Source organism: Brassica napus, chromosome C7 (genome assembly GCF_020379485.1).
Source record: "Brassica napus cultivar Da-Ae chromosome C7, Da-Ae, whole genome shotgun sequence".
In the NCBI taxonomy this organism is placed as follows: domain Eukaryota; kingdom Viridiplantae; phylum Streptophyta; class Magnoliopsida; order Brassicales; family Brassicaceae; genus Brassica; species Brassica napus.
Window position 1 is genome coordinate 18,355,442 of NC_063450.1, and position 144,179 is coordinate 18,499,620.

The window sequence follows — 144,179 nt, forward strand, 5'->3', positions numbered from 1 at the left end:
CTTCATCTTTTTTTTTTGGGTCAAATTAAGGGACTTCATCTTGGATGACTTATTTATTAATTGAAGTTTCATCTTCTATCTTGAATTTAGCTTCTTCTTTTTTTTTTCTTGTAAAACTTCGGTACTTCGGTTCGTATAGTTTTACCGAGTCTGAGAATATTATATTTAGTAAACTTAAGGAAATAGTATTTTCGAAATACTGACTTGATATACCAGGTTATTCTTGAGGCTGTTTATGTCTAACTTTGAAAATTATTTTGAACACGTTAGAATACATAGAACTGTTCCGGCGCCCTTGGGGTCGATTTAATGATTAATGTGAATATTAAAAAAAATACATAGGACTGTGACATGCATGATAAACTAAAAAAGGTAACATGTACTCGTAAAATTATGATGAGAATTAGATGCCCACGGATTACACACATGCATAAGGACGTAACAGTGTCTCCAAGGCTCCCACAAAAGGAGAAAGATGACAACGTTACATGGAATATTTCATTCTTTGGTATAAATTGCTTTTTGAAAAAATTATTATCTCTACTTTTTGTAATTTTCTTGCATAGAACTGAAATTCCAAATTGATAATAAGCTCCATTTGCAAAAATTGATGTTGACCTTTTAAATTCTTCTTGTACGTATGGAAAAGCTAATAATAATAATAACCAGACTTCTTCTACAAAAAAAATAATAACCAGACTCATAAAAACACAAAATGGGCTTTAAAAAGAAAAAGGCACATCTAAAAGAGACAAAGACATACAAAATCGAAGGCCTAAAATTCTGCAACTGTTAGATTCCAGATAGCTGCGAACGTTGGTCATATATTCATATTCCAATAATTTCATATTAGTTTCTTTTAGGTTTATGATTTTTATTTACTCATAATATTGTTTTATATGTTCACTATCAAATTTCTTTAAAATTTTAATATATTACTCAGTGATATAAACTATCTAGTGTTATTTAGTTATATAAAATAATATTATAGTAAATATGAACGATATATATCAAAATGAAAATTTTGTTGCAGATTCTTACTCTTGTAATAAAATAAGTTGGTTTGGAACAACAAACCACATTGAAAATAGTGGAAAGAATTTAAAGATAACTAGATACGCATGATCCGACAAAAAATTTAAAAGCATGGTCCGATAAGGAATATGTAGAATGCAATACGATTATGAAAAAAATTGTAAAGAAGGAATAAAAGAGTAACTCATTCAAGTTAGACCACTAAAATCTGAAAATTAATACCTAGCGCACCACAAAAAGACTGTTTATTTTTATAAACGCTTTTAGGGAAAGATTCGTCATTTTCTCCAAAATATAATAGCACATTTCTATTTGTGTTACAATACGATAAGTATATATATATAGTCTATTGAGAGGTATATCGGAAAGAGAAGGGAATAAATAAAGAACAGCTTTCGGTATTTGCAAGGCTCGATTTCAACCATTAGTTTGTCATTGTTCATGTTTTAATCCACATAACAATTTCTGTCTCGTTTTTCTTATAGTGGCAACATGGAGCCATCATCGTATAGTCATAACATCCTTATTTTTCTTATTGTTTATTAGTATTAGTGTTTATAGCTAGAAACCATTTTTATCAATCTTATCAGAATTAATACTGTCCCGTAATACTTTCTGATTTAAATACTGATAGCCGACTATATAGTCAAGTCACTAATGCGAATGAGAATCCTTCTAATATTATTTTTAATCAGTGCTTAAAGCTCCTCTCAAATTATTCACCTTATTAAATTTGAGTTTATTATAGATTTTTAACTTAAACTAGTTGTCAATAATTTTTTAGCATTTCCATATTATTTTATTATTTATCAAATTAACGATGTATAATTTTTTTATTTACACTTGCTTCCCTTCACTCTTAGACATAAACATCTGAAGTGTAGCAATTGTAAGAAATATCAATGGAGTCATCTTGAGTGATTTTGATATCATATAAAATGTAGGCTTATCATGATTTCTTAATTCAGATTCAGATTACAATAAACAGACTGGTCTTTAAACTTTCTATATATTATTTTCTTACTTCCAATTATGGATACGAATATTTTTAAACCAAAACCATTTTTCTCAAATAAAGAAACAAAAATTATAAACCAAAGGGAAAAAGGAAAAGAAAGACATCAGATGCTGCCTCCTTGTGACATTTGTTTAGTGCTACTTTCAGTTCATCACCTCATTCCTTCTCCTAAGATGCGTTATGACTTGACGTCTGTACAATCAAATTTAATACATGGGTCCATGAATAATAATAAACCAAATAATAATACTGAATTTATAGTATATAGTTAATGGATACCTCTCATTCACAACTGTACGAACGTCATTTATGATTGATGCAACCTTCTCCACACGCTTTTGCTCTTATGTACGGAAGATCTTAAACTAAGCTGCGCGTGCGATTTTCTCCAACTCGCTGATACAGACTCCTTGACTCACTTACAAGCCACGCGCCCTCATACCATTTCTCTTTTATTTCCTTATTCTTTCTTCGAATCTTCCCTTTCCCAACTTAAAGATCCCTCTTATCACTTTTATACTATAATTGTTCAAGAATTTCATTTACTCTTAAGTCTTAACTGTCTCAAAGTTTGTAGCTACACGCGTGTTAGGTTAAATAGACATCTCAAAATCAGGTTGATTCACATAATATATGAGTATGTAACTTTCAAATTCTAATGTCAAAGAGTAATTTGGATAGGATGCAACGCCTTCTCAACTCAAAATTAGCAAGATGTTTCGACGAATTAGGCACCTAGTATTAACTTTAAAAACTTCAAATGTAATACTCATTATGTTTCTTAATAAATATCACTTTGACATTTTTCACAAATATTAAGAAAATTATATAATAGACTAATATATTTTTATTAATGTATAATTAATTAAACGGAAATCATTTAAATAAAAATCTATTAGTTATTCAAAAAGATAAAATGTAAATTTGATGTACAAAATTACATTAGAATTGTAGAATGACACTATTTTAAACAAAAAAAAAAACTAAAATGATGCCTCTATGAAACAAAGAGTATTAAATTTACCAAGACATTATTCATTTATATTATATATTTTAATGAAGTTAATGGATAAGTTCTTAGCTGAAATTACACTCCTACATCTCTCATGGAAGACATTTGTTTCCCTTCAAAAAACGAACTGGATCAAAGAACTGAATTTATTAGAACTTTAGAAATTCTAAAACAGATCAAACCTAAGTTTATAGTGTAGTTTCGGAAAAAATTCTAAAATATAAAATATTAATATCTTAGTATAAATTTGTAGTACAATTATGTTTCAGTTAAATTAAATCAGTTTTGCTGTTCACAGAAAGCCAAATGTCTTGTGTGTATCTAATGAGTTTCTCAAGAGTTTTCATTTTAAAAACTCTGTTCACTCTTTCTCTTCCCTTTTCATTATTCTCTTCTTTTTTTTAAATTGTTAAACACTCATGTGAGAAATTTCCAATAGAGTGGTCTTAGTTTGGACCATTCGAAAACTTATCAGAGCTGATTTCAATTTGGACGATTCCAAAACTTACTACAATCCCATTACAGAATTCCTTTTGTAACATCACAATACACATGGTCCCATTATATTACAATTAGGGTTACTATTGTCAGAACCATTAACACACAATTAGGATTCATATTTGTAATATTAACACGGTTTGTATAATATGCTAGAATTATTGATCTAAACTTGTTTTCTTATCTTTGTTTTGCATTTGCGTTTACAAAATTCTTCAAAGATGTTTAGAACCACTGAGATATGTTTGATCTTAATATTGACGATAATTCTAACGTCACAAAAGGATACAAATTATAATGAAGGAAGGTCATAGTATATATGCTTATAGCTTCTTCTTTTTTTTGCTTTAATGCTTATAGCTTTGTTGTTTACCTTTCCTCAATAAGGCTTCATAATAGTGGGCATATATACTAACTGTAATCCAAAAAACGTTTTCGTAGCTTCAACCAATCACATGAATGCGTAAATGTAAGGCCAAGAGATACCAAAAACAGCAAAAAGCAAATTAAAATATTGCTTTTATATTAAACGATACACATAAGTTTGATATCGTGGCACAAGGAATGATAACTTTCGGTTATCGTGAGCTCGTAGTCAAATAGGTATCAAACAATTAATATAAGCGAATATCAACTATACAAACATTAAAAACAGAAGAAAAAATAAACAGCTTTTCGTTATTTGGTTCCCGAGGTACTATGTCACACACCTGTACGTTGCAAAAAACCTCCTGCGAATCACCACCACACACATACGAAAATCTCACTATTACACTCCAAAAAGCATCACACGACTAAAAGACAAAACCTTCTCATACCATATTGTGAGCCCTACTTCCACTTCCTCCGCCGTAAGACACCGCTCCAATGGAGGTCAAACAGTGCTCAACATCATCATTTTTCATCACTTGGTTATCACAGAACTTATCAACTATTCTCTTGGTCGGTCTCGCTACGAGATTCTCCCAAGCCTTGTCTGCTTCTTCCTCGTTACGTTTCAAGAACACTTCCGTTGCGTCCACGCGGTGCATAGACAACTTCCACTTCTTGCTCAGACGTTGAATCTTAAGTAACTGTCGACAAGCTAGAATCTCTGTGTTCTCTTTAATCTTTTTAACGGCTGCGTCAAGCATCTTTCTCTGTGTAGCACGGTCCACTAGAGATTCGTAGCATAAGTACTCGTGAAGCTCGGGGACACCGATAGCTCGTCGTATCCCGACAGAATAATCAGCTTTCGGATCGTGTACTTCTCTTACTTCCTCCAGTAATCCTGCTTCCATCATGCGATCGACACGTTTTGAGACGAATGAGTTAAGAACCGGTAAGGAAACGTCGACCCAAATAAAACAGCATTGGTACTTGTTTAACAAGAATCCAGACGAATGATTCGCAAGTGCTTCGATGTATGAGTTTGATCCACCGGCTACGATAGGAAGCTTGTTGTTAGCCGAGAGTGTTGAGATTTCTTGTGATGCAAGGCGGCAGAAGTCGGTGGCCGTTAGGTTGCCAGCTTCGGAGTCAAACACTCCGAGCAAGTGGTGAGGCACGCCTCGGCATTCTTGAGGTGTTACTTTATTTGTAAGGACGTCGAGGCCCTTGTAAACTTGGATCTTGTCGGAGTTTATGATCTCTGTCTGAAACCTAGTTGCTAGGTCGATGGCGAGACGAGACTTACCGGAACCAGTGGCTCCCATCACGAAGACGACTTTTTCTTGGGGACGGAGGAAAGAGTTGACGTTGACCATCGAGAGTTTGTTCTTGAAGCTTAAGATTGGTTGTACCTGCTTCATTGCTGAAATTGAGAACTTCATGATGTATTGACTTTTGGGTGGGAGAAAAAAATATGTCTTGTTGATTTATCCTTTTGTAAGACCACCTCGACGAGTTGTAACAAACTTAAAAGATCTGCTTAGAAAGATCAAACTTGAAAGAGAGTGTGGGAACAAATGGTGAAATGTACAAAATGATTTACAGGTTTGTAAGTTTTGAGATGCACGAGGGCATATATATACACGTAAACGGACAGTGTTTTGTTTGACTCTTAACGTATTAAAAATAGATTTTAGAGGCCCCATCTATAATTCCGCCTAGCAATTTCTTTTTCTTTTCTATATGGTAAATATCCGCTTAGTAGTTCCCAACTAAAATTTAACAAAAATACCTGAAGGAAAAACAAAACATGTTGGGGTAAGACTGAAATAGCTCGGAGAGCAAACTATCCTAATCCTTAAGAGTTATGGTTTAGGAAAAATATTAGGAAAAGGAAATAAAGAAATATGTTAAGTTCATAGAGATTGGAAGATTATCTATTCTTATATAAGGAGTTGCAGAGTTGTTGCATCCCTTAAGAGTTTTAGGATTGTTCGAGAGAGCTTAAGGTTTTGAGAAATTTTCCTTAAGATTAATAAGAGAACAAATTCTTATTAACGTGTTCTTACAATCAATTTGTGAAACTATATATTTGGTATCAGAGCTTCTAGAGAACGATCATATAAGCTATGGGAGATATTGTTACTACGAAAGTTAAGGAGGGAGGTGGACCTTCTTCCATAAGTTGTCTGATGCTATCATCAACAAATTATACGGTCTGGTCGATATGAATTAAAGTACTGCTGAAGGTACATAAGGTCTGGGACGTCATAGAGAATGAATCCGCGAATAGTGAGAAGAACGACATGGCCACTGCCCTACTTTTCCAATCTATACCCGAGTCGCTTATCCTTCAAGTAGGAGAGTTCGATACAGCTAAAAAGGTTTGGGATGCGATTAAATCAAGACACATGGGGGCAGATCGAGTTCGAGAAGCAATATTACAAACTTTAATGGCTGAATTCGAAAGATTAAAGATGAAGGATAGTGATACAATCGATGACTTTGTGGGAAAGTTATCTGAAATCTCATCGAAGTCAGCCGCTTTGGGAGAGAATATTGAAGAAACAAAGCTAGTGAAGAAGTTCCTATCTAGCCTGCCACGACGAAAAATATATACATATTGTGGCATCGTTAGAACATGTTCTAGATCTCAAAACCACAAGCTTCGAGGACATTATCGTACGCCTGAAAACATATAAAGAAAGAGTCGCTGAGGAAGAAGATGAAACGCAGAACAAACTCATGTATGCAGCAAAAACAGAACCTCCATCTTCTTCTTCGTACAACTAAAACCGAGATTACAACAACTCGAACAGAGACTACAATGGATACTATAGAGGACGAGGACGTGGTGGTCGCTACTATAACAGAGCAAGAGGCAGAGGAAGATATAATGATCGGTATCAAGACAACCTTGACATGTCTAAGATCGAGTGTTTCCGGTGCGACAAGATGGGACACTTTGCTTATGTATGCCCTGATCTTCTACTCAAGCTACAAGAGCCGACGGAAACAAAGGAAAAAGATGCAGATACAACTGAGGCTGAAGAGTTAATGATGCATGAGATTTTCTATCTCAACGAGAAAAACGTAAATCCACAAGATTTTGAGACAAGTTCAGACAGCAACATAGTTTGGTATCTAGACAATGGGGCAAGTAATCACATGACAGGAAACCGAAGGTACTTTAAGTCGGTCGATGAATCAATCACTGACAAAGTAAGGTTTGGTAATGATTCTCATATCGACATAAAGGGAAAAGGGCCGATACTATTTTGTTTGAAGGATGGAGGAAAGAAAATACTAACCGATGTTTACTACATACCAGACCTGAAAAGTAATATAATCAGTCTAGGGCAAGCTATAGAATCCAGTTGCGACATCTGAATGAGAGAAGACTCCCTTACGTTGCGAGATAAAGATGGAAAATTGATCATTACAGCCAAACGGTCAAGAAACGCTTATACAAGGTGACTATTGACAGCAACGAACGATGTCTTCAGCTCTCCGTTATGAGTGAGTCCGCAAGATGGCATGCAAGGCTAGGCCATATAGGGAGAAAAGCAATGCATTCAATGGTTAAAAAAAGAGCTTGTACATGGATTGCGAAAGATAGAGATTGAAAAAGAAACATTTCCTTCCTGAATACTTGAAAAATAAGCTAGACATGCGTTCCCACAGGGAACTACGTATCGAGCTGAGGAAACACTCGGTCTCATACATGGAGACCTCTGCGGACCCATAACCCCATCTACACCTTCGCAGAAACGGTACATCTTTGTTCTTATTGATGATTTTCCCGTTATATGTGGTCGATACTTCTGAAGGAGAAACGTGAAGCATTCGACAAGTTTAAAAGATTCAAGAGCATAGTTGAAAGAGAGATGGGGAATTCTATGAAAACCCTTAGGACAGACAGAGGAGGAGAATTTGTGTCAAACGAATTCTCAGCTTTCTGTGAATCAAATGGAATAACAAGACATCTGACAACTCCCTACACTCCTCAACAAAACGGGGTAGTAGAAAGAAGAAACAGAATTCTTCTTGATATGACCAGAAGCATCTTAAAGCCCATGGAGTTGCCAAACTACCTCTAGGGTGAAGCGGTAAGACATGCCACATACATTATAAACCGAGCTACAACCCGAGTCATCAAGAACAATACGCCATACGAGTTGTTTAAATGAAAGAAGCCAAGTATCGAGCACCTGCAGATCCTTGGTTGTGTTGGTTACGCTAAAGTGGATTCTCAACATCTCAAGAAGTTAGACAATAGATCTCGAATGTTGGTACATCTTAGGACAGAGCCAGGATCGAAAGCCTATAGGCTATTTGATCCGATGAGTAGGAAAGTGGTAGTTAGTAGAGACGTGATATTTGATGAAAGCAAGAGCTGAGACTGGAATACTTGCAATAAAGAAGATCGGGAACATTACGTATCGATATCAACCAGTTTGGAAATCATGGCATCAGCAATGGCAACTTTGGCACAACTAATGAAGAAGAAGACGTAACAGAGGGCCATGATATTGGTATGATGAACCAAGAAGAAGATGAGGAAGGTACTGATGACCATGTCGAACCAGAGCTAAGACGATCCCAAAGAGAAAGAAAACAACCAAGTTACCTAGATGATTACATCTTGTTGGCAGAACTAGAAGGAGAGAAGCTATTGTTAACGATCAACGACGAGCCATGGAACTATGATGAAGCTAAAGATAAGAAAGTATGGAGAGATGCTTGTGAAGTTGAAATCAAATCAATAGTTAAGAACAAAACATGGGATCTAGTTGAACTTCCTGCTGGAGCAAAAGCGATCGGACTTAAGTGGATCTTTAAGGTGAAACGCAACGCTGATGAAAGCATCAACAAATACAAAGCAAGATTAGTAGCAAAGGGCTACATACAGAAGCATGGAATTGACTTTGATGAGGTATTTGCGCTTGTGGCACGAATAGAAACCGTTCGATTTCTACTAGCTTTAGCAGCATCAAGAGGCTGGCAAGTACATCACTTAGACATCAAGACCGCCTTCTTACACGGATACTTAAAAGAAGAAGTATACGTTTCACAGCCAGAAGGTTTTGAGGTCGAAGAACAAGAAAGCAAAGTGTACAAGCTAAACAAAGCTCTTTACAGCTTGTGTCAGGCTCCAAGAGCGTGGAATGAAAAATTGAACAAGGTACTAGGAGAACTGAAGTTTGAAAGGTTCTTCAAGGAACCAGATTTATATCGACGTCAAGAAAGGGATCACATACTACTTGTAGCCGTTTATGTTGATGACCTCCTAGTAACTGGTACGAGTCTTGAGCTTATTGACGAGTTTAAGAAAGGGATGTCCGCCAAGTTCGAGATGAGAGACTTAGGTAAGCTAACATATTATCTGGGAATCGAGGTTGATCAACACGATGAGGGGATTGCATTAAGGCAAGAGAGATACGCTAAGAAGATATTGGAAGAAATCGGAATGCGTGATTGCAATGATGTTCACGTACCCATGGACCCGAGTTTGAAACTGTCTAAGGCGCAAGAAGAGCATAGTATAGACGAGAAGGAGTACATAAGAAGTATTGGTTGTCTCAGATATCTACTCCATACCCGGTCTGATCTATCGTTCTCAGTTGGCGTTATGAGTAGGTATATGCAGGATCCACAGACTTCACACGCTGCAGCTATAAAGCAGATTTTAAGATACTTACAGGGAACACTCAGCCATGGTTTGGTGTTTAGACGAGCGACGAAGACAAAGTTAATAGGTTACAGTGATGCTAGCCATAATGTAGACAAAGAAGATGGTCGAAGTACAACCGGACATGTTTTTTACTTATTAAATTCACCTATAACTTGGTGTTCTTAGAAACAAGAGACAGTTTCACTTTCATCTTGTGAAGCAGAGTTTATGGCAGCAATCGAGGCAGCCAATCAGGCTATTTGGCTTCAAGAACTACTTGGTGAGATCGTGGGAAAGGAATGCGAGAAAGTAGTGATTCTGATCGACACTAAGTCTGCGATATCCTTGACAAAGAACCCGGTCTTCCATGGGCGGAGTAAGCACATTCATCGGCGTTATCACTTCATAAGAGAGTGTGTTGAAAACAATCTCATCGAGGTTCAACACGTACCATGGAATGAACAGAGGGCAGACATTCTAACTAAAGGGCTTGGAAGAATACAATACAAATAAATGAGAAGGATGATCGGAGTTGAAGACTTGTCACAAGAAGGTTTCAAGCTTAAGAGAGAGAATGTTTGAGTAAGCTTGAAATAGCTTGGCGAGCAAGCTATCCTAATCCTTAAGAGTTATGGTTTAGGAAAAAGAAAATAAAATAAAGAAATATGTTAAGTTCATAGAGATTGGGAGATTATCTATTCTTATATAAGGAGTTGCAGAGTTGTTGCATCCTTTAAAAGTTTTAGGATTGTTTGAGAGAGCTTAAGGTTTTGAGAGATTTTCCTTAAGATTAATAAGAGAGAAAATTCTTATTAACGTGTTCTTACAATCAATTTGTGAAACTATAAAACACAAAACTAAAAAATCCCTGTATAGATCTATTGTTTGTTCTTCTAACTATTAAATACAAATTCAAGCATGATTGTTCATAACAAAGTATTTTAGTCTCATATAAGCTGAGAAAGATGTCTAAATAAGAAGCGAACATACAACAATATATAGTAGAAGCTAAAAGAGAGGAGATAACTCAGAGCAACATTATTAGATAGGTTCTCAAAATGAGGTTCTTAACATCAAAATATCATTATTTTAATACATTGTAAATTAATAATGAAATTTTGATTAAAATTAAATAATTAGACTAATTGATTGCTGCCAAGTGGAGGAAGAGGTTCATATAAGTCTCCAGAATGACTTTTCTTGGATTAAAATGGATCTTTTGTTTTACGGATCTAAAACCAGAATAACATTAGATTTTAGGCAGAAAATCCAAAGATTAGGTCATATCACTAGTAGAAAAAATCGCTATAGCTACGAATTTGCTACGTTATTTTGGTAGCAAAATGGAAAAAGCTACGAATTTGCCACGAAACATAAAACATAGCAAACCATATCAATTTCATAGCTAAATTAGCTACGATTTTGCTACGAATGTAAACGTAGCAACAAACTGCTACGATTTTGCTACGAATATTATGTGACTAATATACAAAATGTCTTCTAGCTACGATTTGCCACGAAAATTTTCGTGGCTATTTGAATCCCTATACCCTAAACATGTTTCTAACCCCTAAACTCTAAAAATAAACTTTAAACTCCAATATTTTCGTATTATAACTTCAAAATCTTAAAGTTAAACTCAAATTTAATCACTTTTAAAATAACTTTTCAAATTTTAAATCTAAACTCAAACACTATATTTCAAACCCTAAACTCTATATATACTCTATACCCAAATCATAAATCTAAACATTAACTCTAATATTTTCAAAGTTTAACAAACAAATATCAACTTAAACTCAAAATTTAATATTTTTAAAAAATTATTTCCAAAACTACTAAACTTCAAACACTATATTCCAAACCATATACTATAACTCTAAATCTTGTACCCCAAATCATAAAATCCAAACATCAAATTTAACCTTTTAAAATTTAAACACCAAAACTTAAACATAGATACTAATCAAAAAAATTCAAATTGTATTCTCAAATTTTACTCTAAACCCCAAGCCTAAGACTCCAAATAAACTTTAATCATGAACATTAACCTTATATTTAAAACTTTTTAACTAGACTAAACTTTTAACTTTAATCATAGTCATTAATCAAATCCTATATTATAAATCTACTATTTAAATTTAAATTCATTTGGTTAAACCCCATATAAGCTCATTTATATTTAAGTGAATTAGAAGCTTATTTGATGACCAAAGAAAAATAATTAACAGCTTAATTCTGATTGGGCCAAAAAAGTGAGGCGTGGATCACCATTCTTTGAATCTTTTCTGTTGGTAATATTAATCTTACGGCTCAGATTAATTCATTATTAATATTTTATGTTTTTTTTATGTCTTTCTTCCTTACTTCTTCCTCCACACGATTCTATACTTCTTCTTTTCTTCTTTTCTTCTTTTTCGGTACCTCTTCGATCTCCTCATCTAATCTCATCTCTCCTATCCTCTTCCCATCTCCCTTTCTCCTCTGCTCATCTTTCATTTACTCTTCTTCTTTCAAGCAAATGGATCTGAACGAAGAGGATTACCACCGTCATGCTTCTCACCACCATGCTCCTTTCTATTCGGTTGCGCTCTTCACCACCACCACCACCATCACGCTCGTTAACACCACCACCGGTCACGTCTCTCTCTCTCTCTCTCTCTCTCTCTCTCTCTCTCTCTCTCTTCTCTCTCTCTCTCTCTCTCTATGTGTTTTGAATCTGATTTTTTTTTTGTTCTTGGTAAAGGAAAGTAGAGGAGGCACAGGAGATTCATGAATGAGGCACATGAGATTGATGAATGATGCACATGAGATTGATGGAGGAGGTGGCAGTGGTGGGTCGTGAGCAGAGCTGGCTTGAATGTTGAAGACGAAGAAGCTCGGTGAGGAGGCGGCAGGCGGCAGAGAATATACATTAGGTTTAGATTAGGGTTAGGTATATTTTTAATTTGGTTTAGTATGCTAAACCGAATTTATTTCTTCATAGTTTGATAAATCGTTTAAATTTTGTAAGCCAATTTGATACATAAAATATACTTTTGTAATAATTTTTTATTTGGTAAATTATTATTGAATATTTTGTAATTTATTTATTTTTTAATAATTTTTTTAAAATAGATACGTTTTAGCAACATTTATCTCCGTAGCAAAAATAGCTACGAAACCGTCGTTGCAAAAACGTAGCGCCTTGCTTCGATTTTGCTATGAATTTTTTTTGGCTACGATGCTATAGCTACGATCCAGTTTTCATAGCATTTCGTAGCAAATCGGTCATATAGCTACGAAAATCAGTCCATAGCTACGAAAATCAATTGTAGCTATAGCGATTTTTTTTACTAGTGTATGGCTCTAGTAGGCTCATATGTTCTGATGGCCACACACGAATGATCGAGACAGGATGGTCAGGAAGGGGAGAAAGGCCACAACTGACCAATTTTGAACTCATGTCAGCGATATGGAATAAAATTGAGAAAATATATAGTACACACAAGTTATGAGGCAGTAAGGCAACTAGGAACAATAATGCACCACACAACACCCCAATTATGCTATCGAAGGAATCTATATCAGGTATTATAACTCATTAGATCGAATAAAACTATTCAGTTTTGTAACTTTTTCACCAACTTACAAGTGAAACTTATTTAAACTTGTGCCCATACTTCACACAATTGAATGAAAAAACGTATAGAAGATGGTCATGCCACGCCTAATCAGCTGTTTAGGTCGGTTCACATATTGAAAAAGATTAGGTCTTGTCGAGCAGCTGGCCAATATAACTAAGGAAAATATGTTTTTTTGGTCACGAGGAAAGTATGTATAAAAGCAAGAGAGTACACTCGTTTAAGACTCTTTCAATGAATTGTTTCTTGTATGTGGATGAGTTAAATCAAAATTGCATAGCTCTATTCTTCGTCGCAGATGTTTTAACTCTAATTTAAAGAAAAACCTGAATAACTCCATTCATTTGTATAAAAATATATTTTCTAAGACTGATTAAATATTTGAAACAATAGAAAATGTTTTAGAAAAAAGGACAATGTCAAAAAAAATTAGAGTACGAGCGCGGTTTTCTATTATTTCTTGCACCTTCTATCTATAAGAAATAAAATAATTTTTTCATTGTATTGATCAAGTTTTATTCATTTTGTAATTTATTAGTTCCTGATCTGACTTCAACAGATAATTATATTTGAAACTAAATTTTTTACAACTTAAAAAAAGAAAAGTGAATAATATACGTTGTGTGGGAGCCAACTTCTCTATTGCCCCTACTTGTGGTAGAGCAAATCTCCTATGGGCCTCTCAAATCTCCTATGCCCTCGTGGTTTTAATGAAATATGAATATCTAATTTTGCTCTTTTGTATTTTTGAAATTATTAATTTTTTTCAAAAAAAATCAAAAATTCGAATTTTCGAAATTTCGAATTTTAAAATTTTAAATTTCAGATACGATATAGTTTTACTTAGTTTTACTTAGTTGTACTGAGTTGTACTAAGTTATACTGAGTTTTACTTATACTGAGTTGTACTACTGTACTAATTATACTGAGTATTACTAGTTATACTGGTTATACTATGTAATACTAAGTACCATTGAGTTAGTTATACCGAGTTCAACTGAGTTATACTGGTTACATTGGAGTACTTCTGTGTTAGTTATACATAGTTCTACTGAATTATACTCGTTATATTGTGTAATACTAAGTACAACTGAGTTAGTTATACTAAGTCGACTGAGTTAGTAATACATAGTTATACATAATCCAGATCTGAAGATGAAATAAATAAATAAAACACGAAAAATTCCTGGAAAGGGAAAACAAGAAGAACCCTAAATCATAAAAATCCCAGAATCTTCTTTATGAACCCTAAATCATGAACTATCTAGAACAAAAAAAATCCTAAATTGGAGAAAAACCCAGATATGGAACGCGAGAAGAAGAAGAAATCGTCATTGAACCCATTTCCACCATCTTCAACGGTTGATGGTTCTGTCTCCATCACTGGCGGAATCATTGAGGACGTTTTACATCACGAACAGAGTTTTCATCACTTGCAACATATCTCAAAGAACAAAAAGAATAAGAGAGAGGAGAAGAGATACAAGATTGAATCGCCATGGTTGATATGCTCTGATTATATGCTCTGATCTTATCATAAAACATTGAAGAGTGAAAGGTAGAAGAAGGAGAGAAGAAGCGGCGCAGAGAAAAGAAGAAAAAAATAAGAAATAAAAACTGAACTTTCTCAGATCTGTATACTAGGTTTAAGGGCATAAATATCATTTCATCAATTTTCGAATTAAAAATAAATCAAAATAATATTATAATTGGACTGGGTCCTTGAGAGATTTCTCTATGAGATATGGGGCATAAGAGGAGATGTTTCGTTGTGTGGGCAGCGTGGGTCACTCTCGCCGTCCTAGTCGAATCTTGACACGTGTGTACCTGTTACCCAGTACCGAATACGGATAGTGTTCTCTTCAGATCCAATTCATAGATACACACCACCGTACAGAGCTAAGATTGAAATATATAGTCAATTAGTACACATATGAATATATGGACCTATTAGTTCACGTAGATTATGTTTGTTTACGTATCGCACCACCTATAACTAAACATGCAACCTGCGACTAAAATTATGTTCGTTTACGTGTTGCACGACATGCAATCTGTGACCAGTCGCGTGATCAAAATTTTCTTAATTTTTAGTCGATGTTTTTTTCGAACGACTTGAATCGGAACCTGCGACTAGTCGCGCGATCAGTTGCGCGACATCAAAACGAACAACAACCTGTGACTTACGACTTACGACCAATCGCAGGTTGCAGATTACGTGACAGCAAAACGAACAACAACCTGCGAGTCGCGGATCTCGCCTTTATACCCGTGTGAATATGTCACTATGTTTGTTTTAGTTCTTTTTCTTTTCTTTTTGACGGCACAAATTTGAGAGGAATTAAAAGAAATTTTGATTTTTATAAAGAAACAAAAGACGGTGTCGTCTTCCGTCATAATTTGGAGGCTTTACGTCATATCGAACGCAAAGCGGTGTTCCAAGCTAGAGTGGGATACCACAAAGATTAATCAATCAACGTTTAAATAATAATATAGATCTTTAAAAACTATTTGGATTGTATTTTTATATATTGTCGTCACACGAGTGGCGACGGTGCGTACCTCATCCTATGGCATGTATGCAAGAGTAGAGAAGTGATGGCTACTTGGATGACTACAAATCTCAGTCAAAGAGTTTAAAGCTCCAACACCAACAAACTTTAGTATTTTTGTTTCAACCTTCCAGCCAACAAACTTCAATTCTCATAAACCAATATACTGCTTTGTTTGGCTACTTTTTTTTGCTGTAGGTGTGCTAACCATTTTTACCATTTGAAAGTAATCAATAAAAAATATTAAGAAAAGTTCATAAACGTAAAATAAAGAAACGAAGGTAATACAATATCCTCAAGGAATAAGATTTTCTTATGTTCTTGCCATCAATTTTTGTTTTTTTTTTTTGACAAAAAGCCATCAATTTTTGTTGCGAGGCAGTGAATCTATTTATGAACCAAACAAAACTGAATCCTAAAACGTCTACCATTTTTTTAACTTTAAAACATCTACCAATTTGAAATGAAGGGAATTCAATTTATATGGTTGGTTAAATCAACCGGATAATTTTTAATTTATCAACTAAAACTAGGATTCTCAAGCTCTCAATGGATATTTTTATTACTAGTTTATTCAATTTTTCTTTGTTCTATCCGTAGAATGAAATTTGCCTACAATTTGGCTGGACTTGATATATTTGGAAATAAGTGGAAAACGAGAATCTAATCTTTCGTTTAGTGGGTTCTGATGCTTAAGTATTCTTATGAAAGTTAAGTTGTTCTAGTGTATGTTTTATAACAAATATTAAATACTTTTACATCAAAGTAATATATTATATTCTGGCTAAAGACAAAAACAAGACATAGATTCTCTATATTTCAAAATAATATGTTTTAGAGTTTTCATACATACTAAAAACATTAAATTTTAACTACAAAAATAGATTATCCTATATAATTATCTATTTTCTGTACCTTACCAATAAAAATTCAATACTTACAATTATATTTTCAAAATTTTACAGTTTATTATTATTACTTAATAAAAATGCATACAAAATATAAAAATGTGCTCACTACAATGACTCATGATCTCTGTGCATTGATGTTTTCCAAAGCTCCAGAATTCCTCCCACAGTTTCACCGCTTATTATCTATGTTTAGACCTTAATTCACACATCACTTTTTGTGAAGACACTTAAACCACCAAAGATCCAGCCAACAAAATTCCAACATGAGATAAACACTAGAGACTAGCCAGATGCCCAAGACATAAGAGAAAGTTTCATGCAAGCCGTGGAGGTTATGTTCGCCTAACCAAACACCCAACTCAGTTTTGAAGTGTTCACCAACGGCTCAACTAGATTGCCATCTCAAAAAAGACAACCGACCCAGGACAAGAAAAAGAACCATATCCTATACAAGTCAGTCCATATGAAAATACAAATGGATGGCCGATTCTCAAACCAAGGAATGAAGTTTCCTTGTTCACCATCCTCCCACTTAAGTGAAACTAAGCACTTCACCTAGACATCACACAACAAAACACAATACTTCAAGATGTCTAGGTCAGTCTCGACTCATTCATTGCATGGTCAACTACCAAAAATATTAAGCCCAGGGTAACGAAACAGTCAAAATTAATATTTGAATTGTTTTGGCTAATCTCTTATGATTTCTTTGTTTACCTTTGTGATTTCCGATACATGTGTAGCCAATTAGCTTCTTAGAATCTAGTTTCTCTTTAATGCTATTTTGCTTGAAATACCCCAAGAAAGACAATACTGATCGAACTATTATATAAGGTTCCTTTACTAACCATGTATTCTTCACCTTTTTTATGAAATAAACAAATCGAGTTTTTGCCATTGCAAAACATTATTATCAAGTGTTTTGTGTGTGTGTGTGAAGCACCTAAAGAGCAAACGACTTATCAAGTTTTTGTTCATAAAACCTTGTGGCATCATTCTTTCCACCCATCATCCATCATCCATCCATCGACTTAGGCTTAGGAGTGTTGAACAATCAATAGGTATGATGCCATCCGATTATCCATCACTCACCCACTGGAACAAAAGGAGAGTATTGTATAGCCAGTGTTCCACTTCCCATTGATCATTGGTTCCATTTTCCATTTCCCATTCTTTCCACCCATCATCCATCATCCATCCATCGACTTAGGCTTAGGAGTGTTGAACAATCAATAGGTATGATCCCATCCGATTATCCATCACTCACCCACTGGAACAAAAGGAGAGTATTGTATAACCAGTGTTCCATTTCCCATTGATCATCGGCTCTTGGCTGGAGCGAATCCAGGAGTCATTTTTAGTGGGTGCACAAATACACTAATAGATGTAAAGTTACAAATCGTAAGAAGATTTATATAAATTTTGCTAAGAAATACACTAAGGTTTACGAACATTATGGGTGCATGTGCACACTCTCTCTATAAGGTGTCTTCGCCACTGCCTCTTGGTAAACCAGCTCCTTCATCCATCGACCACGACCCGAAACCTCGACCATCAACAAGTCCGGCTTGGATCTCACTTTGCTTATATCTCTCTTTCTACTTTTTTTTTTTAATGATTAAAAGGTTTTGTGCACATAGGTCCATACATTTTCGTATGACGCGCGAACCCACACCATATAATTTAACCTTTTTGAAAAATAGATCATTTTTTTTTTAAATGAAAAGGGTTAAACTCGGGTCTATTAAAGACAGAGACCTAATCCCCGGGTGAAGAGGTACAGCCCACGGATACACCCTCTCCTGGGCATTCAAATGAGCCGAAAGCGTAGCTCATATCCGTGTGGCCAGTGGGAATCGAACCCGGGACCGTATCGGGGCCGAACCTCCCTCAAGTACCACTAGGTTAACCCCAGAAAAATAGATCATTTCCAACAAAATTTTAAAACCTGTGATCTCCAAAATTCCTACTAGAATAGGATTTAATGTGACGAAAGTAAATATATACCCCAAAATAAATACCAGCTAGCAGGGAAAAAACGACTTAGTATTGTTGAATTTCAAAATCGTTTAATATGTTCGAATGCGATGTAGCTATTAGCATCTTGTCCTGACAATTTTATCTTATCGCGACAAAAGTGTAAGCAAGGTTCACTTTATTTTGTACCAATTTAATTATTTATTCTTCCAGTACATTGCATTATTTTTATATGTACTTTTTAATTGGTGGTCTAAGTCAACTCGTGTAGACTTGCTTAAGATATTGCACACTCGACGTATATAATGCGACTCCGACACATTTCTTTATTAATGCTAAGTATCATTTCAGAATTAGCTATAACAAATATCATATTAAACTCGTAATGGAGCATAATCATTAGCTTATGAACCGTCAAAGGAGTGGTTCTAGTTACTTAAGGCTGTTTGCTTTAATTAAGATTATCTTCTAATCTGATGGTTTGTCCTCCACCTCAAGAGTAATTATTATGCCCTTTCGTTCGATAAGCCGCTTCTTTAAACCCCAATTTTCTTTATAATTAGAAAAGAAGTTTTTGGTCTATTCAACTTTATAGAATACTGGAAAAGAAAATCATAAATTAGGATTCTTCAAGTTCGAACGATGAAATTCAAACTCTAAATTAAATGTTGAATATCGGAGAAAAAACGACTGTGATGGTACATATTAAAAAAAAAATAAGAAAAGCGTCGAGAAAACCCATTCGTTAGGTAGATAACCCTTTTAGCACAGAGTATTAACTCTTAAAGATTTTTCAGTTTAGCAATAATTTACAAATTCTACTCTTAATCGATTTAATTAATCTATTTTGAGAGAACTTTGGCTAATCGATTTTTTTTAAAAAAAAATCCTAATGAAACCAATTGCTTTACTATGATCACAAATGACGTACAACTATTACTTTGGATAGTATCATAAAATGTGTATAGTAAAAACATGAGAAACGAAAAAGGGTAAACTAAGATAAAATGTTTTATAACCAGTGCTGGTTGTTTAACCAACATCCAGTAAATGCAAAACATGAATCATACTTAATTTGAGTTCAACTTGCAATTGAGAAGCTTAACATTTCGACCCCAAAAAAAAACTTGCAATTGAGATTGTGAGTCGTAGAGACACAAACATGTTGATAAGTTATGGAGTTTTTTTTGGATTGGCTGCTAAATTTTAATAATTACGAAGGGTTAAGTTATATATAACATTTATCAGAAATTTAGTCTTTTATTTAAATATGTAAGACATTTTAGTTAAAAACATACATTTAATTTTCACCAACAAATATTAACAAAAATATCAACAGAAATCATTTAATAAATCGGCAAGAAATGTATAATTATCAAACCGCTTTTAATAAAGTTAAATTAACCGAAAATATGAAAACATCTTATATTTTGGAACACTAAATATTTCTATTGAACATTTTTTTTTAAACAGAGAATGTAGATTTTTAATGATATATTGTTTTAGAATTTTATCCATTGTTATTATTATTGCAGTTTGTAAAGTAAATATTTTTAACGCTTCAACTTTTATCAAAGTCATTTAAATAAAAACTGTAAGAATTTCAGATCTCTGGTCCATAACCTTTCATAGTATTTGAAATTAGTTATAAAAATTTCTGATTTAAACAATAACACTTCTTTAAAAAATTTGAGATCAGGATTGAAAAAACAACTCATATATTACCTAAAGGGAGGCAGCATTTTGATTTAAGGTGAAATTTGCAATATGGAAAATAAAATTACTCTTACATAATGAACCAACATAAAATATATGTATTCTTCTCATTTTTACCTGTTTGTAAGTATTGGTTGAGATCTAAGTATTTACAATATTAGTATTGGTAGATTTTCACAAAATGAAAAATAAAAAAATAAATAAAAGATTATAGAATCATTTTATATTTTTAATCCTAAAATGTTGAGAGACTATTCAACAAAATATTTTTAATTGATATAAATTTTAAAAATTAAATTGAAAAATCTTGAATATTTATATTAATATTTAGAATAAATTTTTAAGAACTCACCAAAATAGTGCTCTTATATTCTGAAATGAAAACATTTTGTACTTCCAAAGTTATATCTTTTTGCATAATATTTTTTTTCTCCAGCCATTGTTAGTCTATCCCTACCAGTGTACCTAAAAGAATCAGTAAGAAATGTAGTTATGCGATTGAGGTACTAATTAAAGTTTGTTATAATACATAGATTGATTAATTAAATACAAATAAAACGAGAAAGAATGGATGCAAAAAGCACAAATGATCGTATCATACGTGTAACCACACAATCTAAGCATTATGATTATTAGTTTCTGTACAAAAAGTATTCGTCATATATTTCTATTGGAAGAATCATTAGGAACATTTTGCAACATCATCTATATTATCTATTCAAAACAACTTGGCCAAAATAATATACTTATCCATATAATATACTTCTTCATTATATTATTTATACAAAAGGCCTATCAGTATTTTAGGTTTTATATCGCAGTTTTGGGGAAAGAAAACATGTAGTTTATTAGCTTGCTTGAGGAATAATCAATAAGGTTGTCTCAACATTATGTACTGATGTTTAATTTTGTATCACCCCTCTTTGAATTATTTAAGCTACTATTTACAGTATAAATATATCATGACTAATTTTTATGGCATTGTGAAAAGAAAAACTATAGTGGAAGTAACATTATATTGCTACTATATTGTTAGGCGATGATATTGATAATTGGAACGATAAAGATCCATTATATTGTAAAAACATATTACATATCCAAATAAAGATTGCTTAAATTTTCAAAGCAAACAAAAAAAACTTTGATGAGAATTGTTGGTGATCATGATAATTCCAACTTATGATTGCGCACGTCTTTGCTCATTGTTGCTATGAGCGTGCGGATTAGTCATCATTAACGAGTCAAAAGTTTGAATTTGATAAATTGCTGAAATTTGTGAAAAGCTAAAAGTGATGATGGTGATAGACTGATAGTAACAACATTCAATATATGTGTGGACTATGAAATTTTTCAATGTTCTTAACATTTAGACCAAACAAATTTCAATGTTTCAAATTTTGCATGAATAAACCAGTAACCAGAATTTAGAAAAGACAACATATACAGAGTAACAATTAGTAGGAGCGGGCAGGGATCAAATATCCAAGTTTTTGGAGGTATTCATGATCAGATATGTTTTGTTTGAAAACTCATTTATCCAATTCGATTTGATCCGTAGTCATACCAAATATCCATAAAATTTTAGATTTTAAACCGGATATCCGTGCAAGTAAAATAAATTTCTAAAATTTAAATAAAAAGTCCAAAATAATATAAAATAGTTATATTTTATTACAAAAAAAAAATTATTTACTTTTTAAAAATTCTAGTAACTAATATAATAAATTAATGAATAAAATATTGTAAAACTTATATAAAATATAATATTAATATAAATTATATACAAAATTCTTTAACTATGTTTATAACGGATCGAATATATGTTTCTAAAAATACTAGTATTTATGATTTGCTTCATTTCTTACGGATATTGCATATTAGTATTTGATTTGATTAATAGAGTTATGGATATCGGTTCAATTCAAAACGAATAACAAATCCAATCAAAATTTACGGATATCTTTCCCAACCCTAACGGTTAGTGTGTAATTTATTATTAAAATTTTAATGTTAAACCAAAGATAATAGCTCATCGGTTTCTAGAAATGAAAATCATCAACATAAACTTTACTTAGACTCTTTCTAACCAATCAGCAGTGAGATTTAAAAGAATAACAACATTTTGATATAGATTTCATTATTTTTTATAATTTAAAAATATAAGATCTATATATATTAGAGCATCATTAGCGATAAGTTTTTTTGCATGTCCTTGCATAAAGTCTCTAAACAATATTTAATATACTATTTTAAAATTAGTTTTATTATCCAGTTAATTTTAATTAGTAAAAATGAGATGTACCAATTAAAACTAAACACGTGGTAGAAAATCTCTCAACGTTTGGGTGAAAGTTTCTTGTAGTAGGTATGTTTTTTACTTTTTCTATCATCGCTTTCTTGTTTTTCATTTTTATATTATTATTTGGATGTGAGAAACCTTTTAAAAAAACTATAACTGCTGCCGGTCTCAAAGCAACTCCAAAAGAGAGTTAACATTGAGCATTAAAAATATAAGAAAAATTAGAAAAGTATGAAAGAGATTAAAATAAAGTTCTCAAACTATATATTTATTGAACCTCATTGGAATTACTTTATACATTTGGCAAATTATGAATAGATTTTTTTTAGATAAGAAAATTAAAACTTAATTAATTATTTTGAATTAAATTAAAATAATAATAGAAATTTCTTAAGAATCTTTAAATCATAAACTTATTGATAAGGCAACCTTATAGGTGTAGTATCCAAACTGAATATCTCAACCAAAATATATTGTTATTTTAATACGTTTTCATTTAACATGTAATTTTTATTTTGTTTTTTAAAGCAACACTAATTGAAAGTTGACACATGGTGAGATGAGATTCTAAAAAAGGTAAATTAGTTCGCCTGCGAGAAATAACTTTATTTTGTTTCTCTTTCACACTTTTTAAATTTTTCATTTATTTTGAAACGTTAGATACTCTAATACAATAAGTTCTCGAAAGTTGTTTTTAGTTCTTTAAATTTGAGAAACGAAACTCATGGTTCATTGGGCTATATGTCAATGACCGATTCTGCTAATCATATAATTAGCATGACACATCACAGAGATATAAAAATCCAATAAACTCAAGATTCACCGAGAGTTAGAAATTCAATAAACTTCAATTTCCTAATCACCAAAATTTTAAATTTGATTAAGAATCCTTATGGAAGAGATGTTTTATTATATTTTTCACTAAGCTAATTATTTGCACAACTTTCTATGACAAAAAAACATAAGATGCACAAATGAACTAAACACATACTAACTTAAGAGGTGATCTAAACTAAGCAAGGCTTACTACAAGCAGAGAAACAACCTAGAGGATACAACAAAGTTGGAACAACCACTTGCCACAAAAGAGACAGTGCATTAAGCACGAGAGCTGAATCCGGTAGAATTTGACAATAATCGATGACCAGCTCTTAAAGATCAGCTCCTCAAGAACAGCTAGCTTGTGAGAGACCTCCTAATCAGCAGCCACCATGGAGAGAACACCCGAGCAAGCACCAATTCAAGCCGAAGTCCCTCACAAAACACAAAAATAACACGGGTTGAGAAGAGGCGGCTTCGCCTGGTGGTCAGAGCCAAGCATCTGGGCAGTTTTGTGAAACTTTTGAATGGGCTCCCACTTAAAAAATCTTATATATGCATTTGTGTTTTTGATATGATAACATATAAATATTAATGGTAAACTAAACCTGAATAAAAATTTAGTTGCTAAAATGTTTAAAATATATTAAATATGTTTGACATTATATAATTTCAGATATAAATAAATGATATACTATAATTATGTTTTTCTAAATAAATATTTATTTACAAACTTTATAAAAATATTAAATAATTAATAAATATTTTTTTAATTGGACTCCGAAAATCTCAAGACCAGCTATGTTGGTGGTGATGAGCACCTGTAACCAAGAAGAACGGAGACCCTCCTATCGAAAGACGGCCGAGCAGCAATCTCTGATATTGGGATGGAGGAGATCCAAGGACGCCGCCACGGAATGAAATTGAGCTTCACTGACCACAAAACTCGACAAACACCCATGCCATTCTCCTCTTAGAACAAGAGGAAGATTCTTCGCGGGTTGAGATGGAGAGACTCGGTGACGGAACGAGATCTACAAAAAAGTGAGAACAGGTAACCAAAACCCGACAACCGGAGAGGCCAACCTCCGCTGTGGGCTCACCGCCAGACATATCCACAAGCCAAACCGAACAAAGACCAAAGCAGATAACACCAAACCGACAATGCCAAAGCTATGACCACTCCACGTGCCTCCGAAACCGCGACCTACACGCACCGCCGAGATACATCTCCTGACACCGCCAAGAAACTCAACACGGTGCATGCCATGGTGTAGTCAAACACCGAGATCCAGCTTGAGGGAAGGCAGCTCCTTGACGAGACACCAAGACGAACGAGTGAACACCAACCACCTACCACACCGACAGAGACCCATCATACAGATCCAAGCCGGGTGAGTTTGATATGTAACTCACGCGCCTATACCTCTGGCCAAAAGACAGATTGACGAAGAGATCTGAAAACCTCAATACGCTTGAGAACCACCCTAAACGCCGACCGCATCCATGTCTTCCACGGCTCACCGTAACTCCAGCAAACTGCCGTCAAAAGGATCCTTCTCTGATGTCCGGGTCTAGAGAAATAAAATCGAGCAGTCCGGCCACAGGACATATCGGAGAGGAATCGACGTAACGGGAGAGGCAAAGAAAAAAAATAGAGGAGGAAGAAGAGCCATTCCGACGACAGCGAACCACCGAAGCCGGAAGAGACGCGTTTTCACGATTTAGATCTAAAGAAGTTTTAAAGAGATAAAAAAAAAGAGGAGAGAGGCTTTTTTCCGAACAGGTTTGTTAACTTTCTATAGAATTTACATTACATGTTCATCAAACATATGTGTGTGTTGTCGTTGACTAGAAGTTCATAAACAGATAGAAATTATCATTTTTCGACATTGGAAATTATTAAGAAATTAATTAATATGATAAAAGTATATTTAAAATTTTGGTCAAGTGAGATGTAAGTCAAATTGTTTTCAAGTGACCACCGATTGTTCGTGTACGGTGCATGCATTAAGTCGAAACTTGTAATACGAATAGACTTGTCTTTCTACGTATACGCGTATAGGGAATAACCATGTTCCAAACAGCGTATTTAGAGCATCATTATCCATGGTTTCTTAAGGCGAGGTTCTTAGGGAAATATAAGAAACAGTTTCTTAACTTTTTAGTTGAAAATTAAGAAACAGTTTTTTATATTTCCCTAAAAACTCTACCGTAAGAAACCGTGGATAATGATGATCTTAATATAGGGTGTTTTTCAAAACCAACCCACAATTTCTAGTCAAACCCAAAACCAACCTCTTTTTTTTGTCATTACTATTCATCAATAAAATTTTCATACTATCCTTATGTTTTTGAACAAAATTGTCATTTTTATTTAATTTTTTATTAATTTCGAAATTAACAAAAAACCAAATACACCCTAACCATTTCTTCTTATTTACAAAAATGTCATCATCATCAATTTTTTCAACCACCATGAACCACCATTTTTGAGCTCTAAAGCTCAAGAATTCAATTTTCAACTACTTTTTTTCTCATTCTAACCCAAAAAACTTCATTTCCTCTCATCTTCTCTACATTTCCATCTAAAAAACTCTCATAACTTTCATTTTCATAATCACAAACTTCATATTTTCGAGTTTCTTCATTACTGAATAGTCAAAGATGTTTCTTTTTGCTCATATTTGGAGTTTGGACGGTTGAAAAGGTTGGAAACGAGCTTTACACAGGAAAAAGGTAACTATTTACATGGTTTTCGTTCTTCTTCAGATCTGTGTCGCGACGGTAGACTGTTTTGTATGTCTACGCCTCCGTGGAGACTTACGATGCAGTCTATTTGTCAACGCACGGGTTAGTTTTGCAATTGACTAAACAAATTTTTTTTCTAACGCAGACTTCCCCAGTAGTCTCCGTCTTTACCTTTGACAACAAATTAAAATTTTCGGTAGACTTATTAAGACGTCTACCTAAAAGAGGTTAGTTTTTCATTTGACCGAACTTTTGACTTTTCAAAATAGACTTCAACGGAAGTCTACAAAATGTAGACTGCCAACAAAGTCTATAAGAGGTCAGTTCTGCATTTGACCAAAACTTTGACTTCGTTGAATAGGTTAGTTTTGTGTTTGACCAAAAAGTTTAAAAAGCAATCAAAAATTTATTAAACTGTAGACTTCATATGCAGTCTTCTTATCTTAGAAAAAAAAAATGTAGACTGCATATAAAGTCTACTTTTTTTTATTTTGGTCAAATGCAAAACCAACCCGTCGGATTTGAGAGTAGACTTCACAAGAAGTCTACACATCCGTAGACGTTCATTTCAATCTACTGATTGGAAGTCAAACTTGGTCAATTGCAAAACTAACCTCTTTCAAAAAAATTCAAACATGTAGACTGCATATGAAGTCTGGTTCTGAAAGTCAAATCTTGGATGAATTCTGGTCAATTGTAAAAACTAACCTTTTTTAAATTGTAGACTGAAATGAAAGTCTACATGTACAAAATCACAGCTTTTTTTCAACTATAGAAAGCAACCCGTAAAATGGTCAATTGCAAAAACCAACCCAAAGAGTAGACCTATTTGACAGTCTACGTCTGTAAACTGAAACGAACGTCTAGATCTTCAGAGACTAAATATTAAGTCTGCATAGAAAAATCTATAAAAATATGAATTTGTGTATTATTCATTAAACTTTTTTTAGTTTTTTTTTGTTTGACAGTGTGTGTTAGTTAATCCTAATGGGTTTAAGTGATTTTGAAAACAAAATGTTTTATAATTATGAAAGTGTAATTCATTTGATTTGACAATATTGTTAGCTAATAATTGTAGACGTATTTGTAAGTCTTCGTTTATAGTTTTATGAAACATGAAATATTTTTTTGCTGATTATGTAAACCTGTATTTTTTTGCAGGAAATGGCTCAGATACCTGTTGTATACGGAGAATGGGTGGTGAAAGGCTCTTTGCGGGAGTTTGTGGTCAATAATCGGAAATGAGGGAGAATGTTTCTTATGTCGGGTGGTTTTACACATGGTGAACTTCTTGAAATGGTCTTGGGTGAATTTCAAAAGTTAATGTGTTATAATTATACACTTGGAACTTATTGCAAATTTTACTCTTGAAACTTTTTGAGAATTTTGTATAGATTTTCTTCTTCTCACATGTGTGTTAGTTATTATTTTAGCTTATGGTGGTTTTACTTGTTTGGTTGATTAGATCTTGTGAAAAAATTGATATCTAACAAAAGATTAATAATATCATACAAGTGAAACACAACTAAAAATGAATACAATCTTTATAGATTATGCATTAAACAATTATTTAAAAATTAATATTTTATTATGAGAAATTATTACAGAGCAATATATTAAAAAGTATTCTTGAGTATGTTTGATTTTTCATAATTTTGATGCCTCAAATAAAGTCTTGAAAAAAATACCTGCAAAATAAGATTGAGTTATGAGAAAAACATAAGATAAAAAAATAAATCATATTTTAGTAGACTTTAGTTGAAGTCTACACTGACGTAAAGTTTTCATATCTAAAAGTGTACATTTAGAAAATTTGAAAATATTATGTTTTGGAAGATATTTCAAAAATAGTTTTTTTTTGTCATCCTTGTAACAAAGCAAAAACATAAAGTATGAATCTTTAAATTTAGTTCATTATAAACACAAAATATCTTATACTGAATATATGTAAAGCTTACATTTTTGGGAAGATGATTTTAAAACTTTGGAAGAGAATACCTGCAAAAAAAGATTAAAAATTAAAATCATATTTTGAGTAGGCTTCTAATGAAATATGCTTAAAATTCAAGGCTTGTAGACTTTTTTTCAAGTCTACCAGCCCTAACTTTTAAGTAAACTTCATTTGAAGTATACTCTATCAAAAAAAAATTAGATCTGAAATAAGTTAAATTCTAAAACACTTTTAAAAATATAATTTAATAGATAAAATAGTAATAATTAAAGACATAGAATTTGAATATGTAACTTTATTTTAATATAAATACTAGAACACACATTTAAAATCTATAGATGTAAACTTTACATTTTTGGGAGGAGAAAAAAACAATTATGGAAAAAAATAACTGCAAAATAAGATAAAATTATTAAAAAACATAGAAAAAAATTAAAGTCATATTTTTGTAGGCTTCCAATGAAGTCTGCTTAAACTTTGTGGTTTAGTAAACTTCATATGAAGTCTACACTGTCTGATAATTTTCAGATCTGAAAAAATCTATACATTTTGAAATTTGAAAATAATTTTAAATCTGAAAATACTTTTCAAAATAGAATTTATAAGATAAACTAGTAGCAAATTAATACACAGAGCTTGATCTATAAATTTATTTGAATATAAACATATAAATACATATTTAAAATCTATTAATCTAAAACTTACATTTTTAGAGGAGAAATAAAATCCATGAGTGATAATACCTACAAAAAAAGATAATATTGTTAGAAATAAATAACATAAAAATACACATTTAAAATCTATATATCTAAAACTTACATTTTTTAAAGGAGAAGATGAAAACCATGAATCATAATATCTAAAATGACAAGATAACATTGTGAGAAAGACTTGAGAAAAATTTTAGAGAGAAACAAGAGAAATGAGAGAGTTTTTGAAAGAATTGAGAGAATTTTAGGGAGAAAGAAGAGAGTTTTAGAGAGAAGGGAGAGAGTTTTAAAAACTTGTGCAGCCACTTTAGAGATACTGTATTAATTTTGTTTATATAGGGAGACAAAAATGTAACTAGGTTAAAATTTACGATGGTGTAGACTTCTTTTGAAGTCTAATAAAATTAAAATTTTGGAGTAGATTTTACTATAACATAGTAGACTTTTTTAGAAGTCTACTATAATAATTTCATTATTGTTGCTTATTCTTTATTATTTTAATAATTTTAATATATGATTTACTAAATTTATTTCTTTATTTTTTAATAGTTATAGTTTATGATTTTATTTTCTTATTTTTAAGGAACTTAACTTAGTTTAAATATAATGATTTTTTGTAAAACAAATTAAAAAAATATAGACTAAAAAGACGTCATCAAATAAATAGACTTTATTGTAGGTCTACGATACCCTAAACCACAACTTTCAAACCCTAAATTTTTTGCTTGATAATAAAAAGGTCTCAATTATACAAAATATAAACTACTAAACATTAATATGCAGATTTAAGTTAATAAAACAAAATCAAAACAAAATCTAAAATCTAACCCTATAAAATCAACCACTAAAAGACATAACATGTTAGAACCTTTTGTTTCCAAAACTATGAACATTGTCTAACACATGATAACCAAATTAGTATATATTCTTCAAAATTGTTCAATTATATGAAATTTTAATTTATTTACTTCATATTATCCATTATATTGATGATTAGTTAAAAATATCACAATAATTATTTTTATACATTTTCAAAATTAAATTATTAAATCAAATTAGAGTGTAGACTCCAAAATAAGTCTATAAGGTAGACTTCGTAGGAAGTCTATATATATGTAAACTTCTTTTATTACGTGTAGACTTCCGAAGGATAAAAACGTAAAATATATTTCTTTTTTTGTGTTTGGTCATAAGGGTTAAATAGTACTTTCACTATTCCTTTATGTTGATTTTGCATTTGACTGAAAGTAGGGTATACTTTTAGGTTTGACTTGAATATTTAGGTTGTTTTTAGCGAATGTCTCCTTGATATATTACTTGAGAAGGTGTTTGTCGCAATACTAGTTTATTATTATACATAAAATATAATATAATCTATATACATATATATATATATTATTTAATGAGTAAATATTCTAAACTTTTAAGTGTGGATAGGATAGGGATTAGTTTCTGTCATTACAAAAAATGGCTAAACATATTCTCTGTTTTTACTTGCGAGCTCTCATAAATCGGTGCAAGTTATAATACTTAATCAGGATAATTGCATTGTTTTACATTTTTAAGAATATCTCATTCCTTATAACAAGTAGGGTCCGATTGATGACTATTCTAAAAACAAAAAGAACGAATAAAAAAGAACGTATAGGAATAAAATTGTATAAATGGAAATGAATGATTGTTTCATCCCATATTTAACAAATTGTTCTTTATTTCTCTAAAAAAATGGTAGAAAATGAGAAGGAAAAATTATTTCTCGTGAATGGTGATTTTTTTAGGAATATTAGGGAATAAATTATTTCTCGTCGTTCTTTGGTCACCTTTTGAAGATTATTTTCAGTTGTGTGAATTCTCGGTTTCTTTTCCATCCATTTTAAATCTGAATATAAGACTAAAATGGGACAAATATTGATTTTTATTAATATGTTTTCTAATGAATATATATAATTTCATTTTCAAATTCATATTTTAACAAATTATGTCCTAAATTACCATTTACCAACCCCTAGATAAAAACAATCCAGTTTCTCTCCATTTGCAGCTCTAAACAAAAGCCTTGCTTCTGATTATTATTTAACAAGAAGCAAGACTGAGGAGGCGTTCCTAAGTAAATCGAAAACTGTTTCATCCGGCAGTCTAAACGAAAAGCCTTACTGAGTAAAGAGAACCTCATCCAAAGATTATCCTCAACGTGTAAGCAACAACGCTCATCTAACAAGTTTAGATCAAACACTAAGATGGGACCACACTAATAACAGAACTAATATTCTCAAAAACACTCTACCAACACTATGATATTGATTTGTTTAATCGTTTTACTTGCTAAATTTTGTACTTTTCTTATGTATTTGAGTTTTGTTTGAAATCATGGTTCAGTTCAATGTTGTTTGGTTTCCAATGCGTCATATAAAACTTTTTAGAGAAACAGTGCTTAGGGGTAGGTTTAAATTTAAAAGAAGGTATATATAAGCCTAGTGCGGAAGACGGAGACATTTAACTGAATAAAAGCTTTGTTAGGTTTTGAACTCGAATATGGATCAGTCAATATCATTTAAAAGTTGGTAGGTAAAAAAACATACAAACTAATCATCATTTTAACATTTTGGACTTTCCCTCCTACTCTATTATAAACTAAGTCCAATTCTTTTTGCCTAAATAATGAATAATTAATTATAAGAACATAAGAATAATATTCACCCTAAAAGTGAGGAAAGGACGTTCTTATCTCCCATTCTTTTTACTTGAATCAATTTTACAACTCTCACATATTAAAAGAAAATGATGCTGAATGTGAACAATTTCAGCAGTTCCACTGGAAACCAAGTTATTGATGTTTGTGTGTGACCACGAAAATAAAACCATATCTTACAATTTTCTTAAATTTTTTAAACCGTATTAGTTATGAATACCTTGTTCAAAGATTAGTTGAAGTTCGATACAGTACAGACATTCCCTTTACCAAAGACAAAATTCAATTTCTATTGTAGTAATCAGAGAAGAGAAAAAAATGTGTGTTCCAACTCTTAATAATAATAACACTCTTTCTTTGGCTGCGGCAACTTACCCAAACAAAACTATCTCGACTAATATAAGCGTATAATAAAACATTTAGAAATAGATTCTCATGAAAAAAAACACACATGTTACATTGCAAAATCGTCTCATCTTCCTCAACGCTGAAACACTGTCGTTTGATGCAGTGGGTAATAGTGAGTTACTCGGACTCTTTTAGCTTTTTGGAAGCAGACCCTTCTTCCTTATTCTTCTTCACTTTACCCTCCCTTCGCTCTCTCTTCACTCCCTTGGATTTATCCGGTAATGGAATTTTTCCAACCTGCAAACAAAGAGATTGAAACAATCAGTTTTGGGAATCTGTTTATGCACATTATGTATGTTCGTTCTTTACCTCCTGCTCAGGAATATAAACCCTCCCTAACTTCCCTAGTACATCATCTTGATCGACATTCTTCACCTGTAGAACAAACAAAGAATGAGTCGTTGGTCATCTGTTTCTACCAAATTTAAGGAAACATGACAACAAAATGTTAAAAGTACCTTCTTCTTGGGCTTATCTTTAGATGATTTCATAGCTTCTTTCCTTAGGCCTTCGTTGGGAAAACGGTTACGACGGATAACCAAGTCCATGGATGGACCTACTTCGACCAGCTCTATCCTAGGCACGATGGTCCCTGACTTTTTTAGCTTTATCGCGCAGTGAGTAAGGAAAACCTTAGCTGGTGATACCGCTGTGCATATGTAAGCACGGTCTAATCCTGTAAGATTTAGATTCTCCACAACCTGCAGACCAAATAATCCAACTTCTTTCAGGTCCTGTTATAAGCAAATTACATTCACAAGAAAACAATATTCACCTCGCCTCGGAAGAGATCCGTGAGGACTTCTTTAAGCTGCTTCAGCTCTTGTACATTCTCAAAACCTTCACCAGTAAAGCAAATAAAAGGCTTTGATCCTTCATGAGGTGCTATCTTCTTGTCGTAGGAAAACGATAGCAGAGATTTGAAGTTCTCAATCCCAACTTCAATTAGATCATAGACATGGTGATCATACATTCTTCCGAGCACTAGATTGTCAGGCCTTTTCTTTGAGTGAGAGCCATACTGCAACATAACAACATTCACCCAAACCAATGTCAGGTCTCACATCAAATGCAAGTTTGTTGATACACATTTCCAAATAGATTCTTTTGGCACGAGATAAAGTTAATCAACAAGCTTATCTTCTAGCAGTTCATCACAAAAGAGAACATATATGATCATAGGATAGAACATCTTTGAACAACTATAGTCAACAATCCATATGAAAGGTTATATCTTTAGCATATTCACATCTAGACAAGATGACAGACGTCTAAGATAATTACATAACCAAAACCCTATGCAGAGAGATCCCAATTGTGACAACAACAATTAAAAACAAGCTGCAACAGCTGCCAAGGCTTTTTTTTTTTCAAACAGGACATAAAACTTACCACAAAGATGCTACAATCTGTTTTGAGAGAGAAGAACTCTAATGAGGTTTCACCTCCACTCTCAAATGGCCTAATGTTCTCATTCCTCCTAGAGTACTTGATGGCACCTCCCTTCTTAAGACGGTACAGCTCCATCAACACAGAGCTAACTGTAGCGCTAGTCTTTGTTCCATGAAGTATCAATGTCTTCTTCCCGTTCTCAACCTGCAAAACCAATCAGATAACAAAGTGACTAACTTTACAGAGGCCCATCCATAATAAGACAGCTCAAATCATGATTCAACCTTCTTTTGTTTTAGCTTAATTTCACAGAAACGAATCAAACGTATACGAAGGAGCTTTGAGAGAACTCACCAGCTTAGGAGCTCGCTTTTCGAGGACTCGTTTGGCTTTGTGGGTCTTGGGAGTTCGTATTTCCATCATGACTGATGATTTTCCGGCAACTTCTGCAACGCGACGGTTCCGAGGAAGAAGATGAGGTTTTTCAATTCAAGTGATATGAAGAGGAAGAGGAAGAGGAGGAGCCTAGGGTTTTAACTTCAAATCTTCAACCAAAATAGTTTCCTCGTTAAATGAGACCCAAATGTATACACGATGGGCTCAGTCCAAGTATTTACGGCCCATTAAAGTTTTACCCAATTAGCATTTTGAATTTTTTTTTCTTTTGTAATTAATTTAATCACAAAAATCACATATTTCAACCTACACATTTTTCACAGATATTATGATGATTTTTCAGTCTGAATTAAAATTAGTTTCAAATAAATTACATTAGCTATCAAATTTAAATCAAAATTAACATTACCCGAAAATGATTGTGGTCAGTTCTGTTAACGATAAAATGTATTGATAGCGAAAGAGGCAATGAATTTGTCGGGTATGTATATCTAGGTTTTGATTTTTACGATTTTTTTTTTTGTTTCAGTAAGATCAATAAGGTTTTGGTTTATGCAATTGTTGTTTGGTTTCGGTAAAGATCGATTAGGTTTTCACTTCTGAGATTGTTGTTCGGTTTAATTAGATCGATTAGGTTTTGACTTATTCGACAGTTTCTTTGGTTTCGGTAAGATCAATTGTGTGTTTCGAAATTTTTACAGGATAGCAAACTCTTGAAATTTTTGGGTTCGAGACTATTTGATTTTTTCAACATGAATTTATCTTCAACATTTGAGAGGACTATCACTACCAAAATACTCCCTATTAGGGAATCATTACAATTTTTGGAGGAGTCAACGCAGAAACTCTTGCAAAGACACTATGAACTCTTAAGCAGCTGCAAACTTTGTTGGGGTATAACCTCTGATCAACCTCGTATTGTGTTTGTGTCAGTTTGTTGTCGCGATCCTCGGTTTCTTTGTGTATTTCACCTTGTATTATATTTTGGAAGATGTAAATTTAAATGAGGACCATAATCAATTGTGAAGTTGTAAACATTCATAAATCATATATGTATAAGATGATAAAAGTAATATAAAATTCTTCTAAATAGTTTTAAATCATTAAAATGTGTACTCTTTGAAGTGCTTACTCTGTACATTAATTAATTGGAGGATGAATGAAAAATTGAAATAATTAGATAATTTTAATGACACTTTTTACCAACAAGACAAAAGAATGTTGAATTTGTTTCTTAACTGTTTGTTTTGATTTTAGGCTGATATTTCTTTAAAAAATAGAGTAAACAGTTGCAGATTAGATATATATTCTAATACTGCATTGTTTCACAAATTTTCTAACATATATATATATATATATATATATATTCTAATATTGCATTGTTTCACAAATTTTCTAACATGAATCTAAAACATAGATATATAAGAGCAATTAATCTATGGAAATAAGTAATTATCCGCATATGACTGAAAACTGTTTTTGATATTTGTATGTGTGGTGAATGTAGGGGTGTTCAATCCGGATATCGGTTCGGTTTAGGTTCGGTTTTTTTCGGTTTTCGGTATTTCGGTTAGTAAAATATAACTACCATTCTAAATCCATATTTACTTCGGTTCGGTTAGGTTTATATACTGTCGGTTTTCGGTTTATTCGGTTTTATACCAATAAACATAATTATTTAGTTTGAGATCATATAAAATGAATTTTAGAGTCATATTGTCAACACAGTCATTTATTAAAAATATATTACATGTTCAAATAAATGAACAAAAAAAGTAAAAATGCTTCTACCATCAAATAAAATAATCAAATATATAATTAAAATCAGAGCCTGAAATTTTGAAAATAAAAATATGAAACAAAACAGAAACATAAAAGAAAAGTTTTTTCACTCTTCCATATTTAGTGTTCATTAAAGTCATGTTTTTTCGATTGAACACGAAACTCTGTTTGTTTATAGATAAGAAAAAAGTTGTGAAAATTTTTCATTAATTATTTTCCATCAAATTTATAATCTTCATATTAATTTAATGAATACTAAAATAAAGCAAAAAGATAAAAAAAAACTTAGAAAATAAGATATCTAAATTGCGATGTATTGTTATTTAATTATAGTTCAAGTGTAACAATTATATTTTCATGTGTTGTTATAAAATATAGAATTATGGTAATAGTTATTAACACAAATTTAACTTATATAACAATTATATTTTCATGTGTTGTTATAAAATAGATACATATTTACATGTTTCAACTTTTAATCGGTTTTGTTCGATTTATTCGGTTTAATCGGTTATATACCAAATAATATCCAAATTCTACGGTTTTTATAAAATTATATTCATTCGGTTTATATAGTATATACCAAAACCAAACCATATTGTCTATTTCGGTTCGGTTCAGTTCGGTACGGTTCGGTTTTATCATATTGAACAGCCCTAGGTGAATCCATTATAAAATCTAATCTTTATGTTTCATATTTTGGTTTTCTGAGGAGAATACGTCTTTTATGAAACTTTGTATGATTCAAATTATTTCAATCTTTTGTGGTTCTTTCATCATATTTTGAAAATTAAAATTATAATAATTTAGGGATGTAAACTTCAATTGGAGAATAATATCGTCCAAATGTAAAATGAACATAAAATTGTAAAATTTTACGTAAATATAAATATATAAGGATAATATCGTCCAAATGTAAAATGAACATAAAATTGTAAAATTTTACGTAAATTTTATGATAATATATTGTTATGTTGTCGTAGGTAACATCACTAATAGCATGGTGTAGACTCCAGTGACATTAAATAAAAGAGAAAATTGGAAAAAAGAAACACTTTCAACTTGGATTTGTTTCTCTAAAACTTTATCTACATTTTTTGTGTCGATAGGACTTTAATTTTTGTAAATACCCTTATACCCCAAATTAATCTAAATTAAATTTTATTTATTATATTTAGATATTTTAATTAGATTTTTTAATATAGTTTTATAAAGTAAAAAAGGTAAAATAGATAAAAAGTAAATACACATCGGTAAACCTAATTACCATCTATCATCTTCTCCGCCGATCTCCTTTCCTCTCTTCAATGGCGATTTCACCTCTTTCATCGGCTAAAACCCATAGTTTAGTCTATGTTCTATGTTTCTTCTTCTCTATTTCTTCTTCTGTGTTCTCTGTTTCGTCGTCCTCGTTTGCTCGTCGTCGTCGGCTCAGTTCTGTATTTCCTCATTAGTTTCATCAAATCCTACGATTTCTCACAAACGGTATGTGTTGATTTGATTTTTTCTCTAATCTCGCTTTCAGCTTCCTCCTTTTCCTTCTCAGACACGAATCAGGGAACTGGAGATTTGTTCTTCTTCTATGGTTTCTTTGGACGGTCTTCTTCTTCCTCTGCGTGTTTCTTTGGACGGTCACCATTAAACTCACTCACCATTTGACATTGACTGGCTATATATGTAGTTCAACGGTTTGGCATGGCTCTTCTTGGATGTATCCACAAACATCTCACTGCTCTACAAGGAGGTAATCCTAGTCACGGTAAACTAATCTCCTCTTGTACGAAGAGGTGGGTTGACCTATGTGGATAATAATGACAGGAGTTTGATCCTAGTCACAGTAAGCTTGCGGTGGACTTTGCGGTGAGCAGAGAACAAACGAACGAGAAGGGAGAGAAAATGTACATTCAGATAAGAATGGCAGAGTATGCAGAAGAGTTGTGGGAGTTGCTGAAAAAAAAAGACAACACCTTTGTTTACATGTGTGGTCTCAAGGGTATGGAGAAGGGTATCGATGAGATCATGATCTCACTTGCTGCTAAAGATCATGTGGAAGAACCAACCAAGTCTCTGCTGTACATGGTTGGGGGTTTGAAACAGGGATCGATTGGTTGGAGTACAAGAAGCAATTAAAGAGGAGTGAGCAGAGGAATGTGGAAGTCTACCAAGCAAGCTTGTGATGGATTTTGTTACTATTGTATTCTGTAGATAAAGGAGCTGATGCCATTGTCAATTATTCATTGTATGCATCTTTCATTTTTTCTTGCAACAATATTGTAATATTTTTTTATTGGAATACATACCAGCATCTCGCTACAAACAATATCATAGTACAGAAGAATTTGACATTTGAAAAGTGGCAAGTTCTAATGGACACAAATCGGCTGCAGTTCATGAATTGAGATTTGGCAAATTATAAAACTTAATTGTTCTAAGCAAACTACTTTCTATTCTTCAGTCAAGAACTTTGAATTGAGATCAAATTTTTTTAAAGTGAGATTGTAATAGACTAATAGAAAACAGTGGCATCACAACACCTTTTTCTTTGGTGCCATTTTCTTGATTCTCGCAACAAAGAGGATGCTGGTTGCTGAAGTGGAAGGGTAGAAGCGCACTGTTTTTGGAGTGCATCCACTTCTACATGGCCATTTCAGTCTCATGTAGCTCTGCATCGTCACCATCACTCAGTTTCATGTTACTTTGAAAGGTCTACGAGAAGTCCACTGCTTGAATGTTTCTTCATCACATGGCCCACCTGGATAATGAACTCTTTAGTGAAAAGTGTTGCTTGCTGTACAAGGTAGGTTTGTGGTAGGTGGAAGTGAGATAGTAGTTCTATCAGCAAGGAAAAATTGACTCCTTTCACCGAGATCATATTTTTGAACCATGTTCTGCAGACAGAGAGGCGATGCCCTTAACACCCAATAGGTCTAGCATCATACAAAGTTTAGCACCTTAGAAATAGACGCATTTTTATCTGAGACAAAAGCTAGGTCTTGACAATCAGCAATAACCACTTTCAACTGTCTGAAGAACCACCCCCATGAATCGTCATTCGCTGAATCAACAACTCCAAATGCAATCGGATACAAATTAGAGTTACCATCTACTGCAGTAGCAACAAGTAGAACTCCTTTGTATTTTTCAGAAAAGTTCCATCAACAACAATCACTCTTCGCATTGCATTGTAGAATGTGGAGAAAATATTCTCAAATATATTTTGAGAGATTTAGGGTAGATTTAGTTTAGATTTAAAAAAAAACTTCTTTAACCGAATATGGAAGTTTCCATATTTTCACGATTTGCCTAGAATATGTACACTACTTAAGCAGAACACCGTATAGTAGGTGAAAAATATATTCTTCCTATAGGCATCATATAAGGTAAAAGGCAGAACAAGTTATGTCACGTAATATAACCAACCTATATCATTGAGTTGTGGCTATATATCGTTATCAAACTGTAGGTAGACCGACGATATCTTTCTTAATTATAACGTAATCGATTCTATCTAAGCTAGAATATACAAGAAATGTTAGTTTACGGTATATACCCTTGATATATATATGTTTAAAACTTAGAATCGGACATATAAACTAGGTAGATTACCAGAATGAGTTTTCTAACTGTACCTAGAAGATAAAATAAAATATGATTCCAATTTTTTTTTTTAAGTTTAAACATATATATTGTCATACTTATGTTTTCAACAGTTTTCATATTTTTTTACATTTTTAAAATTCAATTTACTATTTTTCCCCTTAAAGAAGGGTAAAAAATGTGCAGAATTGCCAAAAGTATGAGAAGTCTTATTGTGACAAACAAAAGTTCAAAGTATCCTGTTTTTCTAATTCTCCCTAAATAATATTGACCAAATATTTTATTGAGAGAAACCATGTATACTAAAATGACCACATAACCTAAAAAGCACTTGTAACTGGCCAATCATAAAAATTCCAGCATATGTTTACTACAAATTAACTAGAAATGATTAGCGTTATAGACATATAATAGGATAGTGGTTAAACTAAAATGAAGAATTTTACCAATTCTTTGATGTCTCGCGGGACTTGGGAAACGTCATCCATTATGATCAACTGAATGTCTCCATATAATTATATAAGGATATTATTATGATCATGAATGTATCGTTATGTTTATAAACATAAGGACCACATGACCAAATAGGATTTCAGCTCTAGAATTCTCTCTAGATATATCCTTCAACATTACACGCTCTGAGGAGAACTGTCCAAAAACCAACACAGTGTGAGATTTACAAGTTTCTCTCAAAAGGTATGATCTTGGTGCTGACATTGTGCAATCCATTATATCTTAACTGTTTCAGAGAGAAAGGAAGATGCAAGTAAGAGGTATTTACATGAACTGTTGTTCCTCCACAACACTTAGCTTTTTCATCCCTCGACTTTGAAAGAGTGTAATGTAAGACTATTTGAAAATCTATATGTATACTGCTCAACAATTGAGAATCCAATGAGATGACTGCTAACTCTTTCTCTAGTTTTCTATTTTCTGACAGTATATAACACAACACTTATACATATATAGCATATGAGGAGATGAGATGTATGTGGTTTTGTTATAATTCAAAATATTTACAGGTTTTTTTTATCTTTTACTTTTAGTTCACCGAATAGACTATGACATTCATGAAACAATGAAAATTTACAGAATCGTTTCCATGTTTTTTTTATCAAGTTGTCAAGGAGAAACAACAAAACATATGATGATGGTTCGTGTGAGATTTACAATTTTCTCCTAAAAGGTACGATCTTGGTGGGTTCTTCACACTTGAGATTGTGCAATCCGTTCTTGCTTTCCTGTTTTAGAGAGTAAGATTCAAGTAACTAGAGTTATAAACATGAATGAACGGTCTTGTTCCTCCACAACAATTTGATTTTCATCCTACGAGTCAGGTCACTCTCAAATCTTCATCTACTATTGCACTAGACAGACAAAGTAAAAGAGCCTCTAATTTAGATTCACCACCACAGACATGGCAAGAACAGAAGACCCCCAAGATGTCATAGACAGAGTAAGTATGCATATGAGTATATGAGTTGAGAAAAACAGAGAAGGCATTATTACCTTGTAAAGACTTTTCGAGGTCTTGTAATTGCTTGATGAAACCGGCGTTGGGACTTGCCACAGGTCTAATGCTCTGAACATGTTGCAATGCTTGGGCTAAAGTCATTCCGTGTTTCTTCATGAGGTAAGCAACAACTACAGTGACACTACAAGGAGAAAAACATTGAGGAAAGAGAGTGTCATAAAACAAAGCAAGTTCAAATCTCAATGAGAACCAAACCTGCGTGACTTGCCAACGAAGCAATGGACAAGAACGCTACCGCCTAGCTTCTTGGCTTCATCAATGAAATCGAAACACTCATCGAAATACACTTCCAAATTGGTGTCTTCCTTATCCACAACTACAAGCAAGAAAGCAAGTAAATCCCATCACAAAGAGGCAACAAAAAGGTGAGAACTTTACAATATATATGGGATCATACGTTATGTACCTCGAACAACCTTGTAGAGGAAATCATCAGGGTGAGCAGGTCTCAAGGAGGAAGCCACGGTTAAGATATGGGTAACGTTGTAAGATTTCAAGAGGTTCTTGTTGCAAGCTGCAGCCACGGATCCGAGATAAAGACCCTCTTGGATAAGGGAAGGGACATTGTCTTCTGTATAGGCACGAGCGACTTTGATAACACGAACAAGCGCTTGGATCTGATTCTTGACGGTTTCGTTATACTCATCCATTGATGATGATCCTCTGTCTCTAGAACTCCTGAAATTGGAATTGAATCATTCGTTCAGTTTGAAACCAAATGAACAAAATTAGGGTTCCCCAAATTTTAACATCAACAGATGAATTGAATACTTGTAGAAGAAGAAGAAGATCTTACATTGGAAGAGATGGTGAGCAGGAGAAAACAAATCGTGGTGATTGGAATTAGAGAAGGTAGAAATTGGCAAACTGCATGGTTCTCCAGGTTTTGGGGAAGGAGAAGGAGGCAAGATGGGGACAAATGTTAATTTTTCTTTTTTTCCCAAGGACGAAAATATTTAAATATTTTTAACCAAGTCCTATAATTGTAAGAATATTGGACAGCGGACCGAAACGTTAACTGAAATTTTCAGTTCCATTTTTTTTTTTTTAAACGCCGGATAATTATACTATTACAATTATGAAAAATATTACAGACGATTCTACAGCCGACAATTCTACTTGCCGTATGAGGATTCACACCTGACTGTATCACCTGAGCCGTCCTATAAGATCCATGTTTGACGGTACTCCTTGCGCCATGCTGCAAATCTCTTGTAAGTATTTTCTCTTTTAATTCGCATAATTCCGCTTTCTCCGGGAATTGAAACCCAAACCTTTTGATGTAGAATCATTAATGAACCTTTGGTCAAACCACTGGACCAAATGGGCTTCCACCAGTTCCAGTTTACTACGATTGGGGGAGTTTAGTTTAATTTGGTACATCTTAAATAAATTTCGGTCATTAGATAAACCAAACCATACCAACTCTCACCAAAATTCTGAACCAAGTTACAATTTCGAACCCAACAATGGAAAAACTGATACCACTCAAATTACCCTAAGGAGTGATTTATACTCTCTCAAATAAGAGGTCGAGTTGCAGTACTTAGGGATCGAATTCACAGGGAGCTAGGGAACCTATAGATTCTAATATGATTTGTTAAGCAAGATGTTTTAAGATTTTTAAAAGTAAATTGCAGTTTTATATTGAACAACTATTTGTTCAATAACAAGTTTTGGGGTTTTGGTGCTTAAAAATGAAATAGCTATACTTAGGGTTTTTATTCAGGAAAGTTAGAATTATAATTCTATAGATGCCTAACGAGTTGCATGCATGATAATGTAAAGCTCAACTATTTGATCAACAAGTCTTTCGGCCTTTGCGAGCATTGACTTGTTGACTATTAACAAGATCTATGATCTCAACTCTCGTTATATTGATCTATAGAAAGTGTCGATCGATATTCCAATGGGCGTATCGATCAATACACCTTTTGCACCGTCGATCGACTATTCAAGTATGATATCGATCGACACGCTCTAGTCAATCTTTATGCGCAGGTTGAATGAATGCTTACTAAGCTCACTAGATCAGCTCTCGCCTTGCTCATAGCAAGAAACAAAGCTCCATTAGAATGTTTTCAGGATGAGAATTAACTATGGCTTTTATCAATCAATCCTAGGGCAAGTTCTAGGTAGCTAATCTAGACACATGCATTACTGAACAATTTTAAAGATGATTATCATAACTCAGCATTCTATAGTTGGGGCTAATCCCTCCTAATCTATTTAAACCCTAAAATCTAACAAGAGAACTACTCAGACATGGCTAAGCAATTCATAACAATAGTTAGGTATAAAAACTTCATAGAATAACTAGGATAAATATCAATGGAGTTCCAATCACAAATTATAACTTTGGATCTTCTCTCCTATCTATCAATAAAACAATGAAGCACAAAGAAAGGCACACTTTTCCTCTAACATGGCAGCAAAGCTTATATAATTAGGGTAAAACACGTCAGGGGCAATCTTGTAAAATAGTGAAATATTGGGCTTCAAGTCGGCTGTGACCAAGCGGGCTTTCTGCGCGCTTCGCTATCGATCGACTCCATGACTTGTGTATCGATCGATTCTAGCACTCCAATATCGCCCGATTGTCGATCTCGAAGGTCATCTCGAGTGCTTGCTCTAAATATCTCCAAAATGCTCCAAAATCATCACTTATCTCCAAAACATTCCTAATCTTATAAATATAATACATAGACTCTATAATAATATAAATATTAGTAAAAACACCTATAAACTATGGATGAAAATGGGTCAAATCCATAGTCTATCAAAAACCGAAAATCTGAATTTTTTTATCAAAACCATAACCAAAAACTTTAGTTAATTTCGGTAAAATTTTCATCAATCAAATAACATAAATGTTGAACCAAACCAAATTTTTGCTCTGTTTAATTCGGCAATCGGCATAATTTTGTGCTAACCAAAACTATTCATAATTTATATTTTTTTGTTATTGTCACTATGCACAAGGGTAATGCAGAGGAGCACAACTTCCATATCAAATCCTCAGTAACTACAATGCGACTTTTGACATGAAAATAAGGGATATAGTAGAATGCAACAGTAATATGAGCATATATGAATAAGGTGATTACCAATTCAATGGCGTATATGGAAGAGCAGAAACCTCTTGTTTTACACGGAATAGTATTCTCAAAGGACCTCTTTAATCAATGGCAGCACTCTGATTTCTGTATAAGTCGGATAACCGGACTGACAAAAACGATATAATAAAAGCAATAAGTTAAGGAAATTGACGATTTGTAAAGCGAATACAAGAACAATAAGAAATCGTATTCGCAAATAAACATGGAGGCGAGATATAATCTCTTTCCTTAATTATAAATATTCACTCCGTTAGTGAGACGGTACTGTACGAATATCGAGTCCCAGGATACAACCATGGCAGACGAATCACGCTTCACTCGTGATCGCTCTATCGAACTATAAACTCAACGAAACACTCTCGGTTTTGTGACTTACGGTAAGGGAATTTTTCTGTTGGTTTCGATGTGAAAAAAGTTTTTAAATGAATGAAGAGGATAGGTGATATTTAAAGAGACGGAGAAGACCCACTTCCCGCAACAGCCGCTGCACGTGGGCGAGAATCTCGCGGAGATCAAGGGATGTTGAGTTGCGAAACTTATTCCCCAAGACTCTCTCTTATCTCGTTTAAAACTTTTGAGAGGATAAAATACATGACATTTTTATTTTCTAGACAAACTACTTGTCGTTTTAAATAAAATTGCATGCTGTTTTTTCCCGAAATGAATGGCAAAACGTTGAGTTTAAATTGGTCCAAAAAGAATCTTATTGGACCGGAGACCTCCACCAAGACCCAAGACCCAAGATCCACGTCCACGCCGAGCCGGTCGGACGGCGGTGGCGCGCGCGTAGGGAGCCTTCCTCTCTCTCCAAGCTATTTAACACATGATATCAAGTGACCATATATAAACAGCTATCTTCCTCTTGTTCCCACCGATGTGGGACAAGTCTCTTTGTATCATTATTAATGTTTTTTGGGCTGTTAAACACACAGGCCCAAGTCATTTGTTTTTCACAATTTTCATTAAAGCCTAATGACTATTAATGGATCCAGCAATCCCCCACATGAATATAAATGATTATTCTAAACATATGTAGACTAAATGCAGACTCGATAGAGTTTAAAAACTATATTTATTCTAATCTTGACTAGACTAGATAGACTTATCGAGAGTGTTTGCGAAAAATTCATTGTGTTTGAGTTGGCGGCATTTTTAAGCCTTGAACCACTCATAGTTAATATCTGTTGGGTTTACTTTACCAGAAGGTGAACATGATGTCTTGAACCAACAGGTGTTTTATGTAGACCGAGACAACATGCATAACGCAGCGTCATTTTCTCGTAGAACTTAGTTCTCTATTGTGTTCATTGTGGCCCTGAACTATTCATGGTTTTCATGAGTGAACTTAGAGAATATAGTCTTGCATTCATTCTCCTAGAAACGGTCTCATTTCATACTCATTAGGTGATTGACCATGAAAAGTATTGAGTAATACTCCGCTTTGGAAGCTATGGAATCATTAAAAGCTTATGCTTATCCTTCTCACATTTGTTAGCACTTTTATCATCTTAGGAGCTGGGAAAAGACTACTTTGTCTCAAGTGCTTTGGTTAGATTCAGTTTGATTTTGTTTTCCCTTTGAACCTACGTCTTGGGATCTCCAGTCATGATAGGTAGGGTTGCAATCAAGCATCCTCATTCGTTATAAGCTTTAAACTCATTCCTTTTGATGATTTAGCAACAACATCTCGTGGCAAACCTTTTGTAAATGGATCCGCTAGGTTGTCAGCCGATTTGATGTAGTCTATTGTGATTACACCAGTTGAGATAAGTTGTGTAATGGTTTTATGTCGTCTTCTGATGTGACGAGATTTACCATTGTAGAGATTACTCTGTGCCCGAGCTATAGCTGATTGACTATCACAATGTATGCGTATAGCTGACACATGTTTCTCCCACATAGGAATATCTTACAAAAAATTCTAAGCCATTCAGCTTCTTCTTCTGCTTTGTCTAAGGCTATGAACTCAAATTCCATGGTGGATCTGGCTAACACTATTTGTTTGGTAGATTTTCATAATATTGTTGCTCCTCCTAATGTAAAGACATATCCACTTGTGAATTTTGACTTTTTATCACTGTATCCTTCTAAAATTGTTGGTTCTTTACCATAGTGAAGTCCAAAATCTTTGGTGTAACGCAATTAATTAAGTACTCTCGTTATAATTTTCCAGTGTGTATGACATGGATTACTTGTATATCGACTAAGTATGTTTACTGCATGCGCTAGATCTGGTCTCGTACAATTAGTCAAGTACATGAGACTTCCGATCACACGTGCATACTCATTTTGTGAAACCACTTCACATGAATTCTTTGTCAAGTGCATTTGGGGATCTAACGGAGTTTTTGCCGTACTTTTAGAGTAATTTTTAAATCTCTCAAATATTGTTTGAGCATAATGAGAATGGATTAAGGTAATTTCGTTTGAATTTCTTGTGACTTTAACCCCGAGAATTACATCTGTTAATCCCAAGTATTTCATCTCAAATGTCCCTTTGAGCATGTTCTTTGTTTGATTGATAATGTCATTATTGCTTCCAATAATAAGCATATCATCTACATATAGACATAGCAAAACATACGCATTTTTGGTTGTTTTGTGGTATATACATTTGTCACATTCATTTATTTTGAAACTATTTGACATCATTGTATTGTCAAATTTTTCGTGACATTGTTTAGGAGCTTGCTTAATCCCATAAAGTGACTTTACAAATCGGCATAATTTGTCTTCCTGTCCAGGAATGACAAAAATCTCAGGTTGTTTCATGTAAATTTCTTCTTTTAAGTCACCGTTTAGAAAAGCGGTTTTTACATCCTTTTGATGAATTTCTAGGTCTCTTAAGGCTGTGATTGCTATCATCAATCTTATTGATGTTATTCTCTTTACTGGAGAATATGTATCAAAATAGTCAAAGCCTTCCTTTTGTCGGAATCCTTGAACTACAAGCCTAGACTTGTATTTTCTACCAGGTTTTCGTGTAATTATCCATCTATTTCCTAATGCTTTGCAGCCAGGTGGTAAATCTGTTATGTACCATGTATAATTTTGCATGATAGAATCAAATTCACTTCTGACAGCTTCGTTCCAAAATAGAGCTTCTGGTGAAGCCATGGCTTATGCCAAAGTTTTTGGAATATTTTCTACTAAAAATGCCATTAGAAAATCTTCACCAAAAGATTTTTTCTTGAGAACTTATTTGCTTCTTCGAGGTTCATATTTTTCTTCATTTTCTGAAATATAATTTATAGAAATCTCGACGTTTGTCTTCGTTTCTGAGTCCTTGTCGTTGTCTCTTTCTTTCCGAGTTCATTTTGAACCTTGTTTTTTCCTTGCATGGAAAAATATTTTCGAAGAAATATGCATTTCTTGATTCCATGACTGTATTTACATGAATGTCTGATATTTCAGATTTATGTACCATAAATCGATAAGAACTACTGTTATGTACATATCCGATGAAAATGCAATCCACTGTTTTAGGTCCAATAATGATCTTTTTTGTGGCGGTACCGCAACTTTTGCCAAGCACCCCTACACTTTGAGGTATTTATACGAAGGATGATTACCTTTTCATAATTCATATGGAGTTTTGCCAGTTACTTTGTGTGGAATTTTGTTGAGGATATAATTAGTAGTAAGCAATGCTCCCCCCCCCCCCACATGTTCTGGGGTAACCCATATTCCTGCAACATTGCATTCATCATCTCTTTTAGAGTTCAATTTTTTCGTTCAGCAACTCCATTAGATTCTGGTGAGTAAGGAGCTGTAGTTTGATGGATTATTCCATATTCTTTACATAATGCATTTAATGGACCAACATACTCGCCTCCTCTGTCGCTTCTAACTACTTTAATAGTTGTTTAAGTTAATTTTCGACCTCGAGTTTAAATTCTTTGAATTTTGCTAAGGTTTCATCTTTGCTATGTAATAAATATACATAACAATATTTTGTGCAGTTATCTATGAAGGTCACAAAGTACATTTTCCCACCTCTAGTCTGTATGTATTTTAAATCACATTAATCAGTGTGAATTAAATCTAGAGGTTTGTTTGTTCTTTCAACACGAAGTGATGGCGTTTTTGTGAGCTTAGCCTGTACGCGTACTTCACATTTTTGTTTACTTATTTTGCATTTAGGAATTAGATTTAAATTCATTAATCTTTGTATAGATTTTTAGTTTATGTGGCCTAATCTTTCATGCCATGTATTAAAAAGACTCAACCAAATAAGCAACTGGCTTCTTATTCATTGAAACATTTGGAGCTACAACTTTCGGATAGACTGTCATTACATTTATTTTGACAAGTCCATCCATAACATACCCCTTTCCCAAATACATCCCATTCTTCGTAATCACGAGCTTGTCTGCCTCAAGACTTGTGACGAATCTATTCTTGCTGAGCAAGGTTCCCGAGAACAAGTTCTTCCTCATGTCAGGCACATGCTTCACATTCGTCAGAATGACTTCACGCCCAGATGTCATCTTCAAAACAACATTGCCACGGCCTTCAATCGTGGAGACTGTAGTGTTTCCCATGAACAGCGTCTCCTGAGTCTTGCTTTTCTGATAAGTGCTGAACATCGCCCCATCAGTGCAAATGTGGGTGGTCGCTAATGTGTTATACCACCATTCCTTGGGGGTTGCTGCCTTCAGCCATGTTAACCTCAGTCACCATTGAAACGAGATCCTCCTCAGTGAGATTCACTTGATGCTTTTCATTTCTGATCTTGCTGCGACACTCAGCGGTCTTGTGTCCCACTTTGTGGCAGTAGTGACACTTCCCCTTGAATTTCCCCGCATTCGCATTGATTTCAATGTCTTTGTTCTTGAAGTTTTTTCCAGAAGCCTTCAGGGCTGCAACAGATTTGGAAGGCTTGGCAGGAGAATGTGTGTGTGTGCCTTTCCTTTGCCTTTGTGCTCAACAATGTTGACACTATGCTCCTTAGCAGTGACCTTGTCAGCAGTTCGGTTTCTGGATTCCATCTGAAGCCTCATGATAAGCTCCTCGAGCCCCATCTTTTTCTTCTTGTGCTTTAAGTAGTTCTTGAAATCCGCATAGCTTGAATGAAGCTTTTCAATGAAGCTGGGAGTTGTGAATGTCTCACAGATGGACATTCCTTCGGCAGCGATTTCATGGCAAATGAGCTGAAACGCTTCCACCTAATCCATGATGGGTTTTTAATCCACCATTTTGAAGTCATGGAACTTTGAGACCACATACTTCTGGCAGCCATCATCCTCACCTCTGTACTTCTTGTCTAGGGATCTCCACAGCTCCTTTGCAGTGGGAATCTCACAGTAGACTCGGTACAATGGGTCAATGAGGCGACCCAAAATGTATCCTTTGCAGACAAAGTCGGAATGCACCCAGATGTCAACACTTGCGAGAGTGTGCACATCATCAATCCCGTAAGGGACAAGGGGCTTGTCCTCCTAGATGAATTTGTCCAGCTTCAGTGTTGTGAGGAAGAACAACATCTTCTTCTGCCACGTTTTGAAGCGTTTGCTATCAAACTTGTCTGGCATCAGTCCTTGAGTGAACACGCTAGGTAAAGATGGAGGATTTTGAACTACCACCAGACCACTTGTGGTTCCTGAAACTGAACCCGTCTGATAAAGACCAGCACTGAATAGGCTACAGCGCGTGGTTTCATCAGCACCATTACCCACTGGAAGGGTAGTTGTTGTTGTTGCTGCAGCGGTTGACGCTGTGTTTGTTCCAGCGGTTGTCACACCAATTGCATCAGTTGTTGCAACATTAAGTGGAGTCTGAATGACATTCTTGGTGTCAACGGGGATGTTGTTATCGTTCGTCATTGTTTTTCCTATAGAGAAAAACATGAAAGCGAATCAGTACTCCATTCAACAAATAACATATTACTTTAAAGAAAAATAATAGTTCAAAATTGATGGTTATTTTTGGTGTTTGAACCAAATCATATCGATATTAGTCTGGAAAAAAACGTTTTGCAAACTTGCTTAGAAAAGCGTTCGCATAAACCGTTTTGTATAGACTTTGAATGTTTCATAAACTCGCTTAAGGAAGCGGTTATGGAAACGATTCGTATACTCTTGTTTAAAGAATCGTATATCAAAAAACGTTTCGCGATAATGCTAGAGAGCAATCCGCAAATCGTTATGAAATACATAAGAAACGTTTCGCGGAAGGGCTATAAAGCAATTTGCATACACGTTTACAAAAGAACAAAGGAATGTTTCACGGATAAGTAAATAGTAAATCGCAAACATCGTTTCAGTGAAACCAGAAAAAGTTTCTTCGAATCGTATACAGATAAACGTTTTTCGGTAGTGCTATAGAGCAAAATGCAAACTGTTTATGAGATAACTAAGAAACTTTTCGCGGAAATGCTACAGAGAAAATCGCAAACATCGTTCTATAAACCGTTAACAAATCCTTGTTAAACCGTTTTTCAATCCGATCAAACGCTTTAAATAGAAAGCGTATTTAGAGTTAAGATTGTAGAAGCCGGATAACCGGACTGACATAAACGATATAATAAAAGCAATAAGTTAAGGAAATTGACGATTGGTAAAGCGAATACAAGAACGATAAGAAATCGTATTCGCGAATAAACATGGAGTCGAGATATAATCTATTTCCTTAACTCTAAATATTTGATCCGTTAGTGAGACGGTACTGTATGAATATCGAGTCCCATGATATATGTTAGACGAATCACGCTTCGCTCGTGATCGCCCTATCGAACTATAAACTCTACGAAACACTCTCGGTTTTGTGACTTACGCTAAGGGAATTTTGCTGTTGGTTTCGATGTGAAAAAAGTTTTTAAATGAATGAAGAAGAGAGGCGATATTTAAAGAGACGGAGAAGACCCATTTCCCGCAACAGCCGCTGCACGTAGGCGAGAATCTCGCGGAGATCGAGGGAAGTTGATTTGCAAAACTTATTCCCCAAGACTCTCTCTTATCTCGTTTAAAACTTTCGAGAGGATAAAATGCATGACGTTTTTATTTTCTAAACAAACTACTTGTCGTTTTAAATAAAATTGCATGCTGTTTTTTTTTCCGAAATGAATGGCAAAACGTTGAGCTTAAATTGGTCCAAAAAGAATCCAAGACCCACACCGAGCCGGCCGGATGGCGGCGGCGCACGTGAGGAGCCTTCCTCTCTTTCCAAGCTGTTTAACACATGATATCAAGTGATCATAAATAAACAGCTCTCTTCCTTTTCCTTTTGTTCCCACCGTTGTCGGACAAGTTCCATTGTATTATTATTAATGTTTTTTGGCTGTTAAACACACAGGCTTTTTCACAATTTTCATTAAAGTCTAATGGCTATTAATGGATCCAATCCAACAGTTTCAAGATACAAAAACACCGGCCACAAGGTTTTGTTAGGTGTAATTATGATGGGTTGGCAGTAAGAAAAAGAAAACAGAAACGAAACAATGGTTATAGCGGTATGGTTGGTTAGTTACAGTTACAGATTCAAGTGGATGTCATAATGGTGCATGACAGATCAATCAAAAGATTTATGGAGGAATCTTGAGCTGGGAATTACAAGCTCTCCTAATAGCAATGGAACATACATGGTCAAGAGGATATCGCAATGCTATTTTTGAAAGACAAGTTAAAATTCTTCATGTTTCTCTTATGATGTAGAGCTCCTGAACGATGTTTCCCTATCTTTGAAAATAGATTTTTTTTTTTTAAAAAGAAAGAATGAAAAAAAAGAAAAAGATTTAATATAGATATTTTCTTTTTCAGCAAATTAATTTTCTTGTTTTTTTCGGACAAATGTTCGGCATCATAAACCAAAATCACAACATAGCAACATGCTTCCAAAGAGGCTATAGAGAGTAAAGACACCAACAGAGAGTTTCATAGTTCGTCTCTCTTTATTTTCATTTACCAACACTATTAGTAGTAGTAGGAGTAGCAAATGTGATCACGTTAGACAACCTTTCTCATTCACTTAACGTAAGTCACAAACCAATCAAGCATCTCCTTGTGCGCTTCTTCTGCAGCTTTAACCGCGTCTGGGTCATCCGTCTTGTACCTAACTGTCCAACCGTGTGCCACTTTCGGGTATATCTTCACATAACTATTCACCTACACATTCCCGTGTTTTTTCAAGTCAATTAGTTTTATTTCTACAGTTTGAAAGAGATAAAACTCGTTGAGTTGCAGAAGAAGTAGAGCTTTACCTCAGGTTTGGAAGCAAGAATCTCCTCAAATTGCTTCAAGAGTGCTGGTGGAGACACCTGATCAATCTCAGCTCCTAGTATAGCAATTGGTACCTTCCCACCTGCACCAAACCATTAGGCGAGGCATGAGACTCATTGTTACTCATGTAACCATGTTTATGTCAGGAATCAAGATGGAAGTATCTATGTTATCAAAGTACTAATAGTCACTTACCCTTGATATCATCGACCGTGACAAAAGAAGGATGAAGCAAAACATCTGCTTGAACAAGCTCTTGCTTAGACAATTCCACCACCACTTTTGCTGAAGATCCATCCATTAAGACAAGATAAGAAACATGCATTAGACACTTCAAAGATAAAAGAGTGTCACATATTTTCACTACAAACTCACCACCCCAACACATCCCTGCAGCTCCAATAGCAGTTATGCCTTTGGTCTTTATGGCTTCAATTACTGGCTTTGTGTCTTCAAATCCCTTATCCTGGGAAAAGGGAAAATGAAACTGATTCTCAGGTGGAATCTATAGAAACAACAGAACAATAAGACATAACACATAGTGGAACTTGTGAACAACGATGTTATGTTAGAAGGAAAACTGAGTTTAAGGATTAAGGATAAAGGAACAAACAGCGCCATGGTCTTTGATCCAGAGAGAGATGGGTCTCTCCTGATTAGAGGCATCAAAAGGATCTCCATAGAAGTAATCAGGAACCACAACATAGAATCCAGAAGCTCCAACCTTATCCGCAAGCGCCCTTAAAACATAACACAAAGAATTCAAACTCCATAGAATCTCGAAAACAACAAAGTGACTTGCAGAGAATACAATCAAACAGTGACTCAAAAGCTTTTTTCAAAAAAAAAAAAAACTGCAGCCAGTGAAACAGTCACATCTTATCCAAATGATATCAGATCAGATAACACAAAGTTCGAATTCTTAACACTTTAAAAGACTTTCAACTTGTAAAAATGCAACACCAATAAGCCTATTTATGCAAAATCTAACGAGAGTGGAACAAACTATTACCTCAAGTTTGGAGCTTCATACCCTGAAGAAGAAAATAAACGAAGCACAAGTCAGAACACAGAGATCAAATGGGTCCAATAAAAATCATGTCTTTGACTAAAACATATTTGAGTTTGAGATCAGAGCAAAGAAGAATGATTTACCAAAAACATCAGAGATGAGGATGACGCACAACTTGGAATCAAGAGAGCCAGAGACGTAAGCATCGAGCCCACCCAGCTTCTCCACATGACCCGACCCGGAGACCGGGTTAAGAGCCGGCGGGTTTTCGCAGCACTGAGGTCCCGACATGTGTTCTTCAGTTCAGATAGGTTAGAGAGACAGACAAAAATGACCAAACTCAATCATTACGTTTTCTTTTTGTAGCCTATTAAATAATGGCTATCGTGGTCATGATCTAACAACTACAGACAAAGTGACCGCCGCCATAGGCCTCCTCGATTTATACCAAAGGTGTGTAAAAAATTGGATGTCCTTCTGACCGTTTAGGCTGCGTGCCTAATCTATTTTTTATTTTTATTTATTTTTATTTTATTTTTTAATAATATTTTTTATTTATTTAATTGATTTAAAATTTGATAAATATAAATTATATTCATAATTTTGATGAAATTACATTATATTAAGTTTATATATTCTATTTATGTGTTTATACAGTCCTAAACATGAAAGTGTATTAATGTTATACACAACTAAAGAATAAAATGTTTTATAGCATATTAAACAATTTAAAAATTCTGTCCCGAATAATTTCCGCTTAATGCCGTGATTTTCTATCTGGGTGCTAAACCCAACCCAGCGCCTTACTAGCGCGTTTCCGAACTGGGAAACATGGTCTTTTTTTTTTTTGTCAACAGTTTTATTAATTGGGCAATAACCCAACCTTACAAGCGATTGCAACTCAGTCCCATACATTTTTAAGCCCAGTTGAAGCCCAATAACAAAGATAAGGTTACAAGAAAACACGTGGTTCTTAATAATAAAACTTTAACGCATGATCGACACGTGCACCCTTGTGTGGAAATCGACGTTTCTGGATCTGAAGAGAGCACTGCTGGTTTCGCCGGAAAGTTTACCGGACCGAGAACCTTCAACCTCTTTCTTCGCCTAGTTGAACCGCTTGACCGCTCCTCCTTCCTGTGATCGCCGACGGTCTTTGAAAGTTCCACATCTTCACGATAGAGATGAAGTCCGGTGAGAAGCTTCAAGGAGGTAAACACAAAACTTCGCCAAAACGCTTTCGATAAGAAAGGTCCAGCTAATCTGAGTCTGCATAATCAATCATCTCGATCTCGTACCCTCAAGGATACTTCGCCCTAATATCATGAAGCGAAGATTGATACCTTTTCCGAGTAAGAAATCCAGCTTAACTATCGAGAAGACGATAACCTCCATAAACCAATCGGAATATTGATTTATAAAAGAAAGAAAGAGATCGGATTTTAGATTAACACAACAAAAAATCGCCTAAAACGAAGAGATATCGCCTACGCGAACTTATTAAATTTCAACCACAAACCTGATAGGAGATGAGAAGATGAAGAACATATCGGTTAAGGGTTGAAACACAAACAAAATCGCCAACGCGAAAAACTAATCCGATAACACGGAAGAAAGTCGATCAAAGATCGAATTATATTACACCAAAAAGATAAAGCTCGATCCCCTGTGAAAGATGAAGAGTGGGTTTCCTCTCTCTAACTCTAAAAGTAGAGAGAGAACTTTCCGCATTCTGATCTGGTGAGACTCGCTTTTACAGATTATTGAGTTGCTCTAACTTTCAACGTCGAGTACTTGGAAACATGGTCTAGAATAGTGATTGATTGAATATTCGTTACAAGACAAAAAAAAATTGTTAGCTAATAACACGAGATATAAGTGATACATCCATTAGCTAAACTGAGAAAGAACCTGTCCCTAGCTTTCTTTTCTCTATGTACGAAGCAAAAAAGTCTTCTTCAAGATCCTGATAAGGAAACTTGAAGGTTATTAACCATGAAAGAAAGCAAACAGTTTGGTTACAAACTTATCATCTTCCTGCAAAACATGAGCAATTTGTACCGCAACATTCTAGAAACGTTTCCATTATTTTTTATGGAAATATTTCCCACCTGTTAATTACATTACAATTACAATCCGGAACATTATTCAGCAGGTACAGCTTAAAGAAGAATCTCCAAAACACTTAGCTTTGTGTGTTACAACTCTGGAGTTGTGAGAGAATCTCCGGCTTCTAGGGGACATGTGAACTCTGTCCATCATGTTGATCTTAGGAGCATCAAGGATTGCCTTTGGCAGCGACAACGCCCACTGCATTCCCCATATTGCGAGAGGCCTCATGTATATCAATGACCTGTAATGCCCATCCATTGTCCACCCTTCCGGTGTCTGGAACCAGTATCTGTATCCAGTTCAAAAACAGGTCAAATCAAATCAAAATCTCCAATAAACCATCAAGATCATGTTCGAGATAGACTTACCCGAAACCTTCTTCTGACCACCCAGCTGTGAAGATTCCCTCAGCAGTAGTGAACCCTTGCTCCTCCATTCCAGAGAGGATCATAGTAGCTGCTGCTGCATACGTGACACCTGTCCATATCTCACGTGACTGCATGCACGTCTCATCCACTTTCCCATCAGGATGCATCCCATTTACAGCACCCATTCTCCCTCCTTTCGTCTTCATCACATTGAAATCAAAAATCTTTTGCAAAGTGCTTTTGATTTTGGAATCCTCGAAAATCGGAGGCAGACCTGAGGAAGCAGTATACCACTGACCCGCAAGCTGATCCGTCTGTATCGATTTGCTGTTGCTGCTCGCCCCGCTGTCATAATTGAAGTAAGTTCCGTTCCAGAGCTTCGCTTCCAACGCTGCCTTTGCATTCAAAAACTTGTTCTTGCACAGTTCCGCAAAGAACTTATCACCGATCTGGAGAGCCATTGCCGCTGCTGCCTGAAGAGCAGCAAGCCACAAGCAACCGCAGTAGGCGCTCACGCCATGAACAGTCCACGTATCGTACGTCTGATCAGGGAAACCGTCGTTCTCTATCAGATCGTCGTTATCTCTATCAAACTGTTCCATGTACTCCATAGCAGCACGAACCGCTGGCCAAACGTCTATACCAAATTGGTAATCCCCTGTAGCTGCGAAATCTCTATACACCTGAAGCACAAACTTTGGGTTAAGATCCTTCCACTTGCTTGTGTCGTGTATGTTGTACGCATTCATCTCGTTCCAAGGATCATGCATCCCTAGATCGTGAGGAACAGCGCCTCTGACCTTGCGGATCCCCAAGTTCCCCTCCGCAAGGAACTTAACCTTCCTCCCATCCTCAGACAACACGGCTTTAGCGAAATCCCGCTGGATGTTCAGTTCGATCTTTGGGAATAGCATAAGGAGCGCATACGATGCGTAAAAGTGCACATCGTACGTGTTCCACATCACATACTCCACACCTTCCAAGTACAGAAACCTACCAACATCATCATCTACGTGCGAAGTGTCTACAAATAAACCATTGCTTTTGTCAGTAACTGATGCTTCCCCATTGCTTTCTATTCCATTGCTGTCGCAATTATCACGGTTATTCTGTTGGTCTTTACTGTCAACTCCACCATCTGAATTTCCTAAATCTGATTGTTGAAGCTGACTATTCCCATTGGCCCGGATTGAAGCGGAGTCTGCAACAGGAAATGTTTGAGAAAGTAAATAACAAAAGAAGCAACAAGTTTTTCAATCATATAGGGATATAGACGGGTACCTATCCAGACTGTGCCACCGGCTACCAAAAAGTAAAGCTCATTGAACAGAGTGAACTTGTACCTAAATATCAAAAAACAATTCAGGGGACAACGATAAGAGAGCCAAGCATTAAAAATTCATCTATTATGGGGTACATGAATATGCAGTACAATAGTGATGCATTGTGATACAAAGAAAGGTTCCAAAGCAATTACCATTCAGGGAGCCTCTCATCTCTAAGGATGGGATTTTGCCATGCTTCAATATCTTCCTCCCACCTTTTATAATCTGAATTTGAAAACCAAAGCTAGTCATTAATATATAAGCGCCATTCTGTGTATGTGTAGCATGGAATAGTTTCAATTCAACAGCAGTAAAGATCCAAACAGAACTGTGGCAACTCAAGTGAAGACATTGACAATATAGATACATACGTGTTAGTGCATCATGCACAAGGTCAACAGCTGCTCTTGGCGAAGTTCCATAAAATTTAGTGTATCTCCTGCAAAACCAAAACAAGAGGACAGAAAATACAAATCAGACAATCACCAGTGTTTGACATACCACATTGAAATATTGGCTAAATGTCTTATCTTCTAAAAGTATGTACTTGATTGATAGACTCCAGTCAACCACAAGATTTTCGTTTTGTTAACCAACCGATACCAAAAGGCTACATTCGTGCATTCTCTTCACTATTAATTTGCTGAAGTGGCAACCTACATTTGCTTGTTCACTTCTTACGTGTATTAACAAGTGTTCGACACTACACTAAAATTCAGTCTTCTGGGACATTAAAAATGAATAAGACACATGACTCAGAGTGCGTCTACAAAACTTAAAGGAGATCCAGTATCAATGACAAGTATGTAAACTATATGGTACACAGAAAACTTCCGAAATGAAAAGGAGAAATAGCCATTTTCATGAAAACATTATGAAAATAAGTTTCATATAATTATCGACAACTAAACAGCTTAATCTCTCAATTTTAGGAAGATACCATAAATGATGTACTTTATTTACCTGTCATATGTGCTTCCCTTTGAAAATTTCACTTTTGGTGATGACCATGAAAGAGCAAAAGATACAGTGCACTTGCCATGTGCCTCTACCCACGCAGTAGCTGAGACTGCTGCACAAATAGTATCTCCAGCTGTTGAAGGCACGCTCGGCCCACTATTGAAGTTTTCTTGATCAAATTTCCCATCCTTTTATATAGAATATCTATATGTCAGTCTCATATGTAACAGATATTCCAGATATATAAAACAAACGTTCTTATACCACTGACAATTTAGAACAAAAGAACAATTATAGTCAATAGCAAAGAAAAGTTACCTTCTCCATTTTATCCCACATATCCTTTGCTGTAAAAGAACTGTCTTCAGACAAACCAAAGCATGGTAAAACAGTCACATTCACATTCTGAGTCTCACAAGCAGAGATCGCAAATGTAACAGGAGGGTTTCCCTTGCCTGTTCTGAAAAATTATCACACATTCAGAAGAAATCTATTCGCTTAGAGAAAAGAACACAACATTCTACTGTGAACAGATAAGCCGGCAAAAATGTCTCAACACTCAAAAAATAACAACAGCGTAAATTGGTTTAGCAAGAGGATTTACTTGGGGATCCTTTGTTATGCAAAAAGTCAGGATAAAGTACATCCCACCATTTAATAGAAGACACAAGAGAAAGAATAACACTATACTATACATTCATGCAGACACAGAAACAACACAAGTACATGTTTCGTACCAGAAGCAAACTGCAATGGATAAGTTAGCATTTCGAAATCATTTGCAAAGTGCCAATTACTCATACAATCACACTACAAAAGCGTTCAAAAGATAAGACCGAGACATCAATAGTCTAAATGCAGCAGACTAGGCCTTCACACGGGAAGAAAAGTCTATCTAGGTAACATTTTAGTGCTAAAACTGAATATGAATATTCTGGCTTAATTAGTTATAGTATTATACCCTCAAGGTAATCTGGTAATGTGCAATTACTATTGACTAACAAGGTGCGCTGGCGATTTTTTCCAATAATGAGTCGGTACTATCTTGTTGTTTTGTTTCGTTCATCAGGTCAGTTATTTGAGCACGCCAAATGTAAGGAATGTAACGTTGTTTTTAACAAATAAATCTTCCGGTATTGACATTTCCTAACTGTCCTCCATTAAACCATTTAGGAAGAATTGCAATGTGGACCACGAGATCTATGCATATCAACAGCTTTATAGCTATTAAGGTAAAGTGACTTACTTGTGATGTAAGAGGACGCCGGAGACCCCATCCTCGCCTCTGAAAGGAAGAAGGACACAAACAAACAAAAATTACATTTCGACTTGAAGCCATAACCATTTATAAAAAGAGGTCATATATTTCTCCTTACATAAATGGCTCATTCACATGACCCCCTAACATATGCGAAGTCCCACCAATTGAGTTCTGTAAAAAACAAAGCTGGTAAACATCTCCTCTTCTGGATATAATGTAATAGAAATGAATCAGATGCCAACTCACCGCCCATGTAAAAAGAAGACTGACTTTTGCCCTTTCCTTTCCAGTGTTCACCAACTAAAACAAAAGTAGTAACTCTTAGAAAATCCTCAGATTCATGTGCAAGAGATTAATACTCCATAAGTGCTACCACTTCAGACATTGAAATATAAGAATATGTAGAGGTTCATCAACTAAGTCAAAAGTATCAAAACAGACCCATACATGTGGAATATGCACAGTCTAGATATTCCAAAGATTGTTTGATAAAAATATACATCCTTTCTTATTCACATGCTTTCAGAACTAAGATTTTTCCATATTTACAGAGGCATCACACACCAAGCCGATATGAATATCCACTAGATGAGTAGAATACTTACAGTATATACGAAAACAGCTGCGGGAAGACTACTATCTCGGTAATTGTTTGGTATAAAGGGAGATATTTGTCGACATGAAATCTTTAACTCTGGGTCAGGCTCACCTACAAACAGAAGCAACATTACAATTAATATGCAGACAGAGATATTATAGCCTTACAAGAAAAGGTTGCGTAGGTTGTTACCATCATATACAGTCCATGCCCGAGGAAATAACGCATGATAAGTAGAATGCTGGCCATTCAGATTCCAACCCCATGAAGAAATACCTTTATCACGCGTTTTTCTGAGACCATGAAACCAGTGCAAGGTATGTGAATTAAGAAGAAAAAGTAAACTTGCATCGTTGAAACAGAGGATGTTTTGTAAAACTGATACTTACCCTAAACTTCCATGCTGGCCTGGAGCCAAAACTGATGCATATTTTTTGTGCCCACCCTCTCGAGAAATAAAAATCTGCAAGGATGTGCCACGGAAATGTTACAATTAACAAAAGCTTAAATAACAATCATAGACAAACTTGGCACATACAATGACGACAATTCTGCAAGAGGAAGATTTGCAACTAAAGTAAGAACAACTAATGGGTACTTTCAAAAGAGTATAACGCTTTCAATGGTGAAATTGGAAGAGGAGATTTTCTGTTGCAAGATCCAGAAAGAGTAAAACAGTAAAAGAATAAAAGGCTATACAGTATGGGAAGAAAAAAACAAGGAAACAGTGGAAGTAAAAGACAGCGATTCCAGGTCCACTACTAGTATTAGTTGAAAGACTTACAGAAAACTGATTAGACATCATAGGTGATGGATCGCAAGTTCCAGGAGTAATTTGCCACTGCTTAAACTCGCCCCTGAAGCCCCTAGATATGCTTCCACTTCTGCAATTGCAAACAGCATTGCTCAAAACCTAAGCTATGGAATGATAAAAACCAAAAAATCAGAGACTAGATATTATATGGTACCCCATTCCTCCGAGGGGAACACCTTGGGATGCAGATGGTTTACAATTCTCTTTGGTGAAAGGATCGATAGGTGCTTTCTGTAGCATATTACGAAAAAACAAAAATCTATAAAATAACATTCACAGACAAAAGAAGAAGGTAGTATGGAGCAGAGTGAGATAGAAAGAGATACCCTTCCATGGGAGGCTTCTTCTCTGACATAAGACCATAGACGTATCCCCAACGTTACCTGTAATTCCGCATTTAGGAAAACTCCAAAAATAAAATCACATTTTTTCGGAAATAAAAAGAAAAGCATTATACCATTTTGATGGCTTCTCGAAAGGTGATAGTGAACTCTTTCAAGATATTGGCATGGCAGTTCAACCTCCTCCTCCATGCGTGCGGTGGCGGAGCAGCACTATCGAAATCAAGCTACAAAAGCAAATTATATATATATATATATATATATATATATATATATCCAATTTTTTATTAAACTCGAAATCGAAAGGATTCTTCATACAGAAAAAAAAAGAGAGAGAGAGAGGATATACTAATTGCAAAGTAGTTTTGGTAATGAATTCCTCAGGAGGCCATGAATGCTTTCTCCGGTGAAACAACGTACTTGGCCCCACCATTTCCACTCTAAGTCAGTTTCTCAATTTCTACACTGATAAGATCATATAGATTAGTTTTCGCAATACGAACTCATACAGAAACTTAAGCAACTTACAAAAAAAAAAATCGAATTTTTACATGGAAGGAAGGTCTTTTCCCTCGGGAAAGAATTTGCAGGATTAAAAGCAGAGCTTCAAATCGAAGAAGCAATCGCAGACTCAATTGTTGCTGTCAGATTCAAGGATTAAGCAATAATTTGCAGATGATGTAAACGCATCGGAGATTCAGAAACCGAAACTGATTTTTTTTTTTTTTAAACGAAACGATGATGGATGGATCAAATCAAATCAAATCTCGAATCAGAACTGGAAAGAAGAAAGGATGGAGAGGAGAGGAGGGTTGTGTCGGAAGGAATGGGTCGGTGATTCTTTGCGTTTGGTCAGAGAAGTCTGTACCTTTCTTTTAAGCGGTAATGAATGAATTAAGAACAACAACACTCCAGATGAGATCCACACTTTTTTTTTACATATCCAACGGTGGTCTCTTCTGGTGTGTACACTAATTACCCTAAACACCCCCTCCCCTCTTTATTTATTTTATTTATTTAATCACAAACCCAAAGCATCACTATTTTATAAGTTTGCATTCTTTTTTTTTTTTTTCTTTTTGGCAGCAAAGTTTGCATTCATTATTAAAAGAATGGAAATTGATTATATAAAAGTATAGTGCTATTTTAAACGTTTCGGTATTATACTATACTAGATTTTTTAACTAACATATTATACATATTTCTCAATTCTAAAAAAATAATGTATAATATTGTACTACATTATTTAAAGAATATAAAATAAGACTACGTAACATAAATATATTTTTAAAATTTTCTTCGTGGAAATCATTATGTTGTTTGATTGTTGTACTTGATTCACATATTTGCATAGATATTTGTGATGAATAACTATATTTTTATTATCAGTAAATAATATATATTTATTATATAATATAAGAAAAATGAAATTATTTACTTTTTAAACAAACTTGTCTCATGTTGGGGACTCGGTTATAGACATATCATATTCGAATGAGACATTTTACAGTTATCAATTTTCTTAACAGTCAAGAAACAAATCTGAATATCAAAACAATATCTCATACTATCTCTTCGTGGAATAACTGCTCTAAAGAAATTAAATTTAAGCATCAAAAAGGACTGGAAATGGATGTGCAGATATGATATCTAAGTCAGCTTTACAAAGTACTATTCATAGTTCATATATCATTTATGTTCATCCTATTTTTTTGTCCATCATTTCTTAAACATCTTGAAATAACTGATACTAATTAATAATAAACTTTTGGCTGACAAAAAAAATCAAATTTGTCTAATTATCGCTTAAATATTTTATTAAATATTGTCTAAAAAGCTTTCAAGTAATATCATAGTTTAATTTTTATTAGTTTTTTTTGTTAATTCTTAGAGTTTTTTGTATTTAAGATTTTTTTCCATATTAAGCTTTTATTTCTTTCACAGAATTGATATATATATATATATATATATATATATATATATATATATATATATATATGTCATAAAAATTACCATTAAATCAGTCTTACTTATTTATTATTTTGTTTTTAATGAAACTACACTTTTTAAATAATTTAATTTAAAATAAAATTATATATTAATTTGCTGTATTCTAACAATTTGATTGATTTAATTTATTTGCTTTGGTGGATAACTTAAAAAGTTTTCATATGAATCGAAAAGCAAGTTTATGTTGTTATATTATATTTATTTGTGTATATAGAATCTATATATAATGCTAGTGTAATAAAGAAAGAACAGTATTTTTTTGTAACTTCAAAAAGATACATTATTACAATTTGAAATTAATCAAAATTGAATAAAATGGTAATTAAATATTTGTAAATCTAATTGTTTTTTTATCTTGTTTAGTTGGATTCTCATGAAAAGAAATCGATAGGTTAAACAAATGTTTCAAAATTTGTTGTGTTATTGTTTTGTCTATAAATTACAAAATTTATTGAATTGATATATTTAATTATTGCATCCTTAAATAATATTTTATTAAGACATTAAAGAATTATGTTTTGAGTTGTTTTGTCAAAATTGTACAAAAATCTATGATTTTCATATTTGTCACGAAAATTTATATGTTAAACTTACTTTTACAAAATTCTTAACTTTGTCACGAAAACAAAAATCTATGCTTTTTCATATTTGTCAACGTTCTCACACTTTCAAAGAATATATTAACTTAGTCACTTACTTTTTTTTTTTTACAAAACAAAGTATCGGAGTCTTGAAAGTTAAATTCATATTATTGTAACTGTACATAAGAGTTTGTGATTACATACTTAGTGATTATTGTATATGTGTCCAAGAGAGTTTTAATGGCTTAGTGGTAACTGACATATATTTATGTCATATTAACCCGGGTTCGATCCTTTCCTTTGCAATGTTTTTTCATTTTTTACGAAAAAATAAATGAGATGACGTGGCAACTTTGAATTCTCTGATTGGTTGATTTTCCTATCCTACGTGGACACCCTCTCTATGGCTTATATTTGTCTTTTAGTATTGTTTTCAATGGCTTAGTGGTAACTGCCCTATATTTATGTCATACTAACCCGGGTTCGATCATTTCCTTTGCATTGCTTTTTTATTTTTTACGAAAAAATAAATGAGATGACGTGGCAAATTCGGACTCTCTGATTGATTGATTTTTCTATCCTACGTAGATACCCTCTCCATGGTTTATATTTGTTTTTTAGTATTGTATGATAGTCTGCTATAATTTATTCCTTTGAAAAGAGTTGAAATTGTGAAGTTTGATCAAGTATTTATTTGACTCGTCTTCGTTTTACTTTCAACGCTAAAATTGGATCCCTGTATAGAAAATATAACTTCAGGATCAACTATTCAATCAAAATTTTTTTGTTAATATGAAATTTTGTACTATTATATTATAATATTTTTGTTAATTATAAATTGAATGTAACTAATTTTATTTAATGTCAAGAATCATATGAAGATTACAAATATATTAATGTTATTTTAACGGATAAAACTATGTGGAACTTGACATTCACGGTTACATATGATTCTTGACATTTACTTGACATACATATATGATAGTCCGAATGTGCGTGTTCTGATGCAAAAGAAGGGTTTGGAATCTTGTGCATCTCTCTTCAACCAGGTAGAAACTGGAGGTAAGATCACGGATGCTCAAAGCCGCCAGTGATGGACTTGGTAAGCACCAAATTCTCATAGTTAGCCTCTTTGTGGTAATGGTGCTTGATCATGGAGGTTTATGCCAATGTCTTCAAATAGAGGAGTGAGCATCCCTCTCCCTCGGGTGCAGACTTGAGGCATTCTATTGCTATTTGCTATCCCAGTTGTGCTTGTAGTTGATGAGAGAAAGAACAAAAATATTTGGCCAGGATTGTTTCGAGGATTCGCTTCATGTACTCCATCAGTTATAAGTTTAAAGCCAATGCAGTTCATATCAATCCGGGTCAATTAGTCATAATGTCATATGATGTTCATGAGATGACTTTTCAGGATTAAAACTAAATGGCTAATTTAGCACCACGGATCAAAAACATAATTAAATGAGTATTTCCATCTATAGAAGGTGTCATTCTGGCAATTTGAAGTTTGTCTACCAAACCATGAATAGTACTCCGTAGAAATCTGACTAACAGATTAGTTTCAGAATTTTTTTCAGATTCTCCTGTGAGAGCCTGAATAAGCTATTTTCTTAGATAGCACTTTTTGAGATCATTAACCCAAGTGAAGTGACTGAGAGGAAAAGAAAACTGAGTACAAACTCACACTGTACTGTCTGTACAAGTGCAAAGAAATCTAAGATCAACCATAAACTCCTAACCAAACGGAAAGAAAGAACAGAAATCTTTAGAAGCTATAAAAATATATCACAGAGAAGACAGTCAATAAGTTACAATCACATATATCATGTTAAACAAAAACTAATAAGCTTAGGTGAAGTTACAATGATGAAATTCAGTTCACCTTAACAAACAAATGAGACTACATAGTCTATAGAATTAATGAATCAAAACAAACTAAAACAAATACACTAAGTATTTAATAGTGATCAAAAGTTTAATCCGGGGAACAGAGGATGATGTGGGCAATGATATCTTTAGAACACAACGATGTAATCAGATTCTCGTAGGTAAAAATAGATTTTATTGATGAATAAGACTGAATACAATAAGAGAAATGAGATCCAATATTACAAATGAGATCGATAAGAGAAAATACTTAAAACGAAGTGAAATGAGGTCGATGTGTGTTAAGCCTTCTCTAGGGTTTTTTCTGTCTCCTTCCTTATTTCTAACTATCTCTTTTTATAATTGATCAATCTCACATTTCTCTCAGCTTCCCCGCGATCTTAGCATGGATTGGGATCTCGCTAGCATGGATTGGGCTTTTTCGTAGGTCGTACGGCCCAATGAAAGTGTTGACTGAAATTGGGTGTTGCTTTAGGTACATGGAAAAAAATCATCGATGATATCATCAGACACAAAAAGACTCGAGAGACATTTAATGATGTCCTGTTTCCTAACTTTTAGAAACAATGTAGCAAATAACATAAAACCTCTGTCAGAATGCAAATTGCAGACTTAACAATCTTGCCAGAAAAGAATCTTATTTCTTTACAAGATTTGTCTTTTTTTTTCCATTCCCTATACACGCTTGTTAGATTCATCACACTATGCTACAGCTAGAGGACAAGGCACAAAAAAGGAAGCAGCACTAAGCAAAAAACATCTACCATCAAGCAAATCAACTAAAAAACTATCTGAAACCTGGAAGAGATCAAAACTCTTAGAAGCTAGGAACGCAAATGAATGATGAAATCAACTGCATCTCCCATTGTTTTAACGCCTCCCATAGATAGCAACAAAATCGCCAGCTCATCTTTCCCCCACTGTCTCAGTCCGTTGCTCAGACTCTTCAACACTTCTGCATCGATCTCTGCCACCCAACGTGGCAAACAGCTCACCATTAGACTCACCAAACCGGAGACATAAGCCCGCCAAGTTGCTGTCTCGCATCCCACTGATATTTTACCGTCCAAGGCATTCGCGAGGAACTGCAAGTGGCTTCCCATGATTCCTTGGCGGCGTTTCGATGCAGCTGATCTTGAGTCCACTCCCCAAGCGAATGCTCCACATAGGACCACAAAGTAGGCAAGGGCATGCCCTCTTAGCTCTGCAACTAGATCCGACGGTCTTTGTTCTTGGTCTGACTTGTCAACCGATAAGAACCAAGACGGGATGGTTTCTTTGATGAGTAGGTGGACCACACCTAAGCCGCCGGTTAGCCATACCAATGATGCACTAAGCGAAGCAGCAAGCTTGACTTGTGTCATCGCCGTTGCTAGTGAGCTTTGTCCATATCTTGATCCGTTCTTCACTGTCTTCAGCCTTTTCAGATTCTCCTTTGAGAGCCTGTTCTGTGCTATATCCTCCACGGAATGTATCAGGAGGGAGAAAATCTCTTCCGTCACAGAGACGGTATCTCTGAGAGCACGATACATGCGGAGATAGAGAATCCCTGGTGCTACAGGAGAGATCCCTCCGTAGAAATGAGAGCCGAAACCATGGCCAAGAAGAGCTCCAACACCACCATCATTTGACATGGGTGCAGCGTTCAATCCGAGAGTGGCACTGAAGCAGTTTCTGAGGAGCTGAACCACAGCGTCTGGGTTGTGAAGAAAGACGGTGCGGGAAGCAGAGAAAACAAGGAAGTCAAACCAACGTTTTGCCTTTTGGGTCCACAAGGAAGCTACAATGGGCATGCAAGGCCAAGGGCAGCCTGCAGCTAAGCACTCCAGAGCTGGACCAGCCAGATTGAGAAACCGCTCTGAAGCTTTGTCGATTTTGTAAGTAATGGTTAGACTTACAAAAGCGGCTAGAGGTAAAGGAAGCGTTGCCGGAGAACTCCCTCCTGCTATAACACAGCAAGAACCAACCATAAGTTCAAAAGACAAGTGTAACAAATCTAGACAGGTAAAGCCACTCGTTGGTTAAACATGTTGCATAGTTTTTACCTGGAGCAAGGCTAGGGATGTCAACGCCTGTTGTTGCGAGAATTTTCTTTATAAATTCCTCAACGTTGGATAGATTTGCAGCAGGATTTGGCCAATCCATGCCGTTCATGAATACTGGCTTCCAAACACCTCTACTCACCTCAGCCGAGAAGTAGCTTACTATAGGTGCTAATGATGCCGGGAGAAAATCTGTTAAATCTTTCAGACCTGAAAGAACAACACAGTCAGACATCTCTTATTCGCCTATCTCTCAGGGGTAACAATAAAACAAAAGAAGGCACAGGACACAAACCTGTTGCTAACTCACGAGGAGAAAGCCTTCCATGAGTACAAGCTGTTAAAGCAGCATCTACAACATATGGAACGGCTTTGAGGATATCCCAAGCAGGAAACTCAGGTCTCGGAATGATATCTTCACTAGCAGCTCCCGAGGAACTGCTTGTGCCGGAATTAACTGGATTTAATGTCTGACTTCCCCTGACCTTTCTGAACATCATGCTGAGAAGTGCTTCAACTGTCTGGTGGACAGGAGATCCAGGTGTAAGTCCAGATAACGTGGAAGCTATGCATCTCTGGTGCTGCCTATACCAGATCTTCAGCTTGGGGAAGGAGTCAACAAACACGGGCTGGCTAGATGCTGACCTTGCAACTTCTGAAAGTCTCTTTCTGTTTCGGTCTCTGTTAAGGGTCTCCGAGGAAACGAGATGAGAGTTACGCACTGAAAGAAGATGTTCAGGAGTGAGTTGGGATCCAACTGTGGGCACATCTCCTACACCATGCTCAATAGGAGGATGATTAAATCTCCAAAGCTTTAAAAGAAGAGTGAAAGCATTGGAGAAAACAGAATATGCTGAGATTTCTTCTCCAGATGGAAGAGTCCACGATACATTTGGGGTGTATGATCCAAACGCTTCACAGATCGGCATTAGTGAGCAAGCAAGTTGCGGAACCTAAAAAAGTAGTCATCAAAAATCACATATTGTGTATCAATTCAAAATAAAACTTGAAGCATAACTTACTTACCATGCCATGTAAAGAGAAGATCTGAATGCTGTCAACAGATCCTATCCCAAAAATAACAACATTGAGCATGCAGGCATAACCAATCAAGTGACTTTCAGCCCCAGAATAATCTGCTGGAACGGGTGGGGATAGTAATCTTGTAAGAAACTCAACAATGTGTTCCTGTACATTGAAGAAAGAACAAAAGATGAAGCAAACTAGTGTAGTCAAGGTGTAAACTCAACGGGATTTTCAGTGGTGGATGATGTAAATGCTAACCTGTATGTTCCAACCTCGTGTGAGAGATGCCCCACAAAGCACTGTAGCAGCAGATATCTTCTCATCATCTGATCCTTTGACTGCGACCTCATATACTTTCTCGATCTCTACTAAGCTTCCATCAAATTCATGAGCTTAAATTTCAGTTGCTTTACTCTCAGTAAATTAAAACAAAAAGACCATCTTACTATTCCTGGCTAAGAAACAAAAGGAGATCACTGACGAAAAGACAGAACTTAAGTCAAACTACAATGCATTAAGGCTTTGAAACTGGTCAAGATTTGCAGGAAAGACTTGTGGATGAAGATTGTGTACAGCTAATCGAGCAACAAGAAACAAAAAGAAAATAAGAAGTCATTCTACCTTGAAGCCGGAACTGAAACTAATGCATTCACCATTGCAGCATTTAGAGGAGCCCCTTTCACAAATGACGACCAGCAAGGTACTTCACTCGGAAGGTTATGAGGTATTTGGTTGATTCGACCATTAACATAGCCAGCCCATGAGTAGGCCGATGTATCCAGTATGTTTCTTGCAATACAAGCCTCTACTATCAGATGGCGCATGTTTCCAGCTACGACATGTACATAAAAATACGTTAGGTAAAAAAGAGAGCTACAACATCAACAAATAAAAACAAGTAAGAGAAATTAACAGAGTAAAATTTTGCTGACTTACAGCAGTTGATAGGCATGTCCTTCATGTTTATGACATCAGAACATGACTTCCCAACATTTCCACCAGACAAAAACATGATTGCTTTTGTAGCAGCCTTGTTGGCAGCAGAAACAACGCACTGGGGAGGAGCCAGCAACCCAGGGAATTCACCAAGGACCTGCAAACTTGTAATAAGATCGTCTCGCAGCTTTTCCATGACAAATTCATTATCTCCCTCTTCAATAAGGTTTGCGACCACGAGAGGTACAATACATAATGACATGCACAGCCTTGTGTCCAGTCTAGGAATAGGTCCTTCAATAGGATCCCTTTCCTAGCAATAAAGAAAGACAAGAATATCAGACAAGCCATTGGATAAGGAAGGTCTGAACTTATCATGAGATGACTGACTAACAACCAAATTACACAGCTTCAGTCTAGCCTAGTTAACTCAGGACCAAGTGAGTAAAAATGTAATCTGAAACTGCAAGTTTTAGGTAAAGAAAAGGTTGGGGATCATCACAAGAACACCGGTGAAAGTAAATTTTGCAAGCAAGACCAAGTAGTGATGAAACCAAACAGTAAGAGATTAGTCTAACCCTTTGAACAAGTCTGAGAGCTGCTATCCAAAGACCCAAGAAGGTGTCATGCCAAGTGCTCCCATTTATTTCTTTAAGTGTTTTAGCTAGACCTGAAAATTTGGGTCATTTCATTACAAACTTGAGAGATGTCTGCTCTTTAGTACTTAAAGCCACAAGTTTAGGAAGAAGGAGTCTGCAAATTACCAGTAATGATTTCAATAGCACTAGTTGGGTTTACTTGATACCCATCCATAGCATCTTCAAACACCAAATCAAGAGGAAGCCAGAGCGAAGAGAGACTTGCTCCATGGCATAAGCCAGCAAAAGAAGCAAGAGATCCAAAATCCACAATTGCATTGGATTTGCGTAATGAAACTATTTTGCTGTCGTCAGAATACCCAAATCTTCTATTCGAAATCAACTGCAATAGATCCCGAGAATTCAGAACCTTTGAACTCCTTAAGGCCATTGAGTTTTCTCCAAGCACCTGTGCTCTCCGGACAAACTCATGCCAACTCGAAGCCCTACCAAAGAAATGGATATAAAACAAAAATGATGATGAACCAAGCTTAACTCTCATGACTAATCATTGTGGATATGATTTGAGATTAACTGTTATGCATACCTGTTGGAGGACACCAAGTACAGTAATCTGGAGATCACTGTATTTCTGAGGAACTCTGCAACCATCTCAATAGCCATGATAGTATTTAAAGTCTGTAACTTCTCGTGAGATCCGTTCTTTTCGTTATATCTCTCAGGAGCATCAATTTCCATATCTTGAGACTTGATCAGCCACTGGGAACTCGAGTCTTGGCTTGGCTCTATCAAACCTTCATCACTTAAGCATGCATCTAGCAGCAGAGACACCATCTTAAAGACGAACTCTACTAAAAGTACACCAGGTTTGCCTGTTTCCAGACGAAATAACTCTGGAAGACGAAGAATGTTGGCTACTGAATTCATGACACTGTGCAAAGAAGAAGGAAGATAAATGAACCAAATCTGTATTCCTATTTCTTCTAGGATCCAACTATGTTGACTAAACAAGTCCAAGATCAGACAAGATGGTAAGACCTTCAACAGAAACCAAACATACTAATCAAACAGTAGTAGCAAAGCAAAGTATGAATCAACAAGACTCACTTGTCGTAGTGAGGTCCGGTAGTATGATCTTTAATCCTGAAAATATTTCTCTTAAGAAGCTCCAAGTAAATCCTATAAGCCGCTGATTGAGTAGACCGGTTAGGAACAACTCTGCAAGAAACCAAACACAATAAAGATCAAAGCTTTAACATGAGGAGACCCTAGATGTGTCAGAAAACAAAGATTGACTTTAGATAAGATTGAAAAAAGAAACCTGTGAGCGAGGAGAGCAAGAACAACGAGAGGAGAGACAAGGTTCAAAGACATAGCTCTCTCAAGGAACTTCCAGAGAAGAGGGAGGTTGTTATCCCAGCAAATGTACGAGACGAGAACCTCCGCTAGCTCCGTTGACGGGAACTCAACGAAGGGTTTCAAGGTCGCTGATAAATGAGAAGCCCAGAGACGAGCATCGACGCACTGTTCCTGAGCCATCTTCGTTAGCTCGATTACTCCGTCCCAGACGGTTCTCCGTCCGGGAACCACCATTTTCTCCGATCAATTTCTCTCTGTGAGGGAGAGAGGGCGGTTAAAAGACAAAACACGGAAACTCTTTCTCTCAGATTTGATTTGCCAAAAAGAGAGCTTGTGTGTAAGTAACTGTGTGGACGCGCCTTCAAAATGACTGAATAGTCCCCCTTCAGTTTGAGAAAGAGAGGAGACGGATTCAGACTTGGTGCGTTTGAACGTCCCAATCTGTGTGCAACCTCCAAGTCTAATGACTTGATTAAAATTTTATTAATATTTTTACATTGGAAAATTTTAGTTTCTGATTCTGAAAATGCAATTAATTATTAATTAGTGTATAGATTTCCGCAGAAAATTTATAGAATATTCAGTAAATAAAACCTTCAAATGTTATATGTAAATTTTTATAAAACAAATAAAATTGTTGGCTGTAGAGATATCTTATGAAAATTTTCATATTTCGTAATATATATATATATATATATAAACCAGTGTTTTAAAAATATTATTCGCCCAGTCTTGATTTATTTTGTGAAACTGTTTGATTTCCTGAATTTTTAAACTTATATTTTTAGATCTAAAATTACTATTTGAAATTTTAGTTTAAAAATGATATGGGAACCAAACATTGATATTCCGTTATCATTATGGGACTACATATAAATTTTATGAATAAATGAAATATGTGATAAAATTTAATGACCTTTGAAAGTTTATCTAACCAAAGAAACTTTTTCAAGAGTCAATCACTATTTTGACACTAATAAGTTTAGATAGATGGTGCTAACTAAGAGGTGGGTTACAAAGTGATAATGATTCTGAAGTATGACTTTTTGGGGCAAATTTGCATGAAAGACTCTAATGCAAGAAGAGCTTTCATGTAATGATGCAAGAAAATTCCATTTTAGTCAAAATTTCCAGCTTTGGTTATGCGTCTAGTGGATAAACATTACCATTTGTTGCCAAGGAAAAAAAAAACATTACCCATGTTCTATGGATCTTACATTTTCAACATATGGTATAGTCAGAACTTGTAGAGTGATAAAGACTGGACAACAATATGTCTTCCACTTTTTCGTAATTTTGGCATCCGCTTTAATGAATTAAATGCATCTAACTTTATTTATAAAGATGAAAAACTTATCCATGACATTTTGAAAAGCCAGTATTTTAGGAGGTGTTAAGTGGGTTTGCCTGAATTTTATTCAAATACAAACAATAGTTAGATTGGTAAAAATAGTTGCCTCTAAAAAATCGTTGCCACTGTTGGTTTTCACTAGCTTATATTTAGATATGATAATTTTATAGATGATAACAAAAATAAGTGACACATCTAATAGTGCTGTGGAGACTTAAGATAATAAAGTAAAATTGTATAACAGGAACACAAATTTGATTTAAATGTTCATGTAAATGATAATATGTTTTTTATTTCTTTTTGAACTGAAAAATGAAATGATGATAATATGTTACCAAATATATATGGGTCTTACCATGTTTCGATCACACATATAAAAATGTAGTAAATTTTGTTTACTGGAACACCAAAACACGAAAACAGAAATCGTTGCCAGTAAAAAGAATATATATATATCGTTGCCACTATATTGGTTTTCAATTTTCACTATCTTATTGCCATGTTACGGAATTAGTCTAGAGACAACACATGTTAGGTCTATAGTTCACATAGGCTAAATATACAACTTATAAACCAAATGGATTTTTGTAATCTTTCATGATATTATTAGTACTGGATCATAGATGTGCACATGCTTGACCATTTTCGAATTCATTTAACATTATATCCTCACACTTTTTAGACGAGGATAAACCTAAAGATTTAAGTGAAAATTGTCAAAACGAAACAAAAATTTAGAATGGTTATTCCTTTAGTATAATACTAAGTTGTCTCTATAGTATAATATTTTTCATAATGTCAAACTAATCTTTCATTAATCAAATTGTACATACATTAAGACCATTTTTAAAAGTTTAATGAAAAAGATAAAAATAAAATGTTTTAGAAAGGCAAAAGAAATATAAAAACAATTAAAAAAAAGGAACAAAAACACTGAAGTACGGAACCAAATATCCCTACTAACCATAATCTTCTTTCATATCAAAATCCTCCGCAACCATCTTTTAAAATCTCCTAAGGTAGAACTTGATTCCACTAACAGTAGCCTACCCCTTTTGTCATCAGCCGAAAAAATTCATCCCGTGGTTGCACCAAATTTCCAAACACCACATATTGTATAGATATGCATCTAGAACAAGAGTTTGTGAAAATCACAAGACAAACTATGGAAAAATCATCACAAACTATGGAAAAATCATAGATTGATGAAGAAGAAACGGAAATATCGTTTACATATATATATATATATTTTTTTTTTTGGCAAAGCAAATCGATCAAAACACGTTTTAGGAACTTATAATATTTTTAGAATATTTTCTTAGCATAAACTTTCTTAATTTTCGAAAAAAACATGTTTTCTTATCCGTAGAAAACACCTTCTACAATGAGTAGAACTATGACAAAAATATTGAATGTAATTTCTACCTCATGTAGACTTACGTGTTGTATTTAGATTTCGCATTCCCGAAATTTTAGAATACTTCATAAAAGTAGAAACTGCATTTGAGAGAAAAATATATATCTTTACAATTAGTAGAATTCACATTCTCTATATTTAGAATTTTAATTAAAAGTAGATTTTTCGTTCTAAAAAAAGTAGATGGACTTTTTTATTCTGGAATTCGTTTTCTAGTAACTCATTTTCTGTAGAAGACGAATTCTACTTTTAGTAGAAGAAAATTTAAAATTTTTATTTATCAAGTTTTTCAACCAAAAAATATGTGTGTTTGTGTATATCGGTGTTTTATTAATTGTTTATATTTTTAATAATTTTTTTTATTTATAAAAATATTTATTTCATTAAATTTTAGAAAGAAAAAAGGTAAAAAAAGAGACAAAATAGACAAAATTAGTTTTATACCAAATGGACAACCTTGCTAAATTTTTGTTCCTTTTCGCAATTTTTCCGAGATTTAATTACTTGAAAATAATATAAAGTTTATATAACATTTATGTTATGGCAATGATTCCACTGGAACACTAACTGAGAACTTTAAAAGAAGAAAAACATTTCAAGTCACGTAGCTAAGTACCAACGAGAGTTAAAGAACTAATTTAACTCATTTTGCTTCAAAAAAATAATAAGAAACTAAGAGGTGGTAGTTTAATAGTAATCTATTGGGAATTGGTGTATACTCACATTAGTTATGGATTTGATTTCTGATATAAACTAAATTACCACTATTTGATTAGTCTGAGTTTGAATTTCGGTCTAAATGGTTTACATGTGTGGATCGTAACAGACGATCTATTCACCTCCTGGCAATAGTCGAAAGATATTCAATTTTTGATGAGGCAGTGTGGTACGCTTTCGTGCTAGTCTATTTTATAGCAGTAAGTGTGTTCTCCCCGGAGCCGACCGGATAGCTGATTTATCAAAAAAAAATATTATGAACATAAAACCTGATTTATTGGTTAAGAAACCTGTGTCGATTGAACAAACTATACGTTATAACATTTACGTTGGACTTGTGTGTGTCTTTTTTATTAAAATTAAACGCATTTTGATAAACAATTTTATGAGACTGTATATATAAATATCCAATCTTTGTATGCCATCATATATACATAAAATTTTAAAAGCTTTAAATATATCTTTTTTATAACAAAACAGAAGGACGTCAAAAAAAAAAAAAAAAAAAAACAGAAGTTGTACTGGAAGATTTAAAATCAGAAAGAAAGTACAAAAGATGCGAACCTGAGGTTGGTGAATTGAAGAACACGATAAATGATGGATGTGACCCACATGAATCCAGCTTTTATATTCTCTTTATAGTTTTTTTTTTTTTGCTAACCGAGTATCCTGGCCCCACCGAGGTGGTCCAGACTAGAGACCGAAGTGAGCAAGGACGCTGCCAGGGCGTCACCATGTGGCTCACCGTGTAACGGTCTTCGGTCTCGGGTGCTGCAGCCCACATGTAAATTCCGCAGTGGCCAAGACTCGAACCCAGAGGCGGGCACTCCAGCTGGAGCTCCTATACCACTATAAACAAATGGGACAAGATCATCTCTAGATCCAAACCTTGGTGTTTATCAGGTAGGTAATGGTTAGATTCAATTACCAGCCTTTCATTTTTTAATTAAAACTTTTAAAGAACCATTGCATACGAGGATTTTATTTAGTGGGTCAACGAATTTCAAACTCCGATACCATTTTTGGTAACCGAGATATTTCTTACTGACACTGTTTTCTCTGTAAATTTTATTTAACTTAAGAAACAAATCAAAGATAAATTACAAGATTGATAAATTAAACTGACGTATACATTGAAATTCCCTAAAACTAAATCCAAACAAAGAAAGAGTAGAAACCAGCATATAAACTGAACATAATAAGTATAAGAACACATTCTAAACACACAAGCTATAAAAGTAGATGACTTTCAATACAACCCTCAAAAAAAAGAAACAGAAAACATAGACAAGGGTAAACCAACATATATCACAAAAGGAAGAGATAACGGTACATTGGGATGGTGCTTTGGGATGGTGGTTTAACGTTTGGAGTCTATTCCATTGTACCCCTAGATTCTTGTTGGAAGAGCATGTTTACGTCGTGTCTCGGTATTACCAACGGCTACGCTTGGTCTGGGAGGATTAGTAGGCCCGGATCAACTACGATTATTAAAAAAAAAAGAAGAGATAAATCTCTTACCGGCACTTTTATATCACGTGATTTCTGTTTTTTATACAAAATTCTTATAGTAAAAGTACTAATTTTCCTCTTTAAAAAAATTGTGTTGATTGTGTTTTATATTAATAATATAATCAAAAAATCTTTTAATTAATAATAAATTAAATTATTTTGATCATTCTCATTAGCAATAATTTTAGCTATATTTCGATTATTCATCACTGATTAATAGAAAAACACTATATTTTTAAAGTTTCATAAAAGTAATATTTTGGTATAGATAAAAATGATTCAAGATATATTGAGATAATTTCCAATTAACAATAATTCTAACTATATTTTGATTATTTCTCACTAACTAATGATAAATAAAAATATATCTCGAAGTTTTCAGCATCAATATGAAGTATCACTGAGACAAAAAAAGTTATAGTTTAATATAAAATAGAGTTCTTTTATAGTGTGAGACTATTTATACAAAATTTTAGTGAAATAATATATATATATATATATGTTTATTTATTTTTAATATATGTAAAATTAGTTTGGTTTTCAATTTTTGTAATAAACATATTTAGTCTTATTTGAGATAAAAAAATCGATTTAAAAAGTATAACATGTTCACTATGTCGAATTTTATATTGTAAAATATTATAATATTAACTATTAGAACGTGATAAAACCTTTTTATTTTAAAATAACATCTTGTTTATGTATATGATAGTTACTATTTCTCTTGACAATTAAATTTTTTTTAAAATATATAGTTTCATACAATTTTTAGTTTTGGTTATTGATCAAAATTTTATTAATAATAGTTTTTGTTATTTTAAACAATAATTTAATATAAAATTAAATTACATTAAATATATAGTTTCATACAGTTTTCCGTTGGACTACTCTAACAACCACTTTGCTCGGCTCTACAGCTTCTCCGGACTGGTCCATCATGGTGGCTTCTCTGAAGCGACAGCGTCGAAACAATCTTGATGTTATTCTGCTTAAGATGGTCTTTCACACTACTATGTATACCACTTGGCAAGAAAAAACTTGAGAAGGCATCAGGGAGTTTGGTTGGCAACGGAAACCATGATTTGTCGCATTGATAAAGCTATCAGGAATAGGATTTGCTCTTTGAAGTACAAGGGCACCCATAAGCTAGAAGGTCTGCTTCGTCGCTGGTTTGAGGTGTATTCGAGATGATATATTGATTAGGTGGTCGATTTCTTTTAGCTCAGTTTTTATCTAAATCCAACTTTCCATTTGTAAATGCCCATTATTCTTTGATTAATCAATATAAAGTTTAATCAAAAAAATAATTTAGATTTAATAAATTAATTTAAAACATATATTTTTTTAAAAAAAATATTAAAAAATGTTATTTATAAATTTGTTAGAAGTAGATTTAATATTATTATACTTAATGAACGTATAAAAACATTAAGGGCATATTTTGTAAATAATATGTCAAATTAAAAAAAATTGACATCAAAAAGTTATTATATTATTTAAGCTAAAAATGTATGACTAATGGATCCGCAATCATGTTTTGTACTCAAGGTTGATAAACAATCTTGAAATCTTGGAATCTTTCTCTTAGAATTGTCAACTTCTTCAGTTCCATTGAAAATTTGGGTCATGATGCCGATTAGGAATCATTGAAATCAAATCATTTCAATCCGTTCAAAAATGTTGACAGATTTAGTATTGTAACATACTTTATTTTTCCTAAAAGTGCTTACAGCTTCGTATGCAGAAATGACATGCACCTCTTTTGGTTCCTTATTCCCACAAGTTGGTCATATCCAGAAAAATGTTTTCAAACCATCCACTGAACTATGATTCAAGAGTCCATGATCCATCCACCATACAAATGCTCTGCAAGCTTACATGCATCTTTAGCGGTTACTGGATGATGTAGTGATTGTACATCTGCTATGTCTATTGTATTTGACTCAAACCAAATGTGGCATTTATCTTCTGTGTGCCTTACTAGTTCTAAAGGATCTCTTGTGATTCCTTTAAATAATTTATCGTTTTGGGCTCTTTGTACATATCATATTATATGTGGATACAAATTTCTATCCAACTCCAAGTCTTCGGTATCGTTTTTCCTCCAAAACATATAGTCTAAGTTGGTATAAACACTTTAAATAAGAAAAATGATGAACATGATTGTGTATATGATAATTCCTAAGGTTGTAAAGCTAGTGGACATTCAAAAATATCATGATTTACAGATTCATCTATATTCTCACGTCTAAGACAATGATTATCACATCGCATAGGATGAGATGTCGGATTTTACCGCTATATGTCATCTTACAATCAACCATATAAGATGACATATTTTCAGAGGAACACTAATTTTCTAACCAAAAACTTGAACATAGTGATGTTAGACTCTGTTAACATAGCCTTAGGTTTGTGATTTAGAATATTGCTAACCATCCAATATCTTGATTTTACGGTATACTGGCCACTTTTGTATAACTTTAACAAAACTTATCATCTTCAGTGGATTGATTTACAGATGAACTCTGAATAAGTAGTAGTATATCATCTGATACGATTACATTCTCCAGCATTTTCACATCCCATTCTTTAGATTTATTATGAATAAAGTCACTAACCATCACCCTTGTGTGGATTACCGGAATACTAGGCCGAGATGGCCTCGCATGAATCATTGGAATCTATGAATTTTTTCAAACTCTAATCTCAAAACCAAAATGCATTTTCTGTCTAATTCACATGGCGTCAATAATAGTCTACTTACTGATAAACTTTTCTATATGTAAAAAAAACTATATTAAGTCCCACATCGTTTAATGATGTGATCTTTGAGAAATATATAAGTGTATGGGCAATCCTCCACTCTTGAGTTTGTTTTTGGGTGTGAGTTAGGCCCATCACTAATATGGTATCAGATCCCATGGTGAAAGCCCGACATATGATTTCTCACATAAACAGTTTCCTACCTATGTAGCCTGTACAAATGGCTCATATTGCTGTGGTAATTTCGAGATGTAGGGCTTGAGCTGTTTCCAATGGACCATTTCTCACCCACGTCTCGAGGGGGCATATTAAGTCTCACATCGTTTAATGATTTGATCTTTGGGCAATATATAAGTGTATGGGCAATCCTCCACTCACGAGCTAGCTTTTGGGTGTGAGTTAGGCTCATCACTAATATGGTATCAGAGTCCATGGTGAAAGCCCGACATATGATTTCTCACATAAACAGTTTCGTACCTATGTAGCATGTACAAGTGGCACATATTGCTGTGGTAATTTCGAGATGTTGGGCTTGGATTGTTTCCAATGGACTGTTTCCCACCCACATCTCGAGGGGGCATATTAAGTTCCACATCGTTTAATGATGTGATCTTTGGGCAATATATAAGTGTATGGACAATCCTCCACTCTTGAACTAGTTTTTGAGTGTAAGTTAGCTCCATTATTAATAAACTATTAGTAGATTATGATTTGCATAAGCGAACTAAATCTATAATACATGTTAAAAAGGTTAATTTCATATAATGCTTATATTTTAATACATCAGATATAACATGAGATTGTTGTATTTTTCTATAAATAGGGTTAACAAAGTGATTGTCTTTGTTGATAGTAAAAAAACCAGAAATAGGATAATATTGACAGAAAAAAGAATGAAAAAGAAGATAATTGGATTAGTGGTTAGGAGTAGGTGAAGATGTTGTTAGTGGAGGTTGGGGATGGTCCATCACCGGTCAGTTTCTAATTGAAGATAATGAAAGTCCTATCGTTTGCTTTAATCAATTGACATCTCGAATGGAAATGCAGCATGTATCTCTAGTTACCTTTTTGTGAAAGCACAAAATCAAGCAATGTTTTATACCTTACCGGTCCACTGTTCAACAAACTACCATCATATTTTATAAACTTGAATGCGCAAATATTTTTATTATTAGAACTTGTTATATATTGTTAACTGACTTTTAAAACATGATACAATTTTTAGGGAGTCTAATCCAATAGTTTATATATTGGGGACTTGTATTTGGCTGTTTTACTTTTAAAGCCAACAAATTAATCTACATCTTTAATCGTTTTTTCCAAATGATCAGAGGGTAAAGATGCTAATCAAGATTTAGATCAGGAAAGGGCAGCTTGTTAATCATAAATAACATGTTGGAGAAAAACGAAACACGATAATTAGTTTTGATTAGTATTAGTCAAATCTCCAAAACTGTTTCAGGGAGATAAGTGGATCGGACCCAAAACAAAAGAGTCCCTTTTGATTCTGTTAACTAAAGGGTTGTTTGGTTGATGTCTCTTTCGAGTAAGAATCATATCTTGGTTGGTGAGCACACACACATACAAACACTAGTCACAATAGTGAGGTTCATGTTCTTTTGTCTTTCTGTCCAGTTGTCTGAAAACGAAGGCGTTTCAGATTTAGACTGCGCACCTTCCCATCTTTACACCAATTTCATCAATTTTCGTTGTATTTTTCCTCCCATGATCCAAGATTTACTTATTGATCATTTGTACGTTACAATATTTGTGGATATAGTTAGGTGTTGTTTTGTTCTTATTTGTCTCTATAAATTTAGAAGGAGTTAGTTGGACCAAGTAATCCTAAAAATAAATATTACTATTTTATAGTAACTAATAAGGAGTAACTAATAAGGAAGTAATTTAAATATCTAAAAGACTAACATAATATAATGATTGGTTAAACACTTAAACTGCAGTAAGTCTATTTAGTTTTAATTTTTACTATAACTATAAAAGTTAATAATCATGCTTTTTTAGTTTTTAAAAACACACCTACAAATAAAGAAATCACTCTAGAAGACCTATTTTCAACAGCATTATTTAGTAAATTTTACAAAAACATATTAGTGTATAAATATTTTTTTCTCATGTAATTCTTCCAATTACATCATATATAACTATATTAAAAAAATTACAACCAATCATCCACAATATTATTCATTTACAGATTTTATTTGATTTTTAAGTTCATATATGATTTGTAAAATTTGGTAATTTTTAATTATAGTTTAATTAGTAACTATATTTTGTAAATTTGTATAAATTTATGTGTTTGTATTTAATATGTAATACTTTTAAATTTTGTTAAAATTTACTTTAAAATAAAATTTATTACTAAATTGTATGATTGAATATCAATAAATTTAAATAATATTTATAGAACAGAGAATAAATAACATGTAATTTTGATAATAATAAGTCTGATAACCTATAGTTTTGTTGGAGATAAATAATTTTACTTCTAAAGGAATTAAAACAGAGATGACAAAAAAAAATGACAAAAGAAAAACCGAATACAAACAGATAAATGCTATAATTTTTAGCCGAAAACTTTTGATAGACTGCATCGGATAATAAAGGATAGGCCTGGGCATAAAATTCGGAACCCGAAATCCGAACCGAACCCGAACCTAAAAACCCGACCCGTTATCCGACCCGAAACGTAAAAATACCCGAACGGATCTTGTAGGGTGGTACAAAAAATATCCGAACCCGAAGTGTTATTAACCGAACCCGAACGGGTAACCCGAAAAATCCAAAATTAATAGTCAATATAAATATTTTGGAATATATATAAGTATTCCAATTATTAAATTCAATATTTGTGGTAATATTATATATAATAATAAATGCTTTAAGTACACAACTAGTTATAAATGAGTATTTTATAATTTGCTCATTGAATAAAAAGTCTACTCTCTATAAGGCAATACATATTGTTTGCAAATGATGTTTGTTTTCATACTTGATTTAACATTTTATTGTTATTTTATTAATTTTATATGTGATAGATTAATTTTCATTTAATTTAGATGTTTTTCTTTATGTTTTACTTCAAAAATTTGTTTTTTACTTTGGTTATATCCGAACCGAACCGATATAACCCGAATCCGTACGATATATGATTACTTTATGGGTTATATGACGCAATACAATTTTGAATCGATCCCGAAGTGTTATTATCCGAACCCTATCCGTATTAATAAAATTTTAGTATGAGACCTAGAAGCATAAACCCGAAAATCCGAAAACCCGAAAAATCCGACCCGAATGCCAACGGATACCCGAACGTCCAGGCCCGATAAAGGATGATAAACAGACTTTATAAAGGTTGGCCAAGTGGGAATTTTTAAAAAATGTCAATGGGGTTGTAGAGTTTTCTTAAAGTATACAGCTAAGCCGCACCATATAATATAAATTATTCCATGTTTCTCCAACGAATTGGAGTGTTTGGACTATAATAATTGTTGGTGGTAAGTTAATTAATTTTTATTAATACGGTTTTCACTGTCACATGGTGAGCCAGATTGTTAAACGACATCGTCACATATGTTGGCTTCTTGCATTGGAAGTCATAACTTGCTCGCGACTATATATCAATTCGTTATTTCAGATATTTATAGAAACTAACAGTGTATGTCCAAGTCCTAATAATACCATTGCTTTTTTTGTTAAGCTTTGTTTCAGTTTCATTAATGCACTGTAAACGTGTTTAATTATTATTACTACCAAACTAGTAATTGAAGACATTGATTGACAAAACCATTGAAACATTTTAACAACAAATAACAATGATATCTCACCATTTTAGTTGAAAATATTTCTTATTATTTCAGTTATATATTAACTAAGATGTAATATTATTACACATTAAAGAAGGCACAAATAATAGTAACATAACATCTATTGCTAAGCCAAAACCAAAACAAATGGTGATTTTAAGTGAGTTTGTTTCTTCTTCTTCTACTACTACTAGTCTACTAGTCTACTACACTGTTCCCATTTTGGAGTAACTCATAAAGAATGAGATGAGCCCTTCCCAGAGTCAATGGCGAATTTCATTCAAAAGTCCTCATCAATCTTGAATTCGTAGTTCTTATTACCTTCTTGGAGGCTTGACATAACAGATGCTTTCTGATACTCTCCCACTCTCTTCTCAAAGAAGTTTGTCTTCCCTCTGTCATATAAAATAGCAAAAAACCACACTTAACCAATGAAGATAAATAACACTGTTCTTGATCAGGTTAATGCATCTTAAGTTGAGTGAAATTCAAAAGAGATATACTTACCGGAGAGATATGAACTCCATCCAGTCAAATGGATTATCTGCTTTGTATCTCCTTTCACATCCCAATGTAACCTACAAAAAAAAAATGAGAGACAAATCCATGAGATTGACACAAAAAGGCAGTTCATGCTGTAAACAAGAGGGAGAATTAACATTAAATCCCTTATACCAGAAGACGGTCTGCGACAAATTGTATGTACTGACTCATGAGGTTTGAGTTCATTCCAATCAGATCGCATGAAAGGGCCTTGCAGACAAACTCTGTCTCAATTTCCACTGCCTCATGAACAATCTGATAAACTTTCTCCACAGGAAGCTGCTTCTGAAGCAAACTGCACAAAGTTTGATAAGGAGTAAATGAACTATAGAGATGCTTTGCTTATAAAACACAATGCGGATTGATGCGTACCTGTACAAGAGACATGCAAAGTCACAGTGGAGACCCTCGTCTCTCGATATAAGCTCGTTTGAGAAAGTCAAACCAGGCATAAGACCTCTCTTCTTCAGCCAGAAGATGGCACAGAAGCTGTAAAAAAGAAGTCATGTAATGCTTAAGTGCTTATACACAAAGTCTGCTTGCTACTAAGAGCTACATAAAACGCAACAACAGGAAAAGGTACCTTCCGGAGAAGAAGATTCCTTCGACGCATGCAAAAGCAACAAGCCTCACAGCAAAAGACATAGGACTGCAGCAGACAAATGGTATATATACTGACTGATTAGACAGATGTTTCTTGGAACAACTAAATCCGAGCAACAAAAACAAGAAGTTGGATTGATACCTTTGAATCCAATCTAAACACCATTTAGCCTTGTTGGAAATGCAGGGAATGGTCTCAATAGCATTGAACAATCTATCCTTCTCCTGCGAATCCTTTATAAACGTCTCCAGAAGTTGGCTGTACATCTCTGAAGTTTCCCAACAGTAAGAAAAAAAATAAAGAGGCTCTAAATCAGTTTTACTTGGTATACTCAAAACCCAAAATGCTACCAGTTATAGAGCAACTTGCAAGACCAAAAACCTAGGTCGTAGTCTTAGTTTAGTGTACCCGGCCAAATCTAGAAAAACTTAACCATATCAAAGGTCAAACTGGATACTGGCTACAGCAAGTCTTATGGTTTTGGTCCTCGGATGTTAATGTTCATTCACCATGACAAATAGAACTTAACAAAGTAAGCATCCCTATGAAAACATACAATCTATCTAGCCAGGCTTGACTTAAGGATATCTCAGAGTTTGCAGTAAGAATCAGAACTGAAAACATTTGAGAATATGCACAAAAGATGATATAGAATTTCACAAGCTTCTATAATATGCACAGCACGTACCAGAATGAATGTTCTCCATGGCAATTTGAAACCCATAGAAAGCACGAGCCTGAGAATCCAGAGAACAGTCTGTATTAGATGAAACAGTTTGTGCAGGTTTCAAGATATGTCATGCCCTACCATACATATATTATATATACTCACCTCAGGGACTTGGACATCATTCAAGAACCTAGCGGCCAAATTCTCCAAAACAATCCCATCTGATGCCGCGAAAAAGGCCAGAACATGGCTGATGAAATGTTTCTCTGAATCCGACAACTTTTCCCAGTGCTGCACATCCGTCGAAAGATCAACTTCTTCAGCTGCAAAACCCATTCATTAAAAAAAAAAAAAAAAAAAAAAAAAGTAAAACAACCACTACGAGAAACAGAGCAATCACATACACATGACATGACTAGAACATGATTAGAATTAAAGTCCTTTTTGCATAAGAATTAGAAGCAAAAAACATATTCTTCTCCTATTCTCCGTATCCAGCAAACATCTATTACAAAGTTAAAACCTAAAACTTTTACAATTCTATAAACAAAGTTACAAACTTTATTAATCATCATTCAAAATATTCGAGAATAAAACAAAGTAAGTAAAACACACACAAAAACAAAGAGAGGACAAACCAGTCCAGAAGCTGGCCTCAGCCTTCTTATACATCTCCCAAATCGACTTGTACCTAATTGGGAACATAGTGAACCTCTGGTTCTGCGCCGTTAATAGCGGCTCCTCCGATTCTTCTTCTCCTCCCTCCAAGTCCCTTCTTTGACCGTCCTTGAGCGAACCCATTCGTCTCTCTCTGTTTCCTATTCTTCAGTTCTGTTTGGGTTCTGAGGTTGAGAAACAGAGGATAAGTAAGATACATAGAAAGAAAAAAAAAGGAGAAAAACCCTTGTAAAGAAACAGAAACCGACAAACCTGTCTTGTGTTTTTGTCTCTTTGGATGGCGGAAAGCGATCAACTAACTCGTGAATCAATCGCCATCTTCTTCCCGTCGTGGTTCTCAACGCAAAATATTTTAACCACAACAACAAGGAAAGTTAAAAATAATAAATAAATCGCTTTTTAACTATGTTTTTAACTTTTTACTTTTTAGTTAACGCACGTGTGCATTGTTACTTCCACCTAACAGTGCACACGTGTGGGTTGTTAATGTGTACCGTCCCTTGCTTAAAGCGGAGGGAGCCTTTGTTCTTGTCTCGGCGAAGAAAGGAAAGATATGTCGGGTCATCAGTGTACGGAGAACCCGCCTAAGCTGGATCCAAATAGCGGGTCGGGTCATGTAGAGAAGCTAGGCGGCCTCGACAGTTACGTCTCTGGTTCAACTCACTCAAAGCTCGCCGTGGTTCTTGTCTCTCATGTTTTCGGTGAGCCTTTTCTTCACTACTTTTCTAACTATTGAGTAAAGAAGTGTTCTTCTCCTTTAAAGTATCAATCTTTCTGAACTTGGTTTGATTTTTAAGAATCTAAACTTCCTTTTTTTTTTTTTTTTTTTTGGTCCTCCGCAGGATATGAAACTCCACAACTGAGGTAGTTTAGTACTTACTGTAGATGCTCACTAGAACCCCCAAGTATCAAGTGTATGCCTTTTGTTGATAGGTAGATTCGTATCACATTTTGGTTGGTAATAGAACCCCAAGAATCTATTACAAGAAGGACAATCCTAATAGAACCCCAAAGAATCTAGTGTCACTGGGGAGTTAATTTTGTCTCCTTGTGCTAGCTTCTAGATCGGAAATGATATAAGAACGTTTTGACACTTTTTTTTTTTTTTTTCTATGACTCGAAATAAGTATCCTGTTGTAACTTGCTTTGGTTTTTGCTTGTTCTGTGACACAGGAAACTTGCTGACAAAGTTGCAGAAGCTGGATTCTATGCGGTGGTTCCCGACTTCTTCCATGGAGATCCCTATAATCCCGCGAATGAGGATCGACCACTTCCTATCTGGATAAAAGATCACCCACAAGTTAGTTTCCTCTTCCTTTATCCAAGTCAGTGTTTTTTTTGTTTTTTCTCTCTCTCTCTGAGGTTTCTAATGGTCCTACTTTTCCATACCTTCTGATGATCATTTGAATGCATTATTGTTTGTTTGTTTTCGTTGATGATTGCAATGTTAGATTCTAGCCAGTGCTTTTATTCTTATTTGAAATGAATCCATGGATTGAATTTGTAGGATAAGGGTTTTGAAGACTCAAAGCCAGTAGTTGATGCCTTGAAGAACGAAGGCATAACTACAGTTGGAGCAGCAGGGTTCTGTTGGGGTGGTGAGTTTGGTTTTGCTTCATCCCATCTTTAACAAAATGTGCTCCATATTTTGTAACAGAAACTCTTTTGTTTCGTCTTGTCTTCTGATCACAGCAAAAGTTGCGGTGGAACTGGCGAAGCAAGAGCTTGTTAAAGCTGTTGTTTTGTTACATCCTTCTCGTGTTACGGTGGATGATATCAAGGGTAAGTAGATATTTGATTATGATTTTACTTGTTTTCCCTTCTCCTTTGCTAATGGTAATGCGATGACCGTGATTGAACCAGGGGTCAAGGTTCCAATTTCTGTGTTAGGAGCTGAATACGATCAAGTGACTCCTCCAGAGCTCGTGAAGCAATTCCAACATGTTTTAGCTACAAAACCTGAGGTACTTTCTTTGCTCAGCTTATTCACTTACCTTTATTGTTTTTCAGTTTCTAGTAGCTGGTCTGTTTAAGGAAGAAACTATTTCTGTATTCTGCAATCTGACTAACCATCAAGCGAATATGATGTTGAAGGTGAAAAGTTTTGTGAAGATATTCCCAAGAGTCAGACATGGTTGGACTGTTAGGTACGACCCGAATGATCCATCAGAGGTTAAAGCCGCAGAGGAAGCTCACAAGGACATGCTCGTTTGGCTCACCAACCATGTCAAGTGAGAAGCTTTGGTTTACACAGAATAAAGTAACGAGGCTTGAGATGCTGTAAGAAAAATGTTTTAAATAAATAATGTAGTATCTTCAATCTTCCTCGAGTGTATTCTTCTTATAAACAAGTACTTGCAAAGGAATAATTGAATCATCATCAAATGTTTGTAACAAGAGTAAGAGGATAAAGAACACTTAAACAAGTACATGGAACGAACAAAATGAATACCCAAGAACACAAACAATTTGAATCAAATCATAACCAAACCCAAACAATGTTAAGCCTAACATTGACAAATCACTGAAAACAAACAAACAAACAAACTAGTTTTGGACATATATGCATGGACTTCACCAAATTGCCAAAATCAAATTTATCAATAACTGGAATCATTTGTTGTTTTTGAAGAAGTTGAGATCCCACTTACGTATTAACCCGTCAAAGACTTTGCCTGGTGCGCTACTAGTACGTTCAACTGTCACTGTGGCCTTTGTATCTGCCGACATGTCACCGTTCTCGCTTGCATTCTGGCTCGTGCAGCCAGGCACAGAAGCATCTACGGGTGCTGTTAGAGAATCCGAGGTCCCATTTGGAGCTTTGGACTCGGAAGATGATGGTGCTACATCCCCGCCGACTGTTGCTGGACTCGAAGCAGAATCAGTAGTCTCTGACTGGTTTGCTTGAGTTGAAGTTGATTCTTTCCTAGAAAGAAGGGGTTCTTGTGCAGTTTGAAAAGAATTGCTGCCAAGAACTCTCTTCTCGGGAGATTCTTTTTTCTCAAGACTTTGCACTTCCAAGTCCTTCAGTGACTCCATCACCGCTTTCATAAGCATCTGAACCAAGTAATAAGATTTTGAGAAATGTCAACAGAACATGAGACAATACTACAAGGTTTAGTTAAAGTAGAATATCCACTTTTTTAATCTCACCCTTTCTTCTTCCTCTGCATTAGATGGGATGTCCTCTAAGTGATACTCCAGATATTGGTCATCATCTAAAGCCATCGCAAGCTGAGGAGGGTACTGATCATGATCACCATTTGACAAATCAAAGCTTATCATATCAGGAGATGATGAACTGTCTTCACGGCCATCATGATTCTCTTTTTCCTGAAACGAAATCATTATGCCACATCGGCTATCTTCATTTCTTTGATTTCTTTTCATTTTTTATGTACAAGAATATAAGATAGTCACCATAACACATCTCTCTCTACTGTGGTTCATCCAATTACCATTATATGATCAAACGACCATATGCTTAAACATGGTGACTAGTAACTATGAACACAAGAAAGAAAATAATGAAACTGATCTTATACCTTAGTTTCTGATGGAGAACCGTTGGATGTGACATTCGAAGGAACCTGAACGAAGTAATAGAAACCCATCAATACTATGATGAAGAAAGCTTGAAACTACAACCCACAGCCTTCTCTTTTACTATATTCATAAGCTTTAAGCTCTTTCTGTAAAGTTCTATAATCAGATTGCAGTGAAGGAATATGAAAACTGGAATTTTGGAACGTTAGGTGAGCAATTGATTGCTTATCATCCGAATTATGGAAAACAAAACATCAAACCTATGCATAAGTGAACTGTATTAGACATTAGCAATTAAAAAGACCAAGATTAGCCACGAATTACTGACATCTGTGCGACTCATGGGTCTTTTCACGCGGACTTCATTGATTGCCTCAGAGATGCTACTCCCGGCTAAACCTGAATAGTGACAAAATATGTTACCTTTGAGCTCAAATATCAGAAACTTAAAGAGGAAGACCAGTATGACTCACTCTTCTGCACTGATGATTGTGGAATAGTTGTGTCATGCATAGTGCCCCAACTGCCCTGAACATAAAATAAACAACACTATTGACGTTTCTTGAAGCAGAAACAAGAGAGAAAAGTAAACAGTCATAAGTGCGAGATGACATTACCTTTGCTAAGTACTCATCTAACGAGTCATAAAATGTCGGCCCCGTAACCTCTGGTGGACGAAGGACGTTGTGGAAAAAGATATTTATCGAATCAAAGTAGAACTGAGGCCGAGGAGAGTTGTGATCTCCCTCAAACTTGATGATATTTTTGTCACCCTGCCATAGCCATAAGCAAGATGTTTGTAGCAAAGAATATAGAGGCTAGCAGAAGAGAACATATAAGATGAACAATGGGCAAGATGAAGGAAGGCTAGCAAGAATTGGAAACTTACTACGTAGGCTTCATATATAAGATCTGAATGATGAGGGCGAATAAAGTCATCATCTAAGGCATGTCCAAATAAAACTGGAACAAAACTAGACTTTGCTACCTGCAGCATGAAAGATAAAAAAAAATGTAAGTGGATATATTTTACCAATCAAAAACTTTTCCAACTAGAAGGATGATCATGGCAAAAAAAATAGACATTTGAGTAGAGAACACAACCTTAATGGTATTCAGATCCGTTATATCGAACTTTGCCTTTTTCTGAATAGCTCTCCGCATGAACTGTATTGCAAATTTCACCTGAACATACAATGGAAAGAGATAAAAACCATAGAATAAAAGCAATGTGGAAAACCTTGTAGTAGAGAGAACAATAGCACCAGAAAGATAATAAAATTGCTTACGGTAAACTTTGGTAGACGGAACTTATATGTATCTACAAGTTCCATCATCAGATCAACCAAATCGGAGAAAGGGCTATCTAAAATCATTCCTGCAATGGAAGGATCCTCAGCTCCATACATCAAGCTGTAACAGAAAAGATGATTCAAAACAATGACATCACAGTTTAGCACGCAAGACAAGTGATGGCAATAATAAATTGCTTATTTCACAACTTCATCTTAGCTCGTATGGTGGTTCAAGTGAGACATGTGTTAGGTATGGCTAATAACTGGAAAGTACCACAGTATCTATTCACCTCTCTAAAGCTACTGAAAGTTTCACAGCATAATGAATCGCCCGTACGATTTACTTTCATTGATACTGTTCCAAACCATTACTTAAACTTTATGCAACAAGGAAAAATGAATATGTTCTTATTAAATTGACAAATCAGAGACTGGAAGAAACCTCGTGACAGCACCCATTGAACGCCCCCATAACCCTATCAGGGATATATTTCCATCCTGCCGCAAGAACTCAACCACCGCCTTCAGATCATCCTTCTGCAAACACTCACAACAGGTTTAAAAATTGTTCAGAAGAACGATCAACAATCTCTCAGAATAAACAGTAATTTTATAGGCGAAGAAAAAGGCACAGAGAAACTGGTGAAGGACCAAAATCAAATGGAATATGCCTTCATACAGATAAATATAGGATGCCTAAATGTATTTTGAAGAGTGGAAGAAATAAACAAGAATGATTAAAGGAGCACATACCTCGTTCCAGCCTAAGGTGACATGTTCCCCGCCAGAGAGACCAGATCCCGAAAAATCAAGAGTGAAAACTGTGATGTTTGAAGGCAGCAACATAATTGCGGCTTCACTACCATCCGCTCTACATCCACTGAATGACAAAGTTGCAGGGAACCATTAAGTAATGCTAAAAAAATCAAGATGGTCCTCAACAGGAAACAAAAGGGTAAAAGGAAATACAACGTTAACAAATATAACTCATATCCCTGATAGTAAATTGCACAAAGGAGCTCTATGAAGCGTTCATGTACCTGTTACCATGGCAATATATTACGCAGGGTAAAGGTTTTCCTTCAGGGCGTTCAACTGGCATGTAATGACTACACTGGAGAACATCTCCCCTACTGTTTTTAATCTGCCAAAAACGCATCCGAATAACACTATTCACTTACTAATGAGGAGTTCACAAACAATTCTGATTAGTTGTCTTTTAATAAGGTTCAAAAGTTACATACAACTTATCTTTCAATAAACAGACTTTTGACTTTGTAAGACAAATAAAGTTCCAAGTTTTTATTTACATAAAGCTTAGAAACGAAATAGAAAGCTTTTATTACCACCTCTAAATCTTTTCTTTGATACCATCTGCCTTTCATCATGAAGTCCTTTTCCAAGAGATCATGTTCCGGGTCATACTCAGCTCTGCATTCACAATTTCACATAAGAAGTCAAATAAACAAAAAAAAAGTGAAACAATAATCTGGCGGATGCTCTTAGGAACATTTCTAGTTGTAACTTACAACATAGTAACGTCTCACAAGTCTTAGACAGTAATATCAAATATAAACAGTAGAATCTGAGTAGTAAAATTTCAGAATGAGATTACGTGGGTGCCCAGTAAAAAAAAAAAAGAAGAAGATTTCTTCTGACTCAGAAGAAGGTCAAGCAAGTACAGTTGATATGAATGCTAAGTAGGAAGAAGACAAACTGCAGAAGGGGGTTCGAAGTGGTCCATTTAATTTTCCGGGAAAATGACAAATCTAAAATTGAATGCCTACACGATCGAATCTAATACTTACGATAACAATTCCGAAATCAGGAAATCGAAAGATGAAAGCTTTAAAAGGAAATCAAAGAGGAAGGAAGGTTCACAAACCTTGGAGGTCGAATGATGAAGTTGACAAGCTGCTCCATTTCCAGAATCTAAAATAAAATTATCACTCTTTTCTCATATTTAATATCTTTATCTTCTCTCGATTCGTCAACTCGAACCGAAATAATTCGATTAATTAAAAAAACTGCAATTTGGCCTGTAAAAGCCTTAAGTCGAAGAAGATGGAGTTGTTTCAGAGAGAAAGAGAGAGATCGAAAGGGAAAGAGCGAAAGAGCCAAGCTTTAGAACGGATTATTGTTGTTGAGGCTGGAGACTCTTTGTTTGTTTTTGTTTTTCTTTTCCATTTTATGTTAATTAATTAATAAAGTATTTAAAACTTGCAAGTAACCAATATTTTTTGCCACTTACGAAATTTATGACTTATTTGGCTCTAACACTTTTTTTTATCGTCACAATTTGAGTATTAACATAAATCTAAGATTTGTGAGAATGTGTTGTATATTTCTTATTGTTTACACCACTATATATAGTGATTCATACAAGGTGGAATCAAAGGAAGAATTGATTTACATAATGACATGGTCAAACTCATAAAGACATAAAGTTGAATAAGTCTTCCATGTGGCTGAATGTAAACCCCCAATGGACTCTAGTCTTGAACTTGTATGGTCTAGGTTATGGACCATCCACTTCATGATTCACAGCACTCCTCCTTGGATGCCATAACCATATAGGGTTTGTAACATGCTAATGTTGCCTCATTAAAACCTCTCCCGGAAAACCCAAAACCCAATGTGGTAAAAAGGGAAACCAGAGAAAGGAAAAAGAGTACAACACACATTACTCCCCCTGATTTGGACATCATTGAAGGTCCTTGAGTCTACGCGTGCCAATCTTGTTGCGTGAACTTCCTGAATGTGCAAGAGGGCAATGATTTGGTGAAGAGGTCGGCTGAGTTTTCACTAGACCGGATCTGAAGGACGTTGACCTCTCCAGCTTTCTGCAACTCATGGGTAAAGAAGAACTTGGGTAGAATATGTTTGGTTCGGTCACCTTTGATATATCCGTCTTTGAGTTGAGCAATGCAAGCTGCATTATCTTCATATATGATGGTCGGACCCGTTGGGTCGCATATGGACGCATAATGTGGTCCTATACCTTTTGTTCAAAGATGAACTTCGATCTTATAGCTTATCTTTATGATAGCTTATTCATTCATACCACAGCTTGGTTGGTTCATGCTGAGAATTCGACCAACCATAAGTATTACCAAAATTTGGCTAATTTGTGGTGATGGTCTATAACCTTTTCTAAGGTTTAATGAATAACCATTTAACCTATCTTAGGCTGGTTAGTATAAAACACAAGGAATTTAAAATTCCTCTATGGACTGATTTGAATTGTTCTTATAGAACTCTTCACTTGCTTACATGTAGTAATTTAATTCAGTCCATGAACAACTTTAGGAAAATGCTGTTCAAGAGAACTTCTTTTCTCATCTTTTGATTCTGAGCTCAATACCGTTTGGTAAACCTTTTGGTACCAATAATATTATCATCATCATCCAGTGAGTCATATATAGCATACTACATCTTTTGAATTTCTTCCAGACATCATATGTAGTGAAATATGTAGTAGTATCCACCACATTGGATTATATAGACCTTTCCCGGTCTGTCTCACGATTTATCCTTCTTTCAGGATTTATATATTCACTGGGCATCATATGGCGTTTACATATTCATGGCCAATACAATACGCCTTTTATATATCACTTTAAACCCCACGTTTCTTTCATTATTCATTATGAGTACTCTTGTGTGGGTTTATGATCCTCGATACATATCTTTGTATTCATGTGCTACATACTTGCGCATTTTCTATGAATGTATGTGTCGACACACTTATATATATATATATATATATATATATATATATAGTTCCTTTTAGTTCCAGACATGGTATAAATCAATTTGAGATTTCATTATCTAGGACCTTAATAACCTTATAACTTGGCGTCCCAAGCTATATGGTATGGTACCTAGTTGTTCAGCTGGCCAGCCTTATATCTCAATGTCTGGAATGGTTTCCTTTAATAAAACTCGGATTTTATCTCATGCACCTTTCTTTCTTTCCGAGGTTCCTTAGAATTTATGGAACTTTATTTGGAACATTTATTTGGTCTATCTTATATAGACTTTGTAGCAACTTGGTTGTGTCTTTAAGACATCAAAACCGTGTGGTGCTAAGCTGGGATGACATAGTCATTCTTTCTCTCGGGTCAATGTGTCTGGCATTTTATTTTGCTATCATTGTAGCATATGGACGTCTATAAATTATTTTCTAGTCCGAGGATCTTTGCCAAGACATTGATGGTTGATACCAGATGGTAGATACCATTCTTTATCATTCTTTATACCAGCTTATTACTTTTCTCCTTTCATTGTTGGATATTCGGATTCATAAACCTTATGTAATCCTTGTTCCTTGGTCTATAATTAGATCACCCATTTTGGCTCAATGTTTCTTTTAAACTTATGGAGAAAGTATATTCATAATATATATCCAACATATATTCCCAATCCTCTTTATGAGATTCTAAGATCACATGATCTTAGATGGCACATATATTTGTGGTGGATTCTTTCATAATATCTTAAGATGATATATGTCTGGACTCATGACCCGTATCAGTCTGAGGTGGAAATATCTATGATCACTTATATGACCTGATATAATTACTATGGCCTGATGCAGGTTCATTCTTTTATAACTCATGGTGTCCCCAAGCATATGGACTTTTAGAATTTGAACCTTATAGGTAATGGTCTTTATATCAAATTCAACCAATATGTAATATGGTTGTGGACCATGTTTCACGGATTTTAGTATGGTCATGTATCATGGGATTTGTCCTCACTCCCCCTCATGAACATACTCAAATTCGTGGTGCTTGGGACAATAAATTCCCTTGTGCATAGATATATTGCACACACGTGAGATCTTATGGGATAACATTTGTGCCCTTTTAAATATTTGCATCATAATCCGAATGGCTAAGTATGGTAATGCCATCTAAGTGATAAATTTCGTGGGTTAATCAAACATGATTGCCCTGGCTATTTGCCTAATATCATATTGATCACTAGATCAATAGAGAATGTAGTCTCGACCACTTAGGCGATTTAATTTAGGTACTCTTATTCCCTTTTGTCCATTGTTGGAAACCATTTTTTCTTCTTAATTCAATGGACCTTATAGGGTGAATATAATGCCATTTAGGCAAAGCCTTGGTCGAGCTTCTTTTCCTTTCTTTCAAGGAATGTCCAGTTGAGTTCAAGAGTATTTTATAACTGAGCCTGGATGGCAGAGCATGTCGTGCCATTTGTCAAAGGCTTCTTTGAACTCTTTGGAAAAGTGAGTTGGGGTATTAATCCTCAATCATATTTATCTTGGCACAATAAAGGCATATAGATATAGTTTCTTATCAAACAACAGTTTGAATAAGATAATGATGAACTCAAAGTAATTCATTTTATTAATGAAGTCGTGTATAAAGCAAAGTATCAAAGCAATTCATGAAACATAAACTCAGGAAACATGAAAATGAAATGTCAAAAGACAATTATATAATATGGCCTTCACAATGCATGTGTTGCCATATGACGCTCAACTTCAGCTTCATCAGCTATAGGAGGCCTCATCTCATTATTCTTTAGCTCAATGTATCTTTTCTGAAGCTTGTCAAATCTGTTGATGGTATCTTTGATTTTCTGCTTTCTTTGTTCAGAAGCCAAAAGATATGACAAAATGTCATTATAAATGGTGAACTTCTTAGCCGTGTGTAGCAACATCACATCCTTTGGATGAAATGTGGAGTAGGTCTTATATAATAAAGAATAATGTGTTATCCTTTCACCACATAGTTCAAGACTATAAGCAATATCCATCAGAGCAGAATTATATTTGTCCACGGATTCAAAATCCTGGAATTTGAGGATCTCCCATTCATGGTTGGCCTTTTGCCACGATACCGGTTTGAACCTTTTCCTTAACTGTAACCAAAGGTCACAAGGATCCTCAACATGGAGATACATATCTCTTAATTCCTCAGTGAGATGATAACGAATAATCGTTATAGCTCTATGCCTTTCACTGTCAATGATATCATTGTACTCATTGATGCATTGTCCGAGTCCTCTGGATCTCAGGGCAACAAGAGTATTCTTTACCCATTCTAGGTAATTATCTCCAGAGAGATTTAGGGCAGAGTAATCTGAGGGTTCAAATCTCGACATCTGAATATTTAACGTGTAATTCAAGCACTCAGAATTCTATGTAAGCAATAAAATAAATCAATGTATATGATTTCAATAAGGCTTTCCCCCAAATCATATAATCTATTTGCTTAAGCAATCTTAGTATGAGAATGATCAATTGATCATTGCATCTAGTAATTCTTTTAATTATAATTCAAATTGGATTGATTATATATATAGGGTATTAAGGCCCTTTAGAATTGAATAAGGATCAATCATCATTTTATTAAATGAGATCAAGCAAGATGGATGAAATCAAGCAAATGCATGGATCAAGAAATAGCTGAATGCATGTTCAGAACTAAGCATTGGACTTAAACAATCTATATGTGATTCCTAATGCATGAGGATATTTGGTTTTCAAAGATCATAAAGCAAAAACCGATTCCTTCCTCTTTTTACAGGGTAAACCAAGACAAGAAAATTTTATAATTTTCAGGATATGTCTAGAACAAATTCAATTAGATTTTCAATCAATCGGTTTCAAAGCTGGTTTATGTTTTCAAATTAAACAAACATGCTTAACTTTAAAAATAACCGATTTAATCTAATTAGATGCAAGCAATATGAACCAATTTAGATTTTATTTTAAATGCCCCATGATTAGAATGATGTATTATATGTATGCATGCTCAGTTTTAATAAAACTATATGACAAGCGGATGCATGGAAATGATCAGTTCATGATATGTGTATGATCTAACAATTTACTAATCCATGTTTGATCTAATAGATGCTATCATGTATGTATATATGATCAGTATATAATTCAATCATCACAAAATCAGTTTTCAAGGTTGGTTTTTAGATCAAAATAAATTTATATCATTTGTTCAAACTATAATGAATCGATTTCAAGGCCGGTTTAGATTTAGATAAATTTTGACAAACAACTATGTGATCAAATGATTTCAACTTAGTATTTATTTTAGCCTATGTCATAACTATTTAAATCAAGACTATATGTTATAATATTTTGATAAATACTACCTAGTCAAAGATATGCATTTAAAACAATCATAAAAGTTTTAAATTTTGATCAGTTACAATATAAAACATCAATGGTCAAAGATATGCATTGATTAAGATTTAAGTTTTGATATCTTTAGGTTTGACTGAAAGATTGTGACTGAAAAGATTGTGGCCGGAAAATGTCATGGCCGGAAAAAACAATCATGGCCGAATTTGGATTTAGGGGTTCAGCCGATTATTGCTTAGAGTTTAGGGGATTGATATAAATCAAGCAAAAAGGATTTAGGGAATTGATATGTATAATGGCCATCAAGATACATATCCAGTTATAAAACAAACAAGGGGATTTGAGATTTTGATATGGATAAGGGCCGATTTGGATCGGTAAGCACATCGAATGGGATTAAGATTTTGATGGCCAGCTTATTCATCCGGCTATACAGCCGGTAATACGGCCAAACAAAGATTATAGGTTTCAATCTTTTAGTCAATCCGGATTTAAGGCCGGATCGAAATAGGAGAAAGGGGAACCGATTTTAAGGCTTGCTAGCTAAAAGGGGTTTATGATTTTCTCTACTATCTTTTATAATTTCAAATAGTTCTTAGAAACAAGATTTATATAGATCTTAGATTATTAATAAGTTTTATAAGTTTTTAGAGATTCTTAGATCTTTAGAGATTCAAATAATTTTAGAATCAAGATTCACATAGATCTTAGATTCAAGATTAATATTTGTGATAATTTTAGATCTATAGATTTTTATAAGTTTTATGATTCAAATAGATCTAATAATCAGGATTCAAATATGTGGTGTTCTTAGATTTTATGGATATATTAGTTTACCTTTTAGAAAACACCAAATTGATATGAATGGACCACCGTGAGAGAGAGCTAATCCGCGGATGAGCTGGTTGAGAGAGAGGTGGAGGAGCTGGCCGGAAAACCGTGAGAGGGATAGACTTGGCCGGCGGAGCAAGGCTGAGGGCCGGAAGAGATGGCCGGAAAAGAGATGATCGCCGACGGATGGGATTGCTCAGGTGGAGAGAGTCTCGTGCTGATAACGTGTTAAGATTTGAGAGAAGATTTGTGAGAATGTGTTGTATATTTCTTATTGCTTACACCACTATATATAGTGGTTCATACAAGGTGGAGTCAAAGGGAGAATTGATTACAAAGATACTCCACATAATGACATGGTCAAACTCATAAAGACATAAGATTGAATGGGTCTTCCATGTGGCTGGATGTAAACCCCCAATGGACTCTAGTCTTGAACTTGTATGATCTAGGTTATAGACCATCTACTTCATGATTCATAACAGTTATCAACTTATTTCATTCTTTCAAATCCTCTCATTCAATAACAACACTTTTTTTTTTTTTTTGAAACACTCAATAACAACACCCTTTAAAAAGCGAATACATTACTTTTTTTTAAAAAGCTATTTATTTTTTATTCCATGCTATATATATGAAGAGATATTGTTATTATTCTTTTATTTACAGATTTACTTAAATCAAATAATCATTTCTTAATTATTGTTAAAAAGTATGGGAAGAGAGTAGAAGATATCATCCAAAATATAGGTTTCACATGAATCACATCATTTAAAATTTAATTACCACAATTCTAACAAACAGATTATTCAGAAATTTCTGATAGTTGCTGTAGATTTTATATGATCTAGTATCGATCAGTATAAGATCATAAATCAAATCGAAAGTCTTACATGGTCTTCGTGTAAATGTTTATGATCTGAAATTTGAATAACACTTATAAACTATGTTAATCAACTAACATCTTCTTCACAAAAGTATAACGAACAACAAAAAATTGTTAAATAATATAAGATTTTTTTTTCTAAAATGAATGATATAAGATTTATTAAATATTTCAGATATTCAGATATGAAAAACACACAAATAATTAATTAATTTCAATAACTTTTTGATAATTTCATTTGCAAAAATGGTAACCAATTTAATTTAGATAATATATAAGTTAAGGATATGCATTTCGTTGTTTGTTGCTTGCAAGTCTGCAAAAACCTGCTGACTGACAATCTTTGCATTATTTTAGGTGGAAATAGAACTTGGCGTTTACGTCATAAACAGCGTACTATTTTTTTTTTCTTTGACCATTAAAAAAAAACTAAGTACTAGTTTAAAGATTTTTTTTCCAATGAGAAGGTGTAACGAATTATGATAAATTAAATAATAAACATGCTGATAACGAGTTCTTGGTCAGAGTGACTCAGAGATAAGATCACAAGGTTTGGCTTTTTTTTTTTTGGGTAAATAAGGTTTGGCTTTTTGGGACAGTATAGATTGACATTTGAGTGTACGCATCAGTCATAGGGCACAAATACTTAATACCCGGGTTGTAATCGGTACTTGACTCGATTTGAAAAAACAAGTAGGTACTTGACTCGACTTGGTCTGAAAAACAAGTACTTGATACAATCAAGTCGATTAATTACTCGCAAGTACAAGTCAAGTATAAGTTCATTTTTATTTTTAATTATTTGGATCGTTACTTGACTCGTTACTTGTTATTCATTACTTGTCCCATTACTTGTTATATATTACTTGGTTTATTAAATACTTGGTATCAATTTCACTAGTTAATTAAAATTTATGTATTGCATTTTATGAGTGGCCACAATTACTCGTTACTTGTCTCCTAATCGATACTTAATCAATACATGATCCTTAAAGTTGAGCATTTGTTCTGACCTAGTCGATATCAAATAATCTATTTAAATCATTTGCAAGTACAAGATAAATATCAAATATTAAAATAAAATTAATTACTTAGTGTTGTTTGGTTATATACTAAGAAATATACATTTTCTTAAATGACAGTAAAATAATTTGTTTATGTTTCCATTTTCGTAACTGAATCAAACATAAGTGATATATTTATATAAGCATTTTGAAATTTTTTCTTTCTTATATATTCCAATTCTTGAATTGACTAAAATAAATGAAAACAATGTCATATTATTTAAATATAATAAAATTATTTACTTTTAAATTCCAACGAAATAGCAAATAATTTACCAATAATTATCAAATAATTTACAAGTAACAAGTAATAAAACAAGTCAAGTAACTCGTAAGTCCATTAATTTTTTGCAAGTACTTGAAACTGTAAGTGCTTTTTTTTAGCAAACTAAATACAAGTCCAAAATTTTACTACTCGGACAAGCCAAGCCAAGTACTAAGTACAACGGAAATACCAAGTACCTGGCTTATGTCCACCCTAATGACGACACTAGAGCATATCTCATAAAGACTTAAAAGTACCTAAGAAATGTAACTAATATATGATGCAAGCAGGTCCGTCTCAATCATTTACTAGGCCGTGTGCAATTTATTAAAAAATACTGTAAAAAATGGGCCCTAATTTTTATTGCAGAGGACTAAACCTTAACTAAAATTTACAAAAACATTATGGATCCTGTGCAAATGTGCCTTGGGCACATGCCAAGAGACGGCCTGGATGCAAGTCATAAACGATACATTCATACAGAGCATGTTGTGTGTTGGTGTATCACCATGATAATTGCTTCTAATTTATTTTATTTAGGTGAACTATAGAGTTTGGCAATTTCATGGTAAGGCAACACTGTACTAAACTTTATCCATTGAAGTTGACAATGAATCTTTTGGCACAAATAAAAATCACAAGGTTAGGCATTTTGGTTTTTGTTAAAAAAAAAAGGTTAGGCATTTTGGCCTATACAATACTAGATTGTACATTAATCAGCCATGTAGCCTAGAGCTTTTTTACAGGCACCTTTTTTTTTGTGGATTTACAGGCATCTTTTTTTGTGGAGTAACTTTTTTTTTTGGTGCAAACAACTTTTATTTTATTCATCAAACTTTCACATTCAACACAATAAATAAACAATCATAGTTTTTCAGATTGATTGTATAAAAAGATCGAGAAGTAAGCAATGTAATGTTTTTGCTCTCAGGCGACATAATAAGCAGAAGGAAATCCCTTGTATGAATCAGCGAATGCAGCTACGTTCCCTGGACGCGAGAACACCACCTGCAATTTAATTGTAATTGTTCACACAATAAGTTAAAATATCATTAAAAACCTCATTGTGGATTGAAATTAAGAATCATGCTTATTTTTCTAGTATATCTTTTACCTGGTAGTTTCCAAGGGTAAGAGTCTTGAAACCAGCTGCGCAATAATCAAAATAATACTCCCATGTCCTTATGAACTTATCATCGAATCCTAGAGCCATGATTGGCCTGCACAAAGTAGTATTTTTTTTGTACATGTTAGTAAGCAGAAGGAAGCAAAAAGAGTAAATCAGAGAATAGATTTTCAATATTTGTCTTACTTTTGTCTGTCCAAGAAGTTCTTCCTCCACATTCTCAATGTTTGGTAGTAATGAATTCCAATATTCTCAACATGTTCAATGCTGTAATACTTCAGTGTTAGATATGTTTAATAAATAGATAGCAAAATAAAAGAAACAAAAAGATTTTACCATAGCCTAGAAGAAGAGGACATGGCAGAAGTAACTCTTGCTAAGGAAGGAAGGCATCCACCTGGGAATATGTATTCCTTAATGAAATCTGAGCTTAGTCTATACTCATTGTAACGCTCTTCGGGTATCGATATGAACTGTTATGATCAAAACATTATAAAACCACTAATGCTTTATGAAAACATTAGAGAATGTCTTAACAAGTGAAGAAACAAAGTATTGTGAACCTGCAAGACCATTAGGCCGTTTTCTGCAAGCGCAGCTTCACAACGACTGAAGAACATCTCCATAAACTCATGGCCAACTGCTTCTAGCATCTCACTGAAACATCCAAATTGCTATGTCATAGGCTCATAAAACATATAAGACATTTATATACAAGGGACAGGAAAAAATATATTACCAAGATATGATTCTATCATATTTGTGAGCATCAGATAGTTGACGATAATCGCAGAGCTTAAAGGTGATCCGGTCCTATGATTCAGAAGTTATATCATTAGTAATAGCCTAGGAAATAAGAAACAAGATCAATAGATGAATTTTCAGACCTCAAGTCCAGCTTCTTTCACTTTATCTTCTGCATATTTAAGCTGTTCAATAGATAATGTGATGCCAGTGTATCTGCATCCAGTTCTTCTCACAACTTCTATGGCCAAAGTTCCCCATCCACATCCAATTTCCAAAACCTCATGGTGCTTCTCTACTCTCGCCTGAAAATGTCTCTCTATGGTTATTACAGAACAGAGAAATTCCTGTTCTAAAGCAAGAACATGTTCTTTTCTTACCTTATCAATTAGAAGAGATATTTTTCTCATCTGAGCAGCTCTCAGAATCTCATCATCTGACTGTAAACAAAAGGTTGAAGTCAGAATCATAAGTAAAGTAAGAGAAGTAAAAAAGAGGGAGTTGTTTTCATGGTCACCTTGAATACTGCAGAGGAGTAAGTCATGGTATCATCCAAGAATAAACCAAAAAGCTCGTTGCTCTGTGAATTGATGAAGCAAAGAATATGATTATAGTTCAAAAGAGCAAGGAAACGTTCATCTAGGTTTTAAGAGAAGTGGAGATGTTAAGTAACATACAAGGTCATAGTGACGAGAAATGTTCCTGCGAGCTTGTGTTAAAGTGTTCTGTCTAGAGACATGCTTTAGAAAATACTTAGCAGATGCTACACCGGCAGTTAGAAACATTGGTGTCCACCATCCCCTGCAATAATATCAAGGACACAAATGAAAGCTTAGTAAATGAAATTTTGAATAAAAATCTTGTATTCTTAATGCAGAAAGCTATATAAGCTTATACCTCTTCTTAGCAAGATTTGACTTTGGTGAGGAGAGATCTCTGTTAGCAATGAGAATCTGTTCAAATATTATCAAGAAGATAAACATTAAAACTAGCTCAAACGAAACAAAAATGAAGAAGAAGAATAGACTCAGTCTCTATGTTTCTGCAAGTATGTATGTACCATCATGAAATTCAAAAGTCCTGAGTCTCTATCAACGAATGAAAAATCTCCATTGATATAAGCATCTGCAAGTCCCAAATCTGCTTGTGTCATAACCTGAGATTCAAGAATAAAAAAAATCAGGTTCTTGAGCTATAGAAAGACTAATCATAACTTTTTTCATACCTTCCAGTAAAACTGAGGACTGTGAATCTTGAGGACAGATTTCAAAGGACAAGTAGGATCTTTTCCCTTCAAGTTGAACATTGTTCCTCCTTCTTCCAGTATCCTGTTCAATTCATGGAGGTAAGTATTAATGTAACAATTTGTGAAACATACTTTAATCTAAGTTGAGGAGAGAACAGGTTAGCCTCACGTTACACAACCAGTTGATATGAACTGTCCCAAGAACCTAGTAACAAAAAGCCGTGCTCCTGTTTCCGTTAGAGAAGGAACCATATGTCTTGGATTGTCGAGAAGAGCAGCTTCTTTCCCTAGCAAACCTCGTGCAGCCGCCATACCAGCCTGAAACACAAATATCAACAGAACTATGAGTTACATATGCAATATCAAGTGAGAATGACCATTAAACTAAGTGGAATTAGATCATTGCCTTTAGTCCATCTTCATGGAAGCCGTAACCTTGATATGCACCACAAAACCATATGTTACGTTTGCCTTGAATCTTGTGAAGCTCCTGTGAGGCTGTCAAAGCTGCAACAGAAGGCACAGGATGCCCAGTGGTCCATTTGAGCAATGTTTTCTTTGGAGTCTGATCTGGGTTAAGTGTCACGAAGAACGGTTCACGGTCTTCCCCAAGGTTCTGCACCGTTACACATCATCAAGATTTAGCTTAAAAGGCTCATTGTGTTTTTGCAAAGGTGGCGTTAATAAAGTATGCAGACTTGTGGTTGTATACCTGAAGTATGTTGAGCCAGTATGTTACACATACTTTTTTTTCCGTGCTTCCCAAGAAATTCCACGCGCTCCATGCTGCTTGGTTCCGCGGCATCAAGTCAGTGTCATGATGAAGATATATATCGCTGCAATAAAGGATGAAAATTTATGAATCTCTTAAACTTTTTTAGATCAAAGAAAACAAATAAATGTGCGAGATATAAACCTGTAAACGTATCGGAAAGCGCCAAGAACCCTAGTTTCATCAAAAGTGACTTGTTCACCAAGCAACCTCAGAGCATCTGGAGCGTGCATAGCCAATATGCACTTATCAAATACTTCTTCAGACCCGTCTCCACTTGTTACAGTGACACGACCATCATCAGATGTCAAAACAGATTTTATGTCACAGCTTGTTCTGATCTTGCATCCTAGTCGCTCCAATTCTGCCCTAACCTGATAAGCAAGTACCAAGTCAGACTCAAATGTATATGCACCTTACACTTAACACAGCTACACATATATAATTTGGTTTAGTTTGGAACCTTTGCAACATAAGTCTGAGAACGTCCTGCAACACTTAGCCACTGTGGCCTCCCAAAGATCTAACACACAAACGAAAATAAGGTAAGAAGCACCAAGAAGATTGTTTAAGGAGGAAGTGTGAGAAAAAATTAAGAACCTGAAGTAGGTGGTGGTTGCAGCAAAACGAAAGAACAGAGTAAGCAGAGAAGCTTAAAACACCATCTGATGGACATGACCATATCGAGCCACATATTGGAACCTACCCCCACAGATATATAATGTTACGTCTCGTCCAAGTAAACTTCAAACATTCATTGTAACGGAGCTAGTGAATAAAACCCTCACCAAGTAAGCTTTCTGAAACATTTCAGAGTATCCACGAGCATTGAGGAACTCTCCTAAGGTTTCACTTCGATCGATGTCAGGGTTAGCCTCGAGCTCTTCGATGTATCTTAAAACGTCTTCTTTAAACTTAACGATCTCTCTGATCATTTGCCAGAAATAAGGGTTTAGAGCGTTCTTCTTCTGAGCAAATAAGCCAGACACACCGTTGCGGCTTCCCCATTCACATCCTTTGCCATTGTCAAGGCTTACTGCGAAAGACATGTCTGAAATCTCCATGTCTACTCCAAGATTCTCGAAGAACTCCATCATGTTTGGATATGTTACCTATCAAATATAGAACATATTTATGATCAACATCAAAAGTTCAAGCAAGGGAAATCATATATAAATCCAAACTATCAAATAGAACATATTTATGCTCAACATCAAAAGTTCAAGCAAGGGAAATCATATATAAACAATCTTTCATATAAAATGTTCAAAGATTCAGATTTGTTAACTTATATTAGTTTCATAAAATATTGAGATTAATTTTTTGTGATATGAATTATTTGTGTATCATCACTAATCAACTCTAACTTGTTTGTTATCAGATATGGAGAAAATTCCAACGTGAAATTGCTAAAACAATGGATAAAGTTGTATAGCGAAAAGATGAATGGTCACAAGATGATAATGAGCTGTTCTATCGTTTTCATGTCATTTAAAAAAAAAACCACAATTGTTTTGTCTTATAAGAACGACAAAAACATCCTATCAATAAAAATCCCTAGTTGGTCTTTATTTGAATACCATGTAGGTCAGACCATGGAAAACAGTTGTATCGTTATAAAAACGTTGGTGAAATATAAATTTCCAGTTAGTAGACTTGGACAGATGTGTAAATTAAAAGCACAATAGTAATGGTAAAAAGGAAAAAAAAAGGTTTCAAAAAAATTGATTATATATAAAAACAAACCAATTAACCCACAACACTGATATGGTTCATCTGTGGACAGTGGGACACATAAGGCAAATGTCTCCATTATCATCACATTTTTCACGAAAATGGAAAATTCCAGAAATATATATAATACCTTATATAGTGATTTATTTCTATAAAACAAATATATTTGATCAAAAAGAATTAAGAAATGAGCGAAAGGGAGAGGGATACGTACACGATTGAAGACCATGAATCCAAGGTCCAAGTCAACTCCATCAAAACGCACCGTTTTAGCATGACCGCCTAATGACTCTTCTTTCTCGTACAAAACGAGTTCTTCGACTCCTTGAGTAGCAAGAACGTAGGCGCTTCCTAATCCACTTATTCCACTTCCTATCACCGCCACTTTCATTTTTCCTTTTTACTGAAAAATATATTCAAAGAAACTTATCAGCGTAGAAAAATAAGTTACATTGTCCTGATACAACGGATTTAATCATTCTCAACGGATATGCGAAGACCAAGTTTTTCATTAAAGAAATTGCAAAAAAAAAAAAGATATAAAGAAATTAGAAAATTTCCATTTTCTTTTTAAGAATACAATGGTAGCAGACTCGAATCTTTTATTTAACAATCAGACTCGAATTTATTAGTGACCCTTCTTCTTCTTCTACTACTACCATCACATCTAATATTTGCATTAAAGACGGCAAACAACAATGGTAGACTCAAATCTATAGTGACCTTTCTTCTTCTATCCTCTCATAACACCAATTATTATTTCATTCCGGAATTTATTCATATATGTACAAGCATATGCATGTGCAGAGACTGACCAATCAATAACTTTGTTTAAAGAAAGAAAAATGTAGTTAGAAATGTACCTCTTCTTTTTTAACTTGGAACACAATGGATTTCGATCTGGAAATGGTTTCAGCAGTTAACTGGAATGAGTCTAGAGTAGATACGAAGATCTCCGGATTTCTTGGAATTGAGAAACTGAAATTGTGTTTTTGTTAATTTTCACTTAAAAAAGGGATTAAACTGAAAAAACAACAAACGCTAGACTAAAAGGGAAGAGAGAATGGAGTGAGATTGAAGAATTTTGGAGTAAGCAAGACTATTGGCTGATTTTGAGGGGAGCACTTGTGCCAAAGAGATAAGCCAGCCACAGTTTGTTTTGTACTCATATGGCAACGGATCGCCATATATATAGGATATAGCCCACAAGTTAAAGCCATGTTTGGCTCCTGACTTTCAAACACTCGACGTTTGCGTTTATGTAATTAATTAATTATCTCGTTTTCTATATTTTAATTATTTTTTTTTTCTTTCTTGGACAACATATTTTAATTTGTTTTAATGAATATATTCCCTATCTTTTATTCAATGTACTCGGATGCTTCATGTTTCTTATTTCCAATTGGGCCTAAGAATCTATATATCTCGTTTCTGTTCTTACTTTGTTTATTTACCACCATTGCTTTTTAATGTGATTCATTTCCTTTTTTTTCGCGTCAACATCACTCTAATCTCATTTGGTTAAAAAGAAAAAAAACGCTCTATCAGAGCATCTTAAAAAAGAAACTTTATTTTTGAAATTTCTAAAACTCTATATTTGAAGTTTAAAAGTGTTCTTCTCCAAAAGCAAAATTTCAAACGCAACTTCAAAACTATTTATATTTTATAATATGGACCTTAAATTTGTCATAACTAATTTGAATTCATAAAACTTTTGTAAATAACTAGCACATATATAAACATATTACAATAATATTAATTAATAAGTTATTCTATTAAAATATAAAAAATTAAATAAAAATAACTAATTAATATTAAACTTCAAACAAAATACCATATTATTCCATAAATTGATTTTCGTAAGATATGATCTATTAGTGCATTTCGAAGTAAAAATGGCTCTCCCAATTTTTACTTTGTAGATTACGAGCTAAAAACGTTGTTGAAATCGGATGATATTGATACTTGTAAATACATTAGATCGGAACAAGAAAGTAAAAGAGAAACATAAAATATTGTTAAAAGACTAATTTTTTTCGATGATATTAATACTCGTGAATATATTCGATATGAACAATAAAGAATTGTACGAATAAAGACATAAAAACAACAACAACAACCATCTTCAGTTACACAAAAAAATTTGGAAACAAATTGAAAATTTTGAAGGTTCCGGATCAAACTTACATGACTATTAGTGTTATTATAATATTTAAATTTGTGTAATAGTTATGTCTTCATGTATTTTTTTATCAAAAAAAGTTGTTATGTTTATTTTGTATATTATTGTTGTCTAAATCTAGTTTAAAATATTTTAAATCTTATTTTAAAGTTTTATTTAATTTTATGTGTACAATTTACAATCTGTAAACAAAAAATTAAAATATTTATGAAGTATAATATTTTTAAGTATTAAAACAATAAACAAGAAAATATTTATGAATCATAAATGTGATGTATGATTGTAGGGACCAAAATGCAAATAAAAATATGAAACGTCAAATTTGAAGTTTTGAGTAGTGAAACTTCAAATATAGAGTTTCACTCTTCAAAACTTCAAATTTGAAGTTTTGAAGTTCCTTTTTGAAGAGCAAAAAATTTCATATTTGAAGTTATAGAGTGTCTTTTGGAGATGCTCTTACAACAACCAATAGTTTTTTTGATCGGTGATAATTAAACATTGACATATTTATCCGAAACTACGAAACTGAACCGTGCCAAACAGAATTTCATAAATAATCAAACATATATTATATTTCTGTAATAAAAAGGTCTCAAACTGAACTGTAACCAAATCGAAAACCAAATGGATACCAATTTTAAAAATATAAATTATATATTTAAAATATCAACTATATTTAGTTTCTCAATAACAAAATATCATAAAATACTATTTATAAACAAAATATCCAAAATACAATTACCCAAATATTTGTGTCAAAAACAAAAAACAATTACCCAAATATTTTTTTATCCAAAATATTTAAAAATCTGAATTACTCAATTTTTAGAAAAATTCTCTAGGATAGCATTTTTTAAATTTTTCTCACAAAAATAGCTTTTAATGAGAAAAATGACCAAACGAAGTTTTATTAAAAAGTAAAAGTGCATTTATACCTTAGAGTTAACTAATCTAAACTTATAGTTTAGAGTTAAGGGGCTGAGTTTTGAGGATATGGTTTCAAATTAAAAATAAAGTAAAAATAAATATTAAAATTTTCAAAATAAAAAAGGGCTATTTTGATCATTTTCTTTATTGAAGGCTATTTTTGTGACAAAAACTTAAAAAACTATTTGAGAGAATTGCCCTAATTTTTATCTGAAATACCTGATACTTAACTTGAAAAGTCAAAATTATTTGATATTTTTATCCATATTTTCCAAAGTTATTTAATCAGAATCAGTTTGGACCCGAATATTAGTTGTTTCCAATTTTTCTATCCAACCCGTACCAAAAATCGAAATAAGCAAACCAAAACTGAATGTTGTAAATAACCAAATGATTCCTAAATCTTTAGAATTGGACTACCAAAAACTGAAATACCTTAACTGAAACCGAACCGAAAATCAAACGCCCAATAATGATATTGTATTCCTTAGAATATTACCATAATTCCGAAACGCAAAATCATCCAAATAGATAATATCATTCAATTCTGTACAAATATATGGCATACTAATAACTAAACACGCATTTCAAGACTAAATTTACTAATTTGCACGTGTAATATTATATGGAGTAACTTTGTTTTAAAAAAAAAAATTAAAATTTTAAATTTATAAATCAGTCATATTCCTCCCTTTTTAAAGTTATATATTTTGTTTTTTAAATAATACATGATTTTTATAGTATTTTATTATATAAGTTGATTTCTCAAATAATTAACACGACTGTGATAGTTGTCAAATTTAACAATCAAATTTCTTTTTTTTTTGTTAAAGAAAATTTTGGATAATTTCTCGATTTGTGTATGTCATCCTTCCTTCCGCAGGGACCATGCTAATCTTCCATGTATCGTTCAAATTTTATCGGATGTCCCGAAGTGACAACTATCAAATTTAATTATAATTATAATTAAAATAAACTACTAAATTACTAACATATCAAATATATAATTTTATGAATGATAGTTAATATAAATTTGTGGTGCGTTTAGATGTATTGAGGTTTTTTTTTCTTTCACAACTGTTATGTGTTAAAAACAATTTATGTTTTAGTGAAATTGTTCTTAAGTTTTAAAGTTTTCACATCTGTATTCCTTTATATGGTTCTTTATAAAAGATTAATCCAAAATGTATGATTAATTTAGTATTTTTTAAAAATTAATATAAGAAACTGATGTTTATTCCTTAATTATATTTAATTTCAAAATACGATATTTAAATTTCATTAATTAGATTATAATTTAAATATAATTTAAAATATAATTTTGAACTTTCCAATTCATTTAGATAGATTAATTCTTGGAGTTTCCAGGTAATTTGAGATTTTCAGTTTTTACTGGCTTTCATGATTTCTTGAGTTTTTCGATTGTTGTTTACAAATAAGCTATTGATAACTTAAAGTAATTAGTAATTTACATTATAAATATATGAACAATCACTTATCATATTTATATTTACAATAATCTACGTTTAACATAGTTATATATAAAGACAAAAACAATATAAACAAAAAGAAATAAGAATGTTACATGTCTTGATCGTATGATTCAATGGTTAATATCTAATATTGACTATTCGTGGCTAGCACAGCACGGCTTCTGAAGTTATGGGTTCCCTTTCTGCTTGGTGGGTTATACTTGATAATCCTTCGGGGATACATTGTGATAATGTTAATGCTTAGGTACTGTTCTAGTTTTTTCAGTCGTGTAAAAAGCATGTTACGGAAAACTATCCTTTTATTTGAAATCTTGTTTGTCTGTCAAGCTTTTGGTGTCCCATGGTATTTCCGCTGATTGACTAGCTGACGGAGGTACTAAAATACTATCTGGAGCTCGTTTTATTTTGTAAGTAAATTAAGTTTTACATATTCACAAACACTAGTAAAAAAAACTCAAATAGCAACGACAAATAATCATGATTATAGGGGAATTTTCGTAGCTATATGGGAGTTTTGCTACGAAAAGCCACGTTTATGTTTTCGAAGCTATACGATCGTAGCTATTTTCGCATCGTAGCAAATTGATACGACGTTGCTACGAAAAAAAATGTGGCAACTTGCTACGTTTTGCTACGAAAAGAAACGAGGCAATTTGCTACATTTTGCTACGTTATAAATCATGGCATCTTACTACGTTTTGAGACGACCGTTTCGTGGCAAATCTGCTACGATGTTGCTACGTCCTTTTCGTGGCAACTTACCACGAATTTGCTTCGAAAATTTCGCTGCATATTGCAACGAAATGGAAACAAATTTTTCATTTTATTTGTTTCCTTTTGGTCCGATTTTCCTGGGTTTTGGTTTTGATTCTGAACAATTTAAAAAAGAAGCTAGAACAGAAATGAAATTTATATTACATTAGCTTCCTAAAAGTTCAAAAGATCCACAAAACATTCAAAAGATAAACATTCAAACATTCGAAAGGTTCAAAACATGAAACCATAATACATAAACAGCCACATCTAAACCTACAATCCAAGTTCATTACACCACCTATCTAAAGCAGAATTGTTAGTGATGATGACATGTTGAGGTTGTGCATCACCTGGAGCTTGAGGCTGATTGTGAGGTGGAGTTGGAGCTTGACCGTGACCTTCAGGTTGAGCTTGACCTTGAGGTGGAGCTGCAGAATGAGAGGGAGAGTGATGCTGAGACTGACTTGCTTGTGCAGCAGAAGCTTGAGGCTGAAGAAGTTGCAGAATCATGTTGAGAGTTGACTGAGTTCTAGCTGTGCCTTTATTGAAGTCAGTCTTCAAAGCATGAACATCAGACCTGATTTCCTGTGTGAGAGTCTCCAGGACAGAAACCCGCGTCTCCATGTTTATCTCTCGGTTGAGTGCAGCAGGGACAGACTCAGAAGGACGCTTGTTCTTGTACTGAAGATTGCCAATACCATAAATGGTGCCCCTGCGTGTCTGTCCACGCTGAAAAATACAAACACAAGACAGCAATACTAAGAGTGGAGAAACATTGGGCTAAAAACAGTAAGAAGGAACAAAGACAACGAGCAGGAGAGATTATTACCTTGATGTATTCTTCGTTTAGGAGAAGGCGCTTTGAAGTTCTTGTGGCAGCCGTTGACTCAGTTTGGCTATCTCCAAGAGGAGATCCATCTTGTAGCATCTCTTCAACCGCTTGCTCAACCTCCAGAACCAGTGCCTCTGCTCGTTCGTCAAGGAAGGTCCCATCTTTATGGCAGTGAGTCTTCCTCACAAGCTCGGGATATGAAACTGGTCCCTCCAGACCTTCCTCAACAACCTATAACAAAGGGAAGAAGAGAAAGTTAGATAATTAGCAGTTAAAGGAGGGAATAAATGGAAGTAAAAAGAGATGGTAAGCTGACCATGTTATACGTAATATTAGCAAAGGTGCGTGGTTCTGCACCGTGGACGTGCATCTTCAGCCCTGGAGGAGCAGCACAACGAGATTCAGCTGCTGATTGGCTCTTGGCTTTTGCTTCAGCTGTGGACCAATTCGCAAGGATCGTTTCCCAGTCAGTCGCACTGACGTAACTTGGCTGCTTGTTCTTTTGTCTTTTCTGGCTGATCCGTCCGCAGATAGTCACTTGGGTCTAAAGCTTCCATTTGAAGTAGATTTCTTCATGAAATTGGTCTTCCCAGTAGTATTGTTGCTACAAAAGAAGAGAAGTAATTAGAAGCAAAATATTAAGAAGTAACTAATAATGGAAATGAGAATGGGAATGGAAGTTCACGATAACTTACAATGAATGAGTGCCACCAACTTGCTCTCTTCTCCACTGGAACCTTTAACCAGCTTTGCCACGGCCCCCAGAAGTTTCCCTGCCATGTTGCTTTTATAAATTCATGGACTTCAGGATCAACTCCAATCCAACTCCAATCCTACAAAGACAATGCATAAAACATCAGATAAGAACATGTAACAACACCCATTTACTACAACAGTATACCTAACACTTAGCTACTAAGTTCATTAACTACATGGTAAATGATATCACTTACCACAATGCTCCATTGATCTTATCAGGATGGAGGTGTGGCTGATTAATTCGGGTTGGAGCACGTAGCAGAGCCTCTTCTGTTCTCGTCGCATAGGTTGGAGGAGGAGGAGGAGCCGCAGATGAAGTTGAAGAGCCGACCACTCCAGGAGGTCTTGTTGGTTGAGAAGAAGCAGGAGTCCTAGCAGGAGGCATTGAAACGGCTCTCAATTGGGGTCTCACGTTTCTGACATCTGCAGAAAGATAAACAGAAGAAGCGTTAAGATTGAAAAACTCAAAACCCTAACTTGAAACCGAAATGAAAACACAAAATCAAAACCCTACTCGAAACCAACAGCAACACCGAACTCCAAATCGAAACCCTAATCAAAACCCAAATCGAAACCCTAATCAAAACCCAAATAGAAACCCTAATCAAAACCCAAAATCGTAATACAAACTCGAAACTCTAATTGAAACCGCAGAACAAATTGAAACCGAATCCCAAATCGAAACCCTAATTTGAAACCATAATTTGAAACCCAAATCAAAACCCTAATCAAAACCGAAATCAAAACCCTAATCAAAACAGAAATCGAAACCCTAATCAAATACGCAATGAATCGACAGAAACATAGAGATCAAGAGAAATCGAGACCTTACCTTCAAGATTCAAGCCGATAGGGCGAGGAGGATGACGGTCGTTGGATGCGTTTGCGGAGGAATTAGGCATGGAAGACAAGAGATCGAGAGAGATCGAGAGAGCTAGAAGAAAGATCGAGAGATTAGAGAGATCGAGAGTGAGAGATGAGATGGAGAGTTGTTGTCTTTAGGAAGAGACAAGAGAGAGAAGTGAGAGCTCGAAGAGTCGAGACACGGGAGAGAGAGAGAGAAGAAAGGTTTGTCTTTAGGAAATTAGGGAAATTTTGTCTAAGTATGGGAAATGGGTTTGAGCTTAAATTTTTAGTGGGAATTAAATTTGGGTTTAGAATTTTAGAGGGAATTAGTTTTGGGTTTAGAAATTTAGAGGGATTTGGAGGGAATCGTAATTTTTAAGAATTTTAGAAGATTTTAGGGGTTAATTAGGGTTTAGATAGGGTTTATAGGTAATGTTTACATTTTGTAAAAAAATATATATATAGCTTTTATAGATAGGGTTTAGATAAGGTTTTCATAAAAAAAATTAAGGTTTAATTAGGTTTGTAGATAGAGTTTAGATTTTGATTAAAAAATAATTAGGTTTTATAGATAGGGTTTAGATAAGGTTTATAGATAGGGTTTAGATTTTGATAAAAATAATTAGAGTTTATAGATAGGGTTTAGTGTTTTCCGAAAAAATATTAAGATTAAATATAATTTATATTGCACATTCATGTATCTTACAAACACTAAAAACTTATATTATACATTTATATATTTTACAAAACATTAAGAACTTAATTATATTATACATTCATATATCTTACAAAACATTAAGAACTTAATGATATTATATATTCATATATCATAAAAACACTAAGAACTTGAATCAGACCCTGAATCAGACCCTGAATCAGAATTGGTACATGACGGTTCTAACTCATCTTCAGAAACGTATTCGTCATTGGGAGGAACAACCGGCGTCGAATCATAATCTGAATCATCTTCCACAACATAAGTTTCAAAGCGTAACATTTCACTTGGTGCAACAACTTGGTTGTGTGTATCATCTTGTAGCGCAGTAAGAGCATCTTCAGAAGTTTCTTGAACCCCTCCAGGCACAACTTTCGTACATGCCCACCAATCGTTTGCTGATGTGCCTCGAACCCGCAGATAAGGAATGAAATAAACTTGATCACAATTATCAGATAAGATAAATGGATCGTATTTATCGTACTGCCAGCGCGGAGACACATCGACGATTCCCGATTTATGTTTTCGAATCCCCCAACCCACAATTGTATCAAACCACTTACATTTTAAAACCATGGCTTTAAGCTCAACAGAACCAGAATACTCAACCATCATTATCTCCTCGATGAAGCCGTAATAGTCAGGGTCTGTCGTACCCCGGATTTGGACATCGTAATGTTGGGTTCTTTTATCTTGGCCATGGCTATGTGTGTGGAAGCAGTATCCTCGTGAAAAATAAATCGGCCAGGCCTTATAATTTCGTTTCGGGCCTTGTACGAAATCCAACATCCACAATGGAAACTGATATATCTTACTCGCTTCGTTAACTTATTAATTAAAATTATATCAATGATAAATTCACATCGAAAATCAAATTATATCAAAACGTACTTACATAGTTTTTCACCCATTCCGCATAGTGGTTGTCTTTCGCTATTTGTAGATCATCACCACATATATTTGGGTTGTTGTCCATCATAAACTCCTCAAACATCCTGTTCCGTAGTTGTTATAATATGATTATAACTGACATTGTTAAAAATGTAACATATAAAAAATAGTTAAAATACCTTTCTTAGGGCTCAAATGCAGGACAATTGAGCATCAAAAACGTTTGTAACACAGTATAGTCATCATCGGTTAGATGCCTCTGCTCCATTTTTCCACTAACTCGACCTTCATGGTAAAACATATTTGCCACATCTGGATCATGATATGTAAAGCGAATATTTCCAGGTTGCAAAACGGTAGCAGGCACTTCTGGATTTCCAAAGTGATGTGCAGAATCTCTAGAAATCTCCTCAGTAAGACATTGGGAAATAATGGAACCTGCAATATGTGCCTTATTTCTAACCTTTTCCTTCAGATGGTACATGTATCGCTCGAAAGGATACATCCATCTATATTGCACTGGACCACCTAGAGCAGCTTCGTCTGGCAAATGCACAACGAGATGCTCCATAACATCAAAAAACATAGGTGGAAAAATATTTTCCAAATTACACAGCTTCACCGCAGTGTCTTCTTTTAAAATAGCAACATCTTCTTCCTTTAGTATTTTTGCAGAGATATCCCGAAAGAAGAGTGCGATCTCTACACAAAGCATTTTGAGTTAGTGCATGCATATATAGCAAAACTTATTATTATTTTTTTAAAAAAATTAACCTAAAATTGCCATGTTGACATTTTTTGGAAGTAACTCCTTAAACGCAAATGGGAGAAGCCGTTGCATGATGACATGACAATCATGACTTTTTAGGCCTGAAAGCTTCGAATTCGTCTTGTCTATACATCTACTAAACTTTGAAGCATACCCATTTGGAAATTTTATATCTTCCTTCAACCATCGCAAGAATTCTTTTTTTGCTTCCTTTGACAACCGAAATATTGGGACCGGCATCGTTCCATCATTTTTGATATGTAACTCTCGCCTTCTGCACAAATCAGGTAGATCCATCCTCGACTTTGCATTATCTTTAGTCTTCCCGGGAACATTAAGCACCGTGTTGATAAGATTATCAAAGAAATTCTTCTCAACGTGCATGAAGTCGACGTTGTGGCGAAGAAGAAGGTTTTCCCAATAAGGCAATTCCCAAAAGATACTCTTCTTCACCCAATTGTGATCTTTTCCGTAGCCTTCTATGTTGCTTGCAGGTTTCTCGTGTCCGCTACCTCCACATTCAACCGTTTTCTTCAGCCCAATGATGTTGTTGATTCTTTAGTAGCGAATTTCTTCTCCCGTCAACCATGGTGGAGGATCATCACTTATTGTCTTCCCCCTTTGAAACGCTTGGACATTTCTCCTGTAAGGATGCTCTTTAGGTAGAAACATTTGATGACAATCAAACCAGCTATGCTTCCTTCCGTGTTGCAACCAAAATGACTTTGTATCATCGAGACAATATGGACAAGCTAAACGACCATGAGTCATCCAACCTGACATCATGCCATAAACAGGAAAGTCATTAATTGTCCACATTAATGCGGCTCGCATCGTGAATGTTTCTTTTCTCGAGATATCGTATGTTTCTGCCCCGTGACTCCACAAACTTTGTAATTCTACAATTAGCGGCTGCATATAGATATCAATGCTCTTCTTTGCTTGTCTTGGCCCGGGAACTAAGACTGATAAAAAGAAATATTCTCTTTTCATACACATCCCGGGAGGTAAGTTATACGGAGTAACAATTACTGGCCAGATCGAGTGTGTTTAACCACTCATACCAACTGGGTTAAATCCATCTGTTTTTAAGCCTAGATATATATTCCGACTTTCTTCGGTGAAATCAGGATATACCTTGTTAAAATGCTTCCAAGCTACTCCATCAGAAGGTGATGCATTTCTCCTTCGGGCGACTCATGTTCTGCGTGCCATCGCATTTGTGCTGCAGTTTCTTCAAGTTGGTACAATCGCTTCAACCTCTCCGTAATAGGCATGTAAAACATTCTTTGTTTGGGCCGCTTTTTCCTCTTTCCACGGTTCTGGTGATATCTATCTTTCCCACAAAATCGAAACACCACCAAATCTTTATCTTCCTTCCAAAATAACATGCAGTTATCTTCACAAATATCAATCTTCACAACAGGAAGACAAAGCGCCTTTGTCAACTTCTTCATCTCATAATATGATTCAGGAGCTTTGTTTGGTTGTGGCAGAACATCTCTAAACGTTTGTGATATCTCATCCAAACACGACTCCAGTAAATTATGATCGGATTTTACTTTCATTAAACGGGACGCCAAGTATAACTGGGAAATACCTTCAACACATCCTTCGTATAATGGTTCATTAGTGGCTTCAAATGCTTGAAACACGCCATCTCCATATTGCTCTTCATTGGGTGCTTCCATCACATCCTCCAATACTCCTTCCATAACATTCAGATAGTTTTCCTGGTATGGTTCTTCTTTCATATGCAGTGTGCCTTCTCCCATAAATTGACCTCCCATCGATGATTCGCCAACGTCATAGTAATTTTCTCCATGGCTTGACGATAAATAATAATTACTTTTGAACCCGACTCGGTAAAGATGGCGAGATACGGTTCTCGAGTCACGTTGTTTTTGGTTTTGACATCTTGCACAAGGACATAACATGGTTTTCCCCTCTATAAAAGAAGTTTGATTGGAAGCAAATGCGATAAAAACATAAACACCTTCCTTAAACTCACGAGAAACGCAATTATTGATCGGTTCAAAGTGTCGATCCATCCACTCTCTCGAATAAAAATAATCAGACATTGGACTCACGAATCCAACCCCAACTCTATTGAATTTTGCCCCAACTCATTTGAATGAAAGCGTTTTATGTTTGATATCTCACTCGTTGTTATGAGAGTGAAGTGCTCGGTTGTTTTTATATAAAACACCTTGCTACGAAATCTGCCACGATTTGCTACGACCAAAGCTACGAAATCTGCCACAAAATGCTACGAAATATGCTACGACATATGCTATGAAAAGGTCAAAATATCTTGAATTATTTGGCCTGCACATTGTCGGACCGACGGGACGTTGCATTCAAAATAAACCAAGATCTTTGCTGCGAAAAGGTCTCGTGGCTTATTAAGTTTTGTATTTTCCCCCGACACTTGCGCACGATGGATGATGGGACGTTTCTTTCGGTGGGTTGCTACGAATTTGACACGTTCCATGATCGTAGAAAGTTGCTACGTTACTTTCCGTAGCAAAATCGTAGCAACGTCTAGCCACAATTTTCTTTCGTAGCACAATCGTAGCAAATTTGCTACGATTTTGTTACGATTTGCTACGTTTATCTTTCCGTAACTAAAACGTAGCAAATCCGAAGCTTTTGTCTTCTTAGCTACGATTTTACCGTAGCAACTTCGTTGCTATTTGAGTTTTTTTTTACTGGTGAAACATCCTAAAAATACCTTAACGTCTCTATAAATACTCTTACATAACACAAATAAATATCTGATCAACATTCGACTAGAGAATTCCCCATACTCCGGTGATTAATCGTGCATATAGTTTTCAAACGAATCAGTCAAACACATAGACAAGTTAGTCTGATGTGGAAAAGGAATGTTATAGTAGTCATAACTTATCAAATACTTTTGTGGAATTCTGCTATCTAACAAGAAAAACTGAAGGAGGAAGCAAAGTTGTATTTTGGAATTTCAGACGTGAAGAAAGTCAATATTAACCCATTTAAGCATTTCTTGTTTAATGATATACAATAATATTGAATATAATTTGTTTAAACAAGTTTAAATAATTACTGATTTATTTCTTTTTTTCAAAAAACTTATTTATTTTATCAAAGGAAAACATTAATCTATTTATTTTATTTCAGTGACAATTATGACTTATGAGATCTATTATATAATTCAATCAAACAATTTATGAAGTATACTATGAAATGTGTCGCGTTATCATTATGGACTTTGACCAATATAGATTTATAATTATTTTCGCAGATCTTTAGTCTATGTTTGCGAATTATTGTGATCTCCTATCATTATAGACAAATTGTAAACAAACTTTGGAATGAATCGACTCAACGGCTTTGTAGGAAATGACACAATAATATTTTTAAAAATAAGGGTACATTTAGTTCGGATCGAAGATCCATAATTTTGCTACTCTAATATGTTGAGTTGATAATTTTACCATCCAAATCCATATACAAAATAGAAATATCAAATTTAGATGTATGATAAAAATCTGAATTTTCGCTGCAATTGATATGTAGATTCAACAAAATTATAAATTTAAAACTATAACTAGTGTATTTTGTTCTACACATAAAAAGCTATGAAGGTAAAATAATGAAAATTAATTAATTTTTCTAATTTCTAAAGAATTAATTTGATTATGAGATAAATTAAAGGGCGATTCTCTCAAATAGTCATTTTTCAGTTTTTGTTACAAAAATATCATTCAATAAGGAAAATGATCAAAATAGTTTCTTTTTATTTTGAAAATTTAAATATTTATTTTTTATTTTTTAAAATTTAAAACTCTATCCTCAAAATTCCACCCCTTAACTCTAAACCTTAAGTCTAGATTAATTAACCTTAAGGTATAAATATATTTTTGCCCTTTAATAAAACTTATTTTGGTCGTTTTTCTCATTGAAGACTATTTTTGTGACAAATTTTTTAAAAAGACTATCCTAGAGAATTTCTCTAAATTAAATATTTATTTATATTATTTATTAAAAACACTAAACAAACTCCGTCCAATGCAAACATGTTAAGAATATATATCATTTTAATTATAAAATACCAAAAAGTTTTTTCTTTACAACAAAATATCAAAAAGGTAAGATAAACAAAACAAGTTAAATATATAAGTATCTATTGTTTCGTAAAGCATATATAGTATTTTAATTCATTTCAGTACATATCAAATTTTTATTTCAAAATTTTAAACACAACCACAATATGAAGTTAAATATCTAGTTTTCATAATAGTTGATCAAAACACAAACTCAGACATATCTAACCTATTAAAATATAAAATTCTAGTCACAAACAAATTTAAAGAAAAAAAATAAGTACCAAACTTTAAATAACACATCAATAATTTTACATATCAATTTTTTTTTTTGTCAAAGACATATCAATCCAAATTGACATATCAATTTGAATTTACATGAACTTAATGAAAAAAGATCAACGCAAACGTGCCGATCCACTCTAGTTTTACCAGTTAAATAGGCTTATGTCTTAAATTTATTTTAAGCTTTCAAAGTTGTTATAATTAATTTTGTTTCAGAATTAAATAAATATTGCATAATACATAATTAAATATCCTAATATTTGTTTTCACAAATTCTTATCACTCAAATCCTAATATGAATCCAAACACTTAGACCCTGATTTATTTTATTTTTTATTTTTTTTGACAGCAAACAATTCACAGATTCATATTGACTCCGTAAATCAAATTAGTAACTCTGCATCCATGTGTACGACGAAAGACAGTTGATACAGGGCACTGCGTGCTAAGCTATCCGCCTTTTGGTTCGCCGTCCTTGGTACATGAACGATGTCTGAGTTGAGGAAGCTTCTTCTTAAGAGCTTAATGTCTTCCAGATAGGTTCCAAATGCAGGTCATTCTTCTGGTTCCGAAACTATCTTCACCAATTGAGAACAATATGTTGCAAACGTAACCTGAAACTGTCTTAAATTCCTCATGCATTCCATTGCCCATATTAATGCCTCCACTTCCGAATGGAGAGGTGATAGACATGCACATACATTTCGCGCCCCTAATAAGCCATCAAAGCCTCGTAAAGTACTAAACCAGTCTTGCCCTGAGAACAAATCCTTATCTTTCCAGGAGCCGTCTATAAAGCACCATTTTCCTGAAGTCGTTTGAATGGGACTAATCTGTACATCCTGTGCCAGCCGCTGATTCCTTAAGATCTGAGCCTCAGCCCAAAGTGTTGATTCTAGTTCGGCTATCTTGAGGGTGTCCCTCGGATCAATATCAATATTACTAAACACTTTATTATTCCGTCCTTTCCAAATATACCATAATATCCATGCGATCCTGATTGATAACTTTGCAGAATTGTGGAGTGACTTATTAAATGAGATTCATCAAATTTTTTGTCAATCAACAAAAGTTGCGAAATGAAGAAAAACGAAAATACCAAAAGAATTTCATTAAATGCAAAAATGAGTTTTATTAGATTACTTGCAAAATCAACACTTTCACATTATTAAACTATATGATAGTATCATTTAAAATTTTAAATAAATAGAAATAAATTTTTAATGCTAAATAGTTATGTTATCATTAAATTATATTATAATTTGTTTTATAATATTAGAAGAAGTAAATCTATTATTAATAACATGTTGAATTTCTCTTTCAAGTTCTTCAATCACATAGCCACACATCCAAGGTTTCTTGAAGTCGTGGCTCAGTTGTGGAATGAAACAGACTCCCTATTTCATTCGAGGATGGCTCTTAAGCGGTTTTAGGATAAATTAAAAGCGCTAAAGTCAGCGATGAGGGAGCTTAATAAAGATATGTCCGGAGATCTGCCATGGAGAGTGAAGAAGGCATACGATGATCTGTGTGCAAGGCAGACAGAAGCGATGCAGAATCCACAGACTTCTACTTTTGAGGCTGCATCTGATGCTTGAGAGCATTGGCATCACATCTTAGGCATTGAGGAGCAGTTCTACTATCAAAAATCTAGAGTACAATGGATGGGGTTGGGAGACAGGAACTCACGTTTCTTTCATAAGGTAACACAGAGTCGGAACTTGAGGAATATGATCAGGAAAATCGTAACTAGTGATGGAAGAGTTCTTACCTCCCCGTGTGAGATTAAAGGAGAAGCTGCTTCTCACTTTCAGAGATTCGTAAACGAGTCCCCGCCGACCACGCCTGCGTCAAATCTTGTTGATCTACCTGACCTTATAGATTATCGCTGCTCTAGTGAAGATGCAGCCATTCTTATGAAGCCGGTGGAAGCAGCAGAGATCACAGAAATACTTTTCTCCATGCCAGCCAATAAAGCCCCCGGTCCAGATGGTTACCTAATGGAGTTCTATCGAGCAGCTTGGCCAGTGATAGGGAAGGATTTCATTACAGCTATCCAATCCTTCTTTATTTATGGGTTCTTGCCTCATAGCATCAATGCCACACTGCTGGCTCTCATTCCAAAGACAACAGATGCAGTGAGAATGACTGATTACTGGCCAATTGCTTGTTGCAACGTAATCTATAAGGTCATCTCCAAGGTAATAGCAGGGAGATTAAAGGCAACACTTCCGGAGGCTATAGAACTGAACCAGTGCGCTTTTGTAGAGGGTTGTCTACTCTTGGAAAACGTTCTTCTGGCTACTGAACTAGTCAAGGATTATCACAAGCTTTCGGTTTCATCCTGGTCGGCCATAAAGCTGGATATCTCGAAGGCTTTCGATACTGTGAGCTGGTCTTTCATCGAGGATACGCTGCGTGCCATGAAATACCCGGATATGTTTGTCTCTTGGATAATGAGATGTATCAGTACCGCAGCTTTCTCTGTCTCAGTGAACGGAGAGTTGGAGGGTTTCTTCACTGGTAGTAGAGGCATAAGGCAGGGCTGTTCCTTGTCGCCTTACCTCTACGTTATTGTCAGCAACGTGCTCTCCAAGCTTATCAATACAGCAGTGGAGGAAGGAAATATTGGGCTTCATCCACAGTTTGAAGCTGTCAAGCTCTCACATTTGAGTTTTGCCGATGATATAGTTGTCTTCTCGGATGGAACACCAGAGTCTCTTCGTGGCACCCTCAAAGTGTTTGAGGATTTTGCCTCCGTGTCTGGTTTGAGGATCAATGTAGCTAAGTCCACTGTTTTCGCTGCGGGAAGAGCGAAGCAAAACCTGGAAGTTACAGCAACAGTGTCGGGTCTCTCGATCTCTGCGCTTCCAATTAAGTATCTTGGCCTCCCCCTCACTACAAAAAATATGACTCGAAGTGACTATGAGCCGCTGATCTCCAAAATCAGAAGTCATTTTCTATCCTGGACGAGCAAGGCTCTCTCATATGCGGGGCGTTTACAGCTTATAAAATCGGTCATTGCCAGTATCACAAACTTCTGGTGTGCTGCTTTTTGTCTTCCTCAAACATGTATAGATGAGGTTGAGAGTATATGCTCAGCATTCTTATTGAGTGGCTCTCGAAATATAACTTCGAGAGCAAAAATTGCATGGGATGATGTGTGCCGCCCTTATGAAGAAGGAGGATTGGGGCTAAGGAGATTTCATGAGGTTAGTATAGTATTTATGCTCAAACTAATCTGGCGCCTATTCTCAAGTACATCATCACTTTGGGTTCAATGGGTGAGTCACTATCTGATACGTAATGAAGTATTTTGGGACGTCAAGGACACATGCTTGGGTTCTTGGGTGTGGCGGAAACTGTTGAAAGTTAGGCAGTTGGCAAAGAGCTTCTTACGAATGGAGGTTAATGATGGGAGGTCTGTGAGGTTTTGGACAGATTTGTGGCATCCCCAAGGCAGACTAATTGAGAACACTGGTGAAATCGGTACGCAGAAGCTAGGTATCAGAAGGGATGCGAGGATCTGTAAAGTTTTTAGGGAGGGAGAGTGGAGATTTCGTTGCTGTCGGGATCCCATGATTCAAAGTCTGGTGCGTGATATTGAGCGTATCCCATTGACCTTGTCAGGAGGTAGAGATGCAGTTCTTTGGAAGCGGGGAGGTGATGATTATGGCACACGATTCATCGCAGCTGAAACTTGGCAGCAGATCAGAATCCATAAAGCTAAAGTTCAATGGAGCAAGATAGTCTGGTTCTTCTAAGGAGTGCCGCGTTATGCTTTCATTACTTGGCTTGCCATACATGATAGACTATCAACAGGGCATCATACTAGCATTTGCGGCCAGACGCAATGCTACATCTTCTGCGGCGAACCAGACGAGACCAGAGACCACCTCTTCTTCGCTTGTCCATATACATTCACCCTTTGGTTAAAAGTGGCAGGGAATTATTTGGTGCTGATCCAGACCCAGACTGGGATATTACTCTATGCCGGCTGCAGACAAGAACATATGATCGACTCACATTCATTCTCCTGCGACTGGTTTTTCATGTTACCATTTATTTTGTTTGGAGAGAGCGAAATGAGCGCAAGCACAGCAACATAACCAAAACACCCGACCAACTCGCTAAGGTGATTGACAAGACTGTTAGAAACCGCATCTCTTTTACCAAGTACTTCCTCCAGCCAAGACTGCAGGGATTGATGAGCAGATGGTTTGAAGCTCACAGCTCGTAGAATAGTCTCAAATTTTCTCCTGATCTGTCTAGCTCAGTTTAGCTCTGTTTAGCTCCTTTACAGTCTCTTTCAAACTCATTAAAGTTGTACATATATTCTTTCTACGATGATCAATAAATTTAACATTTCATCAAAAAAAAAACATGTTGAAAAATAAGTTAAATACTTATACTAAAAAGTATAGTATTTTAAATAAATTTTAATTATTTTCACATTTTCTAATAATTAGCTTAATTATTGGTGTTTGTTTTTCTTATAATAAAGTACATGTCATATAAAAATTTAATTAATATAAAATGTATTGTGGTATTCTTCAAATTTTAAAATTTTCCGTAGTTTAACAATTTTTTTCTGCAACTTAACTATTTTTCTACGTATCTGCGATCAAGCGATGTTTACTAATCGGAACCCAAATACCAAAAAATTTAGTGTGGATTAGATTAAACAACTGATCGGGTCTCATATCCGGGATAGTTTAGTTACCTCTGCCATACTTAACCTGACCAACGATATGTTGGGGAAAACCAACACGCATCAGCAGAATATATAACGATCGTTTTCCTCTGACCTTGTGTGAACTTGTGAGAAAATATTTCGACGATAGTAGGATATAATATAAGCAATAACTTAATGAAACAAGCATTTTTTGTGTATGAAATTTTTTTTTATGTGAGAAGGAAAACTATAAGACGTAGTTCACTCAAAAATCCACTATTTAAAAGAGTAAGAATACAACCACATCTTTCTTGTTCAACGATCTGAACAGAACAAAGACTCAAGTTACAAAGAGATATCTTCAACACAGGATACTACAACAATAAGAGAGCAGCACCAAAGCTTCAAAACCAGTAGCAACAAAATGACCTCAGCTCACAAAGATTATGGCAACCATAGACTAATTCTACCGTACAAATCATAGATGAAGAAGACAACAACACCTCTTTTAAGTTTCAGCTCAATCAGAGAAGATATCACCATCGGATTTACCAACCACTGAAAATAGCATTGATGAAGAACTGTGACGACCAACTTCATTAAAACCAGATAACAAAAGATGCAACCGTTGAAATCAAAATCCCTTCGGTGAATTTCTAACCCGCCTTGTGGAAGCTTTCCACAAAATATCATCCAGATCATGATCCGTTTTATCGTACAAACCTTCTTTGACAAACCAAGACTAATTTACTTTCTTCTCTCTTTTGTCTTAAGAGTCTTCTTGAGTACTCTTCTTTCTTGTATCTCTTATTATTAGTGCTTTCTAATCACAAAAATTAGGCTATGAGACTTTATATAGTGCCTCAAAAACCCCTAAGTCTAATACTAATCTCATGGACTAATATCAATGGTCTAAATCACCTACCAAACCCATCTAGGAAGAACCCAACCAACTCTTTCTCCGACTAGGTGGAGGAAACAAACATTCTAGATATCTCTCGGTACACCTCAAGTTCCCCCTCGGCAAAAACTTTGTCATCATATCAGCTCCATTATCATCCGTAAGAAATTTTTCAAGTTCCACTTCCTCAGAAGCAACCACATCACGTATCCAATGTTACATCCTATGAATGTGTTTTGACTCGAATGAAATATTGAATTTTTCCCAACACAAATGGTACTTTGACTGTCACAAAGCAACATATACTTTTCATGCTTGAAACCGATCTCTACACATAAGTTCTTCATTCACAACAACTCTTTACATTCTTCAGTTGTAGTAATGAATAATGCCTTAGTGGTAGATTATGCAACACATTTTTGCAACCTTGACTACCATGCCACAACTACACCCGCAGAGGTTACCAAGTAACCCAAAACCCAAAGTAGACTTACTACAATCAACATCTCCAAAAATGTCAAAATCAGTATAACTAACAAGCAAATACCTTTTACCCCCAAATGTAATCTTCAAATCAGAAGTCCCTCGGAAATATCTCAAAATTCACTTCACATCGTTCCAATGTTCTCTTCCCGGATTGGAGAGAAATCTGCTGACAACTCCAACGGCGTAGGCTAAATCTGTCTTGTACATACCATGATATACATCAAATTACCCACTGCAGAAGCATATGGAACATTCGCCATATCTTCCTTCTTAGCATATGTCTTCAAACTCTATTGACCGCTCATTCTTAAGTGTGGAGCCAGAGGAGTATTCAACACTTTATAACTGTCCATGTGAAACCGCTTAAATACTTATCAGTGTATTTTTCCTGAGACAAGTGAATCAACTTCTCACCTATATCTCAAACAATCCTCATACCAAGAATCTATTCCGTTGGACCGATATCTTTCATGGCAAATGACATGTCAAACTGCTCTTTCAGTTCGTTAATTTTGTCAGTGTTCCTTCCTAAACTCAACATATCATCAATATACAACAAAAATATGATAAAGTCATCATCACCAAACACCTTCGCAAATACATAATGGTCTGAATAAGTCTTTGCATAACCATGCTCACCCATAACATATTTGAAACTTCATGTATCACTGTCTCAGTGCTTTCTTCAATCCACAAAGACTTCTCTTCAAACGGCATACTAAATCCTCTTTTCCCTTTTTTTCACATAACCATCCAATTGTTCCATTTAGATATCTGATAGACCATGGATTTGACCCAGTTTCATCCATGGTTTATAGGTGTTTTTACTAATAATTATTGTATTATAGAGTCTATTTATTATATTTATAAGATCAGGAGTGATTTAGAGATAAGTGATGATTTTGGAGTATTTTGGAGATATTTGGAGCAAGCACCCGAGATGACCATCGAGCTCGACCATCGGTCGATATTGGAGGGGAATAATCGATCGATGTTCATATCTTGATATCGATCGACAGCGAAGCGCGCAGAAAGCCCGTTTGGTCACAGTCAACTTGAAGCCCAAGTCTTCACCAATTTACAAGATTACCCCTGACGAGTTATAACCTAATTATATAAGCTTTGCCACCAAGTTAGAGGCAAAGTGTGCTTTTCTTGTTTTATTATTTTCACAGCAAGGTTTTTCTAGGATTTTGATAGATTGGAGAGAAGATCAAAAGTTATAATTTGTGATTGGATTTCCATTAATACATGTCTGAGTAGTTTCATTGTTAGATTTTAGGGTTTAAATAGGTTAGGAGGGATTAGCCCCAACTATAGATTGCTGAGTTGTGGTAATTGTCATTACGATTTGATATACCATGGATTTGACCCATTTTTACCCATGATATATAAGTATTTTACTATCTATATACTATATATTCTATCATATTAGGTATGTTTTTAGGTTCAGAAATATCTTGGAGTGAAGTGATGATTATGGAGCATTTAGGAGCTTAAATGAGTATTCATCCGAGCTGACCATTAGAGGTCGATACGAAGAAGACACAATCGATCGATGCACATCTAGTGTCGTCGATCGATACAGAACATAAGCCTCGACGATTGAAGATTATGATCGATCGATGTACATCCTGTACAATCGATCGATGTCGAGACGCGGAAGCACGACTTGGTTCCAGCCGACTTTAAACCCAAGACTTCACCAAATTACAAGATTACCCCTGACGAGTTTTTAACTTAATAGATATATACTTACCTAAGTGTTAGGAGGCAGGAGAGCTTTTGGCCACCTTTGTATTCTTATTTTCAGCAGAGAATTTTAGGAGAGAAGATCATAGAGAGATTTGTGATTGGAACTCCATTGATTCATCTATTCTATTCTATGCTGTTTTTATTTATATTTTGTGTCATGAATTGCTTAGCTATGTCTGAGTAGTGATATTACGTGTATACGCACACCAATTAACCTAATGTGCACACTACCACAATCGAATGGTATGTCGATGTAGCACTTTAGGATCAAATCCACAGAGACCAATAATTACACTTTATTTCTATAGGATCAATATCAAGTTAAAACAATATGGAGGTTTTAAAGTTGATTTCGTAACAAGCAAGTAAGAGATTGTTTTAAGGTTTTTCAGATGATTAAGAATGCTAGCCTAGGGTGGTTTGATCGGGTGTTAGACAAGTGTGAGCCAAAAAATTATTCAAGTTCAATTAAGAGTAAGTCCAAAACTCGGATCACTCAGGTTGAATCAACCCACTCTCGTGGTATTGATTCATTTGCAAGTTGGTCTTGATGCCTAAACTCTCGTTTGGATCAAGACGCGCTAGCAAGCTTTAGAGATCAAGTCTGATATGTTCACAATACACCGTAATATCTACTCTCGCTGACTAGGGATGCAATGCTCATTCATAACAGATCTTGCAACCTATTACACGGTTAATGAACAGGTTAAACCTAGGATCCAACATTAACCAGCCAGTTTAATGCAAGCATTAAGAATAGTTATGAATGAAGACAATCAAGGGATTCACTTATCTATGTTTAACTCACGGATCTAACACCCTAACACCCTAGACTAAGCAAGTGGATTACTCAGCCATGGACAGAGAAAACATAGAGATAACAGATGAAGAAAACATGTCTGAATCAATAATAAAAAGCAAAGAGGGTTTAGAAATCTTCTCCAAAGGATGTAGAGATTCTTCTCCCTTAACAAGAGTACAAGTTTTCTCTCTCTAAAATCTCTCTAAAAAGTAGCGTATAATGTCTAGAATAATAAGAGAATATATATTGCAGGTCTCTGGCGGCTGCAGGAGAAAAAGGGGGAAGCCCTAGGTAAAATCCCGAAATAATTGGAAACTTCCTTAAAAATCTCTGTCGCTGGAACAGGCATGCCAGACTGCTTCGCACGACTGCTCTGCGTGAAAAACTCCAAATTGCACTATTTTCTCTTCTTTTCCTCCAACTGGTTTATTTCCCATCCAATGCAACTCCAGACCTGTGATGACTCGAAAAGGACTAGGAAAACTCGATAAAGACTTGAAAACCAATTAGAAAACATATATACAAGATGCCAAAAACACCATATATCAATTCCCCCAGACTTAGATCCTTGTTTGTCCTCAAACAATGTCAAGTATCAAGAACATGGAGAAAGGTTTGAAAGTGTGGGAATTCTCTTATTCTCAGCAACCATACTTTAACCACGAATCTCTGAACCATATAAACATTAAAACTAGGACAACACACCCTTACCGGAACCCCACTGACTGCTGTTCAAAAATCGGCTCCATACTCTACATCTCAAACCTGAAAAATCAACACTATCGAGACAAAACTCCCTACATTTATTTAAGAGTAGCGTGAGCTTCTCATCACATGCACTATTCAGGGTAGACGGGCTAGGTGTTAAACATGCTATTTAATGGTGGTGTTAAAAGTGGTTAGGGGCTACCATTTCATTGTAGAGGATGCAGGATATCGCACAAAATGGCAAGAGAGGATGGATCCATTGATGTCCACAGCCTCTACTCGTTTTTGCTCTATCTGGAACGACTGCTCCGTTTTGGATCAGCCATCTGGATGATCAGATCATCTGCCTGCTCTCCAATCTTTCAACTTGGTACCTACTCTTTTGCTCGACCTTCCCAGTGGCTCATGTTTCTTTTCTTTCTTCCCCTTCTCCATCACCTTATTTTCGTTTTTTTTTTTGGAAGAACTGATATGGTGATGTGATGAAGAAGGAGGTAATACATGATGGTTCTGAGTGCCACTTGTGTTTCTGATTTCGCAACCATTCTGGTTCTCCACCCCTGCTCTTGCGCAGTTCATTGGTTATGGAGCGGTTGCTCCCTTAATTTGCTTGTTCTCCTTTCTGACTGAATTTCTGCAGCAGTAAAGAGTAAGAGGCTGCGTCGATCCTTTCCTCTCTGACCTTTTTGCACATATCTGCACATATGACACTGAAAAACAAATGCATGAAGGTGGAATAAACGCTAAGGTGCAAGGTGGTAACTAGCTAAAGATGAGCTAGCCACTCAGGATCAGCAAGATGGATAAAAAGGATAAGAAGTCCTGAGTGTGTTCTCGTTTCCCTGATCTAATGCCCATAACAAGAGGAATTTCAGTCAAGATTAGGTTCAAGTTAGGTGGAGTTAAGTCTACCCAGTGTAACCTGATCGGCTGAGAACTTCTGGAGAATCAAGTGAGATATGTCAGGGTGTTCCAGGTCCACATCTGTGTCTTTCGCCACCGCTAAGGTCACTGAATAAGATAACTAAAGCACGAGGTGGTTAGTGATCGAAACGGAATAAGGTCCTAATTCCCACAAAGTTTTGACTGACTCGATCATAAAAACTGACTCAAACTAACTCAAAAGAAAAACAAAAGAAAGAAACGAGTTAGTAAACGACAAAAACCCTCCCCCAGACTTACTTCACAACGTCCCTAGTGTGAAAATAAATCAGAGAGAAGGTGAAAACAAGAATAAATATTTTTTTTTGTTTTTTGTGAGATACTTACCTGAGTAAATTCTGGGTGTTCCATCGCAAGATCTCCGTCTGGAGTAGTCGCTCCTTCAGCAACCCAGAATTTTTAAGTATCTCAGATTTTTCTGCTTTTTTGACCTGAGACTCAATAAACTAAAACGAAAAATAAGCAAACAAAAACAAAACCAAGTTATATTTACACTTACCAGTGGGTTGTCTCCCACCAAGTGCTTGGTTTAAGTCATTAGCTTGACTTGGTGACAGGGATCAGTCGGGTTGATCATGAGGGCTTGTTCCAAAACAAGCTCCACAATCAGACATGTTCAACTTCAAAACTCTGCTCAGCAATCCCTTCACAACAACTTCTCCTTTCTCTCTCAGCTCATGTGTGAGAATTACTCTGACTTTATAGAAAGGTTTAGAGGTACCCTTGCACTTTACCTCATACTCAATGGATTTCTCATCATACTTCCGCGGTATCAAAGTCATCATAGGGTCACCCTTGACCTTTTTCTTCTCGACTTTTTCTTTCACCTTTGCATTCCCACTGAGTTTCTTTGTATCAGTGTGAGGATATCCATCCAGAACTTCTTTGATCTCACTCTTTTTACCAAGTTCCTTCTTAGCAACAATTTCCAGCTGTTTTCTACTAACCACTGAAATGCAAGAGGCGTAGTGGATTTGTGATCTGGTTGGGACAGCCTTGTAGAAAACCTTCTTGTTGATATTGGAGAAGTAGACTCTCTTATTAGGCATGTCGACAACTGCTCCAACTGTAGCCATAAATGACCTTCCAAAGATCAAAGGCATCTCATGATCCTTACTCATCTCAACAACCTGAAATTCGGTATGGAGTATACATGTCCTAATTTGGACAGGAAGGTTGCGAATTGTGCCATAAGGGACTGTCATGGAAGAGTTTACAAAAGCCAGAGTCACCAGAGAAGGCTCAACATCAACAATGCCCAGCTCGTCTAGAATCGCTTTTGAGACAAGGTTCACACTAGACCCAGAATCACAAAGAGCTTCCTTGAATTCCACTCCAGCAATGGAACAAGGAAAAACAAACTCTCCAGGGTCATCAACCTTAAGCAGTACCTTCAGCGATGGTGTCAATGCTTCAGTAAAGAGAGCCTTAATTTCCTCACGAGTTTCTCTGCAATGTTTGAAGAACATATGCAATGGCCGAATCTCCCAAGCATGTTCAAATGAGATCTTTTCAGGAAGCCTTCTTACCATCTTCGTAAACCCAGCCAGCTGCTCTGCACTAATAGGATCCATCAGATGTTTAGGTGGGATTGGATATGGAACCTTAGGAACATAGACTCGAAATGGTGGAGTCTCAGCAAGTTCGTCGGGAGCAGTCACTTTAGAACTAGCAGAGTGCTCTGTTCTCTCTTCTGCGCCTGGAGCAGTCTCAGCAGACAGTTTCTCTGGTTCTTTTCCCTCAGCTTTATCAAATCTCAGCTCTGTTGCATTACAGTGCTCAACCCTAGGATTCATCGCACTCTTTCCAGGAAGCATACTTTGCTGCCTCTTAACACTCTCAGCTGTTTGAGCAAGTTGAACATCAATCCTCTTTATGTGGTTGCTCACAGTATCATACTTTGTATTCAGCTCGGTGAACATGTTGTTCATCCTGGTGTTGATGTCTGTAGAAACCTGATTCAACGCCTTGGCCTGAACATGCTGACCCTGCAACAGCTATTGCATCATCATACCCAGACCCTTCAGCTCATTTGGTTGATTGTTTCCGGTAGCCGAAACAACTTGCCAATTGCTTTGCGGTTGTCGTTGGTTCTGGTTCTGAATCTGCCCGGCCGTAGCTTGCTCTATGCTGAAGACGTGCCCTTGGTTATTTTTCAGTAGCTGATCAACCTTGGCAGTCAGTTCATCTATCTTCTGGGTGTCGGAACTGATCTCTTTCTTGGAGCGATCGCTCTTCTCGTTCTTATTGGCTGAGGTAGCAGCCATGTTCTCAATTAGCTCAAACGCTCCATCAGTGGTCTGAGTCATGAAGTCTCTGTTGCTGGCAGAGTTCATAGCACTATGAAATTCCCAGTCAACTCCATCATAGAAAATTTCCAAGAGGTAGTCATCATCAAATCCATGGTGAGGACATTCTCTACGATAGTCATTGAAGCGCTCCCATGCGTCGCAGAAAGGCTCATCAGTGAGCTGTCTGAAGGAGGTGATCTTGTTCCTTAATGCAGCTGTTCTTGCCTTAGAGTAGAAATGGTTGAGGAACGCTAATCGGACCTGTTCCCATGAAGTGAGAGAGCCGGTAGGGAGAGAGTTCAACCACCGTGCAGCGCTTCCATCAAGAGAGAATGGGAACAACGTGCACTTGATGTAGTCTGGTGGAACACCATTCACGCGAGTGAAACTGCAGAATTTTTCGAAGCTCTCAATATGCTCCATTGGAATTTCTGTAGAGAGACCAGAGAACACCTTTCTCTGTACTAGACCGATCAAAGCAGGCTTGATCTCGAAGTCCTGCCTAGTGCAGGGTGGAGGAACTATGGCAGAATGAGTAGTAGGGATGTTGCAAGGAAGGTTTCTCTGCCCGATTGAAGCAGTCTGGCATGTTGTTCCTGCTGCTGCTGAGCAGCTTGTTCCTGCGCTTGAATGGTCTGCTGCAACTGTTGCATCTGCTGCTGCATGAGTGCCATTGCAGCAATAAGATCATCCTGATTGGCTTGATCACCCATAGTGGTGTCGGATTGCCTTGGTTGTTGACGATTTGTTCTTTCTAACCTTGCTAGCTCCTGGTTGGTAAATGTAACTAACTCTCCTTGTGCCTTTCTCCGAGTATGTCTACTGGTTATGCACCTGAAAAATTAGCTGCAACAAAAAGGATAGAGCAAGTTAGAGGTCTTAGACTAAATAAATAACCGAAAAATAAAGGTAAAAAGATGGTCCCCGGCAACGGCGTCAAATTGATATTACGTGTATACGCACACCAATTAACCTAATGTGCACACTACCACAATCGAATGGTATGTCGATGTAGCACTTTAGGATCGAATTCACAGAGACCAAAGATTACACTTTATTTCTATTGGATCAATATCAAGCTAAAACAATATGGGGGTTTTAAAGTTGATTTCGTAACAAGCAAGTAAGAGATTGATTTAAGGTTTTTCAGATGATTAAGAATGCTAGCCTAGGGTGGTTTGATCGGGTGTTAAACAAGTGTGAGCCAAACAATTATTTAAGTTCAATTAAGAGTAAGTCCAGAACTCGGATCACTCAGGTTGAATCAACCCACTCTCGTGGTATTGATTCCTTTGCAAGTCGGTCTTGATGCCTAAACTCTCGTTTGGATCAAGACGCGCTAGCAAGTTTTAGAGATCAAGTCCGATATGTTCACAATACACCCTAATATCTACTCTCACTGACTAGGGATGCAATGCTCATTCATAACAGATTTAGCAACCTATTACACAGTTAATGAACAGGTTAAACCTAAGATCTAACATTAAGCGGCCAGTTTAGTGCAAGCATTAAGAACATTTATGAATGAAGACAATCAAGGGATTCACTTATCTATGTTTAACTCACGGATCTAACACCCTAACACCCTAACACCCTAGACTAAGCAAGTGGATTACTCAGCCATGGACAGAGAAAACATAGAGATACTAGATGAAGAAAACATGTCTGAATCAATAATAAAAAGCAAAGAGGGTTTAGAAATCTTCTCCAAAGGATGTAGAGATTCTTCTCCCTTAACAAGAGTACAAGTTTTTTCTGTCTAAAATCTCTCTAAAAAGTAGCGTAGAATGTCTAGAATAATAAGATAATATATATTGCAGGTCTCTGGCGGCTGCAGGAGAAAAAGGGGGAAGCCCTAGGTAAAATCCCGAAATATTTGGAAACTTCCTTAAAAATCTCTGTCGCTGGAACAGTCACATCAGACTGCTCCGCACGACTGCTCTGCGTGAAAAACTCCAAATTACACTATTTTTCTCTTCTTTTCCTCCAACTGGTTTATCTCTCATCCAATGCAACTCCAGACCTGTGATGACTCGAAAAGAACTAGGAAAACTCGATAAAGACTTGAAAACCAATTAGAAAACATATATACAAGATGCCAAAAACTCCATATATCAAGTAGTTTACTTGTTAGATTCAGGGTTCAAATAGATTAGAGGAATTAGCCCCAACTATAGATTGCTAAGTTGTGGTATTCATTGATTGATTATTCTTAATGCTTGTTCTAGATTAGCTACCTAGAATATTGAACCTAGGAATCTGCATGAGTCAAGCATCCTTGACCATCCAGTCCTGAACCTAGTCTGTCATACTAGACAACTGGAAAAAGGCTACCGCTGAACTAGAAAGCTAGTGAGCATTATCAACTTACGCCAAAGGCTTAACTAGAAGCATCGATCGATACTGTCTTCTGACAATCGATCGATCTTGCGAAAGGTGTATCGATCGATATCCCTATAGGACCATCGATCGACACTTTCTTGTGGTCAATAAATGACAGTTGAGATCCAAGATCTAGTTAGTTAACCAGTGAAACATTGCCATCGCTGATCACTGTGTTTAAGGGGTTGAGCTCTAATATATCATGCATGCAACTGATAGGCATCTATAGGATTATAATCTCCAACACCTGAATAGAAACCCTGCATCTAATATCTATAGGATTATAATCTCCAACACCTGAATAGAAACCCTGCATCTAATATATCTTTCCAATAAGTTACACCCCCAAATCATCTTGTTAGTCGAGCAATAAACTTGCTCAATTAGGATTGCTATTTACATTTAAACCATAAAACGACTAACACTTAGAATTAATAAATTACTAGATTTAATAGGTTCCCTAGCTCCTTGTGGATTCGATCCCTAAGTACTACAATTGAACCTCTTATTTGAGAGAGTAATTCACTCCTTAGAGTAATTTGAGTGGTATCAAATTTGGCGCCGTTGCCGGGGAGCTTTGATCGCCATTAGATTTAGTGTTATTAATTCTTTTATTTTTCTTTACCCCCATTCGGATACAAAATTTTTTCTTATCTTTTCAGGTGCATGCCCATCAGTACCAGAAGCAACAAGGAAAAACACTTGCTATTCTCAGAAGATCCTGCTCACCTAGAACGCACGATCAGCAAATATCAACGTTCCACATCGCTCGACGCAACAGCTTTTACGTCGACTGATTCTCGCACCCACCCATCGGCCGACACCCGACCTTCATCGTCGACCGATATACATCATTCGACATCAACCGATTCTACACCGCGTACATCGATCGATCCTCAGTCGCGAAGTATGGTTGCGATTGTTATTCTCAGACAGGATGAGAATGGAAACCTGTATGACCAGGATGGTCATCTGCGTAATCCAACAGGTCAGAAACTAGACGCTCAGGGGAATGTAATCCCTGATTCTGATGCTACATGAGCTGCTCAACCTGTAGAAGAGGCTGCTCCACCAAAGGCACTAGCTGACTACAATCATCCAGACGAGTACTACGCCAACATATCAGCCATTCAACTCCCAGAGATTCAAAAGGAGAATTTCGAGCTGAAGCCTCAGTACTACACACTCGTGTCGCAGCTACCCTACTATGGGTTACCGCACAAGCATCCTACGGACCATCTGGAGAGGTTCGAGGATCTTATCGCTGTTATTCGTATGGATGGAGTCCCTGAGGACTACCTATTGTGCAAGCTCTTCAAGTATACTCTGACTGGAGAAGCGATGCACTGGCTTAAGCAGCTACCCACATGATTTCTAAAATCCTGGGCCGACATCAAGAATGCTTTCTTGCGAAACTTCTTTGATGAGGCACGCGCTGAAGACTTGAGGAGCAAAATTTCTAAATTCGCGCACGAGACTGGAGAGTCTTTTAAAGATGCGTGGATCAGATTCAAGTTCTTCCAGCGAGACTGTCCACACCACGGATTCAAGGAAGTGCAACTGCTGAGCACATTCTTCAGAGGTATCGCCTTGAGGTATCAGATAGCTCTTGATACAGCTAGCGAGGAAAACTTCAACACCAGGAATCCGGTGGAAGCTATGAGACTGATAGAAAATCTAGCAAACAGCAGCAGCACCAAGAACACTGACTTTGAGAGGAAGAAGTTTGTTGCATCCCTAGGAAAGGAGCAGATGGACGAAGTTAGAGCAAAGTTAGATGTGGTTCATGAGCTTCTTAGGAAGCAGGTCTGCTCAGCTGAAGGAGAAGTAGCTGTAGACATGAAGGAGAAGAAGATGTGAACTACATTGGAGGTACTGGATTTCAGAGATCTGGAAACCAGGGTGGAAACAGAAACTTCTATGGCAATGGTCAGAGGAGTAACCAGAGTTCACAGTTCCAGAAACCTTTCAGCAACAACAGGAGAGGCTATGGAAACTCATACTACCAGAATCCACCACCACAGACTCAGGAAAGCAAGATCGAAGCAATGCTTGAAAGAGCTCTGGAAGGACAGCAACAATTCACTGTGGACTTCAATGGGAAGATAGATTCAGCCTACAACAGTCTGAACACAAGGATTGAGACCTTAGGGACTCAAATAAGGAAGCTTGAAATGCAAGTGGTTTCAGACTGCAGACACTGTAAAGAGGTAGGAAGCCTTGGCTAGAGAGGTATGAGTTGAGAAAGAAAAAGACCACGTGAATGCCATCCTAGATGATGATTTCTGACAAGTGGTGAAGCATGAGAAGCTTGGAGAAGGAGATTTCGAAGTTGAAAGCTCCATGAGTTTCGGCGGATCACATTGGTGTCGACCGATGTCAATGGATGCACATCGATTGACAGACCAGGACGAAGATCGATCGACGGATTACTCTAGAAATTGATCAACGTCATCTGCTGAATTGACTGCGGAGTGTAGTGCAGTTCAAATTATGACTCATGAGGAATTCACGGAAAAACACCCTCACCTACCCTCCCCTTTCTACGTCAAAATCGATCGACCGCATGAGCCAGCCATCGATCGACAAAGAGAGACCGACATCGATCGACCATCCTCACCTCCCATCGATCGACAGGCACCTCTCACCTACCGAGTGCGATTACCATCTATTGATAGTAACCGAATCAACACACTCAGACCACCACCTAAACCTTTAGCAACCCCACCAGGACCTACACCCAACCCTTCAGACACTACACCAGAGCCTATGCAAGTTGATGAGGCAACTGAGGGAAGAGTGTGAAGGAAAAGGAAGGAGATGATTCCTAAACACCTTAAGAGGGAAGCTAATGAGAAGGAGATGGATGGTTTCACTAAGAGAGTCCTCAGAATCCCAGTGGAGAAACATTTTGATGAAGTTTATTACACACACCGGTTGTGGATGTTCTTCAGAGAAACTAAGGAGACTGAGGAGGACATCAGGGAAATGTTTCATTACATCAGGGAAATGATGAAACTAAGGATCACATTGAAGAAGAAGAGTGATCCTGAGAAGTTTGCAATACCATGTTTGGTAAAAGGTATTGAATTTCCCCATGCACTTTGTGACACAGGAGCATCAGACAGTATTCTACCTAAGTTATGGCAGACCAGCTGGGTCTGAAAATAGAGCCCTCATCAGAATCTTTCACCTTCGTGAATCTTTCAGAAATGAGCTCAGGAGGCATCATAAGAGACCTTGAGGTACAGATTGGTAATGCCCTTGTCCCAGTAGATTTTCATGTCCTGGACATCAAGCTTAACTGGAACTCTTCACTTCTGCTTGGAAGAGCTTTCCTAGCTACAGTAGGAGCTGTATGTGACATGAACACCAACATATTATGTCTGACACTGATAGATCCAGACGTCCACTATGACGTAGTTCGAGTTGTGAGACAACAGGTCAACGTCGTGGAGCTTGGAAATGATCTTGGCTACATTGCAGCATGCCATTGTGGAGTAGAGTATGAAACCGAGTACTCGGAATCGATCGACACTAACACTGTCACATCAATCGATTCCAATGAGTCAACGATGACCGAGGAACGCTATCCCACGTCGCTCGACGGGATGCAACCGGTAGACCACTCCACATTACCAGATTAGTACTATCCAGACTTTGCCTTTCAACAACCCAACAAGAACGGATGAGATGACTATTCCATAGGCAGTTGGGCAGATAGTGGATTCCATGAAAGTTTTGCAGTGGAGACTGTGATTCTTTCATCCAATGAGGATCCTACTGAGGAGTATGATGAGGATTACTGGAAGGAAAGAGCTACAGAGATTGCTATACATGATGAAAGATATTCAACCCATTCCTTCAACAACACGCCTCCACCATTGATCGACAACGTCTACTCAGCATCGGTCGATACCTACCCTCATCCAGCAAAATGATCTTCTGCATCGATCGATACCACACCTGGTATATCGATCGATATTAAAGCCCCCGCCTCAGAAAAGGAAAAAGGGAATATTCCTATTCCAAATAGGTTTACCAACACCTATATAAAGAGTTTTGCACCCAAGAGTACTTCTCACGAAACAGAAGCAGAAAAGATGAATGCTCCCACACACCAATCGGAAGGAACATCCAGGACGATCATTCGATCCAAAAACCCTAATTCAGCAGACAAACGTCTACCATCGATCGATACCCCAATATCAACATCGATCAATTCTCATTCTAAACCTCAACTTTTTTAATCTACTAAGAATATGAGTATTGATTACGACTTTCTATTGCCTGATGAACTTGGTATTTTAAGGGACCAAGATGGCCATGCAAGAGCTATGGATGGAAGGATTCTACAAGTATCCAGAGAGGACATAGCAGATATTGTTCAGTTGGCCAATGGAGTAGACGACTTGTTTACGCAGCAACGCAGCATCCCAGACAACAATCCAATTGTTCCAGACGGAAATTTAAGAGCAAACACAACAGGAATTGGTTCACACCAAACGTGCAGACCTATTGGCCATGCATCGATCAACAAGGTTGATTCTACATCGCTCGACAGGGTAACACCAACGTCGATCTATAAGACACCTTCACCATCGATCGATAGACGTTACGAATGTGGACGTCGCGCTTATGACAGCTATGAAGCAAGAAAGTTCAGATGGGAACAGAAAGACGAATATGGAGTCTACAGAGACGAGTCTGGAAATGCAAGAAGTGCAGCTGGTGATATGATTCTTGTTACCAAGGATGACATCAGCAAAATTCTGGAGAGAGCATCCCTATTTGGAGAATGTCACATATGTTTTCCAGAACATGCCACTTCCTTCACACCTACAAAACTGGCGCCAGAGATCTACACTAAGGATGAGATAAATGAGATGGTGACTGGTATTTGTGGAACCCAGGAAAAGCTTGGAGATGAACTCAAGACATTGGTAGATGACACTTATCAACCTTTGGACAGAGGTTACAATCAGCTTTTCAGATGTATGGCAGAGATGAGGACAGAGATTGAGAGCATGCAGCACAACCTTGAGAACGAAGCTACGACATCACCATCGTTCGACGCCAACAAAGCAACATCGATCGACGTCAAGCCACAGACATCCCAAATTCCTGCAGAACCGGAAAGTTTGGCAGAGAAGAAGGATGAATGGGAGATCGCATACATCAACACGAGGATTAACGACGTTTATAACCCTCTCAAAAACAACGTGGACTGGTTGAGCACGAGGATTGATCTGCTACAGCAAGAACTGGACACCATTCGCATGAATGATCCACAACCAGCCACATCGATCGATATCTGCAACATCACATCGATCAACACAAGGTTCGCAGCAATGGAGGATAGGTTAAAATCTTATGAGGATTTGCACGACCGTTTCACCTCACCTATCATGCGATACTTGGACACCTTGTCTACACAGATGATTGATGTCCAGAAGGACATTGTTAAGCTTAATGATCAGCATGATTTTCAGGAAGAAGGTTCAACATCGATCGATAGGTTTCGAAGGACATCGCTCGACGGCAAGAAACCTACAGAACATCTTCCCTGCACAGCAGCAGAAGTTGATCAGATCACATCAAAGCTTTACACAGCTATAGACACCTTGGAGGAACGACTTGAGAAGCGATGTGATGACATCTACTTTCCATTCGACGTCAAACTTAGTGGACTAGATAGCCAAGCAGAATGGCTACAAAAGGAGGTCAAAGCCATTCAGAGACAACTCGCATCTCAACACCAAATATCAGAATCGATCGACGGAGCACACTCCAAATCGATCGACAACAAAGCACCAACAACGATCGATAGACACTTGGTCGCATCGATCGATACCACATCTACACCAGACGACATGCAGCTGATACCAACCCACATGGAGTCAATGCAGGAGAAATTGAACGAGATATCAGAATACGCCTACAACAAGATAAGCTGGTATCAGTTCAGCATTGAAGACATCCTAGAAAGGCTACAGAACATCTCAAATGCAGTACAAAAGATGGATGAGAGATGGACCAGAAATGATGAGGCCATAAGAAGTTTAATTGCAGCTTGGTCTAGAATGTGCAGAGATGAAGTGGATGCTTGTTTCCCAACAAGTAGCTGTTTTTCCACCAACTAGCCACATACCTCCAAAGTCAAGCTAAATGACTATAAAAAAGCGTTGAGTGGGAGACAACCCACTATTAGGTAATTTTAATTGGTTTTCCTAGTTATTAGTATTTACTTTCATTTTTATTCTTTCAGATTTATTGCAAGACCCAAGTAGGATGATCGTCAACATATCGACCGTGGATAAGACGTCGACATCGATCGACAGACGATCACACACGACGTTTGATGCATACCTGTGCACATCGATCGATTCCCATTCCGGTCAGGTTTATCTTCCTAACTTGTTACATTTGTACTTATGATTTATTTCCACCGTAACTCCGACTGTGTTACCGTGGGATAGTGTAATTTAAGTCTGGGGAGAGGTTTACTGATATGATTTATTCTGATACTTATAAAAAAGATTTTAATAAATTATGCTTAGCTATGTGAAAGGGAATATGATTTTATTACTTGAATATCTAACCACTCTTTAGCACCATTCTAGATTTACTGATTGCAGATAGTACTAAGATGCTAAAGTGGATCAACCTGTCAACTATACACACTTGCCTTGATTGTTTGAAGGAACCAAAGCTGACCTCCAATACTAAACCTGACATAATCGCTTGTCTTGGGGCTTGGTATACATGGGATCGGATTCTTCGGACAAGTCTGGAAGGTAAAGCCTTATGTAGATTTATTTATCACAATTTTCTCTCTCTATTTTGACTCTAGAGTAGTTAGTTTTTATTTTAAAAAAAAATCCGAAATTTATTATTTAAATAGGACTTAGGATTTAGTTAGGAGGAATCTGAACAAGACTTGGTGGCTAAAACCATTAAGGCTTGCTTCATAAAGATTCCAAATAAAGAATTCGAACGGGACTTGGAGGCGGCAATCTTCAAGGCTCGCTTCACAAAGAATTCTTGGATATAGGTCAAAAAGAAGTGAACATGGCTTGGTGGCAACCACCATTACGTCTTGATTCATGGAAGCCTGTCCAATCTTGGTCACTGATCCTGCAATTGAAGCAGACTTTGACTCAAGAGAAAAATTAGAGAGAGAGAAATTAGGAACTAACATTTACCTGCAGTTCCAGATACTTGTCTGAAATCCTTGCATCCTGTGATCAATACTCCCAAGGTAAAGCATGCACTTTTATATTTATGCTAAGAAATGAGGTTAGTAGAAGAGAATGTCAGACATGATTTGCTGAGTTGTAGACTAGTTGAATTTGGTTGCTAAGGTAGGATATTGCATAATGTGCTTTTGTGATTAGGACTTTTTAGATGTGGTTTGCGAAATTGTAGAGGTGATGATTTCTATATTTTATATCTATAAGTCCCTGCTGTTTTCAAACCTCTTTCAGAGAGAATGCCTATTTGTTTTGCTTGAGGACAAGCAAAAGGGTAAGTCTGGGGGAGTTGATATACCATGGATTTGACCTATTTTTTACCCATGGTATATAAGTATTTTACTATCTATATACTATATATTCTATCCTATTAGGTAGGTTTTCAGGTTCAGAAGTATATGGGAGTAAAGTGATGATTATGGAGCATTTAGGAGCTTAAATGAGTATTCATCCGAGATGACCATTAGAGGTCGATACGAAGAAGACACAATCGATCGATGCACATCCAGTGTCGTCGATCGATACATAAGAAAAGCCTCGACGATTGAAGATTATGATAGATGGATGTACATCCTGTACCATCGATCGATGTCGAGACGCGGAAGCACGACTTGGTTCCAGCCGACTTTAAACCCAAGACTTCACCAAATTACAAGATTACCCCTGAATCGTTTTTAACCTAATATATACTTGCCTAAGTATTAGGAGGAAGAAGAGCTTTTGGCCACCTTTGTATTCTTATTTTCAGCAGAGAATTTTAGGAGAGAAGATCATAGAGAGATTTGTGATTGGAACTCCATTGATTCATCTATTCTATTCTATGCAGTTTTTATTTATATTTTGTGTCATGAATTGCTTAGCTATGTCTGAGTAGTTTACTTGTTAGATTCAGGGTTCAAATAGGTTAGAGGGATTAGCCCCAACTATAGATTTCTAAGTTGTGGTATTCATTGATTGATTGTTCTTAATGCTTGTTCTAGATTAGCTACCTAGAATATTGAACCTAGGAATCTGCATGAGTCAAGCATCCTTGACCACCCAGTCCTGAACCTAGTCTGTCATACTAGACAACTGGAAAAAGGCTACCGCTGAACTAGAAAGCTAGTGAGTATTATCAACTTACGCCTAAGGCTTACCTAGAAGCATCGATCGATACTGTCTTCTGACAATCGATCGATCTTGCGAAAGGTGTATCGATCGATATCCCTATAGGACCATCGATCGACACTTTCTTGTGGTCAATAAATGACAGTTGAGATCAAAGATCTAGTTAGTTAACCAGTGAAACATTGCCATCACTGATCACTATGTTCAAGGGGTTGAGCTCGAATATATCATGCATGCAAGTGATAGGCATCTATAAGATTATAATCTCCAACACCTGAATAGAAACCCTGCATCTAATATCTTTCCAATAAGTTACACCC

At 35.3% G+C, this 144,179-nt stretch overlaps 10 protein-coding genes and 3 non-coding genes across 17 annotated transcripts; 2 read left to right on the top strand and 11 right to left on the bottom strand.

The window, feature by feature from the left end:
* Positions 1–3,721: 3,721 nt before the first annotated feature.
* On the bottom strand, positions 3,722–5,917 carry LOC106355091 (adenylate isopentenyltransferase 7, mitochondrial-like). The gene has a single exon (XM_048763787.1). It carries the CDS (start codon positions 5,372–5,374, stop codon positions 4,376–4,378), a length of 999 nt encoding a protein of 332 aa, XP_048619744.1. The 5' UTR covers positions 5,375–5,917; the 3' UTR covers positions 3,722–4,375.
* A 25,952-nt stretch (positions 5,918–31,869) lies between these two features.
* LOC106452908 (ribosome production factor 2 homolog) lies at positions 31,870–33,968 on the bottom strand. Its single transcript, XM_013895101.3, has 6 exons — positions 33,759–33,968; positions 33,405–33,608; positions 32,788–33,033; positions 32,471–32,713; positions 32,322–32,387; positions 31,870–32,249 (listed from the first exon to the last, which is right to left on the bottom strand). Exons 1-6 carry the CDS (start codon positions 33,825–33,827, stop codon positions 32,130–32,132), a joined length of 948 nt encoding a protein of 315 aa, XP_013750555.1. The 5' UTR covers positions 33,828–33,968; the 3' UTR covers positions 31,870–32,129.
* Positions 33,969–40,225: 6,257 nt separating this feature from the next.
* Positions 40,226–41,673, bottom strand: LOC106345616 (dual specificity protein phosphatase 1). Its single transcript, XM_013784793.3, has 5 exons — positions 41,510–41,673; positions 41,120–41,391; positions 40,909–41,029; positions 40,689–40,834; positions 40,226–40,420 (listed from the first exon to the last, which is right to left on the bottom strand). Coding segments are annotated over exons 1-5 (576 nt in total). The 5' UTR covers positions 41,512–41,673; the 3' UTR covers positions 40,226–40,385.
* A 9,878-nt stretch (positions 41,674–51,551) lies between these two features.
* LOC106452907 (endo-1,3;1,4-beta-D-glucanase) lies at positions 51,552–53,526 on the bottom strand. The gene is made up of 7 exons (XM_013895100.2): positions 53,204–53,526; positions 53,061–53,082; positions 52,662–52,788; positions 52,424–52,514; positions 52,244–52,333; positions 52,030–52,130; positions 51,552–51,934 (listed from the first exon to the last, which is right to left on the bottom strand). Exons 1-7 carry the CDS (start codon positions 53,349–53,351, stop codon positions 51,794–51,796), a joined length of 720 nt encoding a protein of 239 aa, XP_013750554.1. The 5' UTR covers positions 53,352–53,526; the 3' UTR covers positions 51,552–51,793.
* Positions 53,527–53,897: 371 nt separating this feature from the next.
* Positions 53,898–61,849, bottom strand: LOC106452906 (non-lysosomal glucosylceramidase). 3 transcript variants are annotated; one of them, XM_013895098.3, is made up of 19 exons: positions 61,391–61,849; positions 61,189–61,304; positions 60,956–61,066; positions 60,825–60,881; positions 60,653–60,729; positions 60,469–60,568; positions 60,074–60,147; positions 59,877–59,977; positions 59,692–59,795; positions 59,333–59,386; positions 59,202–59,257; positions 59,072–59,110; positions 58,144–58,285; positions 57,829–58,013; positions 57,237–57,304; positions 57,018–57,090; positions 56,822–56,883; positions 55,541–56,741; positions 53,898–55,461 (listed from the first exon to the last, which is right to left on the bottom strand). In XM_013895098.3, the coding sequence occupies exons 2-19, from the start codon at positions 61,270–61,272 to the stop codon at positions 55,209–55,211; spliced, it is 2,841 nt and encodes a 946-aa protein (XP_013750552.1). In that variant the 5' UTR covers positions 61,273–61,304; positions 61,391–61,849; the 3' UTR covers positions 53,898–55,208. The 3 variants fall into 3 exon arrangements, with proteins under 3 accessions (XP_013750552.1, XP_048618726.1, XP_048618725.1); XM_048762769.1 differs by having other exon boundaries at positions 59,202–59,386; positions 61,189–61,299; XM_048762768.1 differs by having other exon boundaries at positions 59,202–59,386.
* Positions 61,850–65,838: 3,989 nt separating this feature from the next.
* Positions 65,839–71,729, bottom strand: LOC106452905 (mediator of RNA polymerase II transcription subunit 33A). Of its 2 annotated transcripts, none has more exons than XM_013895097.3 (12): positions 71,245–71,729; positions 71,031–71,141; positions 70,510–70,854; positions 70,089–70,408; positions 69,903–69,994; positions 69,325–69,637; positions 69,010–69,220; positions 68,647–68,761; positions 68,389–68,550; positions 67,658–68,315; positions 67,366–67,572; positions 65,839–67,262 (listed from the first exon to the last, which is right to left on the bottom strand). In XM_013895097.3, the coding sequence occupies exons 1-12, from the start codon at positions 71,514–71,516 to the stop codon at positions 66,145–66,147; spliced, it is 3,924 nt and encodes a 1,307-aa protein (XP_013750551.1). In that variant the 5' UTR covers positions 71,517–71,729; the 3' UTR covers positions 65,839–66,144. The 2 variants fall into 2 exon arrangements, with proteins under 2 accessions (XP_013750551.1, XP_013750550.1); XM_013895096.3 differs by having other exon boundaries at positions 65,839–67,265.
* Positions 71,730–82,895: 11,166 nt separating this feature from the next.
* Positions 82,896–85,847, bottom strand: LOC106452903 (ribonucleoside-diphosphate reductase small chain A). The gene is made up of 10 exons (XM_013895094.3): positions 85,620–85,847; positions 85,328–85,531; positions 84,852–85,012; positions 84,708–84,756; positions 84,161–84,287; positions 83,999–84,064; positions 83,788–83,904; positions 83,548–83,710; positions 83,380–83,450; positions 82,896–83,267 (listed from the first exon to the last, which is right to left on the bottom strand). The coding sequence occupies exons 2-10, from the start codon at positions 85,488–85,490 to the stop codon at positions 83,153–83,155; spliced, it is 1,032 nt and encodes a 343-aa protein (XP_013750548.1). The 5' UTR covers positions 85,491–85,531; positions 85,620–85,847; the 3' UTR covers positions 82,896–83,152.
* On the top strand, positions 85,680–87,764 carry LOC106452904 (endo-1,3;1,4-beta-D-glucanase). The gene is made up of 7 exons (XM_013895095.3): positions 85,680–86,068; positions 86,210–86,231; positions 86,541–86,667; positions 86,875–86,965; positions 87,060–87,149; positions 87,231–87,331; positions 87,462–87,764. The coding sequence occupies exons 1-7, from the start codon at positions 85,921–85,923 to the stop codon at positions 87,600–87,602; spliced, it is 720 nt and encodes a 239-aa protein (XP_013750549.1). The 5' UTR covers positions 85,680–85,920; the 3' UTR covers positions 87,603–87,764.
* Positions 87,720–92,389, bottom strand: BNAC07G07960D. 2 transcript variants are annotated; one of them, XM_013895092.3, is made up of 14 exons: positions 92,094–92,389; positions 91,555–91,639; positions 91,249–91,352; positions 90,962–91,088; positions 90,651–90,745; positions 90,203–90,326; positions 90,018–90,098; positions 89,803–89,901; positions 89,531–89,686; positions 89,387–89,441; positions 89,242–89,312; positions 88,913–88,957; positions 88,521–88,700; positions 87,720–88,424 (listed from the first exon to the last, which is right to left on the bottom strand). In XM_013895092.3, exons 1-14 carry the CDS (start codon positions 92,129–92,131, stop codon positions 87,981–87,983), a joined length of 1,704 nt encoding a protein of 567 aa, XP_013750546.1. In that variant the 5' UTR covers positions 92,132–92,389; the 3' UTR covers positions 87,720–87,980. The 2 variants fall into 2 exon arrangements, with proteins under 2 accessions (XP_013750546.1, XP_013750547.1); XM_013895093.3 differs by having other exon boundaries at positions 91,558–91,639; positions 92,094–92,387.
* Positions 92,390–101,189: 8,800 nt separating this feature from the next.
* Positions 101,190–107,186, bottom strand: LOC106452901. The gene is made up of 22 exons (XM_013895091.3): positions 106,881–107,186; positions 106,232–106,420; positions 105,072–105,395; positions 104,884–104,985; positions 104,747–104,806; positions 104,428–104,657; positions 104,224–104,347; positions 103,918–104,127; positions 103,681–103,829; positions 103,491–103,593; positions 103,326–103,421; positions 103,163–103,218; positions 102,943–103,066; positions 102,783–102,845; positions 102,646–102,705; positions 102,409–102,570; positions 102,261–102,334; positions 102,085–102,178; positions 101,858–101,994; positions 101,708–101,788; positions 101,510–101,615; positions 101,190–101,403 (listed from the first exon to the last, which is right to left on the bottom strand). The coding sequence occupies exons 2-22, from the start codon at positions 106,406–106,408 to the stop codon at positions 101,323–101,325; spliced, it is 2,613 nt and encodes an 870-aa protein (XP_013750545.2). The 5' UTR covers positions 106,409–106,420; positions 106,881–107,186; the 3' UTR covers positions 101,190–101,322.
* Positions 107,187–109,959: 2,773 nt separating this feature from the next.
* Positions 109,960–110,065, bottom strand: LOC125591057. The gene has a single exon (XR_007327042.1). It is a non-coding gene; the product is annotated as a U6 spliceosomal RNA (small nuclear RNA).
* Positions 110,066–133,223: 23,158 nt separating this feature from the next.
* Positions 133,224–133,330, top strand: LOC125590904. The gene has a single exon (XR_007326906.1). It is a non-coding gene; the product is annotated as a small nucleolar RNA R71 (small nucleolar RNA).
* A 3,608-nt stretch (positions 133,331–136,938) lies between these two features.
* Positions 136,939–137,046, bottom strand: LOC125590960. Its single transcript, XR_007326957.1, has one exon. It is a non-coding gene; the product is annotated as a small nucleolar RNA R71 (small nucleolar RNA).
* Positions 137,047–144,179: the final 7,133 nt, after the last annotated feature.

What these genes read in the sequence shown, in the direction of transcription:
- LOC106355091 (XM_048763787.1), bottom strand. Translation starts at nt 5,374, where the DNA reads ATGAAGTTCTCAATTTCAGCAATGAAGCAGGTACAACCAATCTTAAGC.
- LOC106452903 (XM_013895094.3), bottom strand. Translation starts at nt 85,490, where the DNA reads ATGGGTTCGCTCAAGGACGGTCAAAGAAGGGACTTGGAGGGAGGAGAA. An exon ending in TGAGGCCAGCTTCTGGACTG is followed by an intron (nt 85,013 to 85,327) that starts GTTTGTCCTCTC and finishes TGGGTTTTGCAG; the next exon opens with CTGAAGAAGTTGATCTTTCG. An exon ending in ATGATGTCCAAGTCCCTGAG is followed by an intron (nt 84,757 to 84,851) that starts GTGAGTATATAT and finishes CTGGATTCTCAG; the next exon opens with GCTCGTGCTTTCTATGGGTT.
- BNAC07G07960D (XM_013895092.3), bottom strand. Translation starts at nt 92,131, where the DNA reads ATGGAGCAGCTTGTCAACTTCATCATTCGACCTCCAAG. An exon ending in CGGATCTGAATACCATTAAG is followed by an intron (nt 89,902 to 90,017) that starts GTTGTGTTCTCT and finishes TTCATGCTGCAG; the next exon opens with GTAGCAAAGTCTAGTTTTGT. An exon ending in TTATATATGAAGCCTACGTA is followed by an intron (nt 89,687 to 89,802) that starts GTAAGTTTCCAA and finishes TGGCTATGGCAG; the next exon opens with GGTGACAAAAATATCATCAA.
- LOC106452908 (XM_013895101.3), bottom strand. Translation starts at nt 33,827, where the DNA reads ATGATGGAAATACGAACTCCCAAGACCCACAAAGCCAAACGAGTCCTC. An exon ending in AAAAGCGAGCTCCTAAGCTG is followed by an intron (nt 33,609 to 33,758) that starts GTGAGTTCTCTC and finishes TTGGTTTTGCAG; the next exon opens with GTTGAGAACGGGAAGAAGAC. An exon ending in CGGATCTCTTCCGAGGCGAG is followed by an intron (nt 32,714 to 32,787) that starts GTGAATATTGTT and finishes TTTGGTCTGCAG; the next exon opens with GTTGTGGAGAATCTAAATCT.
- LOC106452904 (XM_013895095.3), top strand. Translation starts at nt 85,921, where the DNA reads ATGTCGGGTCATCAGTGTACGGAGAACCCGCCTAAGCTGGATCCAAAT. An exon ending in TATGAAACTCCACAACTGAG is followed by an intron (nt 86,232 to 86,540) that starts GTAGTTTAGTAC and finishes TCTGTGACACAG; the next exon opens with GAAACTTGCTGACAAAGTTG. An exon ending in TACGGTGGATGATATCAAGG is followed by an intron (nt 87,150 to 87,230) that starts GTAAGTAGATAT and finishes TGATTGAACCAG; the next exon opens with GGGTCAAGGTTCCAATTTCT.
- LOC106452901 (XM_013895091.3), bottom strand. Translation starts at nt 106,408, where the DNA reads ATGAAAGTGGCGGTGATAGGAAGTGGAATAAGTGGATTAGGAAGCGCC. An exon ending in GACTTTTGAATTTCATGATG is followed by an intron (nt 103,219 to 103,325) that starts GTACATACATAC and finishes ATATTTGAACAG; the next exon opens with ATTCTCATTGCTAACAGAGA. An exon ending in TATCTCTTCTAATTGATAAG is followed by an intron (nt 102,571 to 102,645) that starts GTAAGAAAAGAA and finishes AGACATTTTCAG; the next exon opens with GCGAGAGTAGAGAAGCACCA.
- LOC106452907 (XM_013895100.2), bottom strand. Translation starts at nt 53,351, where the DNA reads ATGTCGGGACCTCAGTGCTGCGAAAACCCGCCGGCTCTTAACCCGGTC. An exon ending in CCTCATCTCTGATGTTTTTG is followed by an intron (nt 53,083 to 53,203) that starts GTAAATCATTCT and finishes TTTCTTCTTCAG; the next exon opens with GGTATGAAGCTCCAAACTTG. An exon ending in TGCAGGGATGTGTTGGGGTG is followed by an intron (nt 52,334 to 52,423) that starts GTGAGTTTGTAG and finishes ATGGATCTTCAG; the next exon opens with CAAAAGTGGTGGTGGAATTG.
- LOC106452906 (XM_048762769.1), bottom strand. Translation starts at nt 61,272, where the DNA reads ATGGTGGGGCCAAGTACGTTGTTTCACCGGAGAAAGCATTCATGGCCT. An exon ending in TTCGAGAAGCCATCAAAATG is followed by an intron (nt 60,882 to 60,955) that starts GTATAATGCTTT and finishes GCGGAATTACAG; the next exon opens with GTAACGTTGGGGATACGTCT. An exon ending in TGTGCATGATGCACTAACAC is followed by an intron (nt 57,091 to 57,236) that starts GTATGTATCTAT and finishes TTTCAAATTCAG; the next exon opens with ATTATAAAAGGTGGGAGGAA.
- LOC106452905 (XM_013895096.3), bottom strand. Translation starts at nt 71,516, where the DNA reads ATGGTGGTTCCCGGACGGAGAACCGTCTGGGACGGAGTAATCGAGCTA. An exon ending in GTTTCAGTTCCGGCTTCAAG is followed by an intron (nt 68,762 to 69,009) that starts GTAGAATGACTT and finishes ATTTGATGGAAG; the next exon opens with CTTAGTAGAGATCGAGAAAG. An exon ending in CACGAGGTTGGAACATACAG is followed by an intron (nt 68,551 to 68,646) that starts GTTAGCATTTAC and finishes TTCAATGTACAG; the next exon opens with GAACACATTGTTGAGTTTCT.
- LOC106345616 (XM_013784793.3), bottom strand. An exon ending in CCTCTACAAGGTTGTTCGAG is followed by an intron (nt 41,030 to 41,119) that starts GTACATAACGTA and finishes TCTTGCTTGTAG; the next exon opens with TTGTGGATAAGGAAGACACC. An exon ending in TTCGTTGGCAAGTCACGCAG is followed by an intron (nt 40,835 to 40,908) that starts GTTTGGTTCTCA and finishes TTCTCCTTGTAG; the next exon opens with TGTCACTGTAGTTGTTGCTT.